This window comes from Pleurodeles waltl, chromosome 2_1, assembly GCF_031143425.1.
Source record: "Pleurodeles waltl isolate 20211129_DDA chromosome 2_1, aPleWal1.hap1.20221129, whole genome shotgun sequence".
NCBI classification, from domain to species: domain Eukaryota; kingdom Metazoa; phylum Chordata; class Amphibia; order Caudata; family Salamandridae; genus Pleurodeles; species Pleurodeles waltl.
This window is the reverse complement of record NC_090438.1, coordinates 145,766,882-145,911,060: the sequence shown is the minus strand read 5'-3', so window position 1 is coordinate 145,911,060 and position 144,179 is coordinate 145,766,882.

The following is a 144,179-nucleotide window of genomic DNA, read 5'->3' as shown; positions in this document are numbered from 1 at the left end:
GCCATGTTGCATATTTGCATACTCATATTAATTAAAAGGAAGTCTGACGTGCTCTGTTCTCAACAAGACATGACAAGCCCAATCATCAAAGTCCCTACAGAAGATTTATATATTACCCAATAGCAGTCACCTGTAGGTAGTTATAGTTCGGACATAGTTAGGACCTAGTTTCCATAGGAAAAGCGTGGTTTTTTTTTACGTTTGACGAACCGTTCCAAAATTTTCAACACTAAATATATATATATATATATATATATATATATATATATATATATATATATATATATATATATATATATATTTATATATATATGTATATATATATATATATATATATATGTATATATATATATATATATATATATATATATATATATATATATATATGTAAACTCCTCTCCTGTAATGCCACATTAGATACACCATGCAAAGAGCTGGTGTGAGCAGCAGGTGCAGACCCCTCTAATATAACAACAAAGCAGTGAAATCAAGTGGACTTCACAAACCACTCACACTCCAAAGGCTTGTTCTCCAGAAATTCTAACCACATCTTTCCAATTTCTGTGGACTATTCACAATCCCATAAGAGATGTCAAACCTATGAGGTATATATTTAAGACCTGTTACCCACTATGTGTTTACATACTAATAGTTGAGTGGCCCAGTGGCCTTATTAGTCACGTGTATATTGCATTCTCACCATCAAAAGGAATGCATTTATGAGACAAACGTAAGATATCATCCAACTTAAACATCATGGGCCAGATGTAGCAAGTCGGCAATTTGCAACTTGCAAATTGCGAGTCCCTGCGACTCGCAATTTGCAAGTCGCAAATTGCTATGCAGTACGGTGTCTCAGACAAATTGCGGCCACATTGCGAGTATAGGCACTCGCTAACATGGAGGCCTGCTGTCGTCAGCAGACCTCCATGTTCGCGACCTGCTTTTCAATAAAGCAGTTTTTTTTTTTTTTAAGTGTAGCCCGTTTTCCTAACAGGAAAACGAGCTGCACTTCAAAAAAAACGAAACCTTTAGTTTCGGGTTTTTTTCAGGTCAGGGAGTGGTCCCTTGGACCACTCCCTGCCCTGAAAAAATAATTTGAGGTCCAGTCACAAACTGGAAGGGGTCCCATGGGGACCCCTTCCAATTTGCGAGTGGGTTACCATCCACTTGAAGTGGATGGTAACTGAGACTCCATTTGTGACCGCGTACGTGGTCGCAAATAGAATTGCATCCCACTGCGAGTCGCAATTAGGAAGGGAACACCCCTTCCTATTTGCGAGTCGGAAATGCATTTTGCGAGTCGGAGCCGGCTCGCAAAATGCATTTCTGAATGGCAAAGTGGCTTTTGCGCCTCGCAAATGGCGATTTTCACCGTTTGCGAGGCGCAAACACTTTGCTACATCTGGCCCCTAATCACTAAAAATTAAGATTTAGGCCCATATTTATACTTTTTGACGCAAAACTGCGCCAACGCAGTTTTGCGTAAAAAAAATTAGCGCCGGCTAACGCCATTCTGAAGCGCCATGCGGGCGCCGTATTTATTGAATGACGTTAGCCGGCGTTAGCCGCCGGCACCGTCTGGTGTGCGTTAAAAAAAGCGACGTACACCAGGCAGCGCCGGCATAGGGGGATATGGAGCTTGGGCGTCAAGAAATGGGGCAAGTCAGGTTGAGGCAACTTTTTCGCCTCAACCCGATTTGCGCCATTTTTTTTCACTCCCAACCCCCATAGAAATGACTCCTGTCTTAGCAAAGACAGGAGTCATGCCCCCTTGCCCAATGGGCATGCCCAGGGGACTTCTGTCCCCTGGGCATGGTCATTGGGCATAGTGGCATGTAAGGGGGCACAAATCAGGCCCCCCTATGCCACAAAAAAAAAAAAAATAATACACTTACCTGAACTTACCTTGATGTCCCTGGGATGGGTCCCTCCAGCCTTGGGTGTCCTCCTGGGGTGGGCATGGGTGACAGGGTGTGTCCCTGGGGGCATGGGGGGCACCTCTGGGCTCCTTCAGAGCCCACAGGTCCCTTAACGCCTGCCTTTTGCAGGCGCTAAAAAACGGCGCAAAAGCGGCCGTACGTCATTTTTTTTTACCCGCCCACTCCCGGGCGTGATTTTTGTCCGGGAGTATAAATCCGACGCACATGCCTCGGAGTCGATTTTTTAGACGGAAACGCCTACCTTGCATATAATTAACGCAAAGTAGGTGTCCACGCTAAAAAATGACGCTAACTCCATGGACTTTGGCGCTAGACGCGTCTAACGCCAAAGTATAAATATGGAGTTAGTTTTGCGTCGAAATTGCGTAAAAAAAACAACGCAATTTCGGCGCAAACGGAGTATAAATATGCCCCTTAATTGCCAAGCGGCTATATATATTTACAACATGAAGGACAGCCTTAGAAAAAGAAAACTAGTTTAAATGCAATTGAGTTCTTATAAACAATGAGGTAAGAAAAATTACATGCTCTTTAAAAATATGTTAAAGAAGAATATGACCACCCAAAAACCTACTTAAACCACTTCCCGTGCCAAAGTTATCTTAGGTGAAAAAAAACTCTTTATCCAACTTAAGGTCAACAGGAGATTTGCTATTGAGGCAAATATATACTCTGATTCTGATGTCCTGAGTCTTCTCTCCCCAATGAAAAAGATTCCTATGTCTAGCAACTGGATAATTCTGATCACCATTCTTGATGGGCCTCAAATGTTCTAGAACTTGTTTTTTGACAGGGAAAACTGTGCTACCTACACACTGAAGTCCACCTGGAGAGGCCAGCACATAGACACCGAAGTCACTATTACAGGTAATGTACTTGCCTATTTTCATTGTTTGTCCTGTGGGTAACCTGCAGAACTTATAGTTTTTGCTGTCCCTGTATGCCTTACTTTTTCCACATTTGTTCATGTTGTTAACCTTCTTTCTTCTGTTTACCCATTTAACTGTGCACCAAAATATAATTAATTTATATCGATTTCCCATTTGTTATTGATGGATTTAAGGATACTACCTTCCTGATTGTGGGATCTGCTTTCACTATATGCCTGTGTTTAACCAACATCTTTCATATTTGATTGGATTCACTATTGTAAGTAGTAATCAATCTGACCTGGTTCATGGTGTCTTTGTGCTGCTTGACCAGTAAACTCTCCCGGAAGTTCATAACACATTTTCTGGATAGCCCCTAGTCTGAATCTAGTAACCATTCTCTCTTCTTCATTCCTGCACACGGGGAGGCCACCGGAGTTACAATTGTCCCTGATTAATTCTCCAGTGAGGATGCTCTATTTGAGCTTCGTGGATGGCTTCTGTGAGCATGTAAGATGATTTTTCCAGCAGTGATCTTTCGAAACAAACTAGTCTCAGTCTTACCATTCACTTGATGAACATCAAGAAAATCAATTCGAGTGAGATGTATTTTGTGATTAAATCTCAAGTTTAATTCATTACCATTGGTGATATTCAGGAATTCTTCTAACTTCTATCTCGGTCCATCCCTTATTATGAACAAATCATCTATGTAAAGGATCCAGAATGGTATGTGTTTAGTCCAGATATAATTCTCATTCTCCTCTGTCCACACTTTCTGTTGTTCCCACCAGCCCATGAAGATACCAGCATAGCTTGCTGCAAAACAACTCCCAATCTCTATCTGGATGAGCTGCCTATACCACATATCCTTAAAAAAGAAGAAATTATTTTTGAGGCAAAAGTGTAGCATCTGAAGTAACATATGTGAGTGATCCTATAAGAAAATTGGTTTATCTGTAAAAAAGTGTTTACATGCCTGTACCACTAGATCGTGGGCTGTACAAGTATATAGGGAAACCACATCAATTATCACTAATAGATATCCAGGCTGCCATGGAATCTCAGAGATTTCAGTCAGAAAATCAGTGCTATCCCTGCAATACCCAGGTAAATTCAAAACATAAGTGAATAAGTAACAATCCAAATACATAAACGTATGTTCTAATATACCATCATTAGCAGAGATTATTGGCCTACCCAGGGAGTTTACTCTATCCTTATGCATTTTGGGGAGCATGTAGAAGTAGAAGCATGGGATAGTCAGTTTGGAAACATGTAGGAATTGATACTCTTCATTGTCCAAAAGACATCTGTCCCTTCAGTCCTGTAATAGTGAATGATATTCTATAGTGGCTTCTTTGCATATGTCGTGTGTGATCACCTCATAACTGTCTGTGGGCTACCTGTGTGTACTTATTTAAATCCCATAAAACAATGCTGCCCCTCTTGTCAGATGGCTTGATAACAATAATTGGATATTTCCTCAAAGTGTCTAATGCCTGTGTCTGACCTGTCATATGATTGCTAGCATAACTATTACATGACATCCGTCAAATATGCATAAGATACCGAATAACAAATGTATTGATTTGATCATGTGGTATTCTGGGATTGGATCTTGATTTAGTCTTAAAATCATTCTCATTCAGTCGATCAATCTCCATGCCCAAAGAGCATAAGAGGTCCCTTTTTTCAGAGGCCCCAATCCACAAAGCCATCCTTTAGTTCTTTCAGGGTGGCTCCCGCTTGCTGGAAGCAGAGTGTTTGATTTTGCTTGGTGGAAGCTGTCACAGCTCCCACTAAGCTAAAGCTAAAAGCTATCTCATGAGGGTGGACACCTTAGGAGATAGCAGAAGCCGGCCCTTGGGTGTGGCGATCCCCAGGGCCATATATAGCATATATATTGCATCAGGAGGGGGGCTGTGTGGCCACCCTCATTGGCTCTGCACAGGCTGGCCCTGTGGAGGTGGTTATCGCTAGGGCCATATAAGGCTCAGGAGGGGGTCCTCCTCCTTCTTTCAAATTTAGTGATTGGCCCTGGGGAGGTGGTGATCTCCCAGGCCATGTGTCCACAAAGAACCCCTCTTTACTATTTCTTTTAGGCCTGGGGAGATGGTGATTTCTGAGGCTTAGAAAATTGCATACCCTGATGAACTTTTGGTTTGTAGCCCCAAGGAGGTGGTGGTCCCCGGGGGACTCTGCGCAGGCCCCTGTAGATTTGTTATATGTAGCCTGGGGAAGGTATTGGTCCGCCAGCTTTAAAAAGCTCTTGGAGGGGACCAAAGGCTCCCCTCCTTCATTTTTTTACCATAGCATTCCCCCGGGACTGGCCCACCCAGTGCTAAACTAATAACATATAAGGGGGAGCATGCTTGTTTTTTTAGCATTTTTGGCCAACTCTGCAGATCCACTGTGAATTTTGCCACAAATATTTGCTTTTAAACTTTTTGCCCTAGCAGGGTCCCAGGAGTACCCCAGGACCAAGGAGAGGCTTTAGAGTATAGGTACCCTGACACCTTTTCTTTTTTTTTTGTGTTTTTGGGGAAGCTGAGTCCCAAAACTGCTGCCAAACACTTCCTGGTTGAAATGTTGACAGCCAATCAGATATCACCAGGGGGCTGTTGGATCCACAGAGGATCCACGTCCCTAGATATCTACTTGTTTTTCCTTTAATATTGCTAAAACTACTGAACGGATTCACACATCACAAAAAGTACGATCTGTGAACCAAGGTCTAGCTTAGAGCCAAATTTGGTTTATTTCCGTCTAGCGGTTTGGTCTGTAGGCTTGTCTTAAAACCCTATGGAAATTACCATTCAAACACACTTTTTCTGACCCCCTCTTTTTCTCGGCCCCTGCTTAACGGATCATCACTAAACTTTCCATTTACAGCAAGACTCTAGAGGGCACTATTTTGGAAAATTTCGTGAAGATTCAAAAAGCGGCACCAAAGACATGGCCAAACCAAAAAACACTTTTTTCTATTGAAACTGGGTCCTAACTATAACTACTTACTGGCACCCTACCTCATGACAGTCTACACTAGGCAGTTATAGTTAGGACCTAGGGCCAGATGTCCAAAGCTATTTTGTGGTCATAAACAGCAAAATTCGCCTTTTGCGCCCTCAAAATGGTCTATTTTGCAAGTCAGTAACTTGATACGGACTCGCAAATTAGGGATTGCGACTCGCTAGAAGGAAGGGGTGTGCCAACAACATCCCTGTCTGATAGCGACTCACAGGGGTGTGTGTGATTGATTTACGACCGGGAATGTGGTCACAAAACAATCCCATTTACCCTCGATTTCAAATTGGTGGTAACCCATTCACAAATGGGAAGGGGTCCCCAAGGAAACTTAAAATTTTTGTTTTTTTAAATGCATCCCATTTTCCTTTAAGGAAAACGTGCTGCAATAAAAAAAATTGCTTTATTGAAAAATTTATCACAGACATAGTGGTTTGCTGACCCTAGCCAGACACCATCCATCCCTATAATTGTAGCCATTCGCAATGGGTCACAAATTATGATCTGCCTCATGAATATAGATGAGGCAGATCCCTTGCGACCCATTTGCGAATCGCAAACAGTGTCTCAGACACTATTGTACATTAGGAATTGTGAGTCGCAATTTGTGAATCAGAAAAATTCACAAATTGCAAGTAGTAATCCAAAGTATTTTTTGACTTCCCTATATTTTTGGCGTTGGTTGATGGATCTTCACAAAATTTTCCCCAAAAAATTGACACGCATGTCAGCTGCATTCCTGAAAGTTTTCAGATTATTCATCAAACAGGGGCCAAGAAAAAGGTGAGGTTCCCAAAACTAGTTTTCCCAATGTTAATTCCCATGGGGTTTTTGAACAGGACTACAGCCCTAACCTCAAACGGTTAGAAGAAATTACACCACATTTGACAGAAAGGTAGCTCTTGGTCCAGAAATTGCCCTTTTTGTTACTTGGTGTACATCTGATCAGTAGTTTTTGAGATATTGAAGAAAATTCTAATTTGTATCTATAGGGAGGCAAAGGCTATGCAAACTCTCATGATCTCCTGCTGTCATCTGATTGGCTGCCAACACTTCAACAAGGAAGTGTTGGCATCCATCTTGGGACTCAGCTTCAGGGTAGGGACACCCTGACTCATTAGCTCTGGTGCTGGGGTCCCAAAGGGAAATTGCCAGGGATTATTATTTTTTTTTTAAATCTTTTGCCCAGAAATGTAGTGGAGCACTTGGTCTGGCGAAAATTCGACAGAAAATCAAATTCAGGCCCCTGCACTTGTTTTTAAAACAGTCCCCATGTGGGCCAGGTCTCGGGGGCATTGTTTAAGAAAAAAGAGGCATCACATAGGTCCCCTCTCTTGAGGCTCATTTAGCCCTGGGAACCACCACCTCCCTGGGGCTAAATAGTTGTATTTGGGGTGCTGCCCAGAGTGCCCCAGGGACCAGCACCTCGCTGTGGCTAAATGATAGCAATTAGAGGGGGCTGCCCTCCACCCCCCCAGCCTGGAGACCACCACCTCCCTTGGGCTAAATGTTTGTAGTGAGGGGAGCCGGCCAGACCCCAATGAGCCCCAGGATTACCACCTTCCTGGGTCCAAAATACCAGTAATGAGGGGGATCTCACTGACTCCCCCTCCTGCACCAGGGACCACCACTTTCCCAGTTAAAAGCAATTGGGGCCTTGCAGACACCCCCAGGTCCTGTGTACAACCACCTTCACAGGGCCAAAATAAGTTTTGGATGTGGGACAGGGGCTGAGCCGCCCCCCTCCTGGTCCATTTATGGCCCTAGGGACCACCATGTCCTTGGGGCTTGCCTGTGAAAACAGAAGGAATGGGACCACGCGGCCCCCTCCATGAGCCAAAAATGACCCTGGAGACCCCCCCCCCCCAAGGATGGCTCCTGTTATGTCTCAAGGTGCCCACCCCCTGGACATAGCTGTCTGCTCTGACTTGGTGGGATCATTGACAGCTCCAGCCAAGTTAGAACAAACACAATTAAAAAAATAAAGCTTTATGATAAGGCCGGGTCCAAGGGATGGGGTCCCCAGGGCCTAAACTGGCCAGGGGATGGGGGTACACAGCCCTCCTCCCCCAATGTCAAATATAAAGAAATCTCCACAAAACAAAGACAAAATTACATCATATAACTAAGAGGCAGAGATTTACATCTTTGTAGTTGTGCTGGTCTCTCTATAGGAAGATTCATGTTATCACACTATTTTGCAGAAATACGCTTGAGTCACAGCCACATTGCCAAATGCACACAAGGTCACTGGAGACATTTCCTCGTAGTTCACTACACACCTGTACTGTAGAATACACATTAGACATTCACCCAATGAGTCAGAAAGAACTCCACATGGGCAGATATTGGCAAAACTGTGGACCCTTGTTGGATAAAAGGGCAGGTGAGGTTCCTTTGTAACTGAGTCACTCCCACAGCTACTAACACACTCACACAAACACTCACACACTCACTTACAGAGGCACTCAGACACTCTCTCAGATTCTCATGCATCCACTCACAGACCCCCTTAGACACTCATGCATCCATTCACAGATCTGCTCAGACAATCACACATCCACTCACAGACCGACTCAGACTCTCACACACCCACTCACAGAGTCACACAAAGACTCACACACCCACTCACAGACACTCTCACACCCACTTTCACACCTAGACTCAGCCTCTCATACCTACTCTCAAACCCAGCCAAACACTCTCATACCTACTCTCACATCTACATAGAACCTGTTATACCCAGACAGACATGTCACACCCACTCTCACACCCAGAGACACCCTCTCACACCTACTGTCACATGAACAAAGACAGGCCCTGTGGCTAACCCCCTCGTTCGGCCATGCAGCCAGGCCCGGCAGCCAACCTGAGCGGGGATTGGATTCATGTATAGTAATTAAAATTACTTTATCTTAAAAAATATAGAAATTCACTGAAAAAACAAAGGTTACAGGGGCATTACAGTTAGGAAATAGAATGTTTAAAAACATAGAAATTCTTTTAGGTTACAGGGACGTTATAGTTAAGTTCTGAATTTACTCACACAAAACCATAGAAATTCAGCAGTTACAGTTATAGTTATTTCAAATAAGCTATAACTTGCACCCTAAGGTAACTGTAACTTCTGCCCTTGCCATGCACTGCTTATTACCTAAGATATTACAGCACCCATTACAACTTCTATAACATCATTCAAAATATAAATGAAACATTAGCAGTCAGATTATTGAAGGAAAAAATGTGCATAGCAGGGACACAGCTCCATGATGACACATCACCTCTATCGCCTAAGGACTTGCCGATGATGCATCCCTGACTGTCCGAATTGGAACTGGTGCAGGACCTGCACATCACTTCCTTTGTTCCTCGCATCAGGTCTTCGAAGTCAGCGCATCCTCCATCCAAAGTTACATTTGGAGGGGGACCATTGTCCCTTGTCCTGTGTCCGACCCATGCTCCCTCACAGTCAGCTTGACTTTTCAGATTCCACCCGGTCTAGCATGACCCTGTTGGCCCTTTAAGCTCCTAAGCAATATGTTTGCAGATAATCTTTAAAAATTAATATCTTGACTTCTACTTACTTATTCTTATTACTCATAAAAATATAATCTATTTTTCTAATGTTGTAAAGTCTTTATGTGGTGTTTTCACTGTGTTTCTGTTTCAAGTGTTGCACAAATACTTTACACATTTCCTCTAAAGTTAAGCGTGCCTTCTCTGTGACAATCTAGCAGAGGGTGAGCACAGGTTAGTTTATGGTGTGTAACTGAGTTACCCTAAATAAGATTGTGGTCCCTACTTGAACTCCTTACTTGAAAAGGGTCCATACCTCTGCTAACTAGAGACCCTTTTTCTAACAATGCCTATGATCAGAGGATGAAAATGGGCCTCAAGTATAGGCCAATCCACATTAAATGCAGAATCCTTGCAAGAAATATGCATGGAGTCTTGACAAAGGAAGGGAAGAAGTTTCCAGAACCAAGTGAGGTTGTGGTATAGGGAATGCCCCCACTTCAAAGGTTGGCACAGGTATGAGTAGTGGGCCTCTAGAGCCAATTATCAGTATAAACATGGACCTGTGGGCTTTACAGGAAGGTACTGCCTTTGACCCAAGAGGACTGCCCTGCTGCTTGAGTCTTGTCTTGATCCCCAGAGGCCTCCCTTGCTGCTATCTGAAGGCTGCTGTACTTCTTAAGGTCTGTCTTTCTATCTGAGAAGGAAAGCGGGACCTGCTCCCTTCATATTAGGCTACCTGACTGACTCCAAGGGTCACTTGGCTCACCTCCTGTCTGGCTACAGGAACACAACAAGTTCCCATGGCCTACCTGCAACTGCCCAGCAGATCTACTGCACTGGAACTGCCTGGACCTGCATCTGGAGCTGCCTGAGCTTGCTGGCGTCTGTGGAGTTAGTTTCTGCTCCTCAATAGGTCCTTTCCCAGGTCCTGGACCCTTGGTTGGTATCAGTTAACCTCCTCCTGTGAAAGAAGGTGAAATCCTGAAGTTTTGTACTTTTTACTACATCAATCTGGCCCACTCATGCCTAAACCCCACCATAGGTGCTTACTGCCAATGGAAGCACCAGCAAAGTCAACTCTTCTCTTTACAGACTACCAGTGACAACCAGCAATGCAAAATCTGCACTTTGCCCCAGCAGTAACGGTCAAGTGACACTCAACTACTCTTCATGCTCAAGTGACAACAGCCACTGCCACCAGACCTGCTCAGTGATGAGCATCTGCAACACTCTCTCTGCTGCCTGCAACCCCCTCCACAGCAAACAAAACTCTTCATGCAGGACATTCAAAATGTAGCTTTTAGAGTGGGAATAACCTAGTTCCTGTATCCAGCCTGCACTTCATTGTGGTTGGCCTGAACTTGGGACCTTCCCCCAGTCTACCTCAATCAGATGGCTACAAGTGGCGCTTTGTGCTTGTAGGAGCTATATCTACCAACAACATTGTCACTGCATATATCTGGTTCTACTGATTAGATTTCTGTAATTCTAGTATCAATTTATTTATTAAAATGTTCTCTATTTTTGGAAATTGGTTTGGGATTCTCCTTGTATTTCCACTTAATTAATACTTTACACTTTGTCTGTAAGTTGCTTTGCGTCAATCTACCTACAGAGTTAAATGTAAGTTAATTTAGTGACTTGTGGTTAACCCTGACAAGGATTGTGGGTGTTGCCTAAGTGGGGCTTCCAACCCTCACAACCAATGACCCAATTCCTACAGGCCCCCTATGTAGTCAAATAAGTAAATTCTTCCACAATATTTAAATAAACAAGACATTTGTGTGTAGTGCACCTTCGAAAAACCATTTGTACTGTAGGCTCCATTCACAGTTCTCCTTTAAAAATATAGGGGAATCCTGATACCAAAATTACTAATTCCATTTGGTATCTCCCCATGAGTTAATGGTGATCTAGGTTACCCAGAATGAGGAATAATCTCCCCAACCTAAATTTACTGGTTTCTTTGGTGCAGTATTAATCTCCCAATTCCATACAGATTCATGCTCATATATACCCCTTGCTATGAACAGGTGGTAAATATCTGCAGCCAGGCCTCTTTTGAGAGGATGTTGGTCTGGGGCAGGGAGAGAGCCTTTGTGCGGCTGCTGTGACTTTCATCTGATTTACATCATCTGTTCTCCCTTAATTCAGGAAGGGGCAGACTAGGAGCCACATGTATCAAATGTTTTTTCATTTGCAAATGGTGCTAATCACTCAATTCCACTTTTTGCAAATACAATTTTTTGCGATTTCCTAAAATAGCGACTCCAAAGAGGGAATTGCGATTAGTGATTCCATAAGCACATGTAGCAAGCATTTGTAATGCAATGGGTCTTGCGTTTACTTGGGTTAAAGCTATTAGCTTTGTAAGCTCCTAACCGGACTTTTCTTGCCACATAAATTGAGAAGTAAAACAGTTTCAAATAAGCGAGCCGACGTCATCATGAGCACAAAGCAAACACACAAAAGGTAACAGAACTTCACTCCAAGTGAAATGTATCGGCTAAAGTGCAATCATCCATGTAACAGGGTTGATGTCATGCAAAGTGCCCTACTACTGCCCAGCGAAATCGCCCTACTTACGAAATAAAGAGAAAAAAAGTGCAGAAACCATACTGAAAACACAGAGCTTCGTATGTTTTCAGTAGTTTACCAGTGCAATCGAGGTGGGCTAAACACCAGAAAAGACATGACATAGGCATGCCTTTCACTAATTAAATTAAACAAAATTTAAGAGGCAAGGCCATGAACCAAACAAACTGATGGGCTTCACATGGGCCTGGTTACAAGCCCACAGAGAGGTCACACCAGGGACGGAGTGCTTTGTGCTCAACCCTACAAAGGCATTAAAAATGATTTTTCCTAGATGCCATGTAGCGCACAGATGCCCCTGTGGCATGTGTGGGCTTTACATGTGCACAAATTATGTTTGGGGTACAAGAAAGGGGACCTTAGGCCCTCGGCACCCTTGGTTTTGCATTTCCTAATTTTGTGATTTCCTAATAGGAAATCACAATTTACATAATAGAAAAATATTTGCACCTATGGGCCTTCTGGCCTATATGAACAGATCAAGTCGCAATCCCAAATAGCTATTCCCTAATAGCGATTGCGATTCTGTAGGGATCACTATTAGGGATTTGCTATTTTGTTACATTCCATTTTGCAAATAGCAATTTCTTAAAATTCGATACTTAGGAAATGCAAAATGGTATTTAGATACATCTGGTCCTAAATCTCTGGAGTCAGCTTTGCTCCTACCCCAACCACAGTCTGACATGATGTCAATCTGTATCCAGTAAAACGTGGCCTAGTGTTTCCAGACCCAGTATTTTGGAGTCAGAATGACCGCACTCCACAGGGTTGGCAAACGCATTGCCCCTGGCCAGGATACCACTAAAGACAAATCATAATGGTGGGAAATATGCACTCTGTAGAGACCGAAAAGCTACATGTCAGCTTAATAGAGTACATGGCCAAGAACAAAAAAATATATTTTTTCGTTTTTATCCGAAAGGCCAGCCTGAAATGAACACCTTGGCCCAGATTTAAGAAAAGTGGCGCTTCATGTCATGGAGCAACACTTTTCTTGCGGCCAATTTAGCCCCCCTAATGCCACATTGTGTGTGCCGTATTTAACATACGGCGCACCATGGTGCAGGTTATGGACAACAGCATCGTAATTTTTGAGGCTATTGTTGTACTTTGCAGGATTAGCACCAAAAATGTAGGCGCTAATCCTGCATAATAACGGTGGGCCTCCTTTTAAGGCCTGCTCTGTGCAGGCATTAAAAATCCCTCTAAAACTGACGCAGTGGAATCTCAGAGATTCCACTGCACAATTTTTGCAGACCCCCTAACAGGGGAACGCCCCCTTGCATACATTATGCCTGGCTCGGTCATAATGTGGTGCAATGCGTGCACTGCGCCACTTTGTAAATACGGTGGGGCTTTTTTACCATAATATCGCAACATTAGCGTAAGAAATATGATGCTAATGTTGCGATAGTTGTCGCTAGGCCCTTGATAAATCTGGGCCCAAGTCTATTTTATCAGTGCTGAACATGTATGAATGTTCCTAAAATTACTTTCGATCTAGAAAGCCAAGCCTCGTAGTGATGCCTACCGTCTGCCTACTTCTCACATTCGATTTAACATTATGAATCACATTTTCGTTATCTGAGACATGTTAACGTATGTCCAAAAGCAGCTTGGGACACTATCACTTCTAAAAAGAACATAATTCGGGTTTCCAGTAAATACTCCCACCTGTTTTCATAATCAACGGATTGTCTATTAAAAATACATGCCCCATGCAGTGCTGTAAACTGGCAAGTGGAACCGATGCAGCGCCTGTCCGCAGTGAGAATAAATATAGAATTCATGATGAGAGAATGTTCATTTATTAAACTAAGGAAAATATCAGCAGGAAATCAGAATTACTGCCAGCTGATTTTGGAGAGGACCCGCCATTTGAATTAGTGGTTGTGATAAATTATTTCCCGGTGGTATTAATCATACTCACTGTGAAATTAAAATGTCATAAAATGATAAAGTGTTAAAGAACCAGCGTCTCTTATCTGCACCTGCATATGCTGCACTAAGTCGTTGGACGGGGTTTTCTCAATACCATCCATAACAAAAGAGACTTTAGAAATGTGATTAAACGATGTAGACGATTGTGTCTTACACTTACTGGCCATGTAAATGAACAAAGAAATTACTTTTGTGGATTAAATGAGTACACTCGCCATATGCCACAATCTTTATATGCAATTACAGATGGCATGTTTACTTTTATACAATATTACACCTTGACAAGTCTAATAAGGCCAGTCTCCATTCTACTGAAAACCACATTAGAATAATTCTCTGACATCTAGTACTGACCGTTAAGAAGACAAACAATGGTTTTGCCCTTTGTCTGTCTCAGCTTCTTAAACTGTGCAACAAAATGGTCCCCCGAGTTTATAAATCACACCATATCTTTTGTTATTAATTTGGAAACAATAGGTACTTAGCGTTGGTATTCGATTTTATTTGTATATTACAGTAATAAACTTTTATCTATTGGTTTAATTTATTTATGGATATTTGCTAACGTCTGAGGAACAGAACTTGCTGGCGTGGAGAAGACTTGAATGATCAGTGGTATGGGTGTATTTTAAGAGACTCAAAAGACTCAGGTAGGCAAGAGGTTCTAGAACCTGTCGCTGTCGTCACGATTTCCAGATATTTTCCCACACACTTTAGTTAACAAGGTAGCCATGGTTGAAAGATGAAACGATTGATCACTCGATTGATTTTACTTTTGCACCGCACATCCTATTAAATTCAGCGGCTTCCTGGTGCTAGACACATTTAGAATTTAATTTAGAAGTTCGAAAGGAACAATTCAAATCAAACTGCAGCAACTATTACAAAGTCTACAGGCCCTTTCTAAAAAGAAGGTGATTCGCAAATTGATGATGGTGATGTCACAAGATGTTTCGTGACCTGGCCTAAGAAATCAGAATGAACACCCCAGCCAACCTCCGACATTATCAGTAGAAGTTGGCCCATATTTTTATGTGTGGAGTTCTGCACTCCAACGGCGGAGTCTATGCTGTAGTAAAATGACTATTACCTTGTAGATTGTGAATACCAAAAGTTAGTAAACTTACTGAAAAGTGGCCCAGAGTCTTTCAATGGTAACTTTGATTCGAGCTTTCTGCACACTCCTTTCATCAATGGTTATATTTCCTATGAAATGAGCAGTGGTTATTGTTTCCAATGTGTTATTGAAAATAAAGCGCATACAAATGCTCCTGTCCCCAGATCCCATCACATCAATGAGTGATAAAAAATAAAATCTAACAAACCTGTCTTTGGTTTTTGACACTGCTGACCACAATATCCCCTTAATGCCCTGTAAAGTGTGGCTAGGAACAGTTCAACTATAGAAACGTGTTACTGAAACCATCAGTTTCTATTATATCTTCACATGTTTAAGCATACCCGTTAAATACCTTATTAAAACTAGTGGTGTCTTATCAGGCAGATATTTTAAATTTTTACACAAACAAACCTCCATCTCCTATTATGATAATGTTATAGTAACATCCATCAAGTGTTTTCACGGGTAGCAGCACAACCCATCCGAAACGGAACAGGGAGAACTATATGATGAAGCATGACACCAACGGCTCATCCTAGTGGGTAAGGTTTTCACATCAAAAAAGCAAAGTGCTTTTTCTACCTGTTGGGGATATAATATTTTTGTTCTCATGCAGTAGTGCTTTCTCTTTTTTTTCAGTTCCAAAAGCAGAGATCTGATAGAAAATATTAATGAGAGATAGTTGGATTTGTATGGATTTATATTGGCCCACCTCGGTCGCTAGTGCTCCAATTCCAGCTCCAAAGCTGAAATCGTTGGGCATCAGATTGGAAAATCAGTTGTCCATTGACTCCAAATGAAAGCAGTGGCTACTAATTTATTTTCTATCTGAAAGTTATAAGGATAATTTTGCTTGTCCTGCCACTTAATATCATGCTCAAGTAGTAGACGCCTATATTTATATGTAGATTTAAGCTTTATTTTGGCTTTTGCTTACATACTAAAACAACTTTGTAGAATATAAAATTATTTTGTGGGGGTAGATCACTTTAAATATATATGATTGTGTTTCTAAAGGTCTGAGACTATTGCACTGTCTCCCTATGTAATAGAGAGTGATTTTTAAAATGATGTCTCATGCACAAAGTGTATATCAGCCCAGATAAATCTCCCCATGCTCTGCATTTTAACTATTATAAACCGTCAAACCGTCAAACTGTTGCAATTTAATGTCCATTTATGGTTCAGTATCCCAGGAGGTAAGAGTAGGAGGTGGGTCTCTCTCACATAATGGACCAATGGAATAACCTTCCCATTGGGATAAAATCTAATTATGTATAGTTCAGAAAAGCACACAAAGGTGCATCTGGTTTGCTAATCAGTCTTACGGTTTCTTAAACTCTGTGATTAGCAGTGGCGGATGATGATCTTTGAAAGTGGTGAGGCGTAATACCTGCCAGAAGTTCACCCCATTTCTCAAACAATGTACCTCCCTCATACTCACTCCCTCTCACATTTACTCTATCTTCTCCCTCTCTCACTCTAATTTGCATTCTTTCACATACACATTCTCACTTATTCTCTCTCCTTCTCACTGTTACTTACACACAAATATACTTATTCTCAATGGTTCTCATTTTCTCTAACAAAAAAACGTACACACACTCACCCTTTCACATCTACTGACTCTTGTATCATTGTGCAACTGAATCCACTTCAGCATTGATAGCTGCACCCCTGACTCAATTCCACTCTCTCTCACAGTCTCTAATCACTCATTCATTCTAATGCACTCAGACTCCTATGCTCATTCCCTCCTCGTCAATTTTACTTACCCACACGCACTCATAAACTCAGATTCTCACTCACTTTCACTCTCATTGACACAATGGCAGCAGCAGAGCAAGTATCTGGGGCTGTACCTTGAAACCAGTAACCCATGATTATAAGTGAAGAACCAGACAGAGCAGCAAGGGCAGGTTTGATAAGACTGGAAAAGAGTCTTAAATGAAGGTGGGGCAGTGCTCAAGATGCTGCCCCTGCTGCTCTATGTGGCTTCACATTGTCCTCTGGGATGCACTGGTGTGCACTCTGATGGCCATATTTTAGGAGATGTACTGTGCCATTCATTCACAAGTACAAACATGCAATACTAATAATGCTTCCCCAAACCATTTTTAATGTTCAAACGCGTGATCACTCCCCTGGTCTTAGCAATGAGAACATTAAAAGAGATCAGTGATGTAAAACAGAGAGCAGGCACAATTACAAGACTCCCTTGTTGTAAGGCCTTCTACGAGTATAAGCAAAACAGCATCATTGTGCAGACATCCATAACAATGTACAAAATAGCTCTTCAAACAAATGGCCATAAATATTGCACTGGAATGCCCCCACTGAGTAATATTGTATCTCTAATATATGCAAGAACAACAGTCATACAGTTCTCCAGTGCACAGTCATGCATCAATAGTAGCAAATTGTGGTAATATTGGTGATTACATTTTATGATTCCACTATACACATACAGTTTCTTAAGCAGATTGACAATACAAAAACACTAAACTAAAACTAAAATTGCCTTTTATAGCCATTTGAAACAACTGGTGAAGTGTGCAAAATGCACATATGCAACAAGAGGAAATAATCTGAATTCTGTAAAAACATAAATTGAGGGTTCAAAAACAACAATTATGCAGCAAAATGACTGTTGAGTTATCTATAAAAAGTATCATGGAAAAAAGAAGACAATGCTATTAAAGATATATGCATATATACCAACCCTACTTGGGGCCTCATTATGAGTCGAGGGATCCATGAACCGCTGTACCTGTGGTCGTGGTCTGACTATTCAAACCTTGGGGTTGCAATCACCAAATTAGGATGCTCGTGGTCAGACCACCACAACACCTCCAACACCACCAGGTTCAAAGATCTTGTATTACTGTGGTGGGGAAAGCCATGATCAATCACAGTGGGGCCTATAGCAGCAACACCATGCTGATCATGACTTGCCTTTCAGCCAGTGTTTCATGGCATTGTCACTGCCATGACAGGCAAAGATGAGGCCACAGAGGATCCCCTGCACTGCCCACTGCAGTGCAGGGGCCCCCTGTCAGCACACTCGGAATGCGCACTGTCTGCAATAGCAGAAATGCGCATTCTGACTATGCTGGCTTTGCAGAAAGTGCAGCAACATTGACCTTGTCTCTCTCTGAGAGCCAATGCCACAGCACTGTCTGCGTCGTCTGGCCCGGTGAGAACATCATGATTCAGTGGTCGAGAAGCCCCCAGCTTGGCAGTGGCATCTTAACCGTCATAGTGGCGATCCGACCATCGGACCACCACAATCAGAATCAGCCCTGTATTCTTTTTATACTTTACGGAAAATTAAGTTATAGACCAGAGGAAAATAGGCATAGTACAATGTGAATATTAAATAACATATTAAATCTGAAACTGTAGTCACTAGAGCAGTATTAATATTAGCTTAATGTTTGTATTTTTAGAATGTATTTATATCTTACTTGCAAATAAGCATGATGCTGATTCATGCCTGCTTGGGAAGAGAATGTTGCTCAATGTCGTCAACGCACATTGAGTGACATAGAATGCAAATATTTATTAATGTAGTTTAATAATATTCAAACATTTTTGAAGTGGATCAGCTTTAATTGACTTTGGCTCATATATATTAAAGGTAAGTGAATCACAAACAAGTTGCTAACTGGTTTCAATTTGCTAAAATAACTTTTGATATATACTGGGTCAAAACATTACTGTAATCACATAAATTGCATAGCGTCTCAAAGAAGTAGTTCATTCAATATTTTAACAATACTACTTGTTAGAAATGGGGTCTTTGGTTGGCAGGCAGGTCACCCCCTGTTCAAGCAAGGACCCTCACTCTAGTCAGGGTAAAAGAAAATCACCATCAGCTAACCCCTGCTTGCACCCTTGGTAGCTTGGCATGAGCAGTAGGCTTAACTTCAGAGTGCTAAGTGTAAAGTATTTGTACCAACACACACAGTAACTTAATGAAAACACTACAAAATGACACAACACAGGTTTAGAAAAATAGAAAATATTTATCTAAACAAAACAAGACCACAACTACAAAAATCCACAATACACAAGTCAATTTATCACTAAAAATGCAAAAAGAGTCTTAATGTAGTTTTAAACACACACTAACACTGTTAGCATGAAAATATACCTTGGGTGTGTCAAAAATTACCCCGCACGGGCGAGTATGCGTCGATTTCACTCACAAGCAAGACCTTGCATCATTTCTCCTTTCGTTGGGTCAGGTGTGTCATTTCTTCTCTCTGCAGGACAGCGATGCATCGATCCGGTCAACACTCTCGGGTCCGGGCAGGCCTTGCGTGGTTTTTACACGCCCAGCGGTGTTTGCGTCAGAAATCCAACCGCACGATGATCCGAAAACCACACAGCATGGGTTGCGATCTCCCAGCCTCCGTCAGCGATGCTGCGTGTCGTTTCTCCAGCTCCGTGCGTCCACTCTTCGGTCACGTTACCGGCAAGCATCCATTTTCAGCCGCGAAGCTGGCGGCACATCGATCTCCTAGCCGCAGATCAGAGTTACGTTGATCTTTTCCCCGCATGGCATTCTGTGCGTGGATTTCTTCCTCTTAGGCTGCCAGCTTCTCCTTTCAGGGTCCCAGGAACTGGATGGGCACCACAGGGCAGAGTAGTAGTCTCTCCAGAGACTCCAGGTGCTAGCAGAGAGAAATCTTTGCTGTCCATGAGACTTCAAACAATAGGAGGCAAGCTCTAAATCAAACCCTTGGAGATCTTCACAAGATGGAAGGAACACAAAGTCCAGTCTTTGCCCTCTTACTCTGGCAGAAGCAGCAACTACAGGATAGCTGCACAAAGCACAGTCACAGGCAGGGCAGCTCTACTTCCTCAGCTCTTCAGCTCTTCTCCAGGCTCCTTTTGGTTTCCAGAAGTGTTCTAAAGTCTGTGGTTTTGGGTGCCCTTCTTATACCCAATTTCTCCTTTGAAGTAGGCCTACTTCAAAGCAAAGTCTCTCTTGAATGTGAAATCCTACCTTGCCCAGGCCAGGCCCCAGACACTCACCAGGGGGTTGGAGACTGCATTGTGTGAGGGCAGGCACAGCCCTTTCAGGTGTGAGTGACCACTCCTCCCCTCCCTCCTAGCACAGATGTCTCATCAGGATATGCAGGCTACATCCCAGCTCCCTTTGTGTCACTGTCTAGTGTGAGGTGCAACCAGCCCAACTCTCAAACTGACCCAGACAGGGAATCCACAAACAGGCAGAGTCACAGAAATGGTTTAAGGAAAAAAATGCTCACTTTCTAAAAGTGGCATTTTCAAACACACAATCTTAAAATCAACTTTACTAAAAGATGTATTTTTAAATTGTGAGCTCAGAGACCCCAAACTCCACATGTCCATCTGCTCTCAAAGGGAATCTACACTTTAATCAGATTTAAGGGTAGCCCCCACGTTAACCTATGAGAGGGACAGGCCTTGCAAAAGTGAAAAACCAATTTAGCAATATCTCACTGTCAGGACTTATAAAACACATTACTGTATGTCCTGCCTTTACCATACACCGCACCCTGCCCTTGGGGATACCTAGGGCCTACCTTAGGGGTGTCTGACATGTAAGAAAAGGGAAGGTTTAGGCCTGGCAAGTGGGTACACTTGCCAAGTCGAATTTACAGTTAAAACTGTACACACAGACACTGGAATGGCAGGTCTGAGACATGATTACAGAGCTACTTATGTGGGTGGCACAACCAGTGCTGCAGTCCCACTAGTAGCATTTGATCTATAGGCCCTGGGCACCTCTAGTGCACTGTACTAGGGACTTACTAATAAATCAAATATGCCAATCACAGATAAACCAATTACATACACATTTTGTAAAGGAGCACTTGCACGTTAGCACTAGTCAGCAGTGGTAAAGTGCCCAGAGTAACAAGAACAGCAAATTCAGAGTCCAGCACACATCAACAACCTGGAAAACAGAGGCAAAAAGTTAAGGAAGACCACGCCAGGATGAAAAGTCTAACAATACTTAACTGGGATTTCCTAATAATGATTTGCAACAATTACACAGTTGTTGTGGTGTATGCTGTGGTGAGAAATTTGAAGATTTTTGCTGTCGAGGAAAGAAGGAGAAGAAGATAGGAGAACATTTTGAGCCTTAGGTGAACACTTTTTTAACAGGGGAAGACATCCTTTTAAAGTACATGCTTAGCTGTCAGGTTATTTTATATCCAATACAGAAGCACATTTTATTACAAAGAAGAACAACTCAAAGATGCTAAGATCCAACTACACACGTTTTATGCTCTCTAAACTTCTTTGCTTAAGGTAGTTTTTGATGCTCTGTTGATTATAATTAATAATTATATTTGGTACTATTTACAAGGTAACTTACACTTTTGAAGTAACTTTATTAATTTTGACTTGTCACAAAATCTGAGTGTAAAGTTACTCAGAAGTGTAGACTTACACATCTCCAACTCATGAAAACGGTGTGGAGCTAAATTGACAAGTGTAAGTTACTACTACCAAATGTAACAGTAATAAGTCCAACCACACATGGCCAACACACTGGTATTTCAGCACCATCCCATAGAAACTAATTCAGGTAGTGACTTGAAATAAACCCTGCAGGAAATAATGGTAAATTCAATTATTTAAAATAGTTAAACATGTAAATAAATATGATTTAATATCAAACATATCTAACAATAAATACGATTTATTATTTATTTATAAAAGTAGCATAAAGATGTATTACTACATAATTAACTCACCATTAATTCATTCTATACATCACTTTTATTGATTATTAATGCTTCATTTATTATATTTTTTACTTTCAGTGGGAATTTATTTTAAAAGTTAACTTCTGAAAAATTATAATATAATTTACATTTTTAATTTTTTAATTCGATATTAGGGTAAAAGTGCTGTGATATTTGTATTTGAAATACATTATTTCTTGTAGTAGGCAGTTTTTGACTGGAGGAACAACGTTCAACAGGTAGTCTTAAATGAACATAATCTGCTCGGAATAGTCTGCAGGACACATTACCATCTGCTCTTTTGCTATGAATAACATGGCATTGGGTGCCATTGTTTTGAGCATAAACAACATTTGGCAGATCAATACTTTAATAATCAAGGGGGACAACGTCCAAACATCTAGCAGAATTGGCAAAAGCCTTTTGTGATTTTTTTCTCTATCAAAAAATTCAGTCCAGTTGGAATACATGCCAGGTGTACACTCATTGGCAGCAGATTGGTACTCCAAGGGACAAATGTATGGAAGGTGGTGCTGCAACGAGTGCAGTCCACTTTCCCTGTGCCCTTTAGCACCCCCCTACCACCACCATGTGTGCACTGTATTTAAAATACGTCGCACCATGGGGGAGGACAGGAGGCAATAGCATCATCTTTCATGACGCTATTGATGTACTCTGCAGGAGTAGTGCCAAACTATTGGAATGGAAGGCCCCCTTTAACGACTTCTCTTGAGCAGGCGTTAAAAGTGCCGTAAAAAATGGTGTAATCTCGTAGATTTCCTTACACCATTCTTCTGGCTCCTCTAACAAACACCCCCTTCCCATACATTATGCCTGGCGCAGGCATAATGTAGCGCAAAGTGTTACTGGGTGGTGCAATGCATGCATTGCGCCACCCTGTAAATAAGGCTCTCTGATTTTGGCCTTGTTTGGCCACATTAACGTCAGAATAAATTATGTTAATGTGGTGCAAGGTGACACTAGGGGCCTATAAATATGCCAACTGTGTAGGAGATTATAGTGACTGGAGACTTCACCCTATGTAGTTCCACAATTCAGAACATCACAGGAGTCTGTTATTGGTAGATATATTTGCATGACTATTAAACTCACAGATGCCAAATTTAACAGCTTGTTCCTGAGTCTATGTTCAGCCAGTTATCTTTATGTTTTTCTTCTTTTGGCAGGATCTGCAAGTGGCTAGCTTAAACTCACAGACAAATGGCTGTACTCAAAACCACATGTAGGCCTGTTTTTTGCTTCTGGTAATGTTCATTTCATCCTTGTCTTTTGATAGAAGAATACATTGCCTTCTGCTGTATTGCTGTGTTGCTATGTGCCATTATTTTGAGCATGGAAATCATTTGGCATATAAATATTTAAATCATCAAAAGCCCCACACAACATTGGACCAACATACATTAACAACTTCATCCACTTTCACCATGCAACCAGACATGTATGCTCTACCACACTCTCACTCACAAACACACCCTGCATTCACAAAAACAAAGTAGGAGGTCCTTCCATCTCCTACAGTGTGCTCAAAAAATTAAACAAACCTCCCCCAGGACAATAAGGCCTCCTCCTCTCTTCTGCAAGAACTGAAGACATGGCTCTTCAAATACCCCTGCGAGGATCAAATGCCCACTCATCTGCTCAAGTGCATGGATACCCTCACAAGTGATTAGTGCACTCTACAAGTGCACTTAATAATACACAATTTAATACACGGAAGAAGGCCACAGACTTGTTAAGGTAAAACTGATTTTGATCATTTAAACTTGGCCTTAACCCATGAAAACTCTGGCACAGAGGACCCACACTTTGCTTAGCATGGCTATCTTATTTGGTGGCTTATATCTTGGCAGTGAGGTGGGACAAATGCACAGCAGGGAGACTAAGGGGGCCTGAAATGGAGGAGTAACGCAGAAGGGACAAAACAACACACAGAGATAACTGTACAAATATAGAAAATTGCACAAAGAGAACATCATATCATCATGTACTAAATAAAGGAATTATTTCAGGTTTCCTTTAAGGCTGGTTAATGCCAAATGAATTTGTAAGTGAGCTTGCCTAATATATCACTCAGTGCGTAAACATAGATCATGTTAAGATGCATTCAGATCTGCAGTGCATATTAACACTATCAAATGCATATTAAAGGGATTACACATGACATCCCTATGCCTCAAGCCTATTCAAGTGAATAAGTAACTTTACAAAGAACACAAGGGACCTGACTCACAAAATGTAAAGTTACATTTTGTGTATATTTATGATTGTTTGTGATTCACAAACGGACTTATGAGTACGATCTTGAGAAGTGCAGGGTCTCGCACAAAAAAGACAGGTCTCTGTATGTACTGAGACTCTGCACTGATAAAGATTCTATCCGTAAAAGCCTTTGAGCCTGATTCACAAAGGTAGACTTGGACAAAAAGTCTAAGTTTAGACTAAAAGTCTAAACCTACACCAAATGTCTAACTTTACTCATAGTAAATTTAGACTTTTGGTCTAGTAAAGTTAGACGTTAGGATTAAACTAAGAATTTTGGTCTAAACTTAGACTTTTGGTCTAAGTTTACCTTTGTGAATCAGACCCTTATTTGTGAGCAATGCCCGAAATATGCTACTTGCTCCAAAAAAAGTATTCATCTTTGACTCCTTCAAACAGCTAACAAAACTGCAATGTAAATATCACAAATACAATAGTTTTGAGTGGACATATTCTTAGTGTCCTGATTAGTTCACCCTTCCTTATAAGTGATAGATCATATTTTATTTATTTAATTATGTAATGCTTAGTGCGTCTCAATACTAAGCACTGGTGGACCCAAGATGTATTAGACAGATAAGTGAAAGTTACTAGATAGATAGATAGATAGATAGATAGATAGATAGATAGATAGATAGATAGATAGATAGATAGACAGATAGATAGACACCTATATATATTCATCTTTTACGCACTCATTTTATTTAAAGTACTTTGTTGCACGCATAATAGAGGCATGGAACCTAACAATGAAGGATTACACGATATAGTCAATATAATAGTATTGTTAGTGATACTGAAACATGTTTATTCTGTAGATACGATTGTCAAAAACAAAAGCAGTGCATTTTCTTTATCTGACCATACTCACGTAACAGAACCTACCTCATCACGGTACAATCAATAATGGCTTTATTGAAAACATTGTTAGGCATGCAAAGGAAACAGTTTGTAATTATGTAGTGCCAGGTAAATATGCTGTCACCATATTGCATTTGACAAATAGTCACATGTTCAATGGAAATACCACTTGTTTTCAGAAGAATGTCCACACATAGGGCCTCAATACAACTTTGGTGGTCTTTTTGGAAGACCGCCACGGTGGCAGCTGCAAAAAAACACCATGTTGGCAGTCATCCCGCCGCCACATTACGACTAACAGCGTGAAGACAGACAAAAAACTGCCACAAATCCAACACCGCCTGGAGACATGAGGGTGGGAAAGAGGGGGTTCCACCACACGCACCGCCACACCAACACAATTCCACCCACCAGATTACTAGCCACAAATCACCATAGAGGTTCTCTCACCATGTCCCCTCAAAAGCACCCACGGGTCACAGACGACGAGTTGAGGGTCATGGTGGATGAAATCATCAGGGTAGAGCCACAACTGTTTGGAGCACAGGTCCAGCAAACCTGATTGCGGGGATAATGGAAGAGAATAGTTGGCAAGTTCTATAAGTAGATAGCCATCCACTCAAAAGACAGGACATCCGGAAGAGGTGGAACGACTGTAGGGGGAAGGTGCATTCCATGGCATCACAACACCAGTTAACCATGCACAAGACTGGTGGTGGACGCCTACCTCCTTCCCCACAGTTCACATCTTGAGAGGAGAAGTTCTTGGACAATCTACATCCCGAGGGCCTGACTGAAATACCTGTCAGACTAGACTCTGGTAAGTAATTACAACTTTCATGTCACACAATTGGTGTGTACTGCATGGATCCTCACCACCCAAATATTCCCCAATGTAATGCATGTCTCACTACACATGCCACCTATCTAACCTATCCACCTAATGCTCCTCTCCTGCATGCCAAACCTCCACTCAGCCCAACTGCCCACACAGCCCTTAGCAAAGGCACTGTTAGCATTGGCAAATACTAATACTATGACTCCCACAATGCACAAGCCCATCTACCTGGATAACTGGATTGTGCACATCACATCACATCCCTTGCATGTATGACTATCTGACTAGCTATACCAACTAGATTGTACAACAGAGGACGACTACATGGCAATGACGGCAATGCAATGGCACAACACAATGCCAAAGAAGGCTAAACACAGATACAGCACTGTGACTAATCCAATTGGCCACTAATCAGGTTCCACAACCCAGAAAGTTAGCCACCAAGGTATGGAATGTAAGATGGCAGAATTCATGTACATGCACAGCATGCACAGACAGCATAATTAACCTTCCATATTCCCATACCCTTCACCCACTGGGACACCATGCTGCTATGTCCTGCCATCTTCCACTAACAACTACCAAGCCTGAATTGTCACTAGCTAACAGTGCAGAACAGTCATGTGAACTATCAGTCAGTGCCAGTACCCATCAACTCAGCCAGATGTACTAAACCTGAATGACACCAACCTAAATGGAGTATGGTACACATATCACAGATCACTATCTACCACTGGTGGTATGCTGTGCAGCATCTGTCATTGTCATTGCTGGGAATTATGTCAACCACTGTATGCATATGATAAAGATATGACCAAACACATCTTCAATATGTAACTCCCTCGCTCATCCTATCAACAGGTACCCCTGCCAGTGCCACCATGGAGTGGATACCACAGACTGCCAGCCCACCTCAGGATGAAGGCCCCAGTGAGGACAACACGCCTGGATGTCTAGACATTGATGACATACCTGACCCATCTGGGACACCTGGTCAGTCAATGACTCCCTGATTCAGCTGGCCCACACCAATCCCCCCAACCCTGTGGCTTCAACAACACAGCCAACCCTTTGTCCCCAAAACTGGTCCCAAGGACAGATCAAACTATTGTGTGCCTCACAGTACAGGGACCGGAGTCCACACTCACACTCCAGACAAAGAAGGTCCTGCTAATACTGGGAGTGGGTACATCATGCCAGGAAAACAGGCACATGGGGGCAGGGAGCATGGGAGGGAAGCTGTCGGCCAGAGGATGGGGCCGCCAAGGGACTCTACTGACCAGGAAACCATCTCCCAAGTCCTGTGCTGATACCAGCAATCCCAGGACAGGATGGGCCAGATCATAACCATGTTGGGGGAAAACCGAAGGTTGCTGATGGAATACCACCAGGAGGTCATGCAGCAGTGGCAGATCCACAATGCCACCATGAAAACCATTGCAGGGGTGCTGAGAGATATCAATTCTACCCTGTATGCTTCCTCCACCCACCAGGAGGCCCCTCCCGCTAGCAACATAACATCAGACCCATCCACCTCAGCAGTAGTTAGTGGAATGGAGGCCCTGCCAGGTGAACCACATCACTCCCTCTGTAGCTGAAGAACTCCCCCGCAAATGAGGACTTCCATCCAGACATCCGGCTAGAGCAGATGGCAAGACCACACCCACTGCCAGGAAGCGACCCTCACCTGAATTGTCTTCCTTGTGTGCCACTGAGACACCCTGTTGGCTGTTCAATTGCATAACTCCATCGCCCCATTGTCAACTGGACACTGGATCTGTGCAACCAACAGCTGTACCACCTACTCTGATGATTCCATCTACCATGACCTCACTCATCACCCCTTTGACCATGTATGCACCTAATATTTTAGTCACAATGTCAATGTATGTACAATAAACACAAATGAAACACTTCTATTGTATGTGTCTTCATTGCAAGATCTACAAAAGTCATGATTGCTAAATGTGATATTGCTATGCACCCCTACATCCAACAGGCAGAGTAATGGACAGCAGAGGGAGGCATCCTCAGCAGGAGACACAGTACAAAAGATATGTCCCAGAACACATGTCAGACAGTCCTAAATCCTGCCCCACACAAGAGAATTGTCAGTATTCCAACCTGCAAAAAGACAATGACAGAGAGTACCATTGGGATGGATAGCATGGAGCCACACAAAGCACATAGAGGACCTGCCCAGTATTGAATACCTCCTGACAAGGGACCCCAGACATTACCAATACAACACCAGTCACAGACTATTCATCATAAATCACTGTAGCTGCCATCTGTCATTAACAGCCCTCAATCCTCAAATCATCTAGCAATGGCAAGAGACTATGAATGCCTCAAGCCATAGGCAGCAAAGGCACATATTTCATTAACACAGTCAGTGGGTGGAATGGCATGAAAACAGGTGAATGTAGCAAACATTGCCAAATACTGGACTGTACATTAGAGGTGTGAATCTAGGAAACTGAAGTGCGTGCAATTGTTAGATTTGAGACACTTTTACTGTGCACCTTACATTCAATCAGTCTGCGCTCCAACACACACATAGGGATAGGCCCACATTACATCCTCACTGATTAATCAATTCAGGAGGATTCTTGTCTGCAAATCATGGGGATATACAACACTTGCTAACCCACACTCACCATACCTATATGTCACTGGAAGTACTGATTGATGAGCTCAGCTCTAGAGTCTACTACACCATCCTTCTCTGCCTCCTTATCACTTGCCATGTCAGCATTACCAGCCACTGGTTCAGCTGCCTCACCCTCATCAGGTAGCAATGGTATCTGACTTCTCAGGGCTAGATTGTGGACCATGCAGCAGGCCACTATTATCCGGCATACTTTTTGGGGTCAGTGGAGGAGGGCACCTCCAGATAGGTCTAGGCAACTAATCTGGCCTTCAGGAGACCAAATGACCCTTCGATTACATACCTTGTCCTACCTTGGGCCTTATTGAAGCGGACTTCCCCAATCGTGGCAGGGTACCTCACTGGTGTCAACAGCCAGGGAAGGTTATGATAGCCAGAGTCACCTTTGTGAAAAAATGTAGGACCAGTGACATAACAGGTACTACGACAGGGAAGAATATGATGATAGATACCCTAACAGTGAACCACCTTCAAATGGATATATGCCAAGGAGCCAGGCCCTCTCTGTGTGTAGTCGTGCCATCATGTGTGGGACATTGCTGTTTCTCAAAATGAAGGAGTCATGGACAGATGCAGGAAACTTGGCTGTGACCTGTGAGATGTATTGGTCTGCCAGACACGCCTCCTGAACATTAATGGAGTGGTAATTTTTCCTGTTCCTATACACCTGTTCATTGGCACTGTGAGGGACCAGAGTTATATGGGTGCCATCAATGGCCCCTATCACATGAGGAATGTGTCCAATATCGTAAAAGTCTGCCTTCACATAGGCCAGATCTGCACATTGGGGGAACATGATGTAGCTGTCGAGGTGTTTCAACAATGCACACAGTACATCCTTCAACACAAGACTGGACATAGGCTGTGACATCCCTGCTGCCAAGCCTACTGTATTCTGAAAGGAGCATGTGTCAAGAAAGTATAGCACTGGCATGACGTGTACTGTAGGAGGGATGTCATAGGGATTGGGTACGGCTGGTAAGAGACCAGGCTCCAACCTTGTACATAGATCCATGGTGGTCTCACAATTCAGACGATAGGTCTGGATGATATGACTGTCCTCCATAATTGCAAGGTCAACTAGTGGACGGTACACTGGTGGTTGTCTCAATCTCCTCAAGGCAGGATATCTTGGTACAGAGGAGAGAATGCACATTCAGAAATGTACTTGATACATGTAAGCAAAACATGTCAAAATAGCACACACCTAACACTGTAGGACATGCGTAGCACTGCTGACATGTACTCTGATGGGCATGCAGAAGCGCTTTGGACACTAGCCTTGTAGCACAATTCCAAACCTGTATGTAGTATTGGACACATATCACAAGTGTAATGTACCATACATTGCAGACTGGGCTGTCCAGCACTGATCATTACAAAAGTCGTGAGATACATGAATATCCTGCCACCACCTATGTGCCACCAAGTATCTAAGCAAGGCTATTAACAGATACACTGGCATATCACGTCACGGTGTCATTTTTAAAAAATATTTCTTTATTGCATTTATATTTCAATATAACATATTGCAGAATAATAGTACATGTTTGTAATCAATTTCAATTCACAACAACAAACATATGGGGAGGAAGGTGCTGGCAAAACAGATCCATGTACCTATCTGGCAGAGCTAACAAAATTGTGATACAACTCACATGGGCTCGATAAACTGTCCCAACACATCCAATCTATGCGGTAACCGGCTCAGGAACTCAAAATCTGAAGGGGGTGCCTGTCTGCCCTACTGAGGTATACAGTTATGCAACATGCTGAATTGGATACATAATGTCTCAAATATCCATCGCCTACAACAGGGTAATAAAAGTGGAGCAGGCGCAGGTGTCAGGAGTGTTCGGCGGTCCGTTAACGTTAGCTCCCATTGTGCCACAAGGGGATACTTGCGTATTCCCAATACTTCCTCGCGCCGGAAAGCTGTGCACTGCTTTCTTGCCCAGACAGATAATGAACGCACCCATGCTTCATATGTCGAAGGCTCGGAAAACCGCCATCTACGGGTTATAAGGCATTTGGCCACCAAGAACCCCATGTTTAAAAAGCGGGACGTAGCCTTCAACTTTTTACACCTAGGAAACAATCCCAGAATGCATGTCTCCCCTGTCAATAGTAAGGGCCGGTCTACACAGTGCATTAAGCGCATAAGGATTGAAGACCAGTAGTGACTAAAGGTGGGACATGACCACATCATGTGCAGAAAGTTCCCTACCAAGCACAGGCAGTGCTGACAAGCGGCATCTGCGCAGTTAAAATATCTGTTGATCTTGTCAGGTGTAATGTAGGCTCTTTGAGTAACATAGTACTGAATGAGTCGAAAACGCATATTGCGTGGGACATACATGGGGGTTTCCAGTAGAGTCGCCCACTCCCTGTCTGTGAAAGGTTTCCCCCTGTCTCCTACCCATCGCCCTCGGAGGGCCGCAAGAGGGCAAGATGTGTGGAGACACAGAGAGTCCGCTATTCAGTGTATTGAATGCCTCCCTTCCCTAAATACATGTAGATACTGTAGTGTGTAGTGCACGCAGGGTTCATCTGTGAGGTCACCCCATGCATGTTGTAAAGTATGCCTGAGGGAGCTATATAACAGAAAGGTACCTGGATGCAGCCCAGTGACCTCCATCAGTGTGTCATGTGTATGGAGAGTGCCATCAGTGTAAAGATCCCCTAAGGTATATATTTCCACTGCATGCCAAGCTACTAGTTCTACAGCCAAAGTGCCACATGCCCCACGTGGTGTCCCCAATAGCGGTATGGCTAGTGCATAGGGCGTAGTGTTCCTTGTGAGGTAAAAACATCTACTGAAGCAGTGATATGGTAGGTTATGCAATATGGCCACCAGCACTGTGGCTTTAGCACCGGGGTGAAATAGGTGAAGCAGTTTACAATGTGACCACACTGGAAGGTCAGTGGGCGTGTCTGCCAGCTGCATTGCAGAGAGCCAGTGGGCCACCCATTGTAGCTGGCCAGTCAGATAGTAGTGCTCCAAATTTGGCAGTGACAATCCCCCCTGAGTCAGTGGATGATAAAGTTTAGAGAGGGCCACTCTGCAAGTATTCCAAATTAAACTATGCACATCCCGCTCTATGGACCGGAAGAAAGAACCCGGAATCTATAGGGGAAGATTCACAAAATAATATAATAGTCCAGGTAGCGCTCTCATTTTAATGAAGACCACCCTGCCCATGACCGTCAGCAGCAATGTTTTCCAGAATGCCATCTGATGTCTCAGGCTTGGCAAAGCACACGTCAGGTTCACATCAAATAGATCAGACTCTGTGTGATATATCTGTATGTCTAGGTATCTAAATGTGGTGGATTGCCACGCCATGCCAGTGGGTATAGATGCGAGACCTGGATCAGACACAGTAGGTGATAACGGGAAAATACAGGACTTGGCCCAGTTAACTCGCAAGCCTGAGACACTTGCATGTGCATTGAGTAATGGCATTATATCGCTGGGAACATTTGCCTGGTCTCTAATATACACTAGAAGGTCATCTACATGATTCCCATCTCCCAGCTGCGTCCCGCCCTGCGAAGCACAACCGTCAGTGGCTCCACTGCAAGAAAAAAAATTATGGGAGACAGAGGGCATCTTTGCTGCGTGCCCCTCATAACAAGAATGGGGGATGATATGAGGCGCTCTGTTTTGTTATGAGCTAATGGTCATGTATACAATAATTTCACCAGCTGTATAAAATGAGGGCGGAAGTCATATTTCGGCAAGACTACAAGAAGGTAAGGCCATTCTAGCGAGTCAAATCACTTCTCCAGGTCAATCACTAAGCAGCCCCCTCGTGGCCAGTGACCGGGGACATACAGCAGCATATGAAAAAATCTACGTAGGTTAAGGGACGTTGTGCGGCCCTGTACAAAGCCATTCTGATCCTCATTAACCATTGTGGGCACCAGTGGTGCCAGGCATAGTGCAACCACCTTGGCTAGTAGTTTAGAAGTACCAGCGGTCTGCAGGAGTGCAGATTGGCAGGGTCCTAATGTGTCTTGAGAAGGGAGACTAACATGGCCTTTCGTAACGTAGGCTGTAAGCATGCCAGTGCTAAGGACTCCTCATATAGAGCGAACAACTTAGGTGCTAGTTGAGCTGCTTAGGCCTTATAAAATTCATCCGGAAGTCCTTCCAGGCCAGGTGCTTTGCCGTTTGCAAGAGAATGGATGGCCTCTCGCATCTCGAACAGCAGAGGACGACTGTCCAGTTCCGAACACTGCTCGGCCGTGATCTTGGGCAGAGATACTCCTGTGAGAAACAGCTCAATATCATTTAAAGAAGGAGGAGAAACAGAGCTATATAGGGATTCATAATGAGTGTGAAATGCTGTATGAATTGAATCCTGTGTGTACAACAAGTTGCCGGACAGTGTCAAAATAGATATTACTGAACTAGGTGAAGTCTCCTGACGTAGCAGTCGGGCAAGCAGAACGCTGGCTCTATCTGCCCTTGCTTGCACATTTGCCGAGTGTGCCGAATAATTTGGGCATTGCAATTGTTCAAGGAGCTCTGTATGGGCTTCACGTACGGTTTGCAATTGAGATAAGGCACTGGAGTTCCGTACAACCTATGTTACTATAGCTGCCGCTCCAAGCACATACCAACACTAAGCCCTATACAGTGTCCTTGCAGTGTAGCCTTAAACGCGTCCCACTCCACTGAACAAGACAATGCTGTGTCTGTGTTGAGTTCAAAGTAACAAGCAATCTGCTGGCCGGTCGACTTGCGGAACGTCGGGTCCTCCAATGTTGCAGGCTGCAACCTCCCCGTGGGAACAGGAGTTTCCCACTTGAGTCTGAGGTGTTGGGGATTGTGATCAGAATGAGTACGGCCTATGTAATCAGTCCACACAACTGCTGGAATCATGGTGGCCATGCAGAGCAGCCTGTTGAGTCAGACATGTAAATCATGTGGGGCCGAGTAAAAGGGGTATACTCTGGCATCAACATTATAATGACGCCAAACATCCATCAGTTGCCAATGGTGTAGCCAGGTTACAAGAGAGCGGGCATTGTATATAGTAGTGGTGCGTTCTAACGGTTGGAAGGACCTATCCAGATACGTATCCAATGCACAATTAAAATCCCCTCCAATCAGCCAGGGAACATCACTCCAGCGTGCCAGTAATTGACTGAGTGTGCTTAGAAAAGAAGCCTGATCTACATTGGAAGCATGTATTTTACCAAGGAAAATTTGTCAACCACTCAGCAGGCCTCGGACAAACAGGTATCGGCCATCAGCATCTGCTACCTGTTCTAACAGATGGAACGGGACCTCCAGCCGGACCCATATCAACACTCCCCGTGAATAGGACAAATAATTCGTGGAGTACACCTGGCCGCACCATTTTCTTCTAAGCGTGTCTACCTCTGAACTCAGTAGGTGAGACTCTTGTAACAAAGAAATATGGGCATTGCGGTGCTTCAAGTAGGAGTATACGGCATCTCTGCGTGCAGGATCATGCATGTCACGTATGTTCCATGTCACTACATTAACCCCTTGTCTGCCATGGACGAGGTGATCTAGTCCTCGGCACCAGTTCCCCGGTGCCGAGGACGAGACCACCTCGTCCTGCTATGGGCCAGACACCCCCCTCCCCTGGGCAGGGATGGAAGGGGAATCGCTTCCCCTTCCACCCCCGCTCCTCCGTCACCCCCGTGGCATCTGATGACGTCAGCGCTTTCCCCTCTGCGCAGCTCAGCTTCCAGCGCCCGATCGAAGGAGAAATGCAAAGCATTTCTCCTCCAATCACGTGGAGGGGTCAGAGAAGACTGAAAGGAGAGGAAAGGCCTTTCCTCTCCTTTCAAGCTTCTCTGAGCATTTCTGCTGACCGATCGCAATGCGATCGGGCAGCAGAAATACCACTAGACACCAGGGATTTTTTTTCCGTTATTTCAAATAAGGGGAGTGGCCCTTGGGCAAGGGCCGCTCCTCGTGGGGACAATTTATTTGTTGGCATTTCTGCCCCCCCCCGGGGGGAGGGCAGAAATCCACTAGACACCAGTGAAAATGTTATTTATTGTTTTTTTGTGTTTTTTTTAATGTTGTGGGAGCGACCCCTTGGGCAAGGGTCACTCCGGGAGGGGCAAATTATTATTAGGCCATTTCTGCCCCTCCTGGGGGCAGATCGGCCTTACGATCTGCCCCCAGGGGGGGCAGAAACCACTAGACACCAGGGAATATATTTGGTGGGCTATTTGAAGTAAGGGGAGCAGCCCCTTGGGCAAGGGCTGCTCCTCGGGGGCAAATTATTTCTAGGCCATTTATGCCCCCCCTGGGGGCAGATCGGCATAATGTTACTGGGGACACCAGGGACAATTTATTTTTGTTTACTTTTATTTTTTTATGTTTGGGTCGCTCTGGGAGGGGCAAATCATTATTAGGCCATTTCTGCACTCCCTGGGGGCAGAAACCACTAGACACCAGGGAATATCTTTTTGTGTGGGCTATTTCAAGTAAGGGGAGTGGCCCCTTGGGCAAGGGCCACTCCTCGGGGGCAAATTATTTCTAGGCCTTTTCTGCCCCCCCCCGGGGCAGATTGGACTAATATTATTAGGCCGATCTGCCCCCGGGGGGCAGAAAACAACAAGACACCAGGGATCTTTTATTTTTTTGTTTACTTTTATTTTTTTAGGCTTGGGAAGTGACCCCTTAGGCAAGGGTCGCTCCGGGGGGTCAAATTATTCAAGACACCAGGGATTTTTTATTTGTTTTATACTAATGCATAAGGGGGCGGCCCCCTTTGGCAAGGGCCACTCCCCGGGGAGGGGCAAAATATTTTTAGGCCTTTTCTGCCCCCCCAGAGGCAGATCGGCCTAATATAATTAGGCGGATCTGCCTCCCGGGGGGGGGGGCAGAAACCTCTAGACACCAGGGATACATATTTTTTTTTATTTACTTTATGTTTTTATGTATGGGGAGTAACCCCTTAGACAAGGATCGCTGCCCTGGGGTCAAATTGTATTTAGCCCATTTCTGCCCCCCTTGGAGGCAGATCAGCCTATTTTTGTTGGGCCAATCTGCCCCCAAAGGGGGCAGAAACCTCTAGACACCATGGATTGGTGTGTGTGTATGTGTGTGTTTTGTTTGGAGGGGGCAGCCCCTTGGGCAAGGGTCTCTACCCATGGGGGCACATTACTGTTGGCCATTACTGCCGATTGGCCTTTTGGGGGCCGATTGGCCTATTTTGGAAGGCCCATCTGCCTCCAAGGGGGGCAGAAAGCCCACCAGAGACCAGGGAAGATTTTTTTTTTCAAAATGAGAGGTTGGGGGTATGTAAATACATGGGGCCAAAGTTGTTCTGCCCACCAGTGGCCAGATTGGGCAATTACCCCCGATCCACACCCCAGGGGGACAGAAAGGATACTAGATGCCAGGGAATGAAAAAAATAAAAGAACACAGTGGGGTAGTGGCTACCAACCAGTATGGGCCTGGTTATGCCCCCACCCGAACTGAAGGGGCTAACAGTCTTTCAGCTCTCCCCCACACACTTAAACATCTTATCCCATGCCAAGCAAGAGGACATTTGATTATGCTTGGTTTTTGTTTTACATTTGGGCCATGAGAGCTTGGTAACTCTCAAAATCGTCCCACTTGGAATGGTGAGGGCTGCACTTTTTTTTACTTTGGGACGCTGCCATGTAGAAAAATCCACAAGACCAAGACACATCTGTAAACTAAACATCCAGTTGATTCCAGGGTGGTGTGCTTCACATGCACCCCGCACCATTTCCTTACCCACAATGCCCTGCAAACCTGCAACTTTGCTGGATAGCACACAGTTTTCCCACATTTTTGTGATGGAACCTTCCGGAATCTGCAGTAATCCACAAAGTTCCTACGACCCAGCATTGTCTCATCCATACCGATAAAATTTCTGCTGCACTTGTCAGCGTAAAAAATGTTTTTTTCAAACTGTCCTTTTGGACCTACTTTGGTTACCCCTCAATTTCAACGTGTTTTCGGCTCTTCCCTGTCACAAACACTTGGCCCACCTACACAAGTGAGGTATCATTTTTACCGGGAGACTGAGGGGAACGTTGGGTGGTAGGAAATTTGTCCCGGTGCAGTGATCCCACACAGAAATGTGGGAAGAATTTGATTTTTTAGCTAAATTTGCGGTTTGCTGAGGATTCTGGGTAAGAAAATATTGGGGGATCCACGCAAGTCACACCTCCCTTGACTCCCTCTGGTGTCTAGTTTTCAGAAATGTCTGGGTTTGGTAGGTTTCGGGTCGGGAGACTTGTGGGAATGCTGGTTGGAAGGAAATTTGTGGCTCATCTCAGATTCCAGAACTTTCTGTCACCGAAATGTGATGAAAAAGTGTTTTTTAGCCACATTTTGAGGTTTGCAAAGGATTCTGGGTAACAGAACCTGGTGAGAGCCCGACAAGTCACCCCATCTCTGATTACCCTAGGTCTCTAGTTTTAAAAAATGCACAGGCTAAATAGGTTTCCCTAGGTGGCGGCTGAGCTAGAGGCCAAAATCCACAGGTAGGCACTTTGCCAAAAACACCTCCGTTTTCTTTGAGAAAATGTGATGTGTCCACTTTGTGTTTTGGGGCATTTCCTGTCGCGGGCACTAGGCCTACCCACACAAGTGAGGTATCATTTTTATCGGGAGACTTGGGGGAACGCTGGGTGGAAGGAAATTTGTGGTTCCTCTCAGATTCCAGAACTTTCTGTCACCGAAATGTGAGGAGAGCCCACCAACTCACCCCATCTATTTGAGAAATGCCCTGTAATGCACATGCTAGTATGAGCACCCCAGAATTCAGAGATGTGCAAATAACCAATGCTCCTCAACACCTTATCTTGTGCCCATTTTGGAAATACAAAGGTTTTCTTGATACCTATTTTTCACTCTTTGTATTTTAGAAAATGAATTGCTGTATACCCGGTTTAGAATGAAAACTCATTGCATGGTGCAGCTCATTCATTGACTCTGGGTACCTAGAATTCTTGATGAACCTACAAGCCCTATATATCCCTGCAACCAGAAGAGTCCAGCAGACATAACAGTATATTGCTTTCAAAAATCTGACATTGCAGGAAAAAGTTACAGAGTAAAACATAGAGAAAAATGGCAGTTTTTTTCACCTCAATTTCAATATTTTAATATTTCAGTTGTTATTTTCTGTAGAAAACCCTTGTAGGATCTACACAAATTACCCATTGCTGAATTCAGAATTTTGTGTACTGTTCAGAAATGTTTAAGGTTCTGGGATCCAGCATTGGATTCATACCCATTTCTGTCACTGACTGGAAGGAGGCTGAAAGCACAAAAAAACGTAAAAATGGGGTATGTCTCAGTAAAATGCCAAAATTGTGTTGAAAAATGTAGTTTTCTGATCCAAGTCTGCCTGTTCCTGAAAGCTGGGAAGCTGGTGATTTTAGCACTGCAAACCCTTTGTTGATGCCAATTTCAGGGAAAAAAACACAAGCCTTCTTTTTTCCATAAAAAAAAAAAAAGAAAAATGTTCACTGTATTTTGGCTAATTTCTTGGTCTCCTTCAGGGGAACCCACAAAGTCTGGGTACCTCTAGAATCCCTAGGATGTTGGAAAAATGGGACGCAAATTTGGCATGGGTAGCTTATGTGGACAAAAAGTTATGAGGGCCTAAGCGAGAACTATTCCAAATAGGCAAAAAAGACCGGGCACAGGAGGGGGGAAGGCCTGGCAGCGAAGGGTTTAATGTGCACCATCATGCATAGGATTAACAAACTGAGGTACTACGCATACTTGCCACACAGTTGATAGTGGTAATGATGTGTGTAAGGGAGCAGAGCGGTATATGGTAAGTAACTTCATGTGTTGCTTAGTGGTGAACATGGAAATGGGCAGGTAAAAACAATCAACATAGCAGCACACTAGAACCAGTGGCCACCCAAACCAGGTGTTATCAACTAAGACAAGCGAAAGGTGGCCTTACAGTTGTGATGACTGGATGAGGGCCTACTGAATATAGTAACAGAGGGGTTCCAATGCACGACACCTTATGTGTAGTCCAGTGTTCACAAACACATAAGAAGCATTATACATTAACAACAGCTGTAATTGTACGGGAAGAGAAGGTCATAAATAGAATGACAGTTGAGCTCAAATAATAGTGTCTGATGTGTGCGGGGTTATATCCGGAGGATTATGTGAGCTTTGCAAAGACGGACAAGTGACAACAGAACTCTCTCCATCCAAGAAGGAGAAGCCTGAGATATCCGAGCTAGAGCAACGCCCTGTGCTCGAGAGTGTGGTCACCAACTGTAAAGCACTGCACCACTCCTGTATTCTCTGTTCTAAATCTGGGACCGCGGGAAGACTCCCCCTGTTTGTGTCTTCATCCTGGGTTGCCCCCTGCGATGCCTTTGTGTGTTACCGTCCCTTGTTAGTTCCAACCGCAGTGGACGGGCGGAACAGTTATCGGAGCTCTCGATCCAGCGCCATGTCTCCTCGGGGGTATTAAAGAAGTGTGTGCTGTCAGCAGCCACCACACAGAGCTTAGCTGGGAAGAGAAGAGAGTAAGTGAATTCCATTTCATGAAGGCGTCGCTTCACTACCAGGAAGCTATTGCACTGCTTCTGTACAGCAATCATGTAGTCGGGGAAGAACATCACTTTGGCACCGTCCACCCGCATCTCCACCATCGAGCGGGTCTCTTTTAACACTATGGCGCCCATTTTGAACCTGGTGGTAATGACTGTACTGCCAGAGGTGGCTGTAACTACAGGCCGGCGGTGCAGACCGCCAAATAATGAAGGATAGGAGAAACAGTCAGCGGCCCATCCACCCACCGCCATCTTGGAAGCACCGCCGACGACGGCAGATAACTTCCCGAGGCCGGTGGAAAGGCCCAACCTGACCAGCATATTATCAACACCACACCACCATCAGTTCTGGGGCGGGAACCACCTCCACTCAAAGCCTGGCGGAAACGACCCATATGAAGGGAAACACTCACCGGAGGCACACAGAACATGCCGATGTGACATGGAGCGAGAGTTGGAAATAATGCCAGTGCTTCTCCTTGCAATATTCCTCCAGGACCGTGACCACCGACGAAGACAATGACAGTAAGTCCCCCAGCCTAACACACAATGGAGGAAAGGGCACAATTACACAACTACCCACCCCACCCACACCACAATGCATACCCAACCGCTCCCAAGACCCCAAGCCATACACACCCTAGCAAAATGTACTTACTGGACACAAGCCAACAAAAATCTGCACCAATGCACACACTTGTGCACACCACACCCCACAGTGAAGTGCTGGACAATGGCTCAATTTAGCACCAACAGGTCTGCTGGGCAGCAAATTTGAATTCCAAAAAATTATTAAAAGAAGGCTATTGACCAGTACAAAGTCCCAGTAGGGCAGAGATAGCCATCACTTGACTCCCACAATTTAAAGGAACACTCCACTGAGAAGGGGCATCAGTGGGGCAGCCAGGCACCTCAGGTTTCAGGAGCAGGGAGTGGCAGGGGTGGGGACTCAGGTTTGGAAGGGGGGTCTTGGGTGTCAGTTCTGGAGGTGGAGCGGGTTTGGGCTTGCCCTTGGGAGGAGGAGGAGTGGGCCTGGACCGAGGGGTGGCAGAGGACCAGGGGAAAAATTGCCCTTCTTCTTCTCTGGGGAAGGGGCACAGGCATGGGTGGGGCAGACTGTGGAGGACTTGGATGAAGAAGGAGTGGGTTTCTGGAGGCCAATGGAATGTTTAGGGACAAGATGGGGTGGGCCAGTGGGCTCAAACAGGTCAACATGGGAGAGGGAAAGCATACGAGGTGCAGCTGCAGGGGTTTTGGAGACAGGTTTGGGAGTGGAGGATGGTGGAGTGGAGGTATGAGTTGTAGGTCTGCTGTGTTTGGATGCAGATGTCTGTATAATATGCCCATGTTTGGTGGATGTGTGTGGAATGGATGTATGGGAGCATTTCTGTGTCCTGGGAGGTGGATGTTTCTGTGTCTGCCTTTGAATGTTGGGTGTGTGCCTGCATGTGGTGGGACGTGTTGTGCTTGTGTTTGTCTGCATGCTACTTGGAGGTTGATTTGGGTGCATGGCTGTCTGTATGTGTGCTTGGGATGGGAGAATCGAGTGGGGTGCTAGAAGGGGTAGAGGTTGTGGGACGGAAAGACCAGGGGCACTGGCTGCCATCAAAGAGGAGGCCAAAGCCTGAAAAGATCTCTGGAGGCCTGATATGGCACCGTGAATGCCTTCCAGGAATGCATTGCATTGCTGCAACTAGGATACCAGCCCCTGGATGGCATTCACAATGGTTGCCTGACCAACAGAGAAGCTTCTCGGGAGGTCAATAGCCTACTCAGTGTGGGCAGCAGGGCTAACAGGGACATAAGATGAGGTGCCTGGGGCGAAGGAGACGCCCACCCTCCTGGGTTAGCGGGCACAGGCTACACACAGGGGAGCTGCTGGGAGGGCGGGGAAGGAATGGGGGTGGAGGAAGATGACAAGGAATGGCTAGGCCCAGTAGGCTCCACCACCACCAGGGAGTTGCCATCAGAGGAGGTGTCTGAGTCACTACCTCCAGTGGTAGTTGCCTCCCCCCGGTACTGCCCTCGTAATCCAACCCACTGGTCCCTTTGGTGTCGGTGGACTCTGCCTCCTGGGAACTGTGGGCTGCAGCATCCCCTCTCCCCAGTGCCTCAGCTCCCTCACCAGATGATGCTAAAGCACACAAGGACACCATAGCACAGCGGGGGCAAAACAAGAAAGACGTGGGTCAGATGTAGATCAAACATGCCTGTTGGCACAAATACACCCCTACCAATCTCATGCACTAACTGCCAACAGACAGAATAATTCACCTGAATGTGCACCCTGACTGCTAGGCAACATCCCACAGTACACTGCATGACCATTTTGGCCTTCTACTCCGATACACTTTGCAATGGGACACAATGAGAGACGTTGGCAAAACAACTATTCTGCTAATCCATGAGGCTACATCTAAACCAGTAGCCCAAACAGGGGACCCCTCCAAGGCCCACATTCCCAGCCATAGCTACCTAAGGACAATATCCTATGGACGTAGAGGGAGCAGGACTGCAGGGACACACCTGTCTATGGTCCTGCCACTACACTGCATGCACCCCATGGCACCTAACTGCACTGCATAGTAGCATCACATTAGTGTAGGTACTCACCCCCTTGTGGTTGCTGTGCTGTCTTCAAGCGTCCATCCAAATCGCGATAGGCCACCACCAGTACGCGGTCCATTAGGGGGTCAAGGTCCAACAGGCACCTCTCCCTCGTTTGGAGGCCGTCCCCAGCTGGGCCTTCATAGTCTGTCCGGGGTTGTAATCCATGGCTCCATTCCCTCTCTCTTTCATCGAGTAATGTAGGATCAGTGATCCTCCTCATGGAATCATAGAGGGAAGTGTGCCTACACTATGAAGCAATGTAATATACACAAGACACCAGACGATACCCTGACAGGATTACCAAGTTCTCTGCGTCTGTGTGAGGGGCAATAGTGTTGCATGTACAAGTTGAAATGTGGAATATAGTGATTGAAGTGTTTGTGGCAACTCAATGTGTCTCTATTCCCCCCCACAGGTACAGACCCATGTGGCGAGGGAGGGCCCCATCTGTTCACAGACCCCTACTTGATCTGGCCACTATGAAGGAACATCACATCATCATCACTTACTGCCTGAATCGAGCCACTATCCTGGAACTCTGTGCACAAATGGAGCCTGTTCTGATGCCAGCTAAGAGGAATCCCCATGCCATTCCTACAACTGTACAGGTACTATCTGTGTTACAAATTCTGGCCACAGTCTCATTTCAAGTGACCCTGGCATGGCAGCCGGTGTATCTCAGCCAATGTTCAGCCACATCCTGTCCAAATTTCTGGATTCCTTTGTGCAACTCCTGCAGAGCTATGTCCAGTTTCCCCAAAGGGCTTATCTCACCTCCATCAAATCTGGATTTTATGCTTTTGCAAATATTCCCCATGTGATAGGTGCCATTGATGGTACCCACACAGCACTCATACCCCAAAGAGTAAATGAACAGGTATTCAAAAATCGTAAAAGCTTTCACTCCATGAATGTCCAATTGGTGTGTACCGCTGATCAGTCCATTACTCATGTCGATGCAAGGTTCCCAGGATCAGTCCATGACTCCTTGGTCCTGAGAAAAAGCAGTGTGCCACAAATGATGGGACAACTACAGGGGGACAGAGCTTGGTTCATAGGTGAGTGTGTTTGACACTGGATCAGTTACATAGCTGACAGGCACGCTGTATGCAAGTAGATTTTGTATGTTTCAACCCTCTTTCACACACTTTTGCAGGGGATTTTGGCTACTCAAACATGCAATGGCTCCTAACACTTGTGAGGAATCCCAGGACAGATGCAGAAATCCATTACAATCAGGCATATGGTTGCACTAGGATGGTTGATGAGAGGATCATAAGACTCCTGAAGGCAAGATTTTGCTGCCTCCATCTCTCTGGAGGGTCCCTGTGCCATGTCCCTGACAAGGTGTGTCAGATAGTGGTGGCCTGCTGCATGCTGCACAACTTGGCTCTGAGGAAAGCTATTCCACTACTGGATGAGGTGGATGCTGTCCAACCACCCCTGCCATCTCAGAGGATGGATGAGAGTGATGGGGAAGAGGAGGGGGAAGACATAAATTCCAGGACCCAGCTAATCCGGCTATACTTCCAGTGACTCTCAAGTAGTGTTCTATGTTACCACTGGGTTTACTGCATTGTTTCAGGGTGAATTATGTGCAAACTGCTGAGGTGTCCCTTACCCGTGATGTGTAGACTCAATGTGTAAAGAAGGAGATGTGTGTTACAGCATAGGAATGTACAGTGCGACATACTTCGAACAGTACAGTCTGTTAGACCCCCTCATACAATAAAATAGCATTATGATGGAAGCTGGCTACTATATTCACATTTACATTTGTTTGCTCATATTAATGAAGGACAGATATTTTGAGTGCACAGGTGTATTTGTTTAAACAAGAAATATCCATGAGTGATGGGACCGTGTAAGGGAGTGGGCACATAGTGAACAATATACTTAGGTACATGTCCACAGCTGTTGGTTGCACAGGGGCATAGTCCACGGGGCCATTAGAAAATAGTGAAATGGCAGTGGCATGTCAACAAGTAGCTCAGTGGCACACAAGGGAGACAGTTCAGGGCAGTCACTTCCTGGTGGTGGGCTTGGTCTTGGCTGGTGTTTCACAGGGAAGTCTAGTTCTGAAGGCACATTTGCGAGGGGGTAGCTGGGCTGCAGGGGAAGGGGTGCTGGTGTCCTGTGAGTCCTCTAGCAGTGCCAGTCCACTAGCAGTTGCAGATGTGGATGACAGGGCATTGTCCTGGCTAGTGGAAGGGGCCTGCAGGTGGGTGGAGGACTCAGGCTGGCGGTTGTACTGGTGCTGCAGCCCCCTTGCAATGGTGGCCATCGTAGCATTGAACTGTTTCTATTGCTCCATGGCCCGGTGTTGGTGTGCTACCTGCAGGCTCCTATTCTTTGCCAGCGTGGCCAGGATCTGGCCCATTCTGTCCTGTGAATGGTGGTATGCTCCCAGGACCTTAGCAATGGCCTCCTTGGTAGGGTGTCCCCTGCACAGGTCTGGCAGTCCCACTTGCACTGGGCCCTTCATCATCCTGCCTGGTGGTAGTCGGAGACTCGGGCCTCTGTACTTGTGGGCAGCCAGTCATTGGCCTGGAGACACTGGTGTGGGGGCGTTGGGCCAGAGCTGATGGTGGTGGCTGAGTGGTAGGGGTGTCAGTGGTGTCCTGGGAGGGGCTACTGGAGGGTGAGTGTCCAGGGCTGTGGGATGGGCCAGGGATCTCCTTTGGGTCCAGACATCCCTCTTCACTCTCCTTAGTGGGGCCTTCATCTTCAGGTGGAGTGCTGGCATTCCTTGATGTCTACATCTGGCTGGCATGGGTGGTGGTGACTGTGTGTGTGAGAGCAGAGATGTGGGTGTCCTGCACTTTCTTGTCCCTTGCAGCACTGCTTAGGAGTTATTGGTGGTTCCATTCCCATGTGGTAGCATGCAGGGTCCCTTGGTGTTTTTTTGGATGCATTTGGTGAGGGGGGAGTGGTGCATTCTGGGTGTCGTAATGCTCCTGCCATTTCATGCATGGGTTGGTGACTGTGCATAGGGGGCTGGATAGTGATTTGCATGGTGGGTTATGGGCAGGCAGGGGACATGGGTAGGAGTGTGTGGGTGTTGTGGGCTGGGTAGGTGATGGGGGCATGGTGGTAGTGAGAGGGATGGGGTGATACATGCATTGCAGGTGTAGTTGACTTACCCGAGTCCAGTCCTCCAGAGAGTCTTGTGAGGCCCTCCAGGTGCAGGGTAGCCATGACTCTCTCCTCCCAGTTGGTATATTTGAGGGGAGGAGGGGGGGCCACCGCCAGTCTTCTGTACGGTGATGTTGTGTCATTATGCCATGGAACGCAGCTTCCGCTGCAGGTCATTTCATCTCTTTCTAATGTCTTCCCTTGTGCGTGGATGGATTCCTACTGCGTTGACGTTATTGACAATCCTCTGCCACAGCTCCATCTTCTTGACCAAGAGCATCTGCTGCACCTGTGCCCCAAATAGCTGCGGCTCGACCCTGAGTATTTCATCCACCATGGACCTCAGCTCCCTGTCAGTGAAGCGAGGTGCTTAGGGGGTGCCACGATGTCTGTTGTGGGTGGTGTGTTGTATGTGTGTGACTTGTGTTGTGGTTGTTTGTTTGGGTGTTGTGGTGTGGTTTTCTGTGGTGCTGTTGGCTTTGCAAAGGATTGTGGGTTGTGTATGTGCATCTTTTTTGGTGGTGTGGATGTGGGTCAGTTGTGTGGTTTCCAAATGTGCCAATGTGTGCTTCTGTTGTTGGCGGTTCCCATTTCTGAGTGCGGCGGTCACTACCGCCAATGGCCGTTAGACATCCACTGTCCGCTGTGCTGATTTGTGCATCATTATTTGGTGAGCAGGGGGTTTGTAGGGATGGCGGTGGTGGGGTGCTGTGTCCTGCCTTTCCCCCGTCGTTGGCCCTGGCGGTGAGTGGAGGTTGTAAATTTTGGGGCGGACTGTGTTTTAGACATCATTATTCAGCAATGTGCAGTCCACGGCCACTGGCAGTCGTTTGTTCACCGTCAGCACTACGGTTGACGGTGATTACTGCAAAGTTCATAATGAGGGCCTATGTCTCTGTCATGGTAGTGAAGGAATAGTATCACTATCGGTCGCGAGCTAGCACCCGCTGGGGGTCATCAGGTCAGCACTCTATGCGCTCGCTCAATGGAGAAAAAATGGGAAAGCGGGCCCGGGGGAGAGCAGCGCAAGCCAGTCTTCGATATACTGCACGGGGACCTTGTTCCTCGGCGCCCTCCAGTAAGCCCACCAATCGAACATTGTTTCTACGGGATCTGCCCTCTGCATTCTCTGCACATTGTTCTAGTATTCGTACTCTGTCTGTTAATTCCTTCAGGAAAGTTTCTTGGTTGTTTGTTCTAAGCGGCAATGTCGTAACATCTTGCTCTACCAGAGTCACCCTGTCAGCTTTCTATGGTCCACATGCTGTAGACTCAGATCTGAGGAAACCGTGTGTATTTTGGACTCTAGGGAGGTCTGCGTGTTGTCATTAGCCTGCAGCACAACGTCTAATTTGTCCTCTAATGTGCTGGGGCGCTCCACATTATCCATGGCGACTGTTTATTGCAATGGGGATCCCCGGTGTTGAGGCACAGGTGGCTGCCTCCCAGTTCGCTGGCAACACATGGCTCATAGCTCTGTGTGCTTCTGGGAGGCAATGAAGCAGATCAGTGTGTCCCATGTCTGTCTGCTGCAGCATATGGCTCTTATGGGGATCCAGCAACAGGAGGGTCGGGCCAGAGCTTGAGTTATAAGGGTACAATACCTCCAAAGCTGAACAGCTAAGGCGTCCCCTAAAGTCTAGTGTCCCAAGTCCAGCACATCCGCTGCGTTAGTAGGTTCTGTGGTATGTGATTGGTGGGGGCCAAGGGGGGCCCAATTTGCGCAGCTGCTACAAATGGTACCTGTTAACAAGGGCATGTCCAACGGCTGCACTATGGCATCTTGTTCCATGTCTCCATGCTCAGCTAACAGCACGCAGTTTTGCGAACAGGCCTAGGCAGCACCAGCAATACCCAAACGCGCTGACATAGGCTCCGGGTATTTGTCACCCGGCTGCAGCTCTGCCTCCTGGGAGCCGCTGCATTAGGTTCGGCAGCTGGTCACATCCACAACTGTCCTTCAGTCAGGGAGCCCAATCTAGCGGGCCCAGGCACTCCAGAGAGCCCCTCTACTCCGGTTGCCACAGCAGGGAACCCCCCGCAGCTCCAGTGTGCTCTGATGTTCCATGCGACTGTCCCCCCATATGCGTCACTCACTCCACGAGGCAATCTGCGCAGTTCATGCGTTGCCAGATCCCTGCATCCGGGGCGCCACGACTCCTCACCACTGCCGATGCCTCCCGCACTGCCCCAGCCAGGCGCCCAGCTGCAAGGCAGTCTCGAGCATGCCACCGAACTGTTCAGCTCTCAGCGCGCCATTTTGTTTCTCAGGCTGCGCTGCTGCCGCAGGACATCTCGGTTGACCGCAGTCACCGGGGAAGAAATGGGAGCCGAAACCCAATGCTGCAGGTCTTCAGCTTTCCTGCTGTGCTTGGTGTTGAAGTGGCTAAAATGCTGCAATGATTTATTTGACTACACCTGCCACACAAGTGTAGTGGACAAAGTCTTATAATTCCCTTGTGGCATGGTGATAAACTGATGAACTCTTACTTGATGTGTGCATCTAAACTGTCTTGCCTATGAGATACCTATGTTATCAGACCTGACCCTCTAGAAATATCAAACAGCCATGAAATGGAGTGCAGTCAGTGCTTTGACATAGGTAGAGATAAATTGGGTTTGGAATACAGGTAAGTCATGATCTTGCTCTCAGTCTTTAACCATATAAAGGATCTGTTCAGGTGAGAAGTGGTTTCTTAAAATAATTGCTGCCATGGATGTCCTAAAGGTATGGGTACTTTTCCTGAAAACCCTTCCTCTCCTCCTCAAATAATTGTTAATCAAGTGAGGCGCAAATAAATAAACATATTCACTATCATTTGGTGTATGACTTCATTTGTTATGTAGTCAGCCTGGATGTGAATGGTTGGCAGTGAAATGTGTTTCATATGCTGATGGGGGGTAAAGTTTAGATAAATCAATCTGTGTATTACCAGTGTTGCAAGTCTTGTAAAGCCTTGTTATAAAACTCAACTGGATAAGCTTTAAAGAACAAATATTAGATGTTAAAAAAGATGAAAAAAAATTACAACAATATTATGCTGTATTTCCCTAAAAAATAAAAAACATATTGAATCTAAAAAGCAAACAAATGTCCCTTTATTTTCCAATATCTTTCTCTAGATATTTGATGGCTGTGTTATTGTCTATGGGAGTGTGTTGCAGCACTAGAGATTCAACAAGTATGTAATTGGACTTGCAACTAGCAGCTGTGCATGGTAAAGAACAAATAATTAGATTTTTATGTCAGAACTAGTTGCTAATTACCAAAGTGATTACTCTTTAATTTTCACTAAACTCAACAATGGTAATTAAGTGTAACAGAGCTTCCCCAGAGAGTGCTTTGATGAGGGATGATGCAACATCATACTTAAGTGCCTGTGATGGAGTTGAGTATGTCAGTGAGATTTAAGGGAGATATGGATTTGAAGGCTGATCACCTAAGAATTTCACTGTAAAGTTTGTGTTAGAATTAATGCAGACTTGGTGTCATTGATGTGTGGTCTGCTTTTCTGTATTTCGTCACAGAAGAAGAGGATGATGGCATTGTACTTTTTGGTGGAGTGAGGTATTGGTGGGTCTGGTAGAAGGTTGATGCAGTGTTTGATTGCCTTGGACCTTATTTCACTTCTGTTAGTGGCTTCACTGATGGTGTTGTTATAGTACTTTGAATTTTATGATGTGATGAGATAAAATTCAGCATTCATGTATTTCTGTTTTTCTTGCATTTTCATGGTGTATGCTGTGGCATCACTGCAATAGTGACAGAACCCTTACCTTGGAAAGAGAGGACTTTAGTTTTTTGTTCTGTTATTTGTTCATGCTCAGACCCTCTTTTGGCCACTCAGCACAAATATTCATCTACATTCTGTACTGAAAACGGAAAAAAGTAGACAGTCCATATTTGTAGCATGGATACAGTAAAGTTGCCGATATGCAGTGTAAGGGGGATATTATTTCTTGTTGCAGCCACTTAATTTTTGCCGGCTGATGCTTCGTTCAGGCTATGAGCTAAAGGACTTTGTGCACCACCTTCTTCATCACCATCATCCTCCCCTTTAATAAGTTCAGATTCTTTGAGCAGTAGAATCCCACTTTCCTTCTGTGATCCACATGTTTGTTGCTCTTATAGGTCACTGATGTGCCAGTGCCAAGATTTATGCTCACACTCCTGTTACACACTATTGCATGGTTAATTTGCAGCCAGCCATGTGTTTCCTATTCTTACTGTGAAAAGTCACAAACAAGGAATGAGGTATTTTCACAGTGCCAAATGCCAAACCCAGAACCTATTATAAAACTGAAAATCTGAACTGGTGGCCCAGGACAAAGGTCAAGGTTTTTGTTGCTATTTGTTTTGGTTTCAAGAAGAGGTATGTGCTGGTACAGCAGCAATCTGAAAAGTGATCACCACTTATTCTTAAGTAGCACTCTCAAACACTAACAATAACACATGCATCCTTCTCACTTTGATGACTGTAAACAATAGTTCTCTTTTTTATAGAAGATACCATTTCCGTGTTTCGTACTGTGGTACTTGGTGGTACCCTCCTTTAACCCCTTCTGTGCCGCAGACGTAGTGGTTACGTCCTGCGGCACAGTGCTGCTGTGCCGAGGACGTAACCACTACGTCCTCGGCACACAGCCCAGAGGGAGCGCTCTCGCTCCCTCTGTGTGCTTCCCCCCACCCCCCCAAAGTCAGGGATGGAAGGGGAAGCCCTTCCCCTTCCACCCCGACCCCCCCACCCCCCCATAATGACGTCAGCGCGCGATCGCGCGCTGACTTCATTATGGGGATTTCGCCGCACAGGAAGCCATTTGCTTCCTGTGCGGCGAACGGAGAAGAGGTAAGAATCTCTTCCCGGTGGGTGGGGGGGTTTGGGCTAAAGAGGCACCGGGGGAAAGGAAAGGCTTTTCCTTTCCCCCGGTGTCTCTTTGAGCATTCCTGCTGCCCGATCGCATTGCGATCGGGCAGCAGGAATGCCCACTAGACACCAGGGATTTTATTTTTTTGTTGTTCTTTACGGTTTCTTGTTTGCGGGGAGCGGCCCCTTGGGCAAGGGTCGCTCCCCTTGTGGGGGCAATTTGTTACGGCCATTTCTGCCCCCCTTGGGGGCAGATTGGCCTACTTTTTAGGCGGATCTGCCCCCAAGGGGGGCAGAAACCACTGGATCACCAGGGATTTTTATTTTCTGTGCATTTATGTTGGGGGGGGTGCCCCCTTGGGCAAGGGGCGCCCCCCCCAAGGGGGCAGAGAACTGTTGGCCTTTTCTGCCCCCCTTGGGGGCAGATCGGCCTATTTTTTTTAGGTCCATCTGCCCCCAAGGGGGGCAGAAGCCACTTAGGCACCAGGGATTGTGTGTGTAGTGAATGGGGGGGCGCCCCCTTGGGCAAGGGTCGCTCCCCTGTGGGGGGCATGTCCTTTAGGGCCATTTCTGCCCCCCTTGAGGGCAGATTGGCTACTTTTTAGCCAGATCTGCCCCCAAGGGGGGCAGAAAACACTAGATCACCAGGGTTTTTTATTTTTATGTGTATTTATGTGGGGGGGGGTGCCCCCTTGGGCAAGGGGCGCCCCCCCCAAGGGGGCAGAGAACTGTTGGCCTTTTCTACCCCCCTTGGGGGCAAATCGGCCTATTTTTTTTAGGTCCATCTGCCCCCAAGGGGGGCAGAAGCCACTTAGGCACCAGGGATTGTGTGTGTAGTGGATGGGGGGGCGCCCCCTTGGGCAAGGGTCGCTCCCCTTTGGGGGGCATGTCTTTTAGGGCCATTTCTGCCCCCCTTGAGGGCAGATCAGCCTATTATTTTTAGGCTGATCTGCCCCCAAGGGGGGCAGAAACCACTAGAACGCCAGGGATGTTTTTTTATGTGTTTATTTTTGTGGGGGGGCGTCCCCTTGGGCACGGGGTGCCCCCCCAAGGGGGGCATTGACCTGTTGGCCATTTCTGCCCCCCCTGGGGGCAGATGGGCCTATTTTTCTAGACCCACCTGCCCCCAAGGGGGGCAGAAGCCACGTAGACACCAGGGATAGTGTGTGTGTGTGTGTGTGCTAGTGGATGGAGGGGGGGCTTGGGCAAGGGTCGCCCCCCACTTTGGGGGCACATGTACCCAGGCCATTTCTGCACCCCTTGGAGACAGATCAGCCTATTATTTTTAGGCTGATCTGCCCCCAAGGGGGGCAGAAACCACTAGAACGCCAGGGATTTTTTTTAATGTGTTTATTTTTGTGTGGGGGCGTCCCCTTGGGCACGGGCGCCCCCCCAAGGGGGGCATTGACCTGTTGGCCATTTCTGCCCCCCCTGGGGGCAGATGGGCCTATTTTGCTAGAACCACCTGCCCCCAAGGGGGGCAGAAGCCATGTAGACACCAGGGATAGTGTGTGTGTGTGTGTGTGTGTGTTAGTGGATGGGGGGGGGCTTGGGCAAGGGTCGCCCCCCACTTTGGGGGCACATGTACCCAGGCCATTTCTGCACCCCTTGGAGACAGATCAGCCTATTATTTTTAGGCTGATCTGCCCCCAAGGGGGGCAGAAACCACTAGAACGCCAGGGAATTGTTTTTTATTTGTTTATTTTTGTGGGGGGGGCGTCCCCTTGGTCACGGGGCGCCCCCCCAAGGGGGGCATTGACCTGTTGGCCATTTCTACACCCCCTGGGGGCAGATGGGCCTATTTTCTTAGGCCCACCTGCCCCCAAGGGGGCAGAAGCCACTTAGGCACCAGGGATAGTGTTGTGTGTGTTTTTTTTGTTTGAGGGCTGTCCCCTTTGGCAAGGGTCGCTCTCCATGGGGACACAGTACTAAAGGTATTTTTTGGCTTCCTTGGGGCAGACAGGCCTATTTTTTTAGTAGGCCCATCTGCCCCTATGGCAGAATCCACTTAGGCACCAATTTCTAAAATGTTTGATGGTGGGGTGTTTGTCAACTGAAGAAGTCTTTGCATTTGTGATAAAAAATGTTTTCCTCCTTTTTGTTCTAGTTCAAAGCTTTTGCTTTATTTGCTGTGGCTCCTTGCGGTTTTGACGGTGGTTGACCTGCAGTTTGCACAGTTGCATGTTTTAGGTAAGTAAAAACAATTTACTCCAAAGGAGTATTGTTGCCATGCATGAATGACATGTTTGTAGGGGGTGTACTAAATGCAGGATTGTGTGTGAAATTGTCCTTAGGTTTGTGCACAATGATATTTGTTTTGTCTTATTTCTAATTTGCCTTTCTTTCTTTCTTTTTAGTGGGATATCATTGGTGATTGCTGTGTAGTTGCTGGTGAATCAAGCTTTTTCAGGCAAGTGAGCGGTATAGTTTTTGAGTTTGTAACTCTTACTAACAAAGCTACACTTTGTTACTTGTCTTACACAGTGCTGGTTGTTGGTGGTGAATTTGTCCAGTTAATTTTAGCAGGAGAGATCACGGCTAGCCGCAGGATGACCGCTCAGCAGGTGGTTGGTATGCTTTTTGAGTCACAGTCTGATCATGACTATGAGACGGACTCTGCATCTGAGGCAGAGGAGGAAGTCAGAGATTCTGGCAGTGATGTTTCTGTTGGAGGGGAATCTTCTGATGATGAAGCCACACTCAGTGCAGATGAAGGTTCTGTTTTAGAGGAGGACATTGATGTGCCAATAGTGCAGCAACCTGGGGCTGAAAGGTTTCCCGTTAGAAGACCTGATGTCTGGGTTGCCCCAAACATGGAGCAGCCAGAGTTGCCTGCCTTTACTGGTCTCCCGGGGTGTAACGCCAATACAGAGAACTTTATGCCTATCAATTTCTTTGAGTTATTCATGGATGATGTGTTTTTGGAAGAGATTGTTGAGCAGACTAATTTGTATGCGGAGCAGCATTTGAGGGACAACGCTGCTAGACTTAGGCCACACTCTAGAGCTGCCCAGTGGATTCCCACAAATTTGGAGGAGCTAAAAAAGTTTTTGGGTTTGACTTTTTTGATGGGGTTGATAAGGAAGCCGTCACTGGCTTCTTATTGGTCTACTAGTCCCTTGATGGCAACAGCTATATTTCCAGCTACCATGAGTCGTAATCGGTATTTGCTTCTTCTTAGGATGCTGCATTTTGTTGACAATGCATTAGCCTTGCCACGAGATCACCCAGATTCTGACCGTCTTTTTAAGATTAGGCCTGTCCTTGATCATTTTGTAGATCGGTTTTCGGAGGTCTATGTTCCAGGCAAAGAGATAAGTGTGGACGAGTCTTTGGTCCTCTTCAAGGGTCGTTTGGTTTTTAGGCAGTACATTCCTAGCAAAAGGGCACGATATGGAATTAAATTGTATATGCTGTCTGAAAGTAGGACAGGATATGTGTATAGTTTCCGTGTGTACACTGGTAGGGATTCCAATATTGACCCCCCTGGTTGTCCTCCCACTTTTGGAGTTACTGAGAAAATAGTGTGGGATCTTGGTAGACGACTGTTCAACAAAGGTCACCATTTGTATGTAGATAACTTCTACACTGGTGTGCAGTTGTTCAAGGAATTGTTTAGAGTGGACACAGTTGCTTGTGGCACAATCCGTTCTAACCGGAAAGGCTATCCAAGGGAGCTTGTCTGTAAAAAACTTGAGAGGGGACAGTGCTGTGCCTTGCGGAACGAGGAGCTGCTAGCTTTGAAATTTTCAGACAAGAGGGATGTCTACATGCTAAGTACCATCCATGATGAGAGTACTTCCCCTGTGACTGTTTGGGGCCAGGTTGCTGAAGTGCGCAAACCTGTGTGCATTTTAGATTATAATAAGCACATGGGAGGTGTAGATAGAGTTGACCAGAGGTTGGAACCTTATACTGCTATTCGTAAGTCTTATGTTTGGTATAAGAAGTTAGCACTTCACCTCTTCCACTTAGCAACCTTCAATGCTTTTATTGTGTTTAGGGATAGGTCTCCAGACTCAAAGATGACATTTGTGAAATTTCAGGAGTCAGTGATAGAGAGCCTTATTGTGGTGGAACAGGCCAGAGTTCCTAGAGAAGCAGTGGTGGAGGATGTGGCTAGATTGAAAGATCGCCACTTTGCTGAGCACATTCCTCCCACACCCAAAAAAGACTTTCCAGCTAAGAAATGTAGAGTGTGTTTTCGAAGAGGTATCCGGAGGGAGTCTCGAATGTACTGCCCAGATTGTCCTTCAAAGCCTGGGCTGTGTGTCGGTGCTTGTTTTAAGAATTACCACACCCAGAAGAATTTCTGGGAACAACCATGAGTGTAAACTCATGTCTGTTTTGTATTTTCATGTGTTTAGTTTCATGGTTAGCATTTCTGTCATGTTGTTAGTTAGAGCTTTTGTGTTTGTTGTTTTGTAATTCTTTCTACTTAGTTAGGGGTTCCTCTGTTTAAAAAAAAAAAAAATATATGATGCCATTGTGTGTGGAGTGGGGCTTGGCTGAGACTGTACATATTGACTTGATGTTGGCTACTGCAACACACTGCCAGCCAAACACCAGTCCACACACTCCCATCAGCTGGTGTGATTGTTGTATCAGGCATGTGGGCGTATGTAAGTGATGGGCCCTTGAGTGGCGCTGTCTGTCGATGTGAGTGTTGTAATGTGCTGGGCCCGTGGCTGGCGGTGTGAATGGCCTTGTGTGTGTCATGTATGAAAGTTGTGTGAATGGACTGTAAAGCGGTTGGTGCCTTGTCGCGGCTTTACAGCTCACGAGCTGTGAGTCATTGGTTCAGTTTTTTGCCTTTCAGTTACTAACAGTGCTTTTCATTTTTGTGAAAGCTCTTGTTAGTAAAATTTGATCCACTGAACCATCACTCACCCTCGTGCCAAATCCAACCAGTATGTGTGGTAAAAATGACCAAACCTGCTCCGCTGTAATCAGGCGTCGCAGCACACCTATGACACGCTAGGTGCCTCAGGTGGGACCCCGATGATGAAGCATGCCACCAACTTGGTTGGTGGGTGAGGGGTCTTTTTCACATAACCTAAGTGTGTTTCTTTTCAAAATTTTAGTGTTTGGCACATCACGGACGTATGTGGGCACATCAAAACGATATATTACAAAACTACCTGTGTTTGGGGGGGGAGAGGGCACCTATGTTTTTGGTCCTGTGTGCGGCCTTCATCTAGGGAAACCTACCAAACCCAGACATTTTTTAAAACTAGACACCCCAAGGAGTCTAGGGAGGAGTGGCTTGCGTGGATCCCCCAACATTTTCTTACCCAGACTCCTCTGTAAACCTCAAAATGTGCTTAAAAAAAGCATATTTTCCTGACTTTTCTTCGTACGATCACCACTCCAGCACAAAATTCCTACTCCCCAGTGTTCCCCTCAGTCTCCCAAATAAAATGACACCTCACGTATGTGGGTCCCCAAAGCAGAGTCAGTCTAAAGATGTATAAAAGAATATGTCCTTATAAACTCGCAGTACTATCCCCTGTATCTCTACAAGTTTTGGGCCTTATTCTGTTGGAGGCACCTGGCCCACCCACACAACTGAGGTATCATTTTTATCGGGAGACTTGGGGGAACGCTGGGTGGAAGGAAATTTGTGGCTCCACTCAGATTCCAGAACTTTCTGTCACCGAAATGTGTGAAGAATGCGTTTTTTTAGCCAAAATTTGAGGTTTGGAAAGGATTCTGGGTAACAGAACCTGGTCAGAGCCCCTCAAGTCACCCCATCTTGGATTCCCCTAGGTCTCTAGTTTTCAGAAATGCACAGGTTTGGTAGGTTTCCCTAGGTGCTGGCTGAGCTACAGGCCCAAAACTACAGGTAGGCACTGTTTTCAATGAAAAAATGTGATGTGTCCACGCTGCGCTTTGGGGCGTTTCCTGTCGCGGGCGCTAGACCTACCCACACAAGTGAGGTATCATTTTTATCGGGAGACGTGGGGGAACGCTGGGTGGAAGGAAATTTGTGGCTCCTCTCAGATTCCAGAACTTTCTGCCACAGAAATGTGAGGAACATGTGTTTTTTTAGCCAATTTTTGAGCTTTGAAAAGGATTCTGGGTAACAGAACCTGGTCCGAGCCCCGCCAGTCACCCCTCCTTGGATTCCCCTAGGTCTCTAGTTTTCAGAAATGCACAGGTTTGGTAGGTTTCCCTAGGTGGCGGCTGAGCTAGAGGCCAAAATCTACAGGTAGGCACTTTGCTAAAAACAGGTCTGTTTTCTGTGATGTGTCCACGTTGCGCTTTGGGGCGTTTCCTGTCGCGGGCGCTAGGCCTACCCACACAAGTGAGGTATCATTTTTATCGGGAGACGTGGGGGAACGCTGGGTGGAAGGAAATTTGGGGCTCCTCTCGGATTCCAGAACTTTCTGCCACAGAAATGTGAGGAACATGTGTTTTTTTAGCCAATTTTTGAGCTTTGCAAAGGATTCTGGGTAACAGAACCTGGTCCGAGCCCCGCCAGTCACCCCTCCTTGGATTCCCCTAGGTCTCTAGTTTTCAGAAATGTACAGGTTTGGTAGGTTTCCCTAGGTGCCGGCTGAGCTAGAGGCCAAAATCTACAGGTAGTCACTTCGCAAAAAACACCTCTGTTTTCTTCCAAAATTTTGGTGGTGTCCACGTTGCGCTTTGGGGCGTTTCCTGTCGCGGGCGCTAGGCCTACCCACGCAAGTGAGGTATCATTTTTATCGGGAGACTTGGGGGAACGCTGGGTGGAAGGAAATTTGTGGCTCCTCCCAGATTCCAGAACTTTCTGCCACAGAAATGTGAGGAACATGTGTTTTTTTAGCCAATTTTTGAGCTTTGCAAAGGATTCTGGGTAACAGAACCTGGTCCGAGCCCCGCCAGTCACCCCTCCTTGGATTCCCCTAGGTCTCTAGTTTTCAGAAATGCACAGGTTTGGTAGGTTTCCCTAGGTGGCGGCTGAGCTAGAGGCCAAAATCTACAGGTAGGCACTTTGCTAAAAACAGGTCTGTTTTCTGTGATGTGTCCACGTTGCGCTTTGGGGCGTTTCCTGTCGCGGGCGCTAGGCCTACCCACACAAGTGAGGTATCATTTTTATCGGGAGACGTGGGGGAACGCTGGGTGGAAGGAAATTTGGGGCTCCACTCAGATTCCAGAACTTTCTGTCACCGAAATGTGTGAAGAATGCGTTTTTTTAGCCAAAATTTGAGGTTTGGAAAGGATTCTGGGTAACAGAACCTGGTCAGAGCCCCTCAAGTCACCCCATCTTGGATTCCCCTAGGTCTCTAGTTTTCAGAAATGCACAGGTTTGGTAGGTTTCCCTAGGTGCTGGCTGAGCTACAGGCCCAAAACTACAGGTAGGCACTGTTTTCAATGAAAAAATGTGATGTGTCCACGCTGCGCTTTGGGGCGTTTCCTGTCGCGGGCGCTAGGCCTACCCACACAAGTGAGGTATCATTTTTATCGGGAGACGTGGGGGAACGCTGGGTGGAAGGAAATTTGTGGCCCCTCTCAGATTCCAGAACTTTCTGCCACAGAAATGTGAGGAACATGTGTTTTTTTAGCCAAATTTTGAGCTTTGCAAAGGATTCTGGGTAACAGAACCTGGTCCGAGCCACACAAATCACCCCATCTTGGATTCCCCTAGGTCTCTAGTTTTCAGAAATGCACAGGTTTGGTAGGTTTCCCTAGGTGGCGGCTGAGCTACAGGCCAAAATCTACAGGTAGGCACTTTGCTAAAAACAGGTCTGTTTTCTGTGATGTGTCCACGTTGCGCTTTGGGGCGTTTCCTGTCGCGGGCGCTAGGCCTACCCACACAAGTGAGGTATCATTTTTATCGGGAGACGTGGGGGAACGCTGGGTGGAAGGAAATTTGTGGCTCCTCTCAGATTCCAGAACTTTCTGCCACAGAAATGTGAGGAACATGTGTTTTTTTAGCCAATTTTTGAGCTTTGCAAAGGATTCTGGGTAACAGAACCTGGTCCGAGCCCCGCCAGTCACCCCTCCTTGGATTCCCCTAGGTCTCTAGTTTTCAGAAATGCACAGGTTTGGTAGGTTTCCCTAGGTGGCGGCTGAGCTAGAGGCCAAAATCTACAGGTAGGCACTTTGCTAAAAACAGGTCTGTTTTCTGTGATGTGTCCACGTTGCGCTTTGGGGCGTTTCCTGTCGCGGGCGCTAGGCCTACCCACACAAGTGAGGTATCATTTTTATCGGGAGACGTGGGGGAACGCTGGGTGGAAGGAAATTTGGGGCTCCTCTCGGATTCCAGAACTTTCTGCCACAGAAATGTGAGGAACATGTGTTTTTTTAGCCAATTTTTGAGCTTTGCAAAGGATTCTGGGTAACAGAACCTGGTCCGAGCCCCGCCAGTCACCCCTCCTTGGATTCCCCTAGGTCTCTAGTTTTCAGAAATGTACAGGTTTGGTAGGTTTCCCTAGGTGCCGGCTGAGCTAGAGGCCAAAATCTACAGGTAGTCACTTCGCAAAAAACACCTCTGTTTTCTTCCAAAATTTTGGTGGTGTCCACGTTGCGCTTTGTGGCGTTTCCTGTCGCGGGCGCTAGGCCTACCCACGCAAGTGAGGTATCATTTTTATCGGGAGACTTGGGGGAACGCTGGGTGGAAGGAAATTTGTGGCTCCTCCCAGATTCCAGAACTTTCTGCCACAGAAATGTGAGGAACATGTGTTTTTTTAGCCTATTTTTGAGCTTTGCAAAGGATTCTGGGTAACAGAACCTGGTCCGAGCCCCGCCAGTCACCCCTCCTTGGATTCCCCTAGGTCTCTAGTTTTCAGAAATGCACAGGTTTGGTAGGTTTCCCTAGGTGGCGGCTGAGCTAGAGGCCAAAATCTACAGGTAGGCACTTTGCTAAAAACAGGTCTGTTTTCTGTGATGTGTCCACGTTGCGCTTTGGGGCGTTTCCTGTCGCGGGCGCTAGGCCTACCCACACAAGTGAGGTATCATTTTTATCGGGAGACGTGGGGGAACGCTGGGTGGAAGGAAATTTGGGGCTCCTCTCGGATTCCAGAACTTTCTGCCACAGAAATGTGAGGAACATGTGTTTTTTTAGCCAATTTTTGAGCTTTGCAAAGGATTCTGGGTAACAGAACCTGGTCCGAGCCCCGCCAGTCACCCCTCCTTGGATTCCCCTAGGTCTCTAGTTTTCAGAAATGTACAGGTTTGGTAGGTTTCCCTAGGTGCCGGCTGAGCTAGAGGCCACAATCTACAGGTAGTCACTTCGCAAAAAACACCTCTGTTTTCTTCCAAAATTTTGGTGGTGTCCACGTTGCGCTTTGGGGCGTTTCCTGTTGCGGGCGCTAGGCCTACCCACGCAAGTGAGGTATCATTTTTATCGGGAGACTTGGGGGAACGCTGGGTGGAAGGAAATTTGTGGCTCCTCCCAGATTCCAGAACTTTCTGCCACAGAAATGTGAGGAACATGTGTTTTTTTAGCTAATTTTTGAGCTTTGCAAAGGATTCTGGGTAACAGAACCTGGTCCGAGCCCCGCCAGTCACCCCTCCTTGGATTCCCCTAGGTCTCTAGTTTTCAGAAATGCACAGGTTTGGTAGGTTTCCCTAGGTGGCGGCTGAGCTAGAGGCCAAAATCTACAGGTAGGCACTTTGCTAAAAACAGGTCTGTTTTCTGTGATGTGTCCACGTTGCGCTTTGGGGCGTTTCCTGTCGCGGGCGCTAGGCCTACCCACACAAGTGAGGTATCATTTTTATCGGGAGACGTGGGGGAACGCTGGGTGGAAGGAAATTTGTGGCTCCTCTCGGATTCCAGAACTTTCTGCCACAGAAATGTGAGGAACATGTGTTTTTTTAGCCAATTTTTGAGATTTGCAAAGGATTCTGGGTAACAGAACCTGGTCCGAGCCCCGCCAGTCACCCCTCCTTGGATTCCCCTAGGTCTCTAGTTTTCAGAAATGTACAGGTTTGGTAGGTTTCCCTAGGTGCCGGCTGAGCTAGAGGCCAAAATCTACAGGTAGTCACTTCGCAAAAAACACCTCTGTTTTCTTCCAAAATTTTGGTGGTGTCCACGTTGCGCTTTGGGGCGTTTCCTGTCACGGGCGCTAGGCCTACCCATGCAAGTGAGGTATCATTTTTATCGGGAGACTTGGGGGAACGCTGGGTGGAAGGAAATTTGTGGCTCCTCCCAGATTCCAGAACTTTCTGCCACAGAAATGTGAGGAACATGTGTTTTTTTAGCCAATTTTTGAGCTTTGCAAAGGATTCTGGGTAACAGAACCTGGTCCGAGCCCCGCCAGTCACCCCTCCTTGGATTCCCCTAGGTCTCTAGTTTTCAGAAATGCACAGGTTTGGTAGGTTTCCCTAGGTGGCGGCTGAGCTAGAGGCCAAAATCTACAGGTAGGCACTTTGCTAAAAACAGGTCTGTTTTCTGTGATGTGTCCACGTTGCGCTTTGGGGCGTTTCCTGTCGCGGGCGCTAGGCCTACCCACACAAGTGAGGTATCATTTTTATCGGGAGACGTGGAGGAACGCTGGGTGGAAGGAAATTTGTGGCTCCTCTCGGATTCCAGAACTTTCTGCCACAGAAATGTGAGGAACATGTGTTTTTTTAGCCAATTTTTGAGCTTTGCAAAGGATTCTGGGTAACAGAACCTGGTCCGAGCCCCGCCAGTCACCCCTCCTTGGATTCCCCTAGGTCTCTAGTTTTCAGAAATGTACAGGTTTGGTAGGTTTCCCTAGGTGCCGGCTGAGCTAGAGGCCACAATCTACAGGTAGTCACTTCGCAAAAAACACCTCTGTTTTCTTCCAAAATTTTGGTGGTGTCCACGTTGCGCTTTGGGGCGTTTCCTGTCGCGTGCGCTAGGCCTACCCACGCAAGTGAGGTATCATTTTTATCGGGAGACTTGGGGGAACGCTGGGTGGAAGGAAATTTGTGGCTCCTCCCAGATTCCAGAACTTTCTGCCACAGAAATGTGAGGAACATGTGTTTTTTTAGCCAATTTTTGAGCTTTGCAAAGGATTCTGGGTAACAGAACCTGGTCCGAGCCCCGCCAGTCACCCCTCTTTGGATTCCCCTAGGTCTCTAGTTTTCAGAAATGCACAGGTTTGGTAGGTTTCCCTAGGTGGCGGCTGAGCTAGAGGCCAAAATCTACAGGTAGGCACTTTGCTAAAAACAGGTCTGTTTTCTGTGATGTGTCCACGTTGCGCTTTGGGGCGTTTCCTGTCGCGGGCGCTAGGTCTACCCACACAAGTGAGGTATCATTTTTATCGGGAGACGTGGGGGAACGCTGGGTGGAAGGAAATTTGTGGCTCCTCTCGGATTCCAGAACTTTCTGCCACAGAAATGTGAGGAACATGTGTTTTTTTAGCCTATTTTTGAGCTTTGCAAAGGATTCTGGGTAACAGAACCTGGTCCGAGCCCCGCCAGTCACCCCTCCTTGGATTCCCCTAGGTCTCTAGTTTTCAGAAATGTACAGGTTTGGTAGGTTTCCCTAGGTGCCGGCTGAGCTAGAGGCCACAATCTACAGGTAGTCACTTCGCAAAAAACACCTCTGTTTTCTTCCAAAATTTTGGTGGAGTCCACGTTGCGCTTTGGGGCGTTTCCTGTCGCGGGCGCTAGGCCTACCCACGCAAGTGATGTATCATTTTTATCGGGAGACTTGGGGGAACGCTGGGTGGAAGGAAATTTGTGGCTCCTCCCAGATTCCAGAACTTTCTGCCACAGAAATGTGAGGAACATGTGTTTTTTTAGCCAATTTTTGAGCTTTGCAAAGGATTCTGGGTAACAGAACCTGGTCCGAGCCCCGCCAGTCACCCCTCCTTGGATTCCCCTAGGTCTCTAGTTTTCAGAAATGCACAGGTTTGGTAGGTTTCCCTAGGTGGCGGCTGAGCTAGAGGCCAAAATCTACAGGTAGGCACTTTGCTAAAAACAGGTCTGTTTTCTGTGATGTGTCCACGTTGCGCTTTGGGGCGTTTCCTGTCGCGGGCGCTAGGCCTACCCACACAAGTGAGGTATCATTTTTATCGGGAGACGTGGGGGAACGCTGGGTGGAAGGACATTTGTGGCTCCTCTCAGATTCCAGCACTTTCTGCCACAGAAATGTGAGGAACATGTGTTTTTTTAGCCAATTTTTGAGCTTTGCAAAGGATTCTGGGTAACAGAACCTGGTCCGAGCCCCGCCAGTCACCCCTCCTTGGATTCCCCTAGGTCTCTAGTTTTCAGAAATGTACAGGTTTGGTAGGTTTCCCTAGGTGCCGGCTGAGCTAGAGGCCAAAATCTACAGGTAGTCACTTTGCAAAAAACACCTCTGTTTTCTTCCAAAATTTTGGTGGTGTCCACGTTGCGCTTTGGGGCGTTTCCTGTCGCGGGCGCTAGGCCTACCCACGCAAGTGAGGTATCATTTTTATCGGGAGACTTGGGGGAACGCTGGGTGGAAGGAAATTTGTGGCTCCTCTCAGATTCCAGAACTTTCTGCCACAGAAATGTGAGGAACATGTGTTTTTTTAGCCAATTTTTGAGCTTTGCAAAGGATTCTGGGTAACAGAACCTGGTCCGAGCCCCGCCAGTCACCCCTCCTTGGATTCCCCTAGGTCTCTAGTTTTCAGAAATGTACAGGTTTGGTAGGTTTCCCTAGGTGCCGGCTGAGCTAGAGGCCAAAATCTACAGGTAGTCACTTCGCAAAAAACACCTCTGTTTTCTTCCAAAATTTTGGTGGTGTCCACGTTGCGCTTTGGGGCGTTTCCTGTCGCGGGCGCTAGGCCTACCCACGCAAGTGAGGTATCATTTTTATCGGGAGACTTGGGGGAACGCTGGGTGGAAGGAAATTTGTGGCTCCTCCCAGATTCCAGAACTTTCTGCCACAGAAATGTGAGGAACATGTGTTTTTTTAGCCAATTTTTGAGCTTTGCAAAGGATTCTGGGTAACAGAACCTGGTCCGAGCCCCGCCAGTCACCCCTCCTTGGATTCCCCTAGGTCTCTAGTTTTCAGAAATGCACAGGTTTGGTAGGTTTCCCTAGGTGGCGGCTGAGCTAGAGGCCAAAATCTACAGGTAGGCACTTTGCTAAAAACAGGTCTGTTTTCTGTGATGTGTCCACGTTGCGCTTTGGGGCGTTTCCTGTCGCGGGCGCTAGGCCTACCCACACAAGTGAGGTATCATTTTTATCGGGAGACGTGGGGGAACGCTGGGTGGAAGGAAATTTGGGGCTCCTCTCGGATTCCAGAACTTTCTGCCACAGAAATGTGAGGAACATGTGTTTTTTTAGCCAATTTTTGAGCTTTGCAAAGGATTCTGGGTAACAGAACCTGGTCCGAGCCCCGCCAGTCACCCCTCCTTGGATTCCCCTAGGTCTCTAGTTTTCAGAAATGTACAGGTTTGGTAGGTTTCCCTAGGTGCCGGCTGAGCTAGAGGCCACAATCTACAGGTAGTCACTTCGCAAAAAACACCTCTGTTTTCTTCCAAAATTTTGGTGGTGTCCACGTTGCGCTTTGGGGCGTTTCCTGTCGCGGGCGCTAGGCCTACCCACGCAAGTGAGGTATCATTTTTATCGGGAGACTTGGGGGAACGCTGGGTGGAAGGAAATTTGTGGCTCCTCCCAGATTCCAGAACTTTCTGCCACAGAAATGTGAGGAACATGTGTTTTTTTAGCTAATTTTTGAGCTTTGCAAAGGATTCTGGGTAACAGAACCTGGTCCGAGCCCCGCCAGTCACCCCTCCTTGCATTCCCCTAGGTCTCTAGTTTTCAGAAATGCACAGGTTTGGTAGGTTTCCCTAGGTGGCGGCTGAGCTAGAGGCCAAAATCTACAGGTAGGCACTTTGCTAAAAACAGGTCTGTTTTCTGTGATGTGTCCACGTTGCGCTTTGGGGCGTTTCCTGTCGCGGGCGCTAGGCCTACCCACACAAGTGAGGTATCATTTTTATCGGGAGACGTGGGGGAACGCTGGGTGGAAGGAAATTTGTGGCTCCTCTCGGATTCTAGAACTTTCTGCCACAGAAATGTGAGGAACATGTGTTTTTTTAGCCAATTTTTGAGATTTGCAAAGGATTCTGGGTAACAGAACCTGGTCCGAGCCCCGCCAGTCACCCCTCCTTGGATTCCCCTAGGTCTCTAGTTTTCAGAAATGTACAGGTTTGGTAGGTTTCCCTAGGTGCCGGCTGAGCTAGAGGCCAAAATCTACAGGTAGTCACTTCGCAAAAAACACCTCTGTTTTCTTCCAAAATTTTGGTGGTGTCCACGTTGCGCTTTGGGGCGTTTCCTGTCACGGGCGCTAGGCCTACCCATGCAAGTGAGGTATCATTTTTATCGGGAGACTTGGGGGAACACTGGGTGGAAGGAAATTTGTGGCTCCTCCCAGATTCCAGAACTTTCTGCCACAGAAATGTGAGGAACATGTGTTTTTTTAGCCAATTTTTGAGCTTTGCAAAGGATTCTGGGTAACAGAACCTGGTCCGAGCCCCGCCAGTCACCCCTCCTTGGATTCCCCTAGGTCTCTAGTTTTCAGAAATGCACAGGTTTGGTAGGTTTCCCTAGGTGGCGGCTGAGCTAGAGGCCAAAATCTACAGGTAGGCACTTTGCTAAAAACAGGTCTGTTTTCTGTGATGTGTCCACGTTGCGCTTTGGGGCGTTTCCTGTCGCGGGCGCTAGGCCTACCCACACAAGTGAGGTATCATTTTTATCGGGAGACGTGGAGGAACGCTGGGTGGAAGGAAATTTGTGGCTCCTCTCGGATTCCAGAACTTTCTGCCACAGAAATGTGAGGAACATGTGTTTTTTTAGCCAATTTTTGAGCTTTGCAAAGGATTCTGGGTAACAGAACCTGGTCCGAGCCCCGCCAGTCACCCCTCCTTGGATTCCCCTAGGTCTCTAGTTTTCAGAAATGTACAGGTTTGGTAGGTTTCCCTAGGTGCCGGCTGAGCTAGAGGCCAAAATCTACAGGTAGTCACTTCGCAAAAAACACCTCTGTTTTCTTCCAAAATTTTGGTGGTGTCCACGTTGCGCTTTGGGGCGTTTCCTGTCGCGTGCGCTAGGCCTACCCACGCAAGTGAGGTATCATTTTTATCGGGAGACTTGGGGGAACGCTGGGTGGAAGGAAATTTGTGGCTCCTCCCAGATTCCAGAACTTTCTGCCACAGAAATGTGAGGAACATGTGTTTTTTTAGCCAATTTTTGAGCTTTGCAAAGGATTCTGGGTAACAGAACCTGGTCCGAGCCCCGCCAGTCACCCCTCTTTGGATTCCCCTAGGTCTCTAGTTTTCAGAAATGCACAGGTTTGGTAGGTTTCCCTAGGTGGCGGCTGAGCTAGAGGCCAAAATCTACAGGTAGGCACTTTGCTAAAAACAGGTCTGTTTTCTGTGATGTGTCCACGTTGCGCTTTGGGGCGTTTCCTGTCGCGGGCGCTAGGTCTACCCACACAAGTGAGGTATCATTTTTATCGGGAGACGTGGGGGAACGCTGGGTGGAAGGAAATTTGTGGCTCCTCTCGGATTCCAGAACTTTCTGCCACAGAAATGTGAGGAACATGTGTTTTTTTAGCCAATTTTTGAGCTTTGCAAAGGATTCTGGGTAACAGAACCTGGTCCGAGCCCCGCCAGTCACCCCTCCTTGGATTCCCCTAGGTATCTAGTTTTCAGAAATGTACAGGTTTGGTAGGTTTCCCTAGGTGCCGGCTGAGCTAGAGGCCACAATCTACAGGTAGTCACTTCGCAAAAAACACCTCTGTTTTCTTCCAAAATTTTGGTGGTGTCCACGTTGCGCTTTGGGGCGTTTCTTGTCGCGGGCGCTAGGCCTACCCACGCAAGTGATGTATCATTTTTATCGGGAGACTTGGGGGAACGCTGGGTGGAAGGAAATTTGTGGCTCCTCCCAGATTCCAGAACTTTCTGCCACAGAAATGTGAGGAACATGTGTTTTTTTAGCCAATTTTTGAGCTTTGCAAAGGATTCTGGGTAACAGAACCTGGTCCGAGCCCCGCCAGTCACCCCTCCTTGGATTCCCCTAGGTCTCTAGTTTTCAGAAATGCACAGGTTTGGTAGGTTTCCCTAGGTGGCGGCTGAGCTAGAGGCCAAAATCTACAGGTAGGCACTTTGCTAAAAACAGGTCTGTTTTCTGTGATGTGTCCACGTTGCGCTTTGGGGCGTTTCCTGTCGCGGGCGCTAGGCCTACCCACACAAGTGAGGTATCATTTTTATCGGGAGACGTGGGGGAACGCTGGGTGGAAGGACATTTGTGGCTCCTCTCAGATTCCAGCACTTTCTGCCACAGAAATGTGAGGAACATGTGTTTTTTTAGCCAATTTTTGAGCTTTGCAAAGGATTCTGGGTAACAGAACCTGGTCCGAGCCCCGCCAGTCACCCCTCCTTGGATTCCCCTAGGTCTCTAGTTTTCAGAAATGTACAGGTTTGGTAGGTTTCCCTAGGTGCCGGCTGAGCTAGAGGCCAAAATCTACAGGTAGTCACTTTGCAAAAAACACCTCTGTTTTCTTCCAAAATTTTGGTGGTGTCCACGTTGCGCTTTGGGGCGTTTCCTGTCGCGGGCGCTAGGCCTACCCACGCAAGTGAGGTATCATTTTTATCGGGAGACTTGGGGGAACGCTGGGTGGAAGGAAATTTGTGGCTCCTCCCAGATTCCAGAACTTTCTGCCACAGAAATGTGAGGAACAAGTGTTTTTTTAGCCAATTTTTGAGCTTTGCAAAGGATTCTGGGTAACAGAACCTGGTCCGAGCCCCGCCAGTCACCCCTCCTTGGATTCCCCTAGGTCTCTAGTTTTCAGAAATGCACAGGTTTGGTAGGTTTCCCTAGGTGGAGGCTGAGCTAGAGGCCAAAATCTACAGGTAGGCACTTTGCTAAAAACAGGTCTGTTTTCTGTGATGTGTCCACGTTGCGCTTTGGGGCGTTTCCTGTCGCGGGCGCTAGGCCTACCCACACAAGTGAGGTATCATTTTTATCGGGAGACGTGGGGGAACGCTGGGTGGAAGGACATTTGTGGCTCCTCTCAGCTTCCAGCACTTTCTGCCACAGAAATGTGAGGAACATGTGTTTTTTTAGCCAATTTTTAAGCTTTGCAAAGGATTCTGGGTAACAGAACCTGGTCCGAGCCACACAAATCACCCCATCTTGGATTCCCCTAGGTCTCTAGTTTTCAGAAATGCACAGGTTTGGTAGGTTTCCCTAGGTGGCGGCTGAGCTAGAGGCCAAAATCTACAGGTAGGCACTTTGCTAAAAACAGGTCTGTTTTCTGTGATGTGTCCACATTGCGCTTTGGGGTGTTTCCTGTCGCGGGCGCTAGGCCTACCCACACAAGTGAGGTATCATTTTTATCGGGAGACGTGGGGGAACGCTGGGTGGAAGGAAATTTGTGGCTCCTCTCAGATTCCAGAACTTTCTGCCACAGAAATGTGAGGAACATGTGTTTTTTTAGCCAAATTTTGAGGTTTGCAAAGGATTCTGGGTAACAGAACCTGGTCCGAGCCACACAAATCACCCCATCTTGGATTCCCCTAGGTCTCTAGTTTTCAGAAATGCACAGGTTTGGTAGGTTTCCCTAGGTGGCGGCTGAGCTAGAGGCCAAAATCTACAGGTAGGCATTTTGCTAAAAACAGGTCTGTTTTCTGTGATGTGTCCACGTTGCACTTTGGGGCGTTTCCTGTCGCGGGCGCTAGGCCTACCCACACAAGTGAGGTATCATTTTTATCGGGAGACTTGGGGGAACATAGAATAGCAAAACAAGTGTTATTGCCCCTTGTCTTTCTCTACATTTTTCCCTTCCAAATGTAAGACAGTGTTTAAAAAAGACGTCTATTTGAGAAATGCCCTGTAATTCACATGCTAGTATGGGCACCCCGGAATTCAGAGATGTGCAAATAACCACTGCTTCTCAACACCTTATCTTGTGCCCATTTTGGAAAAACAAAGGTTTTCTTGATAGCTATTTTTTACTCTTTATATTTCAGCAAATGAATTGCTGTATACCCGGCATAGAATGAAAACCCACTGCAGGGTGCAGGTCATTTATTGGCTCTGGGTACCTAGAGTTCTTGATGAACCTACAAGCCCTATATATCCCCGCAACCAGAAGAGTCCAGCAGACGTAACGGTATATTGCTTTCGAAAATCTGACATTGCAGGAAAAAGTTACAGAGTAAAACTTAGAGAAAAATTGATGTTTTTTTCACCTCAATTTCAATATTTTTCTTTTTCAGTTGCTATTTTCTGTAGGAAACCCTTGTAGGATCTACACAAATTACCCCTTGCTGAATTCAGAATTTTGTCTACTTTTCAGAAATGTTGCGGTTTATGGGATCCAGCGTTGGTTTCATGCCCATTTCTGTCACTGACTGGAAGGAGGCTGAAAGCACAAAAAATCATAAAAATGGGGTATGTCCCAGTAAAATGCCAAAATTGGGTTGAAAAATTGGGTTTTCTGATTCAAGTCTGCCTGTTCCTGAAAGCTGGGAAGCTGGTGATTTTATCACCGCACACCCTTTGTTGATGCCCTTTTCAGGGAAAAAACCACAAGCCTTCTTCTGCAGCCCATTTTTCCAAATTTTTAAAAAAAAATGAAATTTTCACTGTTTTTTGGCTAATTTCTTGGCCTCCTTCTGGGGAACCCACAAAGTCTGGGTACCTCTAGAATCCCTAGGATGTTGGAAAAAAAGGACGCAAATTTGGCATGGGTAGCTTATGTGAACAAAAAGTTATGAGGGCCTAAGCGCGAACTGCTCCAAATAGCCAAAAAAAGGCTCGGCACAGGAGGGGGAAAAGGCCTGGCAGCGAAGGGGTTAAGGTATCATCTTCTTCTAAAAGGGGCTTTAAAAAACTCAACGACTTGCTCTTCTCTATGGGTGGGCTTAACTCATTTAGTTCTGTGTAGCGTAATTATGCAGAATCACCTAAGAATTATACAAGATTCTATTTGAATTATGTGAGAAGAGCACTTAAAGTTATGATTCCTTGTAAATCTGAACCTGCATCAAAAGCAACGGATGTTGTGGTGAAATTCTCACAGCAATACTCATTGCACGCCCCTCTGCTGCAGAAGACTGTGTCGGAGGGGCCCATATTTACAAGACAGCGTTAAGCCACAAAAAGTGACTTAGCGCTGCTTGTTAATATAGAGCAGTGCACAGCACCACCATAGCATCACTAAAAGTGACTCTCCAGTGGCACTAAGGCCTGTAAATATGCCCCTAAATTCTGTCTTGGAGTTAGATTTTTCCCAAACTTTCTTCTGACCTTTAGTGCTGTATTCTTAGTACAAAATGTACCTTCCCGTCCACAGTGGAAGCAAGGATGCATTTAGCACTAAGAAATAGTGCTAAATGCAACTGAACAAAAGTAACTCATGCAGGCAGCTGTTTTTTCTTGCTAGACGTGTGCTTGGGGTAGTCTATTTCCTCAGCTTACTACCAAAATGTTGTGCTTTTTTCTTGCAGGAAAATGCAGCAGATTTTGAAAAGCAAGTTCAAGACACCACTCAGGCTCGCTAAATGTACTCTTTTGGTAGGAATTTTCCCTGAAAACTACTCATAAATACACCAGGAGGAGTAATCCCATATTTATCAGTAATTCTGTTCAAAGAGTGATGCAGAATTACTGAAATTACTCTGACTTTTCCAGTGTAGTTAAAATTCCACCCAGGTCTACTCTTCTTTTCCATGTAAGAGGCGATGCTGAAAAAGAAGATGAAGCAGATGAAGAGGCAAAAAATACATGCTAATCTGCTTTTATCTCAGAAGTGCCAGATTGTTACTTGCTTTTTGTTTGCGTCCACAGTTTGGTCACACTTTCAGAAATGACTGCTGTTATTTCAGCACTGGGACAATGAACTATGCCTGGGTGGAGGTCGTGGAGTTCTGCTATGCGGAACTCCGCTAGGTGCCAATGGCAGAGTGCGGTAACTACCGCTGCTCGGGCTGATTTTTAACACTGTGAAATCAGCGTGAGCTGCACAATGCACAGCGCAATAGGGTGCTGCTTCTTTTTGCCACTCAAGTATATGCTATTCTCGAATGATAGCTACTTGGACGTGAGTGGCAGGTTTCTCAATGCAAGTGGTAACAACCTGTCGTGACCGCTCGCGTTGAGAACTCTCACTGGGAGGTGGTCTATTATTTGATTTCTCTCACTCGCGTTCACAAACGTACAGCTGGCGAGCGAGAGGAAAACCTCTGCTCCATGCCACTCCATGGAGCTTTTGGGAAATCCGCATAGAGTGGGCAAAACAGAGAGGAATTAATCTCCCTCCCATATAAGGAACTATTGATTTTGGTGGGGCGCATATAGGGGTATAGAGAAGTGTTTCCAATGTCTTGCTGCTCAGAAGAGGGTGCACCAGGTCCACTGTGATTTGCAGCTATGGTGAAAAAAAGGAATAGACATTGATGTCAGACTGTGAAACGCTGATGCTCTTTCTGATGTTTTGAAATTTTTACTGCCCACTTTGTATGCATGAAATATCTTGTTGGGTGTCATCTTGAATTCTTGCTGCAACTGAGAGGTAATGAATTTGATACAGAGGCCAATGACAAACAGAGTTGGATAAAATAAACTGGTAATAATTTAATAGAAAAATATTAAAGTATGTAGTCCTGAATTAAAGCTTGTGCACTCTGAGACAATGGAAGTACTTCCTAGAGCACATAAATGCTGAGGAAAAAACAGCACATTGATCCATTATTGAATTGAATATTCTCAAAAACTTTGGAAAAATAGTCAATAGTATCAGGGGGCGCTTTACACTACCATCAACTCCAAATACAACAGCAGAATATTGATAAAATTAGCATTAATGTTTGGGGAGTTGTCATCACCCTTGGGAGAACACTAGGTCCCATACACTATAGAAGTAAACAAAAATGGTACAATCAGAAAACATATCTGTGAAGTTCATAAGGACGTTAACTCCACTTATGCTGCCAGCATAATGATTCTAAATATTGACATTCATCAATCATCAAGTGCACACATATGAGAGCCTGCACATACACACACACACACACTCACACACACACATATATTCAGGTTTGACTAAAAAACAGGTGACAGGTCAGGAAAGAATAAGGCATGGAGGGATAAAAAGGAAAATGGCTACATGCCTTATAACCTCACCACCCAAGCAGCTACATGCCCAGGATTGCATAAAACACCTACATATGGTATGACGTTTCGAACCAGCCAGCAACCTCTAGCAACAGTGACACTGAAAATGTATTAATGCTGAGGATAAAATCCGTTGGCTCCCAGAAGGGCCAACAATTCTGCATCATTGAGACTACAAAATAATGATTAACATTTAAATAGCATCCTGCATATAGAGGCTATCACAATGCCTCAAACATGACAGGTGAAATGTGTGTGGAAAAAGCACAGTAAAATCTGCAAAAAGGGTCAAAAACCACTAAGATAAAAAGAAGAAGGGCTTTTTCAGTTGATACAAAGCAAAAATTAACTATAATCAACAATCACACACCAACACTACCACATACAGATTGAATAGAATGGCAAGGAAGTTGAAGGCCTGGGGAACAATGTTATATAGCTGTCCCTATATAACCAACAAGCACATAGAACATTTCAGGACAAGTGTTTGCACCCTATTTTTGCATAGTTACATCCACAGGCTCCTACCACCCTGGACAGACATGGTTAGAATGTAAAACATCAATTTAATTGGAAGTAATACAGTGTCTGAGGACCAAACAAACATCTGATAAAATCCTTCAGACAGCAACATGAAGACAGGCAAATTTGATAAAAATTAAAAATGTCAAATATACACACACACACACATATACCAAGACACACACGCACAAACACACACACACACACAGGTTTGATGGAATAGCATTCAAGCATACAAACATGTGGGAAGGAAGTGGAAGACTGAGAAACAAACAAGAAAAGCTGCCTCACTATAGCCTGCCCTCAATCAACAATAAAACACATATAAGGGAGCGAATGCCAAAACACACCCCATATTTGGTATGGAATCTACTACATAGCCCTAAAACCAACAGCTGAGCATTGGGGATAATGTAGAGAACTGATTAACTTTGGCTACAGTAGACAATGACGCCAGGGCTTAAATAGTAAAATTCTGAAAATCAGGGCAAAACCATGAAAAAATAGGGAACTTTTCTTTAGCTCCTGTACTTTCATCTCCATTTTATCCATAGAAACAACCAAAAAATTTCAAATATCAACAAAAATAAATCACAGTCTCAATTATAAGTACACCAAACAGAAATATATTACAAGGAGCAGAGTTCAATTTCTTTACCTCAGTAATGCATGATATGACGCAGAGTTTGCAGAAATGCTTTCCATCAGTATCTGAATTCAAAATGACCAAAAGAGTCAATGAATAGCAGGGAGGAATCTAGGGTACAATAAGAGAATATTACAAAAGTACTTACTGCTTTCTCTACTGCACGTCTATTGTAAAAATGTTCCTGCTTAACCACACCTACTGTTATGTGATGTGCATATTAGTAGAAATGAAAACCCTTGGGGCTTCTTTTCGAGTTTGGTGGATGGGACACTCTGTCACAAATGTGGAACATATCCTTTCCTTCATAATACAAGTGCAATGTAGCCTATGGCATTTGTAAGATGATGGATAGACTAGCTATCATGATATGATCAGATTTATCAAACTCTAAATGTTGAAAAGTGGATTATTGGTGAGGGCAGGTAAGTACCTACACTAAGCAATAGGCCACTAAACCGCAATAGGTCCAATCAGGTCTCAATAAATTAATCCCAGATCAACCCTTGGTAGCTTGGCAATGAGCAGTTAGGCTTAATTTAGGAGACAGATGTGTAATGCATTTAAAAATCACAAAAAAGTTGATAAGTAACACACAAAACACAATAAAATCCAACACCAATTAAAAAAAATATATTATATTTTTATCTTGGAAATGACACTAAAACGACAAAAATACAATAGAGGAATTTTTAGAGAATAAGAGCCTGATTACAATCTTGGAGGATGGGATACTCTGTCACAAACATGACAGAAATCCTGTCCCCGGTATTGCAAGTTTAATTATATCCTATGGAACTTGTAAAACTGCGGGCTGGATATCAGTCACATTTGTGATGGAGTATCCCACCTGCCAAGACCATATTTAAGCCCTAGGGCCCATATTTATACTTTTTGACGCAAAACTGCGCCAACGCAGTTTTGCGTCAAAAAAATTAGCGCCGGCTAACGCCATTCTGAAGCACCATGCGGGCGCCGTATTTATTAAATGACGTTAGCCGGCGTTAGCCGCCCGCGCCGTCTGGTGTGCGTTAAAAAAAACGACGTACACCAGGCAGCGCCGGCGTAGGGGGATATGGAGCTTGGGCGTCAAGAAATGGGGCAAGTCAGGTTGAGGCAATTTTTTCGCCTCAACCCGATTTGCGCCATTTTTTTTCACTCCCAACCCCCATAGAAATGACTCCTGTCTTAGCAAAGACAGGAGTCATGCCCCCTTGCCCAATGGCCATGCCCAGGGGACTTCTGTCCCCTGGGCATGGTCATTGGGCATAGTGGCATGTAGGGGGGCACAAATCAGGCCCCCCATGCCACAAAAAAATTTAAAAAAAACACTTACCTGAACTTACCTTAATGTCCCTGGGATGGGTCCCTCCAGCCTTGGGTGTCCTCCTGGGGTGGGCATGGGTGACAGGGGGTGTCCCTGGGGGCATGGGAGGGCACCTCTGGGCTCCTTCAGAGCCCACAGGTCCCTTAACGCCTGCCTTTTGCAGGCGCTAAAAAACGGCGCAAAAGCGGACGTACGTCATTTTTTTTGACCCGCCCACTCCCGGGCGTGATTTTTGCCCGGGAGTATAAATCCCACGCACATGCCTTGGAGTCGATTTTTTAGACGGGAACGCCTACCTTGCATATAATTAACGCAAAGTAGGTGTCCACGCAAAAAAATGACGCTAACTCCATGGACTTTGGCGCTAGACGCGTCTAACGCCAAAGTATAAATATGGAGTTAGTTTTGCGTCAAAATTGCGTAAAAAAAAATGACGCAATTTCAGCGCAAACGGAGTATAAATATGCCCCTAAATGTTTTTAGCGCATAGAAACTGCAAGCGCCAATCTGGACATCTGGTCGAAATCGACCAGTGCGAAGTCAAAATCTCAGGCTGACTAGGATGAAGCCCTGCTTGGCTACAGTGAGTGGGAGGCTTTGGTCAAAGTTTTACCTTCAGACTTAGGCCCTCATTACAACCGTGGAGGTCGGTGTTGAAGTGGCGGTAATACTGCCAACAGGCCGGCGTTAAAAAAATGGGATCACAGCCATGGCGGAAACCACCAACACAGACAGCCAGTTTAACACTCTGACCACCACGGCGGTAGCAACAAACACCGCGGCGGTCACCGCCAACAGACAGACGGAAGACAATGTACCGCCCACCCCATCAAAACCCACCAATCTGCCAGCTTTTCCGGGGCGGTACCAACGCCATCAAAAGCACGGTGGACACAGAACACAGAAAGGAAAACACTCACCTCTCCACACTCAACGAAGAACCAGGACACCATGAAGCCCGAGTTACAGGTCCTGCCCATGCTGGTCTACCTCCTCATCTACCAGGAATAGCAAAGGCGGCGACGACCATGGTGAGTACTGCACCTAGTACACGGGGAAAGAGAGTGACACACACACGCAACACATAACACCCCCACCCCCTCCCTCACCCACAACACCATACACACAAACACATGCAACAACATTACATTTACACCCTGTAACCCCCTGGAAGAATGCAAGGACAAAAAGAACGAGTCAAATCAGTGATATAATAGAAATAGGTAGATATACGTAACAAAGAGAAAAACTGTATTTACAAAAATATACAATATGTACATAAGGCCATACATTGTCCTTTCCAAATGTCCGTGGGCCACTGGGCCAAAAATCATGGGCCAAGACCACACTTGACTCCTACCTCAATACGGAGAGAACACTGCAGGGGCATCAGGTCGAAAACACACAGGCACCTCAGGGGGATGGGGAAGGGGTGGGCACCTCAGCCAGAAGATGCGACAACGCTAATGCTCCTGGAGGAGGCTCCATGCCCACAGCGATGTCCTGGGGAGTGCAAGGCGACAGTCTCTCAAGTGGGTGGTTTGCCCACTGCTTGGTCCTGAGGAGTGAGAAGCCACAGTCTCTCAAGTGGGTGCTTTGCCCACTGCTTGGTCCTGGGGAGTGCAATGCCACAGTCTCTCTAGTGGATGGCTTCTCCACTGGTTCTGGAGGGGGTCTTGTGCCCAGTGTGCTTCATCTTGGCAAGGAGGTGGTGAGTGGATGCCTTCTTTCACTGGTTCTGGAGGGGGCCTTGTGCCCAGTGTGCCTCATCTTAGTAAGGAGGGGGTGAGTGGATGCCTTCTTCCACTGGTTCTGGAGGAGGCCTTGTGCCCAGTGTGCTTCATTCTGCCAAGGAGAGGGTGAGTGGATGCATATCTCCACTGGTTCTGGAGGGGACCTTGTGCCCAGTGTGCTTCATCCTGGCAAGGAGAGGGTGAGTAGATGCCTTCTTCCAGTGGTTCTAGAGGGGGCCTTGCGCCCAGTGTGCTTCATCCTGCCAAGGAGGGGTGAGTGGATGCATATCTCCAATGGTTCTGGAGGGGGCCTTGTACCCAGTGATGCAGCACTTGGGATGTGGCAGTTCACATTCCCTCACTTGGGTGTCTGAGGCATAAGATTTGCAGGGATCAGGTTGCATGATAGTCCATGGAGGCAGGGCTAGACTCCATCCTGTGGCAGCTAAGGCTGCAAACTGGTGGTAGTGCCGGGGCTGGTGGGGGTGCTGCCAGTGGTGGTGGGCGGCTCCAGCCCATCCCCTGCAACCTTGGATGGCTGGCCACTGGGGCTGCTGCTGCTGGTCGTGGACCTACTGTCAGCGGTGCAGGTGGCGGTGCTTGTGGCGGGCAGCTGGCAGTGCTGGCCGTGGTGCAGGTGCCGGTGCTGCCACTGATGGAGGGAGGCTCCGGCCCTTCTCCTGCAGCCTCGGACGGCTGCCCACTGGGGTTGCTGCTGCTGACAGTACTGGTGCTAGCGGCGGTGCATGTTGGGTCCTTGCGGCAGTGCTTGCGGCAGTGCTTGCGGCGGGGCTGCTGGCTGTGATGCCCGCAGTGCAGGTGGCAGGGCTGGCGGTTGTTCTGGTGGGCACCAGGCCTTCACCTGCAGCCTCCGATGGCTGAAGTGCCTTGCCTTGGGTTTTCTGCCCCTTCCTCATCTTGGCAGATGCTGTTGTGACCTTGGCTCTGGCAGCTGGAGTTTTGGAGGAGGCCTTGCTGGGTGGGTCTTGGTCCTTACCCTTGCTGCATGCTGTCCCCTTCTTCACCTTGGCAGGTGGTGGAATGGTTTTGTTCTTTGCAGGGGTTGGTGGCTGGGCTGATGGGTGCCCCCTTTGAGTCTCTGTGAGATGCAGGTACCACAGCGGACGCCAACTTGGTGGCTGAGGTACTGGCCTGGGTTCTGGACACGCTGGCCCGAGGGGAAGGAGTGGGGGCAGGGGGAGGGAAGAGGTCAATGTTTGCCAGGAAAAGCTTTTTAGACACACGGGGTGTGAAATGGGAGAAGGTTTGGGGGTGGGGGTGGAGGAAGAGGGAGTGGTTGTAGGAGGTGTCTGTCTGCTGAGTTTGGGTGAAGGTGCATGGGCTGGATGCTGTTATGAGGTGGATGGCTTTTGGGTGGTTGGGTGCTTGGTTTGTGTACTTTGGGAGGAGGGGTCACAGACAGACTGGGAGAGGACACAAGGGACGTGTGCATGGATGTGGGGGTGGTGACTGCCAGTGAGGGGTGAGTAGTGATTGGCGTGCTGGTGATGGAGGTAGTGGATGAGGATGCAGTGCATGCAGGTGTGAGGGATACTGGGAGGGAGGTAGACGACGAGGAGGGGGACACAGTGGAGGTTGGTGTGTCTGCATGGAGATGGTGCTTGTGTGAGTGCCTGCGGGATGATGTGTGGTGCTTGTGTTTGCCTGAACCACTTCTGTATGTTGAGTTGGGTGAATGCTGCTCTGAAGGTGTGCTTGGGATAGGTTGGGGTTGAGGCCTGGGGTTGAGGGTATTGGGACTGGGCAGGGGAAGTTGGAGGGGGGAGGCTAGAGACAGGGACAATGGCTTCCATCAGTGTGGAGTCCAGAGTCTGAAATGCTCTCTGTTGGGCCACCAAGCCAAGGTGAATGCTCTCCAGGTATGCATTTGTTTGTTGCAAATGCCTCTCGACACCCTAGATGGCATTCAGAATGGTTGACTGCCCAACAGTGAGGGATCTCAGGAGGTCAAAAGCCTTCTCACTGAAGGCAGCAGGTCTGACTGGGGAGGGCCTGAGGTGCCTGGGGCAAAAGAGATGCCAACTCTCCTGGGTGAGCGGACACAGGAAACATGCTGAGGGGCTGCTGGGAGGGCAGTGCTGGTGGGGGGGTGGCGGCTGTACCTGTTGTTGGGGTGAGCACAGAGGTGTCCGCCACCCCCAGGGAGCTTCCATCCGAGGAGGAGTCGCTGTCTGTGGTCTCCTGTCCTGTCCCCATCGTGGTGCTCCCCTCAACCTCCATCCCACTGGTGTCCTTACCCTTGGTGGATTTGGCCTCCAGGCCCATGTGGGATGCAGCTCCCTCCAATGCCTGGGCCTCTGCTCCTGCACCATATGATGCTAATGCACAGAAGGTTAGGGTGACAAAACAAAAAGGGGGGGAGAGACAGAGGATATACTTGGTCAATGCCAGCAACACCACTACCGTTGGCGTGCACAACTCACAGGGAGCAACCCTATGCACTAGGCCATGCCCAACCATTTACTAAGAAAAACCAGCCCATGGGGTACTATGCCTAGCGCCATTAGCACACCTCAAACCCACAGGACCCTGCCCAGTAGTAGATGCCCACTAACACTATTAGGGTAGGAGTGCTCCAGAGCCTGCCCAACAAGGGACCTACCCTCCCATCTTCGCCCTGGCCCAGGGGCACCCATAGCACACATCACCCACCCAGGTACCTCTTAACGAGCGCAAAGTCAGGATTCAGAATCTGTATTCACCCCCTTGTGGCTTCAAGCGCCCATTCAAATCTCGATAGGCCACCACCAGGATGCGGAACATCAGGGGGGTCATGATGCGACGGGCACCCCTTCCTCGTTGGAAGGCCATCCCCAGCTGGTCCTCCGCCGTCTTCTTTGCCCAGCGGTGCAGGTCCTCCCACCTCTTGCGGCAGTGGGTGATCTGCCTGTCAAAGACCCCCAGAGTCTGCACCTCCTTGGCGATGGCACACCAAATACTCTTTTTCTGGTGGGTGCTGACCTGCATGGAAAAGACTGCAGAAAAGGGAATTATTCAACCGTCCGGACCATCACAGTAATGGCCCACCATATCCGTCTCATCCCCTGACGCACATACATTGAACACCTTACATGCAGCACTCTGGCCAGGACGCCTCTCCCCCCCCCACATGTGGCTTACATACACAACACTCCATACATTCATGACACACGCATAATGCTCACAGTTTACTCACCTGTTTGTCTAGAGGACCGTGAGTAATATGTACTGTGGTAGGACCCCATCCACCAGTTTCTCCAACTCCTCCGCAGTGAAGGCAGGGGCCCTTTCCCCAGACACATGAGCCATTGTCACTTCCAGACACAGGTCACAGCAGAACTTGCAGTGTAGGTCCTCTTCTGTTAAAGGTCAGGTAGCAAGTGAGTGAACAAATGGAAAATGGCGGTGACGTCCATGGCGGTGCATACCATCACCGCTGGCGTACAGCGCCATTGGCTCTAGAACCCATAGGGCCCAATGATAACCAATGCAAAGTTGTGCGCACAATGCCAGTGCAATTACCTAATTTCCACTGTGCCTCCTCACAGGTCAGGCGGCTGCCATTTTAGGGGGGCACAGGGCATGGCACCTAACTGCGTCACAGCAGACATTGGCAATGCAACTGATTGTCGGATTCACATCTTGTTTCTGTAAAGTAAACAAATCATCATTAGTGCAATGGATGTGTGGATATGACTCTCTGCTCACCGTTTTCTTCCATAGGTTTCAACCGCTGAGGCTAAATATGAGATGGCGGCATCCTCCCATGTACAGACCCCTGGTGGACCTTGTGACAATGGAGGACAGAAACATTATCATAACCTACAGACTTGATTGTGCCACAATCCAAGAACTGTGTGCCCAATTGGAGCCAGACTTGATGTCAGCTATCCGCCAGCCCACAGGTATCCCCTCTCTAGTGCAGGACCTGTCAGTGCTCCATTTCCTGGCAAGTGGTTCCTTCCAAACAACAGTGGCCATGGCATCTGGATGTCCCATCCAATTTTCTCCAACGTGTTGACCAGAGTGTTGTCAGCCCTGCTGAAACACATGCGCAGCTACATCATGTTCCCTCAGGTGGAGGATTTGGCCACAGTGAAAGCTGACTTTTATGTCCTGGGACATATCCCCAACATCATTGGTGCCATTGATGGTACACATCTGGCATTTGTCCCACCCCGGAGAAATTAACAAGTTTTCCGGAATAGAAAAAGCTATCACTCTATGAATCTGCAGATGGTGTGTTTGGCGGACCAGTACATCTCCCATGTGAATGCCAAATTTCCTGGCTCTGTGCATGACGCCTTTATCTTGAGGAATAGCAGCATCTCATATGTGATGGGCCAACTCCAGAGTCACCGGGTGTGGCTAATAGGTGAGCCCAAGCTCCTCACACACTATAAGTAGGTGTCTGGGTATGGGGTGTTCCTAAGGGTTGGTGTGTGTCTAACAGTCGTCCCTCGATATTTGCAGGTGACTCTGGTTACCCTAACCTCTCATGGCTACTGACCCCAGTGAGGAATGCCAGGACAAGGGCAGAAGAACGTTACAATGAGGCACATGGGCGTACAGGGATGATTATTGAAAGGACCTTCGGCCTCCTGAAGGCCAGGTTCCGGTGCCTCAATCTGACAGGTGGATCCCTGTACTACTCACCCAAGAAGGTGTGGCAGATCATCGTTGCATGTTGCATGTTGCACAACCTGGCCTTGAGGCGGCAGGTGCCTTTTCTGCAGGAGGATGTGCCTGGAGATGGTCTTGTGGCAGCGGTGGAGCCTGTGGACATTGAGGAAGAGGAGGCAGAGGAAGAAGATGTTGACAACAGAAGCAACATAATCCAGCAGTACTTCCAGTGACACACAGGTAAGACACTGTAACTTCCCTTTACATTTCAGTTTTCTGTTGGACATTGTACAAGGCAGCCTGTTTGCCTATGACTATGGCCACTGGCTGTACCCTTTGGCATCTCTATTTTCAGATCTCTGTGCCCCACTCTGCCTCCTGCAATGTGTACTGCTGCCCACCAAAGGCCATTCCAAAGTATATTTCAATGTACATTTGAGTTGCAATGCTTTGATAATGTTGTACTAATACATATGTGAATCATTTGACAGAATCCAGATTAGTATTTGTCCAAAGGGTGTTTATTTAAGTGTTCATAAGTAGAGGGGGATGTGCAATGGACTGGGCTGATGGTGGAGGAGAGTCCAGGGTAGAGTCCAGTCTCTTGGTATCACAGGTGTATTGTCCAACGGGGCATAGGAAGGGGAGTAATGGCAGTTCAAGGTGGACAGGGTCACAGAGTGGGACAAAAAGGTGACAATCAGGAGAGTCTTATTTCCTGGTGGGGGGTTTGGCAATGTTCTCTGGCTTCTGCCTGGATCGCAGGGACCGTTTGTGTGGTGGTTCTCTTTCTGCAGGGGGTGGGGTTCTGGTGGCCTGTTGTTCCTGTGGCAGGGCCTCCTGTCCACTAGCATCGGCGGAGGTGGAAGGCTGTTCATCGGTGTGGCTAGTGTCAGGGGCCCATTGGTGTGCCACTGCCTCCCTCATGGGGTTGACCATGTCAGCCAGCACCCCTGCAATGGTGGCCAGGGTGGTGTTTATGTCCTTCAAGTCCTCCCTGATCCCCATGTACTGTCCCTCCTGCAGCCGCTAGGTCTCCTGCAACTTATCCAGTATCTGGCTTATCGTCTCCTTGGACTGGTGGTATGCTCCCATGATCCCTGCAAGTGCCTCGTGGAGAGTCGGTTCCCTGGGCCTGTCCTCCCACTGTCGCACAGCAGTCCTCTGGACTTCCCTGTTGTCCTGTGCCTCTGTCCCCTGAACAGTGTGCCCACTGCCACTGACCACCCCAGGTCCCTGATTGTCCAGTGTTTTTGGGATATCCTGGGGTCCCTTTAGTGGTGGACACCCTGCTGATTGATGTGACCTGGGGACAATGGCCCGCTGGGTGGGTGCTGTGCTGGTGTTTCCTGAGGGGGGAGGCTCTGTGGTGGGTTGGGACTGTGGCATGGTAACCGACTGTCCAGAGGTCCCGGATGGGCTAGGTTGGTCATCTTGATCCAGGAGTGCAGAGCTGCTGTCGTCACTATGGGTCTCTTCTGTGGGGGGACTGGATGTTGCTGGCACTTCCTCTCCGGTGACTTTGTGTGGGGGACCTGTGGGGATGTAAATGCAGTGTTATAGTTTCTGCGTGTGTCATTTTGTTCATGGGTATGTTGCCCTCTATAGTTGATATTGCCATGGCAGATTAGCCTTAGTGTGATTTGTTGTTTGGTGGGCTAGGTGATTGTCTGTAGTGTGCATGCAGTGGTGATGGTTGTCCATGCAGGTTTGCAGGGCTGGCGTACTTGTGTGTGTGTCTGCCCCTAGGCCAGGACGGACACTGCATGGTAAGTTCCATGTTGGGCAGGGTCTGTAGCACTCCACCCTCCACCCCCAAACATGCTAGTGGGCATCCACTACTGGGCAGGGATCAATGGGTCTCTGGTATGCTGCTATTGGCGTTCGCATTATTCTCAATGGCCTGGTGACTAGCATTGTGACTGGTAGTGCATTGCCTAGTGCATAGGGCTGTTGCCTGTGTGTTGTGTACACCAATGGAGGTGTTGTTCCTGGCATTGACCAAGTGTATCATCTGTCTCTTCCCCCCTTTTTTGTTTTGTCACCCTGTTCTTATGTGCATTAGCATCATCTGGCGGAGGAGCAGAGGCACCGGCGACGGAGGGAGCTGCATCGCACATGGCACATGAGGCCGAATCCACCGATGGTGAGGGCACCAGTGGGACGGAGAACGAGGGAAGCACCACAGTGGAGACTGGAGGGGACATTTCTGACAGTGATACCTCCTCCAATGGAAGCTGCCTGGTGGTGGCGGACACCTCTGTGACCACCCCAACTACAGGTACACCCGCCACCCCCGTACCAGCACCACTATCCCAGCAGCCCCTCAGCATGTTTCCCATGCCCTCTCAACCAGGAGGGTGGGCATCTCCTTCGCCCCAGGCACCTCAGGCCCTGCCCCAGTCAGCCCTGCTGCCCTGAGTGAGGAGCCTATTGACTTCCTGCAATCCATCTCTATTGGGCAGTCAGCCATAGAGAATGCCATCCAGGGGCTGGCAGGGCATTCGCAACAAACAAATGAATTCCTGGAGGGCATTCACTCTGGCGTAGTGGCCCAAAAGAGATCATTCCAGGCACTGGCCTCCTCCCTGATGGCAGCCATTGTTCATGTCTCTGGCCTCCCCCCTCCAACTTCCTCTACCCAGTCCCATTCCCCTCAACCCCAACCAATCCCAGGCACACCATCAGACCAGCATGCACCCAAGACAACACACAGGAGTGGTTCAGGCAAACACAATCACTACATATCATCAAACAGGCATTCACACAAACACCATCCAGATGCAGACACGCCAACATCCACTGCCTCCACTGTGTCCACCTCCTCCTCCTCTTCCACCTCCTTCCGAGTAGCGTCTCCACGCTCACCTGCATGCACTACACCCTCATCCACTACCTCCATCATCAGCACGCCTATCACTACACACCCCTCACTGGCAGTCACCACCCCCACATCCATTCACACATCCTCTGTGTCCTCTCCCACTGTGTCTGTGCCTCCTCCTCCCGAATGTACCCAAACGCAAGCACTCAGACACCTAACAGCCATCCACCTCACAACAGCATCCAGCCCATGCACCTCTACCCTAACACAGCAGACAGACACCTCCAACTACCACTTCCTCATCCTCCACTCCCAAGCCTTCACCTTCTTCCCAACCCAGTGTCCCTAAGAAGCTTTTCCTCTCCACCCTTGACCTATTCCCTGCCCCTCCCCCCATCCTTCACTTCAGGCCAGGGTGGGCAGAACCCAGCCAAGCACATCAGCTGCTGATGTTGTGAGATGCTCCAAGTAGACACCCGTCAGCTGCCAAGGGCAAGAAGGGACCACCAGCTGCCGAGGGCAAGAAGGGACCACCAGCCACCAAGGGCAAGGAGGGACCACCAGCTGCCAAGGGCAAGGAGGGACCACCAGCTGCCAAGGGCAAGAAGGGACCACCAGCTGCCAAAGGCAAATAGGGACCATCAGCTGCCAAGGGCAAGGAGAGACCACCAGCTGCCAAGGGCAAGGAGGGACCACCAGCTGCTAAGGCCAAGGACAAAGGGCTGGCTACTGCAGACAGGAAGGATAGTAGGCCTGGTGCTGGAGCTGAATCTGAGCCCACAACACCAACCATGGAATTTCAGCCATCCGAGGCTGCAGGGGAAGGGCTGGAGCCTCCCCCCACCACTGACAGCACTGCCACCAGCACCGCCACCAGTATCACTGGCAGCAGCCCCAGTGAGCAGCTGTCCGAGGCAGCAGGGGAAGGGCTGTAGCTTCCCCCCAACACTGACAGTACTGCCACCAGCATCAGCACTGCAACCACTGTGCAGCTGTCACCGCCGGTGGATGGACTGTAGTCCAGCCTCCATGCAGTGTCATGGTTCCTGCCCAATGCAAATCTCATGGGTCTGACGCCCAGGTGAGAGACTGTGACCTTGCAATCCCCAAGATCTGCATCATTGGGCACAAGGCCCCCTCCAGAACCAGTGGAAGAAGGCATCTACTCACCTACCTCCTTGCCTGGATGGAGCACACTGGGCGCAAGGCCCCCTCCATAACCAGTGGAAGAAGGCATCCACTCACCCCTCCTTGCCAGGATAAAGCACACTGGTCACAAGGCCCCCTCCAGAACCAGTGGAAGAAGCCACCCACTTTAGAGACTGTGGCCTTGCACTCCCCAGGACCAAGCAGTGGGCAAACCACCCACTTGAGAGACTGTAGCCTTGCACCTCCCAGGACCAAGCAGTGGGCAAACCACCCACTTGAAAGACTGTGGCCTTGCACTCCCCAGGACCAAGCACAGGGCATGTACCCCCCTCCAGGACCAGTGGTGTTGTACCATCTTCCTGCTGAGGTGCCCCCCATTCCCCATACCCTGAGGTGCCTGTGTATTTTTGATGTGATGCCCCAGCAGTATTCTCTCCGTGATATGGCCCTGTGGCCCATGGACATTATGGACTGGGCAGTGTCCCTCCATTTGTAAATCTGTCAATACTGTATATAATTTGAGGACGTTTTTCACGATTTTGATCTTATTACATTCACTTCAATCACTTCCTTTTGTCCTTGCATTACCCCTGAGGGGTACAGGGTGAACATGTAATGTTACTGCATCTGTTTGTGTGTATGGTGTTGGGGGTTAGGGTAGGGGCGTTGCGTGTTGCATGTGTGTGTCACTCTCTTTTTCCTACCCCCACCCCTGTGTGCTAGAGGCGGTACTCACCGTGGTCATCTTCATCGGCGTTGGTATTCCTGGTGTAGGAGGAGGTAGATCAGCATAGGTAACACCTGTAGTTCAGGCTCCATGGCGTCGTGGATCTTCCTTGAGTCTCCAGAGGAGAGTCGTTTCCCTTCTGTGTACTGTTTCCGCTGTCCTTTTGATGGCATTGGTACTGCCCCGGACAAGGTGGCGGATTGGTGTTTCGTAATACTGTGGGCTGTACTTTGTCTTCCGCCTGGCTATTGGTGGTTAAGGCCGCGGTGCTAGTTGCTACCGCCGTGGCGGTTGGAGTGTTAAAGTGGCTGTCTGTGTTGGCGGTTTCCGCCGTGGTCATAGTTCTATTTTGTTTACTGCCAGCCTGGTGGCGGTATTACCGCCACTTTATCATCGACTGCCAGGGTTGCAATGAGGGCCAAAGACTCTTATACACATTTTAAAATTCATAGATAAATATTTTCTATTTTTCTTTGTGTCATTTTGTAGTGGGTTCACTGGGTTACTGTGTGTGTTTGTACAAATACTTTACACATTGCTTCTGAAGTTAAACCTGCCTGCTCGTGCCAAGCTACCAAGGGGGAGAGCGGGGTTATCTGAGGGTGATTCTCCTTTATACTGACTAGAGTGAGCGTCCTTGCTTGGACAGGGGGTAACCTGACTGCCAACCAAAGACCCCATTTCTAACACCCGGTCAGCTAATTTCAACCTGTAGTAAACAGGGCATCCCTTTCTTAAAGCAGTAGAAGACAGGAAAAGTCCTCTTAGTGGTGAAGCCCAAATCTGCAGCTGGTGCAGTCCTCAGAGTGCAGTTTCCACGTGCAGGTCAGGGTCCAGCAAGGCAGTCCTTCTTCTTCTTGTATTTCTCCTTGTAGGGATCTGAAGTGGGGTGCAGCTCTACAGGTTTTATCCTTGCCCCTGGAGGTGGAAAGCAGGGTGGCCTCTGTCTAATCACTTGTAGGCCACCACCCTCCTGAGTGACCACTTCCTGGGAAGTCTGGCAAAAATGAATCCCAGGGAGCAACATTCACCAAAAATCCAAGATGGCAAAAGTTCAATCTCAGAGGTTAGGTATAGCTAAAACACACCCACTGTGGTTAAGTTTCCTTTGGCACACCCCTTTCAGCACTCTTTTAATCTAATCAAGGGTCACCTGGCTGTCTGACATTGCAGGAAATGTGGGAGGTACAGTTGCTGTCCCACATGTCCTTCCCCCTCCTTTGAAGACCAATTTGGCTCCTCTCCCGCATCCTGTTTCACCTTCTGATGAGGCAGATGCTTCCTTTGTGTCAGCCCAGGCCATTTCACACTTCATCTAGGCAGCCTGGCCAGGCTGCCAGGGGCTGGCCAACCAGAGAAGGGCACTACAGAGCTGAAACTGGTAACTTTTGGAAACAGTTCTAAAACTCTTTCTAGGTTCAAGTTATATTAAATTCAACAGTGGTAGGTTTGTGGATTTATTGTAATTTTTATGTGATACTAGACATGCCATATTTAGCTCCTTTCTATGAAAAATAAGACTTTATTATTTTAAAATAAAGTCTCCCCATGTTAGCCTATGGAGCTAACACAATGGGGATCAGGAATTTCACTTTATTCCCTCACCAGGGCTTATAAAACATATTTTATAAAGTCCTTGCTTTTAGTTACACTGCACTCAACCCTGAGGGAACTTAGGGCACACCTTAGGGGTGACTTATTTGTGAAAATAAGGTAGTACTTTTACTTTCAAAGACAAATTTGGCGTTAACTTTAACTTAAAAGCAGCCAGAAAGGCAGCCCTGGCTTTAAAATGACACTGGGCACCACAGCAATACACCTACGGGTGCCTTACCTTTGCTGGTGTCCCTAAACCTACATGCGCTACCATATGCTAGGGATTTATAGGTAGGTTGATACAGCCTAATATAATTAGCCTAATTTGCATAATCCATTTTATACAGCGCAGTGGCCCTGGGACTAGTTAGCAGTACCCAGTGCACAGTCAAGAGCCAGTAGCCACCAGTCTCGGTCCCAAATAAATCAGGGTTGCCAGGGCAAAAAGGACTTTCCTACACTAAATAGAGCTCTGAATAATGTCTGATAGGCATACCAGTAAATTTTACTTGAGATGACCTTTCATGGCTTTTCAAGGACTTGTAAAAATGGACCGCTTTCACGCATTATACTGTATGAAAGGGATGTTTAATGGGTGTTGCTTGAGGTGTTTCCATACAACACCCATGGAACCCAAAGGAATCCATTTACAAGTCTTGGAATGCGTCAGATTCCTACATCACCTCAGGGGTGGTGTAAGAATGACACAACAGGGAGGAATATCTGTATGTCTCCCTGTTTTTTTCTCTTCTATCTCTTCTATGTGTGCTGCATTGTGTAGCACACATAGAAAGAGGAAAACACCTCTTGTGAATTTTTTTGTGGAGGAAGGTTGCCTTTCCTGCACAAAAACAGTCTTCACAATAACATAGGCACCCTTGCACCATGGACAGAAATGTGTTGTATCCTGTAGATACGGCCTTTCCCAGTGGCGCACGGAGGCCCTTCAAGGCACTTTCTGCACTGCCCTGCGCCAGGGTCCTCGTAAATGAGGCCCATAGTCTTTAACTTTAACATCATTTATTTAATATAGTAAATTAGTTAAAAATACAATGTAAAATGCATAGTTTTATTAAGTTATTTACTTGCATAAATATATATTTGTTTTTCAGAAATCCTTTTACTGAGGTAAGATGAAGTAACACTTTTCAGCAACACTGCCTTTATTAAACTAGACACAAAGTCACTTCCTTTAAAATATTTAACAGTGAAATAAAATGCAGACAGTCAATTGGCTTTCAAGTTGGTTTTATGAGAAAAGAGAAATAATTTTGTTTTCCCAAAGTTTTTTTTGGGTTGCTCAAGGATGGTGAATCCACTGTGGTGCTCAGCAAGGCCCAACTTGTGAATGCACGGTGGATCTGTGGATCCAGACCCCAATTAATAAAAAAATATACCCACTAAAAGACCCACTCACACACCCACAAAACCTCTACCACTATCATACCCACTCACACACCCACTCACATGCCCCTTACATACCTCTTCACCCATTCACGCACCCACAGACCCACAAAAACACTACCCCACCCACTCACAGACCCACACAGCCACTTATAGACCATAATACATACCCATTCACACACTCAGGCACCCATTCACAGGCCCACAAAATCACTACTATACCCACTCATAGACCCATAGACCCACACAACCACAAGCATGCCCTCTTACATACCCTTTCATCCATTCACACACCCACAGACTCACAAAACAACTACCACACCCACTCCTAGACCCACACAGCCAATCACACACCCACTTACTTACCCATTCACACACTCAGACTCCCAGCCACAGGCCCCAAAACCACTAGCACAACCACAGACCCATGCAGCCACTCACAAGTCTGCTTGCATACCCATTCATCCACTCACACACCCACTCAAGGACCAAAACAACCACCACCACACCCACTCACAGACCCACACAGCCACTCACACACCTACACACACATCCATTCACATGCTTACACACCAACTCACAGACCCACAAAACCACCGCCACACACACACACCCACACACCCACTTACACACTGATTCACACACTTACTTACAGACCCACAAAACCACTACCATGCCATTTCTCAGACCCACAGCCCTTACACACCTATTCATATGCCTATTCACACACTCACATAACCATTCACATATTCATTAACACACTCACACACACTCACAGGCCCTCTAAACCACTGCCATAGACACTCACAGATCCACACAGCCACTCACACACTCTCCCACATACCTGTTCGTACACTCACACACCCACTCACACATTTATTAACACACTCACACATCCACTCATAGGTCCTATGAACCACTACCACACCCAATCTCAGATCCACTCAGCCACCCACACCCACTCAAACACCAATCCACACATACCCACTCACACACCCATTCACACATCCTCATGCACCCATTCAGAGACCCATACATGTACTTACACACTCACTCAAAGACCGGCACAGGCACTTACACACCCAGTCACACACCCATTCCACTACATAGGATCTGTTGATCCATTGTAACTCCTCCCACAATATAAAAGGCAGACCCCTTATTTGGCAGGGTATCCTTAGTGAATCCATAGATATGAGGGAAAAATTAAAGGAACAGATTTTTAAACAACAAGAATCAGTGTTTGTAAAAGGTGTGACTCTGAAAACAACCTTCGTGTTTATGATGTGTGGATGATAATTAGACATAGAAAAGGATGCAGTTTGTTAAGCTGTTGAGGGATACCCTGTTGCCTCTGTCTATGAAATGGGCTCTGTCTTTTTGATATATTCTGTCCATATTGAAATGTAAATTGTTATGGTATGTAGAGTCTGTGCTGTGGTCTCAGTGGAAGAGTTTTATTGATGTTTCCAGGATTTATCTCTTTGCAGATAAAGTTCGGTTGGCCACTGCTAATCTCTGTCTTTTTTGGAGAACACCAAAACAGCATATAGTAAAAGTTTCATTAATTTAAACAAGGTATCTTTCATTAGGACTTCCATTCCTAACCCAGTAATAGTGCCTAGGCCATTGCCACCACAGTGCTCAATCATGAGGTCTTAATCTTCTCACTCCTCAATGCTTTCAAACAAAGGCAGTAACTGATAGCACTTTACCCCTCCCTGGCCAACCCAAGTAATGACTACATTAGGTAAACCTAGGTCCCTATCACTCTTGCTAGCACTCTCTCTGTCCCAAACAAGAAACTCTGACCCACAATCCAGACTCTGACCATTTTGGAGACAAGTAGTAGTGACACACAGGCAAAGCATTCAGCAAAATGAGGCAGTTTTGAAGATGAAAGGCAGTAAAAATTGAGAAAAGCAAGCAGAATATAAAAGAGAATATCTGATGGTAGGGATGTGCAGAGAACTTAGGTAGGAACTTTATTAAAAAAGTACATAACTCTGTGATTGACTTTGGAAAATTAAAAAAGAAGTTATATTGTTTGAACTATTCTTGAAATTGCAAAGTCAACCTTACCTACTACAATTAATGTTAAGCTAGTATGCTCCTGAGAGAAATTCTTATGAACTTTTTGACCTACTGGTAGGTAGAGACTAATGAAAACATGATTATTATGGAAACAAAGATAAAAATGTTGGGGAAGGGAACAAAAGAGACTGTAGTGTGAAACTGAAAACTGCTGTAAAACAATTGCTCAGTAGGGAGTGTATGTCTTCTATTTGACAATATTTTACAAAATAAATTACAAATGAAAAACATTGACAGTTGTTGTTCAATTCTTTTACGGGCTGCGGTGTGGACCCACAGTGGATCTGCAGAACCACAAAATAATTGACCAAATTGGGCTTCTTTAATGGAAACATGAAAAGGGTTAACAAATAGTGACAATTTGTAGAAGGCTGGCTCCCTACATAGGGGGTCATTACAACATTGGTGGTAAAAGCCACTTACCGCCATGCAGAAGACCGCCAACACACCGCCACGGCCGCGGAATTCCGCCACGGTCATTATGACCCAAAGCCTGGAATCCGCCAAAATCTAGACACCCACACAAGTCCGCCACACCAAAGGTCAGTGATAAACTGGTGATAACAAAACATCCACTGTCACGCCAACAGGAATACGCCCACACTATCACGACCCACGAATCCACGCAGAGGTCTTTCAACTGCGGTATTCCATTGGCGGTACACACCGCTGTGCTCAAAATACACACGTATTCACAAAACACAACCACATTGGACAAATCGAAATACACACACCTGATACACATACACACACCACTCCCACACACTCAATACAATATAAAACACACACCCACATCACCCACAAACCCCTACGACCAAAATTGCGACTGAAGGCCAGAGAGAGACACCACCATCTACAAACTAGCATCCACAGGCACTCAACACCATCACTCACATAACATCCACACACCTCACACAGCACACCTCTAAATATCACACCACACATAACAACACACACCACCCCACACATCACCCACACCACCCCATGGCACCGCAAAGACACCCCAAGTTCTCTGATGAGGAGCTCAGGTTCATGGTGGAGGAAATCATCCGGGTAGAGCCACAGCTATTCGGGTCACAGGTGCAGCACACCTCCATAGCTAGGAAGATGGAGCTATGGCGAAGAATCGTGGACAGGGTCAACGCAGTGGGACAGCACCCAAGAACTAGGGATGACATCAGGAAGAGGTGGAACGACCTACGGGGGAAGGTGTGTTCCGTGTTCTCAAGACACCACATCGCGGTTCAGAGGACTGGCGGCGGACCCCCACCTCCTCCCCCACAACTAACAACATGGGAGGAGCAAGTCTTGGCTATACTGCATCCTGATGACCTGGCAGTAGTAAGAGGAGGACTGGACCCTGGTATGTCAAATCTCTATGACTATCACCCCCCCACATGCATGCCATCACATACCCCCACCCTCGCCCTCACCCCCATCACTCCAACCCCTCACACATACCTCACCATCACAACCCACTCATCCCAATACCAAGCCCTGCATGCAACACCAATGCATGGACACCCCTCACAGACCTGCATGGACACCCATCACTGCACATTAGAGATAATCACCTAGCCCACAACATCACTACTCACACAAGGCAAAGCTGCCAGGGCAACACACCCATGCACAAGATGACACCCACAAAAATAATAACACAGCATTTACATCCCCACAGGTCCTCCACCCAATGTCACCAGAGAGGAGGTGCCTGCAACTTCTAGTCCACCCCCATAAGAGGCCCACAGTGATGACAGCAGCCCTGGACACCTGGATCTGGATGACCCAACCTGGCCCATCAGGGATCCCCAGACAGTCGGTAACCCAGGCACAGTCCCATACCACCACAGAGCCTCCCCCCTCAGGAAACACCAGCACAGTACCCACCCAGCGGGCCCATACCTCTGTCCCCAGGACACATCAATCAGCAGTGTTTCCACCACTACAGGGACCCCAGGACACCCCACAAACACAGGACGATGAGGGACATGGGGTCAGTGGCAGTGGGCACACGGTTTAGGGGACAAAGGCATAGGACAACACAGAAGCTGGGAGGACTGCTGTGCAACAGGGGGAGGACAGTCCCAGGGAACTGACTCTCCAGGAGGCACTCACCAACATCCTGGGAGCATACCAGCATTCCCAGGAGATGATGGGCCAGATACTGGACAAGTTGCAGGAGACCCAGCGACTGCAGGAGGGACAGTACCTGGAGATCAGGGAGGACTTGAAGGACATCAACACCACCCTGGTCTCCATTGCAGGGGTGCTGGCAGACATGGCCAACACCATGAGGGAGGCAGTGGCACACCAGCGGGCCCCTGACATTAGCCTAACCGAAAAATAGCCTTCCACCTCCGCTGCCGCTAGTGGACAGGAGACCCACCACAGGAACAACAGGCCACCAGCACCCCACCCCCTGCAGAAGGAGAACCACCATGCAAACGGTCCCTGCAATCCAGGCAGAAGCCAAAGAACATTGCCAAGACTCCCACCAGAAAATACGACTCTCCTGAATGTCACCCTTGTGTCCCACTCTGTCACCCTGTCCACCTTGAACTGCCACTGCTCCCCTTCCTATGCCCCCTTGGACAATGCACCTGTGATAAAAATAGACTGGACTCTATCCCGGACTTTCCTCCATCATCACCTCAGCCCATTGCACATCCCCCTCTAATCATTAGAACTTAAATAAACACCATTTGAATAAATACAAGTAGGGAGTCTGTCATATAATTTAACCATGTATTTGTTTAACAAGCTTTAAACACTGCAATATAACTGCACAGTCATGTATACAAAGGAATGACCTGAAGTTGGCTGTAGTCAACACACCATCAGAACAAATATCTGAAATAGAGATACCAAAGGATACAGTAAGTGGCCATAGAAGTGGGAATATCAGCCTGCCAGTGACAATGTCAAACACAAAACTGTCAATGTAAAGTGTAACTACAGTGTTTTACCTGTGTGTCATTGGAAGTTCTGTCGTGTTATTGCACTTCTGTTGTCCTCATCCTCTGCCTCCTCATCTTCACTGTCCACAGGATCCATTGCTGCCACACGCCCATCTCCAGCCTCATCCTCCCACAGAAAAGGCACCTGGCGACGTAAGGTAAGGTTGTGCAACATACACAATGCCACAATGATCTGGTACTCCTTCTTGAGTGAGTAGTACAGGGATCCACCTGTTAGATGGAGGCAATGAAACCGGGCCTTCAGGAGGCCTGTACACTGGGGGATGTCTCCATCTCTTATTCATCCGCAGTGGTTGCAATCTAGGGGGCAAACAGTGAGTAGCTGGTCAGTATTCCATATTTCCAAACACTACGCTGCATTGCATGTTGTGACTGTAACACAATATTGTTGTATAGGCCTAAGTGGTGCACTGTGACGCAGTTAGGTGCCATGGCCTGCCCCTGAAATGGCGTGTGCCTGTCCTGTATGGAGGGACAGGTGGAAATTAGGTAATTCCGCTGGCGTTGTGCGCCATTGCGGGAGGCGGTCGAAAACCGCCAAGCAAATCCTCATTGGATCCCATTGGGCCCAATGGGTTACAGTGGCCAATGGTGATGTACGCCGGTGGTGAAGGTACGCACTGCCGCAGATGTGACCACCATTTTCTATCTGTTCTCCCACTTGCTACCTGACCTTCAGAGTACCTACACTGCAATTATAGCTGGGACCTGTGTCTGGATCGACTATAGTTCGTGTCACTGGGGAAAGGGCCCCTGCCTTCACCGCTGTGGAGTTGGAGAGACTGGTGGATGGTGTCCTACAACAGTGCTGAATGCTGTATGGGCCTCCAGACCAACAGGTGAGTACACTGTGAGCACGATGCAAGGGGCATGGATGCATGGAGTGCTGTGTGTGAGGGCCTCATTTTAGGGGGGTTGGGGTAAGGGCCTTGGCAGCGTGCTGCATGTATGCTGGGCAATGTCTGTGCGTAAGGGGATGTGAGGGCTATGGTGGGCCATGAGTGTAACAGGCAGGACGGTCTGACTGATACCTTTTCCTGTGTGTATTTCTCTGCAGGTCAGCGCCCATCAAAACAAGGGTATATGGTGTGCCATCGCCAAGGACGTGCAGACCCTCGGGGTCTACGGCAGGCGGAGCACCCACTGTCTCAAACGGTGGGGGGAGCTGAGGCGCTGGACATGGAAGATGACGGAAGCCCAGCTGGGGATGACCTCCCAATGAGGTGTGTAGTGGCCTAGGCTGAACACAAAGGAAGGGGGAGGAGATCTGCCTCTGCAGATGGTAAAACAGGATGGTGGGAAAGCTGCCAAACTGATCTTCAAACGAGGGAAAGACATTTAGAGCAGCTCAAGACCTCCCCGCATTTCCTGCAAACCCAGACAACCAGGTGGCCTCTTGATTTGATTAGAAAAGGGGTGTGTTAAGGATTTTTAGCCACACCAGTGGGTAGGCTCAGCCAGATCTAACCTTCAAAATACAGTTTCAGCCATTTTGGACTTGTAGGGAATGTTGCTTCCTGCGACTGGTTTTTGCCACGCTTCCCAGGAGGTGGTCATCCAAAGGGGGTAGGAGCCTGCCTGTGATTGGACAGTTGCGCCCCCGCTTTTCACTCAAGGACCAAGGGTACATTTGGCAGAGCTGCACACACACCTCATATCCCTGATGGAAGAAGATACTGGAGAAGAAGGACTTCCCTGTTGGAGACCTGGCCTACACCTGAACACTGCACTCACAAGGACTGCACCAGCTGCATACTCTGGGTTTCAACAAGAAAAGGATTTTGCCTTGCTTCTCCAACTCCAGGAGTAGTCTCTCTGTAAGTTACAGGTACAAAGGAGCTGCTCAGAGCTGAAGGAGCAACTTGGAGCTTCTGGAACATTGGATCAAGTTGTGGACACTTCAAGGACCCAAAAAGGGCCACTGGAAGAAGATTCAGAAGTTTTTGAGACACTTGGAGCAACTGTTGTAAATAGCTCCATAAGTTGAAGAGGTGCATTGTGGGAGCTGTTGTCCCAGACCCCAGGAGGCAAACCAGAGCCTGTGAACTCTTGGATGGTGCTGTGGACCTCTTTCTTGTATCAAGAAACACTTCTGAAAGTAAGGAATGTTTGTCATTTTAGTGTCATTCAAAAGATAAAAATATGATCTATTCTTACAAATTGGAGTTGGATTTTTACTGTCTTTTGTGTTTTGCTTATTTACTGGTTTATGATTTTTAAATGCTTTACACTTTTGTCTCCCATGTTATGACTTGTCGCTCATTGCCAAGCTACCAAGGGTTGAGCAGGGATTAATTTATTGAGACATGACTGGACCTAAGTGGGGGATACTTTCCTGTCCTTACCAAAACTCCACTTTCCAACACCAACCCATGCTATGCATGGCTGTAGGCTATGTGCAGCATAGGGTTGGGTGGTTATATTGGTTGGCTACAGGGCCTGGCCACAGGCCAGGCATTGCGGCCATCCCCAAAGGCGCTTGGCTGAAGGTGGTAAGCAGCATGGGGTTGGGTGGTTATAGGGGTTCCCTGCAGGGCCAGGCCACAGGCTAGGTGTAACCCTCGCTGCAGATGGGTGATGGTCGTACACGTGGTGTTTGGATTAACGTATAGTAATGAAAATTACTTTATGTAAGAAATTCACGGAAAAAACAAGAGTACAAGGGACATTATAGTTAGGAAATGGAATTAAAAGAAACATAGAAATCACTGAAAAAAACAAAGGTAAGAGTGAGGCTATAGTTAGGTTCACATTTCACATGTATAAAACCAGTGAAATTCAGCCATTACAGTCACCTCAGCTAACTATAACTTGTGCCACCATAATGCAGTACTTATGACCTAACATATTACATCACTCTTCACTGATGACATCTCAAATGACATCACTGATGACATCACTGATGACTATACATATCTATTTATTTATATAATTTTCACTGCTTTGTCCATGCTTTTCTCTTTGAGTGCCATCTCCTTGCTTTTCCCACATTGCGTGGGGTTGACTGCAAGTGGGGGAGTTGGCTGCAGGTCTTGGCAGCAGGTTAGGCCCAGTTGCTAACCCTCTGATTTGCACAGCCAAATGCGGTTGCATGCGGTGGAGCACAATTCGGATACAGGGACTAACCTTGTCCCGATGAAAAAGTACATTGTTGCAGTGTCAACAGTGTTAATGAGGCCTGATGAGTGAAGCAGAAGAGAAGATGTCCCTGTGTAGATCACACTGAATGTAGGCGATGCATCGGTTCTGAAACATACAAATGGAGATGCACCTTCAACCACTTCCTTTGATGTAGGTGATGCATCATCCTCGAGCCCCACTCCAAAAGATGTGACGTCCTTTAAGCAGGCCATGTTTTGGCACCAAAGGAGATGCCTCAATTCTGATGGTGGTGATGTGCATGTTCTGGCAGTTGCAGCACATTATACCCACTTTGTACCCACTTACAAGCACCCAGGAATAAAATTGGCACCAATTGGCAGGGCAAGACTTGCAGCAAGCAAAGTCCAGCTTCTGTTGCAGGATGAAGTGAAGCTGTCCTTGAGACCTCAGCACAGGAGGCAAACCAGCAAACCCTTGAAGTCAGTTTGGTTCTGGGGATGTAGAGATGCAGGTCCTCTCCTTCTCACTTCAAGGCAAGGAGGGCAGCAGGAAGCTGGGCAGACAGAGCAGAGCAGGATTCCAGAAAGGAATGGCAGTCCCTTCAACAGCACAGCAGTATTCTTTCCTCACAGAAATGCCTCAGGTCAAGACGTGTACTGATTTGTGTGGGTCAGAACTCCAGTTCTTCTACCCAGGTGTGCCTTTGAAGTAAAGGACGTACTGTTTCCGCTGTCCTTTTGATGGCATTGGTACTGCCCCGGACAAGGTGGCGGATTGGTGTTTCGTAATACTGTGGGCTGTACTTTGTCTTCCGCCTGGCTATTGGTGGTTAAGGCCGCGGTGCTAGTTGCTACCGCCGTGGCGGTTGGAGTGTTAAAGTGGCTGTCTGTGTTGGCGGTTTCCGCCGTGGTCATAGTTCTATTTTGTTTACTGCCAGCCTGGTGGCGGTATTACCGCCACTTTATCATCGACTGCCAGGGTTGCAATGAGGGCCAAAGACTCTTATACACATTTTAAAATTCATAGATAAATATTTTCTATTTTTCTTTGTGTCATTTTGTAGTGGGTTCACTGGGTTACTGTGTGTGTTTGTACAAATACTTTACACATTGCTTCTGAAGTTAAACCTGCCTGCTCGTGCCAAGCTACCAAGGGGGAGAGCGGGGTTATCTGAGGGTGATTCTCCTTTATACTGACTAGAGTGAGCGTCCTTGCTTGGACAGGGGGTAACCTGACTGCCAACCAAAGACCCCATTTCTAACACCCGGTCAGCTAATTTCAACCTGTAGTAAACAGGGCATCCCTTTCTTAAAGCAGTAGAAGACAGGAAAAGTCCTCTTAGTGGTGAAGCCCAAATCTGCAGCTGGTGCAGTCCTCAGAGTGCAGTTTCCACGTGCAGGTCAGGGTCCAGCAAGGCAGTCCTTCTTCTTCTTGTATTTCTCCTTGTAGGGATCTGAAGTGGGGTGCAGCTCTACAGGTTTTATCCTTGCCCCTGGAGGTGGAAAGCAGGGTGGCCTCTGTCTAATCACTTGTAGGCCACCACCCTCCTGAGTGACCACTTCCTGGGAAGTCTGGCAAAAATGAATCCCAGGGAGCAACATTCACCAAAAATCCAAGATGGCAAAAGTTCAATCTCAGAGGTTAGGTATAGCTAAAACACACCCACTGTGGTTAAGTTTCCTTTGGCACACCCCTTTCAGCACTCTTTTAATCTAATCAAGGGTCACCTGGCTGTCTGACATTGCAGGAAATGTGGGAGGTACAGTTGCTGTCCCACATGTCCTTCCCCCTCCTTTGAAGACCAATTTGGCTCCTCTCCCGCATCCTGTTTCACCTTCTGATGAGGCAGATGCTTCCTTTGTGTCAGCCCAGGCCATTTCACACTTCATCTAGGCAGCCTGGCCAGGCTGCCAGGGGCTGGCCAACCAGAGAAGGGCACTACAGAGCTGAAACTGGTAACTTTTGGAAACAGTTCTAAAACTCTTTCTAGGTTCAAGTTATATTAAATTCAACAGTGGTAGGTTTGTGGATTTATTGTAATTTTTATGTGATACTAGACATGCCATATTTAGCTCCTTTCTATGAAAAATAAGACTTTATTATTTTAAAATAAAGTCTCCCCATGTTAGCCTATGGAGCTAACACAATGGGGATCAGGAATTTCACTTTATTCCCTCACCAGGGCTTATAAAACATATTTTATAAAGTCCTTGCTTTTAGTTACACTGCACTCAACCCTGAGGGAACTTAGGGCACACCTTAGGGGTGACTTATTTGTGAAAATAAGGTAGTACTTTTACTTTCAAAGACAAATTTGGCGTTAACTTTAACTTAAAAGCAGCCAGAAAGGCAGCCCTGGCTTTAAAATGACACTGGGCACCACAGCAATACACCTACGGGTGCCTTACCTTTGCTGGTGTCCCTAAACCTACATGCGCTACCATATGCTAGGGATTTATAGGTAGGTTGATACAGCCTAATATAATTAGCCTAATTTGCATAATCCATTTTATACAGCGCAGTGGCCCTGGGACTAGTTAGCAGTACCCAGTGCACAGTCAAGAGCCAGTAGCCACCAGTCTCGGTCCCAAATAAATCAGGGTTGCCAGGGCAAAAAGGACTTTCCTACACTAAATAGAGCTCTGAATAATGTCTGATAGGCATACCAGTAAATTTTACTTGAGATGACCTTTCATGGCTTTTCAAGGACTTGTAAAAATGGACCGCTTTCACGCATTATACTGTATGAAAGGGATGTTTAATGGGTGTTGCTTGAGGTGTTTCCATACAACACCCATGGAACCCAAAGGAATCCATTTACAAGTCTTGGAATGCGTCAGATTCCTACATCACCTCAGGGGTGGTGTAAGAATGACACAACAGGGAGGAATATCTGTATGTCTCCCTGTTTTTTTCTCTTCTATCTCTTCTATGTGTGCTGCATTGTGTAGCACACATAGAAAGAGGAAAACACCTCTTGTGAATTTTTTTGTGGAGGAAGGTTGCCTTTCCTGCACAAAAACAGTCTTCACAATAACATAGGCACCCTTGCACCATGGACAGAAATGTGTTGTATCCTGTAGATACGGCCTTTCCCAGTGGCGCACGGAGGCCCTTCAAGGCACTTTCTGCACTGCCCTGCGCCAGGGTCCTCGTAAATGAGGCCCATAGTCTTTAACTTTAACATCATTTATTTAATATAGTAAATTAGTTAAAAATACAATGTAAAATGCATAGTTTTATTAAGTTATTTACTTGCATAAATATATATTTGTTTTTCAGAAATCCTTTTACTGAGGTAAGATGAAGTAACACTTTTCAGCAACACTGCCTTTATTAAACTAGACACAAAGTCACTTCCTTTAAAATATTTAACAGTGAAATAAAATGCAGACAGTCAATTGGCTTTCAAGTTGGTTTTATGAGAAAAGAGAAAGAATTTTGTTTTCCCAAAGTTTTTTTTGGGTTGCTCAAGGATGGTGAATCCACTGTGGTGCTCAGCAAGGCCCAACTTGTGAATGCACGGTGGATCTGTGGATCCAGACCCCAATTAATAAAAAAATATACCCACTAAAAGACCCACTCACACACCCACAAAACCTCTACCACTATCATACCCACTCACACACCCACTCACATGCCCCTTACATACCTCTTCACCCATTCACGCACCCACAGACCCACAAAAACACTACCCCACCCACTCACAGACCCACACAGCCACTTATAGACCATAATACATACCCATTCACACACTCAGGCACCCATTCACAGGCCCACAAAATCACTACTATACCCACTCATAGACCCATAGACCCACACAACCACAAGCATGCCCTCTTACATACCCTTTCATCCATTCACACACCCACAGACTCACAAAACAACTACCACACCCACTCCTAGACCCACACAGCCAATCACACACCCACTTACTTACCCATTCACACACTCAGACTCCCAGCCACAGGCCCCAAAACCACTAGCACAACCACAGACCCATGCAGCCACTCACAAGTCTGCTTGCATACCCATTCATCCACTCACACACCCACTCAAGGACCAAAACAACCACCACCACACCCACTCACAGACCCACACAGCCACTCACACACCTACACACACATCCATTCACATGCTTACACACCAACTCACAGACCCACAAAACCACCGCCACACACACACACCCACACACCCACTTACACACTGATTCACACACTTACTTACAGACCCACAAAACCACTACCATGCCATTTCTCAGACCCACAGCCCTTACACACCTATTCATATGCCTATTCACACACTCACATAACCATTCACATATTCATTAACACACTCACACACACTCACAGGCCCTCTAAACCACTGCCATAGACACTCACAGATCCACACAGCCACTCACACACTCTCCCACATACCTGTTCGTACACTCACACACCCACTCACACATTTATTAACACACTCACACATCCACTCATAGGTCCTATGAACCACTACCACACCCAATCTCAGATCCACTCAGCCACCCACACCCACTCAAACACCAATCCACACATACCCACTCACACACCCATTCACACATCCTCATGCACCCATTCAGAGACCCATACATGTACTTACACACTCACTCAAAGACCGGCACAGGCACTTACACACCCAGTCACACACCCATTCCACTACATAGGATCTGTTGATCCATTGTAACTCCTCCCACAATATAAAAGGCAGACCCCTTATTTGGCAGGGTATCCTTAGTGAATCCATAGATATGAGGGAAAAATTAAAGGAACAGATTTTTAAACAACAAGAATCAGTGTTTGTAAAAGGTGTGACTCTGAAAACAACCTTCGTGTTTATGATGTGTGGATGATAATTAGACATAGAAAAGGATGCAGTTTGTTAAGCTGTTGAGGGATACCCTGTTGCCTCTGTCTATGAAATGGGCTCTGTCTTTTTGATATATTCTGTCCATATTGAAATGTAAATTGTTATGGTATGTAGAGTCTGTGCTGTGGTCTCAGTGGAAGAGTTTTATTGATGTTTCCAGGATTTATCTCTTTGCAGATAAAGTTCGGTTGGCCACTGCTAATCTCTGTCTTTTTTGGAGAACACCAAAACAGCATATAGTAAAAGTTTCATTAATTTAAACAAGGTATCTTTCATTAGGACTTCCATTCCTAACCCAGTAATAGTGCCTAGGCCATTGCCACCACAGTGCTCAATCATGAGGTCTTAATCTTCTCACTCCTCAATGCTTTCAAACAAAGGCAGTAACTGATAGCACTTTACCCCTCCCTGGCCAACCCAAGTAATGACTACATTAGGTAAACCTAGGTCCCTATCACTCTTGCTAGCACTCTCTCTGTCCCAAACAAGAAACTCTGACCCACAATCCAGACTCTGACCATTTTGGAGACAAGTAGTAGTGACACACAGGCAAAGCATTCAGCAAAATGAGGCAGTTTTGAAGATGAAAGGCAGTAAAAATTGAGAAAAGCAAGCAGAATATAAAAGAGAATATCTGATGGTAGGGATGTGCAGAGAACTTAGGTAGGAACTTTATTAAAAAAGTACATAACTCTGTGATTGACTTTGGAAAATTAAAAAAGAAGTTATATTGTTTGAACTATTCTTGAAATTGCAAAGTCAACCTTACCTACTACAATTAATGTTAAGCTAGTATGCTCCTGAGAGAAATTCTTATGAACTTTTTGACCTACTGGTAGGTAGAGACTAATGAAAACATGATTATTATGGAAACAAAGATAAAAATGTTGGGGAAGGGAACAAAAGAGACTGTAGTGTGAAACTGAAAACTGCTGTAAAACAATTGCTCAGTAGGGAGTGTATGTCTTCTATTTGACAATATTTTACAAAATAAATTACAAATGAAAAACATTGACAGTTGTTGTTCAATTCTTTTACGGGCTGCGGTGTGGACCCACAGTGGATCTGCAGAACCACAAAATAATTGACCAAATTGGGCTTCTTTAATGGAAACATGAAAAGGGTTAACAAATAGTGACAATTTGTAGAAGGCTGGCTCCCTACATAGGGGGTCATTACAACATTGGTGGTAAAAGCCACTTACCGCCATGCAGAAGACCGCCAACACACCGCCACGGCCGCGGAATTCCGCCACGGTCATTATGACCCAAAGCCTGGAATCCGCCAAAATCTAGACACCCACACAAGTCCGCCACACCAAAGGTCAGTGATAAACTGGTGATAACAAAACATCCACTGTCACGCCAACAGGAATACGCCCACACTATCACGACCCACGAATCCACGCAGAGGTCTTTCAACTGCGGTATTCCATTGGCGGTACACACCGCTGTGCTCAAAATACACACGTATTCACAAAACACAACCACATTGGACAAATCGAAATACACACACCTGATACACATACACACACCACTCCCACACACTCAATACAATATAAAACACACACCCACATCACCCACAAACCCCTACGACCAAAATTGCGACTGAAGGCCAGAGAGAGACACCACCATCTACAAACTAGCATCCACAGGCACTCAACACCATCACTCACATAACATCCACACACCTCACACAGCACACCTCTAAATATCACACCACACATAACAACACACACCACCCCACACATCACCCACACCACCCCATGGCACCGCAAAGACACCCCAAGTTCTCTGATGAGGAGCTCAGGTTCATGGTGGAGGAAATCATCCGGGTAGAGCCACAGCTATTCGGGTCACAGGTGCAGCACACCTCCATAGCTAGGAAGATGGAGCTATGGCGAAGAATCGTGGACAGGGTCAACGCAGTGGGACAGCACCCAAGAACTAGGGATGACATCAGGAAGAGGTGGAACGACCTACGGGGGAAGGTGTGTTCCGTGTTCTCAAGACACCACATCGCGGTTCAGAGGACTGGCGGCGGACCCCCACCTCCTCCCCCACAACTAACAACATGGGAGGAGCAAGTCTTGGCTATACTGCATCCTGATGACCTGGCAGTAGTAAGAGGAGGACTGGACCCTGGTATGTCAAATCTCTATGACTATCACCCCCCCACATGCATGCCATCACATACCCCCACCCTCGCCCTCACCCCCATCACTCCAACCCCTCACACATACCTCACCATCACAACCCACTCATCCCAATACCAAGCCCTGCATGCAACACCAATGCATGGACACCCCTCACAGACCTGCATGGACACCCATCACTGCACATTAGAGATAATCACCTAGCCCACAACATCACTACTCACACAAGGCAAAGCTGCCAGGGCAACACACCCATGCACAAGATGACACCCACAAAAATAATAACACAGCATTTACATCCCCACAGGTCCTCCACCCAATGTCACCAGAGAGGAGGTGCCTGCAACTTCTAGTCCACCCCCATAAGAGGCCCACAGTGATGACAGCAGCCCTGGACACCTGGATCTGGATGACCCAACCTGGCCCATCAGGGATCCCCAGACAGTCGGTAACCCAGGCACAGTCCCATACCACCACAGAGCCTCCCCCCTCAGGAAACACCAGCACAGTACCCACCCAGCGGGCCCATACCTCTGTCCCCAGGACACATCAATCAGCAGTGTTTCCACCACTACAGGGACCCCAGGACACCCCACAAACACAGGACGATGAGGGACATGGGGTCAGTGGCAGTGGGCACACGGTTTAGGGGACAAAGGCATAGGACAACACAGAAGCTGGGAGGACTGCTGTGCAACAGGGGGAGGACAGTCCCAGGGAACTGACTCTCCAGGAGGCACTCACCAACATCCTGGGAGCATACCAGCATTCCCAGGAGATGATGGGCCAGATACTGGACAAGTTGCAGGAGACCCAGCGACTGCAGGAGGGACAGTACCTGGAGATCAGGGAGGACTTGAAGGACATCAACTTGTGTTGATGTCCTTCAAGTCACCCTGGTCTCCATTGCAGGGGTGCTGGCAGACATGGCCAACACCATGAGGGAGGCAGTGGCACACCAGCGGGCCCCTGACATTAGCCTAACCGAAAAATAGCCTTCCACCTCCGCTGCCGCTAGTGGACAGGAGACCCACCACAGGAACAACAGGCCACCAGCACCCCACCCCCTGCAGAAGGAGAACCACCATGCAAACGGTCCCTGCAATCCAGGCAGAAGCCAAAGAACATTGCCAAGACTCCCACCAGAAAATACGACTCTCCTGAATGTCACCCTTGTGTCCCACTCTGTCACCCTGTCCACCTTGAACTGCCACTGCTCCCCTTCCTATGCCCCCTTGGACAATGCACCTGTGATAAAAATAGACTGGACTCTATCCCGGACTTTCCTCCATCATCACCTCAGCCCATTGCACATCCCCCTCTAATCATTAGAACTTAAATAAACACCATTTGAATAAATACAAGTAGGGAGTCTGTCATATAATTTAACCATGTATTTGTTTAACAAGCTTTAAACACTGCAATATAACTGCACAGTCATGTATACAAAGGAATGACCTGAAGTTGGCTGTAGTCAACACACCATCAGAACAAATATCTGAAATAGAGATACCAAAGGATACAGTAAGTGGCCATAGAAGTGGGAATATCAGCCTGCCAGTGACAATGTCAAACACAAAACTGTCAATGTAAAGTGTAACTACAGTGTTTTACCTGTGTGTCATTGGAAGTTCTGTCGTGTTATTGCACTTCTGTTGTCCTCATCCTCTGCCTCCTCATCTTCACTGTCCACAGGATCCATTGCTGCCACACGCCCATCTCCAGCCTCATCCTCCCACAGAAAAGGCACCTGGCGACGTAAGGTAAGGTTGTGCAACATACACAATGCCACAATGATCTGGTACTCCTTCTTGAGTGAGTAGTACAGGGATCCACCTGTTAGATGGAGGCAATGAAACCGGGCCTTCAGGAGGCCTGTACACTGGGGGATGTCTCCATCTCTTATTCATCCGCAGTGGTTGCAATCTAGGGGGCAAACAGTGAGTAGCTGGTCAGTATTCCATATTTCCAAACACTACGCTGCATTGCATGTTGTGACTGTAACACAATATTGTTGTATAGGCCTAAGTGGTGCACTGTGACGCAGTTAGGTGCCATGGCCTGCCCCTGAAATGGCGTGTGCCTGTCCTGTATGGAGGGACAGGTGGAAATTAGGTAATTCCGCTGGCGTTGTGCGCCATTGTGGGAGGCGGTCGAAAACCGCCAAGCAAATCCTCATTGGATCCCATTGGGCCCAATGGGTTACAGTGGCCAATGGTGATGTACGCCGGTGGTGAAGGTACGCACTGCCGCAGATGTGACCACCATTTTCTATCTGTTCTCCCACTTGCTACCTGACCTTCAGAGTACCTACACTGCAATTATAGCTGGGACCTGTGTCTGGATCGACTATAGTTCGTGTCACTGGGGAAAGGGCCCCTGCCTTCACCGCTGTGGAGTTGGAGAGACTGGTGGATGGTGTCCTACAACAGTGCTGAATGCTGTATGGGCCTCCAGACCAACAGGTGAGTACACTGTGAGCACGATGCAAGGGGCATGGATGCATGGAGTGCTGTGTGTGAGGGCCTCATTTTAGGGGGGTTGGGGTAAGGGCCTTGGCAGCGTGCTGCATGTATGCTGGGCAATGTCTGTGCGTAAGGGGATGTGAGGGCTATGGTGGGCCATGAGTGTAACAGGCAGGACGGTCTGACTGATACCTTTTCCTGTGTGTATTTCTCTGCAGGTCAGCGCCCATCAAAACAAGGGTATATGGTGTGCCATCGCCAAGGACGTGCAGACCCTCGGGGTCTACGGCAGGCGGAGCACCCACTGTCTCAAACGGTGGGGGGAGCTGAGGCGCTGGACATGGAAGATGACGGAAGCCCAGCTGGGGATGACCTCCCAATGAGGTGTGTAGTGGCCTAGGCTGAACACAAAGGAAGGGGGAGGAGATCTGCCTCTGCAGATGGTAAAACAGGATGGTGGGAAAGCTGCCAAACTGATCTTCAAACGAGGGAAAGACATTTAGAGCAGCTCAAGACCTCCCCGCATTTCCTGCAAACCCAGACAACCAGGTGGCCTCTTGATTTGATTAGAAAAGGGGTGTGTTAAGGATTTTTAGCCACACCAGTGGGTAGGCTCAGCCAGATCTAACCTTCAAAATACAGTTTCAGCCATTTTGGACTTGTAGGGAATGTTGCTTCCTGCGACTGGTTTTTGCCACGCTTCCCAGGAGGTGGTCATCCAAAGGGGGTAGGAGCCTGCCTGTGATTGGACAGTTGCGCCCCCGCTTTTCACTCAAGGACCAAGGGTACATTTGGCAGAGCTGCACACACACCTCATATCCCTGATGGAAGAAGATACTGGAGAAGAAGGACTTCCCTGTTGGAGACCTGGCCTACACCTGAACACTGCACTCACAAGGACTGCACCAGCTGCATACTCTGGGTTTCAACAAGAAAAGGATTTTGCCTTGCTTCTCCAACTCCAGGAGTAGTCTCTCTGTAAGTTACAGGTACAAAGGAGCTGCTCAGAGCTGAAGGAGCAACTTGGAGCTTCTGGAACATTGGATCAAGTTGTGGACACTTCAAGGACCCAAAAAGGGCCACTGGAAGAAGATTCAGAAGTTTTTGAGACACTTGGAGCAACTGTTGTAAATAGCTCCATAAGTTGAAGAGGTGCATTGTGGGAGCTGTTGTCCCAGACCCCAGGAGGCAAACCAGAGCCTGTGAACTCTTGGATGGTGCTGTGGACCTCTTTCTTGTATCAAGAAACACTTCTGAAAGTAAGGAATGTTTGTCATTTTAGTGTCATTCAAAAGATAAAAATATGATCTATTCTTACAAATTGGAGTTGGATTTTTACTGTCTTTTGTGTTTTGCTTATTTACTGGTTTATGATTTTTAAATGCTTTACACTTTTGTCTCCCATGTTATGACTTGTCGCTCATTGCCAAGCTACCAAGGGTTGAGCAGGGATTAATTTATTGAGACATGACTGGACCTAAGTGGGGGATACTTTCCTGTCCTTACCAAAACTCCACTTTCCAACACCAACCCATGCTATGCATGGCTGTAGGCTATGTGCAGCATAGGGTTGGGTGGTTATATTGGTTGGCTACAGGGCCTGGCCACAGGCCAGGCATTGCGGCCATCCCCAAAGGCGCTTGGCTGAAGGTGGTAAGCAGCATGGGGTTGGGTGGTTATAGGGGTTCCCTGCAGGGCCAGGCCACAGGCTAGGTGTAACCCTCGCTGCAGATGGGTGATGGTCGTACACGTGGTGTTTGGATTAACGTATAGTAATGAAAATTACTTTATGTAAGAAATTCACGGAAAAAACAAGAGTACAAGGGACATTATAGTTAGGAAATGGAATTAAAAGAAACATAGAAATCACTGAAAAAAACAAAGGTAAGAGTGAGGCTATAGTTAGGTTCACATTTCACATGTATAAAACCAGTGAAATTCAGCCATTACAGTCACCTCAGCTAACTATAACTTGTGCCACCATAATGCAGTACTTATGACCTAACATATTACATCACTCTTCACTGATGACATCTCAAATGACATCACTGATGACATCACTGATGACTATACATATCTATTTATTTATATAATTTTCACTGCTTTGTCCATGCTTTTCTCTTTGAGTGCCATCTCCTTGCTTTTCCCACATTGCGTGGGGTTGACTGCAAGTGGGGGAGTTGGCTGCAGGTCTTGGCAGCAGGTTAGGCCCAGTTGCTAACCCTCTGATTTGCACAGCCAAATGCGGTTGCATGCGGTGGAGCACAATTCGGATACAGGGACTAACCTTGTCCCGATGAAAAAGTACATTGTTGCAGTGTCAACAGTGTTAATGAGGCCTGATGAGTGAAGCAGAAGAGAAGATGTCCCTGTGTAGATCACACTGAATGTAGGCGATGCATCGGTTCTGAAACATACAAATGGAGATGCACCTTCAACCACTTCCTTTGATGTAGGTGATGCATCATCCTCGAGCCCCACTCCAAAAGATGTGACGTCCTTTAAGCAGGCCATGTTTTGGCACCAAAGGAGATGCCTCAATTCTGATGGTGGTGATGTGCATGTTCTGGCAGTTGCAGCACATTATACCCACTTTGTACCCACTTACAAGCACCCAGGAATAAAATTGGCACCAATTGGCAGGGCAAGACTTGCAGCAAGCAAAGTCCAGCTTCTGTTGCAGGATGAAGTGAAGCTGTCCTTGAGACCTCAGCACAGGAGGCAAACCAGCAAACCCTTGAAGTCAGTTTGGTTCTGGGGATGTAGAGATGCAGGTCCTCTCCTTCTCACTTCAAGGCAAGGAGGGCAGCAGGAAGCTGGGCAGACAGAGCAGAGCAGGATTCCAGAAAGGAATGGCAGTCCCTTCAACAGCACAGCAGTATTCTTTCCTCACAGAAATGCCTCAGGTCAAGACGTGTACTGATTTGTGTGGGTCAGAACTCCAGTTCTTCTACCCAGGTGTGCCTTTGAAGTAAAGGACGTTTCAAAGAGAGACCTTTGAAATGGAAAGAGTACCTGCATGTCCTGTCCTGGCTCCAGACTCATTACAGGGGATTATGCAGCTAATTGAATGGGATAAGTACACAGCCCATTTAGGTCCCAGTGTTAGTTCCTCCCTCCCATTTTGCCAAGGAAGGGCCATCAGGATGTTGATGGTTCATCAGTCACACCTAAGCTCCCTTTGTGTTTGATTGTCTGGAGGGAATGCACAAGAGCAAAGCTGTCATCCACCCAGATGTGTATTCAGAGACAGGCAGAAGGCACTCAATGATTTAAGGTAAGAAAATACCAACTTTCTTAAAAGTGGCATTTTCAGAATCACAATTTAAAATCCAACTTTACTATCAGTTGAGATTTTAAATTGTGATTCTAGAGACACCAAAACGGGGACTGACATTTCTTCACAATTGGGAATGACACTTATAAAATGTATTGAGTTAATCCAAGTATTAACCTATGGAAGAGATAGGCCTTGCAGTAGTGAAATAGGAATTTTAATCTTGAAAGGACCTGTCCAACGTTTTAAATACACCATACTCTGCCCTTGGGGTAGTCCAAGGCCTTCCTTAGGGTAATGCATATGTATTAAAAAGTAAGGTTTGGGCCTGGTAAGAGGGTTAACTTGTCAGGTCAATATGGTAGTTTAAAACTGAATACTGAGGATCTGCAACAGCAGGCCAGAGTCATGTTTAAGGGCTACTAAAGTGGTTGGCACTTCACCCTAGAGTAGAATTTAATTTACAGGCCCTGTGTACAGGTAGTGCACTTTACTAGGGAATTAAATTTGCCAATTGTGGATTAGCCAATGTTGCAATGTTTTAAGCAGATAGCACATGACCGATAGCACTGGTTAACAGCGACAAAGTGCCCAGAATCCTAAAGCCAGCAAAAACGAGGTCAGCCAAACAGGACGTTATGAGGCAAAAAAGTTAGGGTAAACCACACCAAGCATGTCCGGTCTATCAAATCCCTATTTTTTCACACTGGCCAAATGCACTTGACCCAGTCCTGAAATTCCCCATCACAACTGGTGATACTGAGCTAGCCGTACCTGCCCTTAAGATCACTGTAGGGGGATGGCCAACTCAAACACACCTATTCTACAAGCCAACTGATTGAAATAACCTTCTCCCTTCTGGAATCTTCCACCCCCACTGCTTGAGAGAGAACCTACCCGTAGTGCAATTTCTATAGCTGAGATGGAATCATTGAAAAACTCAAGGCAATAGGACTCATGCAAATAAACTAGAAAAAAATGACCCATCACATTTGATTAAAAAAACAAATAAAGGGCCATTGAACAACAGTAGAAACCAATTATTACCTACCTTTAAAAAAAGCTGCACAGGATAAACCCAATTGTGTCATCACCTTCACTCTCCTATCAAATAGACTATGGAAAATCATTAATAATAACTTGGGTATCTTACAAGAAGGAGGCCTCAACATCAATAGAGCAACATATTTAATCAAAAAGGGTAGCAATTTAAAAGATATCCTAGCACACAACCACCTGAAACAACCAGAGAAAAAGCACACTTAATCTACTCTTTGGAACTACCATCTCTGATAGGTCGCTCTCCTTGTGGAAGTTGTAGTTTATGTCCTTTCACAAAAAGAGTAATTGAGAGCAATCTCGGTCTCTAAACCCCTTGGAAACTCAAGGGTTTGACAAACGGCAATTCCAGAAAGGTGATCTATGTCATCATGTGCCCTCCAAACTTCTGTATGAGGGGATCAAAACCAAACGAGTGTGAACAAGAATAATGAAACACTGTAGCACCATTAGGTACAGAAATGACTTCACTGGATTAACTAGAGAAACATGGCGTGGTATGTCATTGAAAAATTGAGACCCTCTTGAAAGGATATCATAAAACCTCTGTTAACCTTTGAACAGCAATGAAAGTATAGACTCAATACTGATGTCCAAGGACAGAATGACAAGGTCACCTGGGGCTTTCTAAACTCTCAAGTATACCACAGAAAGTTTTTTTCCTTTCCTCCCTCACTTTTTTCACTCTGCAAGTGGCACCACCGATATTCCTGAAGAACTAATGGCCATATTAGCAATTACAGGGAGGGACAGCTTATACACAGCCAATCTGAGTTGGGAGACCTCTTAGTCCCCTTTTATAAATAGTATGGCCTCGCACTCGCCGCCGTCCCTCGCATCCGACGCTCCACGGCGGGTGGGAGATCTTTCTCCTTCCTGGCGGCCAAGACCTGGAACTCCCTCCCCACCAGCCTCAGGACCACCCAGGACCACTCCGCTTTCCGGAGACTCTTAAAGACCTGGCTGTTCGAGCAGCGATAACCACCCCCTTTGTACCTAGCGCCTTGAGACCCGCACGGGTGAGTAGCGCGCTTTATAAATGCTAATGATTTGATTTATGAGGCGTACTTGGGAAACATGCAACATTAATATATTTCTACCATATATTTTTTTCAGAGGACTGACAGAAATGCATATTAGCTTGTCAATGTAAGTACGTGCACTCCATGATCAATGTGCACATGGGTACCCAATAATAGTCTTCCTCCTTTTGAACCTTTTTAACCACCAAAATTGTTATTAAATTTGCAATGTTGTTCCATATTTTTCTCTAGTGGTACAGAAGAGTAAATGGTATTGAGCATGTTTTGACAACATTACTCGCAGGATAACTGAAATTAAGTGGGACACTTTTATCCCTACAAAAACAAGATAAATATAGGAACTGTTCCTTGACTTTGCCGCTGACTCTCTAAGTAAAATATATGGGCAACTACAATTCAGATGAGTTTTTCAGCAATGCCTTTGACATACAGATGTAATTCATACCAATGGCTCATTGAGCATACTGATGACACATCCCAGGCCAATGTTAGGTGCTACGGCAATAACTCTGCCTCCCCTACCAGCAGCTAGGTTAGAAGTATAGAAAGGTTTCTTACAATGTGGCCTCTTGATAAAGTAAGTGTGGTCTTGGTTTTAGCTGTATGCTATCTCGTGAAGAGAGAACAACAGTTATTTAGGACACCTTGTTAAGGCTCCCACTTCCACCAATGATTGGGCTACCGAGGAAGCCCTCAGTATCCCTCGATGCCACCAATGATTACTAGGCATGAGGCCAAAACCGATTAAATATATTGGGTGACACACAAAAGAATGATGGATGGAGTACTGAAACTTTTCAAACACCCACCCCGTTACAGATCTGGGTTTAATCCTTAGTTCTTTTGATAACCATGCCACCCCACTTTGAACCCAGCCATATGCAAATCAGTAGTGACCCTGGTCCCCATGTGAACAGTCCAGCCTGATCTGCCAGGCCAGGTCCTCCATGGACCAGAAACAAGCATCCTGGGACTGGTTTTGGGTTATCACCCCTCATCAGTCAGTCTATCTTAAATCCAGTGGCACAGTGAGCATGGGACCCACATTTGGGTGACTTTAGCAAGACAAAAGGATGACGGACGGAGTGCTGAAACCAAGATCTGAATCTGGGGGTGAGTGTTTGAAAAGTTTCAGCACTCAGTCTATCTTCTTGTGTTGATAAATATGTTGGGAATTGCCTGACCAACTTTACCCTGATGGCAACCCTTATGTCATCATAGTATCCAAGCAGGAACCTACTTTAATTGGAGCTTATTAAACTCACAAATCACAAGTTTAGAAAGGAAAGACCAGGTCACACAGTGAATATTTTTATGCCTAACATTTGCATAGCTTTCCATTGCCTGAGACAGAAATCCTTTGATCTATCAGGAATACCATATAAACGGAATATCTGTATACTGCCACCATATCCTTGAGAGTATATCTGAGTAGCACTACGGATCCAACTGATATAAGCCCCCACTACCATAGCCTTAACAGAACCTCTGTATATTTCAGTCTGGTATGATACCAGTAGACGCATATGGTTCCTTTTAGTTTCTGTAATGTTTGTCATAATCAAAAGAACCTTCCCTTTTACTAGTGTGTGACTCCAGAGGACATAATTTTCTCATAGACAGGGAAGATGGTATCACTTAAATTCTACATGTATGTATTTCACGCAACATGTGTATCTGTTTTTTTCTTTGCAGTGACATATGTTTCCACTTCGAGATGTTATGTCTGCATGTGAAAAATGATGAGCAATGCCAATCATTATATTTTAATATTTGTTCTATATTAATAATTACAATAATGAATTACATACAAGGTAGGACTCACCTTGATATTATTGATTTCACACCTTATTCACTGACGGTAAATAGGCTAGTCATTGGTGATCACTTGGCTTTGATGAATGCCCATGACATGCTTTGGCAATGAACAAGGGCAGGGACATGTTGGCGCAGCAGTGATTGTTCAGGCCATTTAGCCTATATTCCCTTCCGATATAGCTTTTATTTGTACCCAAGTCTGATTAATAAAGGTAATTGCCTGGGCAACCTCTAGGTATTTTTAGTTGTCTGGATACCTCACTGTCCAGCAGAACTTTATCTAAGAACTTCCTCCCTCACTTTTTTCAGAGGTTGAGTCTACCCTAATGGTATCATCCAGCCAGTGTGAGGAGAGGTTGCTTATGATGAAGCATGTCACATAAAGTGGGTGAGGGTCCTCTTCCAATAAACTTGGTACCTTACTTGGGAATTTCCTAATGTCCAACTAGGGTCGCTGTCAAGGCAAAAACCACATTGGCTAAGCCTGTTTTCAGCCACAACACTTGTATATGTTGATCTAGCTTCGGATGAATTCATTGATGTATGATTGTATCCTACTTAGCAGAGTTTGAAGCTTATGAAGTATAGGTGAGCACAAGCATTTCCCAGGTGCTTGGTGATAGGTTACCTGTGAAAACCTCATGAGCCCTGATGGACACAACATTTTTTTGTCTAACTCAATGATGAGTGAGGACATTGCTTGCAGGAGGTCTGCTTGCACCTGCACTTTATACAAATGTTTTGTCAAAGCGCCAATGGGTTAGGTCAAGTCATTTAAAAGCATCATACCAGTCTAGGGAGTGGTCTTATTTCTCCAGTGTGAATGCTGTATCAGGATTACTTAAAGGCAAGACAGATATTTCTGATAGCTTTCAGCTTTCGTCCACTTGGGAGATCAAATAAACAGCATCAGCTAATGGTTGAAAATGCTCTGACTGAAACTGTGGTAGAGATCTTTGAGGGAAAAAAAAAATCAGTTCTGTAAAAGTGTCTTTTCTTTTAAGATATTTTAAATCAGAATCCCAAAAATCATTGTAGGAGAGTGATACTGATAGTTGTCTCCTGATCTTTTTTTTTTATTTTGGTTGCCACAGTTGTACCTTGAGACTTTGTCACCGGTCATCACATCCTGTAAATTGACGACAAGTTTTATTCTTATTGTACTTTGTATGTGTCTTTTTTGTTGGTGCTTCCTCCTTTTGCCACCAACCTTAGCACAACCCGGTTTGGGGTCGCATTCCTGTTTGGCTCCACAGCTCCAGTTCAGCTTTCTAACCTTTTTCCCCTTTTGTTTTCACCATTAGCCATGTCAGTATTTATGCACAGGTTTTAAAGGGCAGGGGTGAAAAGAGCATTTTTCCAGGTGCGCCTATGATTCCAATATTTGAAGCAAGCCAATGGTGACCAAGGCCCATATTTATACTCTGTTTGAGACGGATTTGCATAATTTGTTTTATGCAAATCCAGCTCAAACTTAACTCCATATTTATATTTTGGTGCTAATCATGTCTAGCTTTATAATATTGGAGTTAACACCATTTTTTGCCTGCGGAAAACTACCTTGGGTCAATGAGGTGCAAGGTAGGCGTTCCTGGCCCAAAAAAGACTCAAATCACCTAGCACCTTATTTTTCCTCCTGTGCAAAAATCACGAACAGGAGGCCCTTAAATAGTGGTGCTAAGACTGCTTTGCGCCATTATTTAACGCCTGGGTCAGGGCATGTGTAAGGGGACCTGGAGGCAGATTTCCATGGTAGGAGACCATGGCAATTGCCCACAGGTGCCCTTCCCTGTCCCCAGGGACACACCCACCCACCTCTACCCACACCAGGAAGTCACCCATGGATGGGGAACTCATCCGAAGGTAAGTCCGGGTAGGTATTTTTGTTTTCTGTCCAACGCCACTAAGGGGCCCTGACTTTGGGCCCACTGCACATCGCTGGCTCCGATGGCCATGCCCAGGGGACATTTGGCCATTAGGGTGGTGGGCATTTTATTTTACTAAGACAGGAGCCATGTCCATGGGGCTTGTGCGCCAGAAAATGGCCCTACACTGCTTAGAGGCAATTTTTTTGCCTCTAAACAGTGTAATGCCATAAGTTGATGCACAAGCCCTGGTTCCCCCTACGCCTTCCAGGCCCTGTTAGTATCCTTTCAAACGATGCTAACAGGGTCTTAGCGCTGGCTAGCATCATTCTTTAAGTATGGCGCCCGGCCAGTGTTTAGAAATGGTGCTAGCCGGCAATATACTTTTTACTGCAAACCTGCGCTAACGCAGGTTTGCGGCAAAAAAGTATGAATCTGCCCCCAAGTGCTAAAGAAATACTCATTATTATTCGAGGGCTTGAGAAGGCTCTGTCTATTCGACCCATACCTCTTTGTTCTCTCCTGCTGTCTTGAGAGTAGCGTCACCTGCCTGGCTCTCGTTTCATGATATGTACAGTACTGGCTCATTCTTTTTCAGATACACGATGAGAGATATTGGCGTGAGACTTTCCAACACTTGAGATGGGTGATGAGTGATAGTACACCTGAAGCCCTCCAAAAGGTAGCAGGTGAGCTCACAGCACATAGAAACTTTGCTGCTCTATGTTCGGAGATCCGCAGCAGGGCGCACAGTGCCGACTTAACTCACTGTCTGGCAGTTTGCATAGTACGAAATGACCTCCACTGGTATTTTGAAGCTACAACCGTCAATGACGTCAAGTCAGTCCTACCAGAGTAGAGCTAAACTGAGTGGCAGTTTTAGTGCACCTCCAGGTACAGCTGTGGTCTTAAACATTAGAGACCCATAAGTAAACATATAGGGAAAACATCAGGGACGATTACATCTCCTAAAACGTTTTCACGGAAACCTTGGTGCATCTGCAGAACTGCAAGTAAAATTCTGTTACAAAATTCTACCTATTCTTCAATATGGCAAATTCGTTCACTGAATTCAGTTTCTTTTGGCACACTTTTTTTCGAAAAAGAGTGACCAGTGCAATTGTTATGAAATTTGTGTTGTGGAAATGAAGATATGATTAAGACCGTTTCACATATTAAGTCACTATCCATGAAAAGATGGTTAGGTCACATACTATGGTTCTCTAAAACTGAGCACATCTTCTGAAGGCAGTACAGTTTTCAGCACATTGTCAAAACTAACGTTAAGTGCTCAGAAACATGGAACATGCTTATCCAAATGCACCTTTATTAAGATTAAAGGAAACATGTTGGCTGCACCTATGGCCTATAAGCTTGTTTGGAACTCCTCACTTACGATACAGCATGTGTACACTTCATTTTGTTGTTTCATTAATAATGCAAGTGCCATTCATTCTTAGGGCAATTGCCACAGAAACCTTATTCTGGTGTTATTGATGTAAAATACGAAAGCATATGCATCCCATTGTTGCCTAACGTTAATTAAATGCAGTTGAAAAAATTTACATAACCATAAAAAGAGGTTTGTGTGCGTTGCATGTAAACAGTCTCATTATAGTATCTATGTTTGTGTACAGTATAATACCTTCCTAGCAATTTTCTAAATATTTAAATTAGTATGAATTTACTGAGGATAAAAATACAAACTGTAAATATAATTATATTCCTGCAGAGGAAATGATATATTCCTAATAATTAAACAATTATATAAAATTCATACACAGAAAATGAATAAAAAATTTTGAACAGCGTGTTCTGTTTTGCAAAGTCGCACAGTGCAAAGCTTAGATAGTGCGTAGAATGTAAGTTTTTGTACAGAACAGCTACACAAATACGAAATGTGTTCCAAATCTTTAATGGAGACACATTTTAGAAGGTAAGCAATGTTCTGGAAGACAAATTGTTAAATGCAGCCAGGTTCCATTTCTTTGATGAGCTGTATGCAATTGCACACTAAACAACACAGAGGTATTATGATTTTATGTGTGATTTTATTTCTATACCAGTGTATAGAGTTTGGACATGGGAATTAAAACAAAAATAATGAGGGCCTCATTTACAAGAATATGACACATCGGCACTGATGCGTCAGTTTTCTTGTGCTGCCTTATGACCCCCTAACAACGCCATGGGTGAGCTGTATTTACAATACAGAGCTCCATGGCGCACCTTTTCACAGATGCATCAGAAACTCTGACGCATCTGTGGCTCTAAACTGAAACATTGCCAGACTAGAGTAAAAAAATGATGCTACTCCAGCAATGCGAGTAAGGCTCCTATAGAGAATAGCCCTGCATCAGTTTAACACCTGCTATGAGCAAGCGTTAAAATTCTGAAGCAGTGAAGTTGCAGTAAATTTCACTGCGTTAGTTCTGCGTGTCTTTTCCCAAGGGTACACCTAACTTACATATATAATACATGGTGCAGGTATAATGTGATGCAAGGCTTTACAAACTGGCCCATTGGGCCCAATGAGCCAGTTTGCAAATGTGGAGCAGTGTAAAGCACTGCTTGAGCCACTTTGGTATTAAGAAAATGATGCAAAGGTGGCCCAAAGGCCTTGTAAATGAGGCCCTTAGTTTCTTTGATACTGCTTTCTGTTTGTCACTATGGCCCTCATTACAACATTGGCGGTAAAAGCAGCTTACCGCTGTGCAGAAGACCGCCAACACACCGCCGCGGCTGCGGAAAACCGCCACAGCTATTATGACCCACATTTCGGAATCTGCCAAAATTCAGACACCCACACAAGTCCGCAACACCAAAGGTCAGTGATAAACTGGCGAAAACAAAACCTCCACTGTAACGGCAACAGAAATACGCCCACACTATCACGACACACAAATCCACGTGGCGTTCTTTCAACCATGGTATTCCATTGGTGGTACACACCGCCGCGCTCAAAATACACACACATCTAAAAAACACAGCCACATTGGACAATTCGAAATACACACACTTGATACACATACACACACCACTCCCACACACCCATTACAATATAAAACAGACACCCACATCACAAACCCCCACGACAAAAAATTCCGAAAGAAGGCGAGAGAGAGACACCACCAGCAAGAACAACAGCATCCACAAGCACACAACACCATCACCCACACAACTTCCACGCACCTCACACAACACACCACTACATATCAGCACACTTATCACCACACAATCCACCCCACACATCACCTACACCACCCCATGGCACGGCAAAGACACCCCAGGTTCATGGAGGAGGAGCTCAGGGTCATGGTGGAGGCAACCGTCCGGGTAGAGCCACGGCTATTCGGATCGCAGGTGCAGCACACCTCCATTGCAAGGAAGATGGAGCTATGGCGAAGAATAGTGGACAGGGTCAACGCAGTGGGACAGCACCCAAGAAATCGGGAGGACATCAGGAAGAGGTGGAATGACGTACGGGGGAAGGTGCATTCCGTGGTCTTAAGACACCACCAGGCAGTTCAGCGGACCCCCACCTCCTCCCCCACAACTAACAACATGGGAGGAGCAGGTCTTGGCGATTCTGCATCCTGAGGGCCTCGCAGGAGTAGCTGGAGGAATGGACTCTGGTAAGTCAAATCTTAACTATTACATCCCCCACCCTACCTGCATGCTATCACATACCCCCACCCTCACCCCCAGCACCCCAACTCCTCACATATGTCCCAACATCACAAACCACTCATCCCAACACCAAGCCCTGCATGCAACAACAAAGCATGAACACACATCACTAAAGCATGCCCACTGCACATACCCATACAACCCCCTAAACCACTATCACACAAGCTCCCACACAGGAATGCAAGCACTGGGGTACACGGTCACCCACCCATTGCACACCATGGCATATACAGATGTAATAACCATCCTTTTATACCCCTGCAGGACCCCTACCCAACGTCACCGGACAGGAGGGCCCACACATGTCCACACCACCAACAGAAGAGGCCCACAGTGATGACAGCAGCTCTGACCAACTGGATCTAGATGACCAGCCCGGCCCATCGGGGACCTCGGGACAGTCGGTTCCCCTCACACTGGCACAGGCCATCACAGACCTTCCCCCCTCTGGAAACACCAGCACAGCACCCACCCAGCGGGCCCATACCTCCGTCGCCAGGACACGTCAATCAGCAGTGTGTCCACCACTACAGGGAACCCAGGCTAACCCACCACACCAACAACAACAGGGACCTGGGGGCAGTGGTAGTGGGCACACCGTCCAGGGGACGGAGGCCCAGTAACACAGGGGAACTGGGAGGGCTGCTGTGCGACAGGGGGCAGACAGGCCAAGGGAACCCACTCTCCATGTGGCCCTCTCCTCCATCATGGGAGCCTACCACCACTCCCAGGAGACTATTGCAACGGTACTGGCCAAGTTTCAGGAGACCCAGCGCCTGCAGGAGGAACAGTATATGGGCTTCAGGGAGGAACTCAGAACCATCAGCTCCACCCTGGGCACCATCGTAGGGGTGCTGAAGGAAGTACTCAACACCAGGAGGGACACTGTGGCACAACAAGGGGCCCCTGACACTAGCATGGATGATGAACTACCCACCACCTCCGCCGGCGCTAGTGGACAGGACGCCCCGCCACAGGACCACCACACCAGCACCCCACCCCCTGCAGAGGGAGAACCACCCCGCAAACGGTCCCTGAGATCCAGGACAAAGACACAGCACGATGCCAAGACCCCCGCCAAGAAATGAGACCACCCTGATTGTCATCCTACTGTCCCACTTTGTCACCCTGTCCATCCTTAAACTGCCCCAGCTCCACTTCCTATGCCCATTTGGGCAATGCACCTGTGAGACTCATAGACTGGACTCTAGCATGGACATTCCTCCGCCATCACCCCTCACCATTTCACTACCCCCTCCAATATTGAGCACTTAAATAAACACACTTAAAATACAAAACAATCTGGAGTCTGTCTGTGATTTCGAAATAGTGTATTAGCAATTACAGTGACAAAATGCTCTTTCAAATGTAATGTCAACATACCTATGTCACACAGCTCAAGTCCATGAGGAATCTAAGCAGATGTCACACAGTGGGACCCACATCTGTGAAATCGTAAGGGAAAGTGACAACTCAGTGACCATACACTGGGTGAAAACGACAGACAGTAGAGAGGTAGTAGTGTTTAAGTAGATGTAGTAGGCAGGTCTGTACTCTTACCTGTGTCTCACTGTAAATATTGCTGGATCACTGAGTCCCTGTTGTTCATGTCTTCTTCCTCTGCTTCCTCGTCTTCACTATCTACAGGCTCCACAGCTGCAACAACACCGCCATCTGGACCATCCTCCTGCAGAAAAGGCACCTGTCGTCGCAATGCCAAGTTATGAAGCATGCAGCAGGCCACGATGATTTGGCACACCTTCTTTGGTGTGTAGAATAGGGATCCACCTGTCATATGGAGGCACCGGAACCTGGCCTTCAGGAGTCCGAAGGTCCGCTCGATCACCCTCCTAGTTCACCCATGGGCCTCATTGTAGCGTGCCTCTGCCCTTGTCCTGGGATTCCTCACTGGGGTCAGTAGCCATGACAGGTTGGGGTAACCAGAGTCACCTGCAAATGGCGAAGGACAACTGTTAGACACACACTAACCTGTAGGATAACCCCAGACCCAGAAAACCATTCCCACTGACTTGCCTCAAGGTGCTCACCTAATAGCCACACACAGTGCCTCTGGAGTTGCCCCATCACATGGGAGATGTACTGGTCGGCCAAACATACCATCTGTACATTCATAGAATGATAACTCTTCCGGTTTCTGTACACCTGTTCACTCCTGTGGGGGGGGGGGACCAAAGCCACATGGGTCCCATCAATGGCACCTATGATGTTGGGATATGTCCCAGGGCATAGAAATCACCTTTCACTGTAGGCAAATCCTCCACCTGAGGGAAAACGATGTAGCTCCGCAAGTGTTTCAGAAGGGCAGACAACACTCTGGAAATACGTTGGAAAACATAGGTTGGGACATCCCTGATGCTATGGCCACTGTTGTTTGAAATGACCCACTTGCAAGGAAATGGAGAACTGACAGCACCTGCACTTGAAGGGGGATTCCCGTGGGATGACGGATTGCTGACATCAGGTCTGGCTCCAACTGGGTACACAGTTCCTGGGTTGTGGCAAGGTCAAGCCTGTATGTGATTATGACATGTTGCTCCTCCATTGTCGACAGGTCCACCAACGGTTGGTACACCGGAGGATGCCGCCATCTCCTCACATGTCCCAGCGGACGGTGCCTATGAAGGACAACAGCGAGCACAGAGTCAAACAACTCAGAGGTACGTACCCACAGTTTACCCAGAACACCATTCATACACAAAAGGTGGCCTGTATGTGTGTTGAGTCTAGGCCTAGGTATGTGTGACGCAGTTGGAAATGAAGCCATGTGGGCCCCTGAAATGGCGGCTGCCTGACCCCTAATGTGGGACAATGGGATGTGAGGTAACTGCGCTGGCGTTGTACACCGTCGCGGTAGGCGGTCGAAGACCACAGCGCAATGCTGCATTGGTTAACATTGGACCCTATGGGTCCCAGGAGCCAATGACGATGTACGCCGGTGGTGACGGTACACACCGCCGCGGATGTGACCACCAAATTTCGATCTGTTCAATCACTCGATACCTGATCTTCGACAGGAAAGGACCTACACTGCAAGTTGTGCTGTGACCTCGGTCTGAAAGAGACAATGGCTCGAGTGCCTGGGGAAAGGGCCCCTGCCTTCACATCAGAGGAGTTGGAGAAGCTTGTGGATGGGGTCCTCCCTCAGTACACGATACTCTACGGTCCTCCAGACAAACAGGTATGTACACAGGGAGCATGTTGTATGGGCTATGCCTGTGTGGAGAGGGCTCGATGTGAGAAGGAAGGGGGAGAGTTCTGCGTGCATGAAAGACGGTGAATGCATGTGCCACATGGCAAGGGTAGGGATGGGGGCCAATCACTTTGATGGTGCAGTTGGTAATAACTTCTCTTTTTCCCCTGTACATTTCATGTAGGTCAGCGCCCACCAGAAAAAAGATATTTGGCGTGCCATCGCCAAGGACGTCCGGACCCTGGGGGTCTACACAGACAGAGCACCCACTGCCGTAAAAGATGAGAGGCCATTCGCCGCTGGAGCAAGAAGACGGCGGAGGCTCAGTTGGGGATGGCCTCCCAACGTGGGAGGGGTGCCCATCGCACCATGACCCCCCTGATGTTCCGGATCCTGGCGGTGGCCTACCCAGAGTTGGAAGGGCGCTTGAGGGCATCACAGCAGACACAAGGGGGTGAGTACACTCTCATTCTGCTGACTTTGCGCGCAGTGGAGGTGTCTGGGTGGGGGAGGTGGGCTGTGGGTTTCCCTAGGCCAGGGCGAGTTCCGTAGGCAAGGCCCCTCCGTAAGGCAGGCCATGTGGCACCCCAGCCCACCTCTGTAGAGTGCCAAGTACACCTTGTCATGGCCCTGTGTCATCTATGTGTGCAGATGTCTACCATAGCCTTGTAGGCCATTTCCCAGGAATGGAACAGTGGAGCCCAAGAGCGCGGCGTAGTGCAGGGGGCTTCTGTGTCTGTCGTGTCTGCCAACAGTAGCGGTAATGCATGCACTCAACATGTCTCTCTTCTGTCTTGCCCCCCCTTTGTGTGGTCTCCCTGTTCTTGTGTGCATTAGCATCATCAGGCGGAGGAGCTGTGGCACCGGAGCACGAGGGAGCTGCATCCCACATGGCCCTGGAGGGAGACACTACGGAGTCTGAATTCACCAGTGGGACGGAGGGCGAGGGGAGTTCCACGGCGGGGACTGGAGCTGAGACCAGCGACATGGACTCGTCCTCTGATGGGAGCTCCCTTGTGGTGGTGGCAACATCTGTGCCCCCCGCATCTACAGGTACAGCCGCCACCCCTCCTACCAGCACCGCCCTCCCAGCAGCCCCTCAGCCTTTGTCCTGTGCCCGCTCACCCAGGAGGGTGGGCATCACCTTCGACCCAGGCACCTCAGGCCCTGCCACAGTCACCCCTGCTGCCCTCAGTGAGGAGGCCATTGACCTCCTCAGGTCCCTCACTGTTGGGCAGTCTACCATTTTGAATGCCATCCAGGGTGGAGAGAGGCAGTTGCAACAAACAAATGCATTCCTGGAGGGCATTCATTCTGGTCAGGTTTCCCTTCACCGAGCTTTTCAGACTCTGGCCTCAGCACTGATGGCAGCCATTGTCCTCGTCTCTAACCTCCCCCCTCCAACTTCCTCCACCCCGACCCAATCCCCTGTACCTCAGCCTATCCCAAGCACACCATCAGACCAACATGCACACACGTCAGCACCCAAGGGTAGCTCAGGCAAACATAAGCACCACAGATCCCACAGGCATTCACGCAAGCATCACACACATGCAGACACAGCAACATCCATTGCCTCCACTGTGTCCCCCTCCTCCTCGTCTCCCTCCTCCCTCCCAGTCTCATCTACACTCACACCTGCATGCACTACATCTACAGCCACAACATCCCTCTCCAGCACACCCACCACCACACCCCGCTCACGTACAGTCACCACTCCCACTACCATTCACACGTCCCCTGTGTCCTCTCCCAGTGTGTCTGTGACGCCCCCTCCCAAGATACACAAACGCAGGTACACACCCACCCAACAGTCATCCACCTCACGACAGCCTCCAGCGCATGCATCTTCACCCAAAGTCGCCAAACGTACACCTCCTACAACCACCACCTCTTCCTCCACTCCCAAACCCCCTCCAGCTACCCGTCCCAGTGTGTCCGAAAAACTTTTCCTGTCCACCCTTGACCTCTTTCCCACAAATCCCCTACCCCGTCCATCTCCTAGGTCCCGAACTAGCACCTCAGCCACAACATCTCCGGGACCAGTGGTTCCTGCAGTCACCGGAATCTGGAGTGCACCAGCCACCAGGGCAGCCAGTGTGGCACGGAGCCACAGCACAGACAGTCCCCCACCTGTGAAGCATCAGAAGTTGGCCAGTGCCCGGCGGAAGAGGGGGATGACTCCAGCCACCAAAGCCGCTCCCACGGGTACAGGTTGGAGTGTGGAGTCAGCTGTGACACCTTCCAAGGTGGGGAAGGGCCACAAGAAACCCGGCAAGTCTGGGAAGAGCAGCACGGCGGAGAAGACCGCCATCATCCCCGCTGCCCAGGAGGCCACCGCCAGCACCAGCCCAGCTGCCCAGGAGGCCACCGCCAGCACCAACCCAGCTTCCCAGGAGACCACCGTCACCACCAGCCCAGCTGCCCAGGATGCCACCGCCAGCATCAGCCCAGCTGCCCAGGAGGCCACCGCAACAAGCCAAGCTGCCCAGCTGCCCAGGAGGCCACCGCCAGCAAAAGCCCCACTGGGCCATGAAGGACCGCCAGCAAAAGCCCTGTTTGGCCATGAAGGACCTTCAGCAAAAGCCCCGTTGGGCCATGAAGGACCGCCAGCAAAAGCCCCGTTGGGCCATGAAGGACCCCCAGCAAAAGCCCTGTTGGGCCATGAAGGACCGCCAGCAGCTGAGACCCTGCAATGGAGACCGCCATCTCAAGCACCGCTGCACAGGGCACCACCATCTCAAGCACCGCTGGCCCATGAGCGGCAAGGGCACTGACGCAACTGAATCCGTCACGGGGTGAATGATGCACTCTGGGCACCATGCCCCCTCCAGAACCAGTGGAGAGATACATCCACTACCTCTGTCCTTGGCAGGATGAAGCACTCTGGGCACCATGCCCCCTCCAGAACCAGTGGAGAAAGGCATCCACTCCCTCTGTCCTTGGCAGGATGAAGCACTCTGGGCACCATGCCCCCTCCAGAACCAGTGGAGAGATACATCCACTACCTCTATCCTTGACAGGATGAAGCACTCTGGGCACCATGCCCCCTCCAGAACCAGTGGAGAAAGGCATCCACTCCCTCTGTCCTTGGCAGGATGAAGCACTCTGTGCACCATGCCCCCTCCAGAACCAGTGGAGACATACATCCGCTAGCTCTGTCCTTAGCAGGATGAAGCACTCTGGGCACCATGCCCCCCCCAGAACCAGTGGAGAAAGGCATCCACTCCCTCTGTCCTTGGCAGGATGAAGCACTCTGGGCACAAAGCCCCCTCCAGAACCAGTGGAGAAAGGCATCCACAGACTGTGGCTTTGCACTCACCAGGATTAAAGAATGGGCAACCCACCCACTGTAGAGACTTGTGAGACTGTGGCTTTACACTCCCCAGGATTGAACAGTGGCCAGACCACCCACTGTAGAGACTTGTGAGACTGTGGCTTTGCACTCCCCAGGATGGAAACAGTGGGCATGTGGCCCCCTCGTGGATTTGGCGTCGTGCACTCAAGCGGCTGAGGTGCCCCCCCTTTCCCTCCCCCTGAGGTGCCTGTTTAGTTGCTCTCTGATGCCCCTGCAGTGTTCTCTACTACATGGTCAAGGATCTTGTGTGGGCCTCGCCCATACGGTGTGGTCCCAGTGTTCCATGGACTTTCTTAGAATAGTACCTGGACTACTATGCTTGGTATATATTATGTACATGGTGTATATATATTTCTGCCTACTTGCTTTTAATATATTCCAATGGTTACACTCATTTTCTATTGTCTTTGCATTCTTCCGGGGGGTTTGGGGGGTGTAACTGTGATGTATTGATATGCATTAGTGTGTGTGTTGTAGTGGGTAAAGGTGGGGTATTGCGTGTGTGTGTCCCTGTTTTTTCCCTTCCCCCTCCCCTATGTCGTAGGTGCAGTAGTGGTCTCACTGTTGTCTTCGCTGCCGGCGTTCGTGCTCCTGGTAGAGGAGCAGGAAGACTATTGCAGGTAGAATTTGGAGTTCCAGGTCCATGGCGTCCTCGTTCCTCGTGGAGTGTGTAGAGGTGAGCATTTTCCCTTCGGGATTCCTGTTTCCGCCGTGTTTTTATCTGCGGTGAATCCACCCTGGAAAAGGTGGCGGATTGGCCTGTCATAATAGTGTGGGCGGTACATTGTCCTCCGCCTGTCTGTTGGTGGTGACCGCCGCGCTGTTTGTTTGTACCTCCGTGGCGGTCGGAGTGTTAAAGTGGCTGTCTTTGTTGGCGGTTTCCTCCACGGTCGTGATTCCACATTTTTTACCGCCGGCCTGTTGGTGGTCTTACCGCCACTTTGACACCGACCGCCATGATTGTAATGACCACCTATGTATTTTTATTTATGTACATAACTCAAAAACCTCCTGAAAAGGTATTGGTAAGTTATGTGTGCCTACATCCTAGTGTCATGCTACTTTACCATTTGGGGTAACAGAGGTTGTACAGGTGTACATGCCTCTGCTGAAGTGAGATCCTCAAGAGGTGCCCCTCAGGTCCTGGACCCTTGTTGTGGCATTGGTTGGACTCCACCTTGAAAGAAAGTAGAAACCCTGAAGATTTGGTCAGTTTGTGACTGCAAATAGGCCAGTTCATGCCAAGATCTTCCTGTCTGTGGCTTCACAAACACAAGCTCTGGTGAACACCAAAGACACTCTAAGAACAGTAACATGGGTCTTTTTTAAATGCTCACTACTATTTTCTGGTATATTCGTAAAATACCCAAGAATTAGCAGTGGTGGACTGTGAAAGCACACACTATTCATAGGCTCAAGAGCTGTAGGATGTAAATACCATGGAAGTCAGAAAGTCTTGGGAAACACTGTTAAGGCAAATTATTAGTTCTTTTTTTAACTTGAATAGTTCACCCGGATCAGAATTGAGGCTAAAAAACACACCTTTCCAGCTAAAATATGTGAAAAGGTCCAGCTGGCTGAAATGGCTAGAAAATGTCTTGGGCTCTTCTGTTTATCTGAATGTGATTTGCATGAAAAAGGCAAAATTGGGCATGACACTCATACCTTGAGAACAGCCAGTCCACAGTCATTCTGCTACATTAGTGGATGATTCACAAAGTGATTTGGACACCAAATTGACGCTCAGCTACTCAATATTAGTACAAATCCTCTTCAGTGATTTACAAAACATTGATTTTCAGTGTTAAATGGCTTGGTAAAATTCTACATTTGGACAGTGTAGTAGAATTGGTTTTGGGCATATGTTCCATAGAGAGGTGGTGTGTTTGTGTTTTGGGTGTTTATTGCCAGCTAAAGTAGTTTGAATTCTACAAACTCATAATATTTTTGTGTGAAAGTGAAAGTGTTGTAATGCCTGATACTGCTTAACAAAAATTGTTTTAGTTGGCATAACCAGGCTTCACTTGACATGACGAGGCCTGGTCAGTCTGCATTGACATTCAATTTACAGAGAGAAATAGGGTTTCATATCACATGAACGAGTTTCCAAATTAATTTCCATGGTGTTGTTTACTTAGGGTGACCAGATTTTGAGGAGCAAAAACGGGGACAGGTTAGCCATAAAAGAAGGACTAAAATGTTACTTTCACTTTTAGATCTTGCTGTTCCTTTTTTTTGCGTAGCTTTGTGAATGTGTGCCTTTACATGAGTGTTTCTATATATTTATATATATATATATATATATATATATATATATATATATATATATATATATAAAGAGGAGAAATGTCCTGACAAGCGTGTTGTGGCGCACTTATTTCACTGGTGGTGCTGATTGAAGGCAGGACGTCCGTATTTCAAAAGAAGGGGATTTCTCTTTCACTTTGTCAAGAGAAAAGAACCGCACTCCGTCGTTGTGAACAAGGTCCGGTGTGACCGATACGCGTCAGGGGATTCCTGTCTTGTTTGTTTGTAATCCCACGAATGGAATAAAAGTTTTATTATTAATTGCACAACGACGGAGTGCGGTTCTTTTCTCTTGACAAAGTGAAAGAGAAATCCCCTTCTTATATATATATATATATATATATATATATATATATATATATATATATATATATATATATATGTATACAATCACATTTATATATACACAAACACATTTACAAGACTACACATATAACATTAGCTATGGCTTGACCTCCCACCCTGCACCCCCAATCCGCCCCCAACTCACCTCTCTCTGCTCCCCACTGGTCTCTCTGCTGGGAGCAGACAGGGAACTGTGTTGCCTGACAGCAACAGATAAATTACTTTAATTTGTTCATACTGTGTAGGAATCTGTTAAAGAAGAGCATACCTTTAACTTATGCTTCCCTAGATGATTTGACCTTTGTCCCAAAAACTGGGACATGTATTTAGTGATCTAACCTTTGTCCTAAAAACTGGGTCATTTATTTAAAATTAAGAGAAGCGTCGGGACACCGGGACAGTCCTCTAAAAACTGGGACTGTTTGGGAAAATCCGGGACGTCTGATCACCCTATGTTTACTCGTCAAGCTGAAATCTATTCATTTGAATTCCATGAAACAAAGCCATCTGCAGAATGTTTCTCTATTTGCAACAACTCAATATTCTTTAAGGGAATCTGCTCTAAGAAAATATTCATCAGTTGTACTGTCTATTGTTTTTATTTGTTGCACAATTGGCATTTTATTTCCTTCAGTAAATATGTATTCCTTACTATAATTATGAAGGAAAGTAGTTGTTCCTAAATGTTTCTTATTCGATGCAATTGGGTTGCTGGTAGAGGGGGGCTACCTTGATGTATTTTTTTGTGAGATACTGGGTTGTTGGTTGAGGGTCCCTGTCACCTGTGTTTAAGCCTTTGGTAGCTTGGCACAATAGCAGTCAGTCTAAACTTAGAGACAATGTGTAAAGTGATTTATCCAGCAATTAAACAGTAATAAAGTGAAAACACAGCACAAGAAAAAACACACACAAATTTGGAGAAAGAAAGTGATATCAATGGAACTAGAGATATGCAATGTTGAAGACTTAAGGTAAGTACTGCTCTCAAAAGCGCACAGCTCCACTTACAGCTATCTGTTCATGCAAGACTATATCAAAGTCATAAATTCAGGTCAACTGCAATGGAGCACATGCTGGATGCAAGGACCAGACTTGTCCCGCTAAAAAAGTTACCTTTTAAAGTTTAGCACAAAGCCTTCTGTTCTTGGTGGAGGAGGCAGTAAGGAGAAGAAAGAGCTCCATGGATGGTTGTTACAGTAGCACGATGAGTAGGCCAGGAGTTGCAGATGGACATCACTGTAGTGCAAAGATCCTTTCAGGCATCACAGATGGTCTTGCTGGAGATATGAATTGCCGGTCACCGCGGGCTGCTGATCTCCAGTTGCTGGTCATCACTAATGATTTCGGTAGCGCAAAGAGTCATGTTCACCAGTACTTTGCATTGGTGGTTGTCATGGGTGGCAAAATCTTGGCATGAATTGGCTCATTCTCAGTCACAAAGAGCCCAATCTTTCAGGGTCTCTCTTTTTTTCAAGGAGGAATTTCAATGATGCCACATCGAGCATCCAGGACCTGAGGGGCACCTCTTAGGGATTCATAACTCACTCCCGCAGAGGCCAGCATGACTCAGGTAGGTCAAGTTGTAGGTCCTGGGAGGTCCAGTTCAGCAGGTCAGTAGGTGGTTGCAGATAGTCTAGAGCTTGTTCTGTCCCTGTAGTATAGAACAGGAGGTCAATCAGGTGACCCTTAGAGTCACTTCAGCCTGGAATGAAGTCTTCCTTCACAGCAAGCAGTGCAGGCTCCAAGCAGCAGGGCAGCAGGGTGCCCTTCTTCTGTAGTATCCACTGGTATCGACTGGTACAAAAGTGCACTAAGGAATGGGTCTGAGGGTCCCTTTTTGTACCTGCAATCCATTTTGAAGTGGGAGAGGCATCTCCCTCCCATGGTCCCAGTCTGTCTGGGGGCACAATAGGATAGTGTGAAGTCATTTGTTTGTGAGCTGAATCAGTGCCTTTGAATTGCAAGTGTGGTAGGTGAAACTTCTCTCCCTCATTAAGTAAGATATGGCCCATCATGCCAACAGCCAGACCCTCCTTTGTGATATTGTTTAGGAGGAATACACAAAGGCCAACTGCCAGCTACTCCAAGTCTTTTGTGTGAAGACTGAGCACAGCCTGTTCAGTTGCAAATGGGGCTGTGCCGAGCTTTGCCCCCCAGCCTGCAGGTTGACCTAATCCCTCTATTTTATGGCTGTCTAGGAGGAATAAATAAAGTCCAACTACACCAAGTCATGTGACCCGGGAGGCTTCAGACACCAAAAACGTAGGGCAGGAAAATGCCAACTTTCTAAGAGTAGTATTTTCAAAATGATAACGTAAAGTCAAAAGCACTTTAGCCTGGGTTAGCAGTGGCAAAACAGGTTCAGAAAATATGGAGTTTAAATAAAAAGATTCAGGGTGACCCTTCAGAGAGGCCCATGTCCAACACATAGTTTCTTTAAAAGCCATTGGTTTATGTGTATGTAACAATATTAGTACAACACTATTATGAGAGTTATCACCATGTCGAGACTATAGTTTTTGTTGTCTGACATATATAAGATGTGGCAAAGTTTTTCCTTACTTCCCCGAAGGCAGACTCCACATCAGTCTGTCTGTCTATACTTAGACTTTGCATTTCTTACAAACTAAGTAGTCCGTATATCTTTGTGCTTGCTATTTTAGACTTAGATTTAATTCTCATTTTCATGTAGCAGACTTTACATTAGCCTTTCATTAACTTTCCTTGGCTCTTAAATTAGCATGTTTTATGCTAGCTCTCTTGCTGAACTGCACTTTAACTCTGACTATTTACTTGCGTAGGAGGTCACCTTATATTGAGCCTCTCTCATTTCCATTATTTGATGCATTATTGACTCTGATCTGAAGTTTGGTAATTACTTTTTGCCTTCTGCGATGATTCTTACATTTAAATAAACTGTTATGTTTTGACTTCGAATTTTGTCCTCTTGAGGTTGCTTTTATTTGTATAAGGGCCATCGGCTCAAGAGACTCACACAGCCCCAGTCCTTATTTTCAACCCTTTTGTTTTATTCATTAGAAACGTTTTCAGTGGTTACTCTTGATGTTTTGGCAGGTCATTCTTACATTAGATAGGAGATATAATCCTATCAAAGGAAGTAGTTTATCCACATTCACGGTAAAGCCATGGAAGATGAAACTCTACAATTGGTGAAAAGTGTAGAATAAGGAGTTCCTCTATTTTAAAACATACCTTCTCATGGTCAAACACATAGAAAAGGTTAACAAATATAAAGACACTGGGGGCATTTCCCTATAATTAATTTTGGAAACATGACTACACTTGGGAATCTGTATCAATCACAGGTTTTAGCAGTCATTTTGCAAATCTACAGTTTATGAAAAGACATTCCTGATGCTCTTCCTTGAACAATTGTGATCAGGTAGAAGATATTTAGTAATCACAGTTAGGCACAGACATCAATGCTTTGGCCATGCTGGCATGTAGTTTCTCAATCATCTATTAATCTGGCACATAGCACCCTGTTCGGTGTGTGACCAGAGCAGGTGCTGTACAGAGCAGAGAAGTAAAAGTTGCACGCACATTTTTAATCACAATTCCATCTCTCACTTACAGCAAACCAGATTTTCAAGTGTGGGCACAGACCCACCCCAGCACAAAGGGACAGCATGTGAATGCTCTCCCTTATTTAGGCATGCCTAGCAGACACTGGGACCAATGTGCCCACTCCCAAAGGAAGACCTTTGTAGTTGCACAACCCAGTGCACTACTTGCTTTGTTCCACACAACCAAGGCACCCTGAAAGCCTGTTTGCATTTACCCCTGGGTAGGTAGTATGACACAGAACATTTTGGACATCTACTCGGTCACTGACTGGGTCAGCTCCCACCAAGACACAAAAAACAGCTATGTCCCAGGGGTGGGCACACAGGGACATAGCAGGAGCCGGCCCTGCTGAGTGGCAGTCTCCAGGGCCAATATTTACTCCATGAGGCAAACATTGCCTCAGGGAGGTGGTGGTCTCTGGGCTTGCGGGTCCGTAAGGAATACTTCACTCTTTTATTGTAGCCCCGGGAGGTGGCAGTCCTTGGAACTGCGGGGAGACACACTGTGTTTGAATAGAATCCTGGGGAGGTGTAGGTCCCACTGGGCTGTGCGGGGGCCAGGTGGCCTCCCCACACTGTTTGTGATTGGTACCCTGGGGAGGTGGCAGTTCTCTGGGCTGCATTGGGGCCAGTCAGCCCTAATGCATGGATAATTTCTATGCCCTCCAGACCTGCCCACCCAGAGGCCTCTTAGAAACAAGTGCTGAAGCCTATGCTTGTATCTTTCAAAAAAATGTCAGTGGTTCCCAGGATGGCTTCCAACACTTCCTTGTTGAAGTGGTGGCAGCCAATCATATCTAGAGCACAAGATCGGGAGGGCTTGGGAAGCGTTTGCATCCCTATATATACAAATTTGGATTTTCTTTAATTTCTCTAAAACTACTGAATGAGTTTACACCAAATAACAAAAAAGGTACTTTCTGAACCAAGAGCTACCTTTCTGCCAAATTTGGTGTAATTCTGTCCAGTGGTTCGGGCACTATTGCTGTCCAAAATTCCTATGGAAAAATGCATGGGGAAAAAACATTTTGGCGTTACCACTTGTTTCTGGCCCCCACTTGACGGATCACCCTCTAGACATTCTATTATCTTGGAAACCTTTGTGAAGATCCATCAAACAGCGCCAAAGTTTTTGTCAAAACAAAAAATACTTTTTCTACAGAAACTAGATCCTAACTGTAACTACATAGTGGCAATTGGCACTATATATATATATATTACATATATATATATATATATATATATATATATATATATATATATACACCCCATCAGCTCAAATACACAGCACCGTTTGTGTAACGTAAAAGCAGCCGCTGAGCAAACATTTGTTCTGGTAATTCATTATTTTCATTTGATGTGCTACTTCCGAATAAACAGAATAACAGCACGTTTCGTCTGACTCCCTCTACTGGACAATCACAAAATTACAAACAGCTACCTCAAATACATTACTGTACATCACTAGAGAGACAGAGAGAGAGAGAGGATAGATAGATAGATAGATAGATAGATAGATAGATAGATAGATAGATAGATAGATAGATAGATAGATAGATAGATAGATAATGTCCTTCCATGCAACTTCTTCGCTTCCTCAAGTCGTAATACAGCAGCACACACAAAGACACAAAAAGATGCATAGCATTTGATGGTCAAATTGATTATATGATTTATTGCAAGCCTCCAACAATCATCTTGCAAAAAACAAACATTATTGCAGCCAATGCTCTTCGGCTGTACGCCTTCAACTGGGCCTAAATTGCCTAAGTACTGGAAGTGTGTATAAAGCAAGAGAAGAAACCTAGGTTTAGGACCTGTTTTCTGGATCCTTCATTACTGGGCCCTAAGTCTCATTTAATGTTACAAATGTAACTAATGTTACTAATGCCACCACTCCACTTTATTTCAATATCTTTGATTCCATGGGATATAATTTCCTGTCATTTGATTGAATGTGAAAGTTGTTATTGATAATAATTATCAATTAGCTTGGGTAGATTAAAGTATGAAGTGAACAATATAGGCACTCAAGCCAAATTCATTAAAGAGTTCAACTCTACATGTGACGGACCAGTTAATTATAATACTAATACTTTTATAGTGCACTTTCTGTGAGTGTGATCATACTATATGAATCTTTTGGGGTTGATGATGAACTAATATTCCATAATATAACATAAAGGTTGGAAAACCTCTAAAAGGTTAGGTTTATAAATGGTTAATCATGGACTTACAAACATGACTGACTTGTTTCAAACTATATATGAAGGAAGAATATGTTCTATAATTACCCTTTGTGTGGTCAGCAATTAATACATATGTATCATGGACTCTAGTAAGGGAAAGATATGAGAACACGTACAGGGGGTCATTACGGCATTGGCGGGCGGCTACCGCCGGCCGCCAAGTGGTAACCGGCGTGCAGCCGCCAATGCGGCCGCACTCCTGCGGCCCCCACCACGACATCCCCGCTGGGCCGGCGGGCGCAAACCAAGTTTGCACCCGCCGGCCCAGCGGGGATGAGGCCGCAACATAGGAGCCGGCTCCTAATGGAGCCGGCGGTGTTCGCTTTTCACTGTCTGTTATGCAGACAGTGAAAAGCTGGCCGGGGCCCTGTTAGGGGGCCCCTGCACTGCCCATGCCAGTGGCATGGGCAGTTCAGGGGCCCCCAGGGGCCCCAGGACACCCCTTACCGCCAGCCTCTTCCTGGCGGTGCAAACCGCCAGAAACAGGCTGGCGGTGGGGATGTCATAATCCCCAGGGCAGCGCTGCTTGCAGCGCTGCCCTGGCGGATTATCACCGCCAGGGCTAAAACGGCGGGAAACCGCCGGCCCCGGCGGTGCGACCGCGGCGCTACAGCCGCGGTCTAATAAGGGCCTCCGTACCGCCAGCCTGTTGGCGGTACGGACGCTACATTACCCCTGGCGGTCTCCGACCGCCAGGGTCGTAATGACCACCATAATGTTCAACATGGTACAAAAAACAAAAACAACCCATTATGTCAATTGTGACCAGGGTGAACAGGTTTACTAAGGACTCAATTACTAATTATTTGATTAGACAGCAAGTCAATTGCTAAAAAAATGAATGCAGGATATCTGGATAGAAACTGGCCTCCATACTGGAAAATCAATTTTAATTATGAAAACAATACACAATGACCATAAATCAACAAAACAGAAAGAAGTGCTCTGTATTCCCAGTAATCACACAAAAAGTACTAATAATCGGTGAGTAGCTGTGTTATATACTAAGAACAAACTACTATAGTCCAGGTAATGGAGCAGGATATAAATACTTCTGAAAATGCACAGCTCAGTCCTTCTATTATATAAATATACATAAACTGTGTGTTATGAGGTTGATGAGATTTCAACCTCATGCATTGACTTATGAGGTCATCATCAGGACAGAAGGCAAAAAAGGATGGTCTTGATTTGAAACAATATCCCCTGAAGATTTGAGAATCAATCAACTGTAAAAGTGAATAGAACTGATCCAATGCAAATTGTGATGGATTTCATATTCAAAAGGGCTCACTGATAAGTGAACAAGTGGCTTCAGTTTACTTCATAAAAAGTCACCATTTAGCGATACTGACCCCTAATCAAGCAGCAAAGCAAGTGCCCCTCCTTGTTAGATATAAATGATTGTACTGCCAGCTCCATCAACTAAATACTGTTTATCCAGTGGTCTTGGTCACTCCTTTTATTGATTTAGCAGTGATTGCTTCATGTTTAATTGGTGCCCATCAAGTATTGCTATGGTGTTACTTTACACACATTGAATTGAAGGAGACCCTCATCAGGGCTTATACTACTTTTATAAGATCCCTGCTTATAGCTACATGGCACCCAGCCCTAGGGGCACTTAGGGCACACCTTAGGGGTGACTTATATGTAAAAATAAGGTAGTTTAGGAGTTTGGAACTACTTTTAATTCCAAAGTCGAATTTGCATATAACTCTAATTTAAAAGCAGCCAGCAAGGCAGGTCTGCCTTTAAAATGACACTGGGCACCTCAGCAGTGCACCTATGAGTGCACTACCTATGCTGTGGTCCCTAAACCTACATGCCCTACCATATACTAGGGACTTATAGGTAGGTTGACTTAGCCAGTTATAATTAGCCTAATTTGCATATTGATTTGACACAGAGCACAGGCCCTGGGACTGGTTAGCAGTACCCAGGGCACCATTAGAGTCAGGAAAACACCAGCAAAAAGTGGAAAATGGGGGCAAAAAGTTAGGGGGCCTCTGCAATCAGCCCTGTTTTCTCACACACCTGTCGCACTTTTCACTGTCTGCTATGCAGACAGTGAAAAGCTGCATGTGGCTGTGGCATTTGCATTTGTCCTTAATCATGGATAGGTTCAGTACATATTGAGCTTGGCATTTAAGATTCTGAAGTGGACCCCACACCACCTTCTCTGGGTGAGGGATTTCAACCTACCACCAGATGTCCTGCTGGACAGGCATCCGCAGGATAGATACCTGCATAGAGTTTCCCCCCGGGATACAGAGCACCTAATGGTGGAAATGGGATGGGGGACCAGTAGAGGGCTAACAACCAAGATGGCCAGGAATACACATTCTTTTCCCATGTCCATAGGTGTTAGTCTAGGATCGATTTAATGTGGGGATCTCAATTATTTATCGATGCAAGTACTACTGTTGTACAGGGTGCTATTGTGCTCTTGGACTACGCATGGGTATTTTGAGGAGGGGAACATACACAGGATATCAATGCAAAGAACCAATAGTGCTATGATAAATTTTCCTTAGGGGCTTGCTATATAGACAGGCACTACAAGACATGATCATGAATTACTTTCAGGAAAATTAAGTAGACATGGTGTCCCCAGCCACAGTGTGGGATGCCTTTAAGGCAGTCCTTAGTAGCACATCTTTTACAGAACAAAATCCATCTTCGAGCAGCAGATTTGACCGGCAAATGTGCAATAGAGGCCAAACTTAAAAAGTGCCATGGATTGTCATAGGCAAATGGGGTCTTTGAAGTCCCAGTGCTGAATTGTGGTGTTACAGGGGAACTCAATTTAGTTACTACTGAAAAAGGAGGAAAGGTGTTACTATACTTGCAACAAAAGTTCTATTAAAACACCAATAAAATGGTCATCTTCCTGGCCTTACAACAAAGGCACCATAAAATGGTGTACACCATCCCAACTTTAATGGGGAGGGAAAGCCAAACTATAAGTGATATCACGGGGAAATGTGCTACTATTTGTGACTACTACAAGACTCTAAATTCAGTGGGCATTTTTTCTGTGAGTGATATGCAGGCCTATCTGAGGGATGCTCATCTCTTTCTGCTTCACTGAGGCCGATGCAGAAAGTTTAAAAAAACTAATTACCACAGATAGAGTCCTGAGGGCAGTAAAAGATAGCCACTCTGATGAGGCTCCAGGCCTGGATGGGCTCACTAATTGCTTCTACAATCACTACACACAGAGCTGGTCCCCACCTCGTGGCGTTATATAACTAATTCCTAAAAACATGGACCGTCACTCCCACAATGACCCAGGCACACATTACTCAAATGTATATCAGATGGCCCTACTGTGCTCTTCAATACTGATATCAAAATGTTCACAAGAGATTTGGCGAACAGACTCTTATCGCAAATCCTATTTGTCATAGACCCAGACCAGTCTGGTTTCATTCTTCAGAGGTAGGCCATGGATATCATACAGCAAGTCCTGTGCCAGGAAAAAGACAACAATAGAAAGATCCCCATGGCGATACTGCCATTTGATGCTTAAAAAGCGTTCAATAGGGTCAGCTGGTAATACTTGTTACAAGTGGTAGAAGGGCTGGAACTGGGCACAAACATGCTCACCTGGAAAACAGTGTTACAGGGGACCTACATGAATGTGCACATAAATAGGATGAGTTTGGCACAGACCCCACTGAGGAGAGGAACACTCCAGGGTTGCCCTTTATCCCCTATCTTCTTTGTCCTGTCTATTTAACCCTTCTCAGCCTTAGCAGCCACAATAACATGCCACCTGGACATAGTGGGCATGCCTTTCGTGGATGACCACCATAAAATCCACCTAATTGCCAATGACATACTGATGACAATAATAGACCTTGAGCTTTCTGTCCCCCAGCCTGCAACTTTATGAACATTAACTGCAGGAAAGATTAAATCAGACCTCTCCAGGTGCCTCCTGCAATAGAACACTGAACTTGGGGCAAAACTCTGCACCCTCCCCTATGACATAGAATCTGTGGGCATGAGGAGAAAACGGGTGGAGGGAAAGGTTGAATGCCTGGAAGAAGTTGAAACCTCATTGAAGGCGAAATTGAACATGTTGAAAGTACATATATTGGTTACCCTTCTACTTTGCAACTATTTGGATAAAGGTCCTTACTAGGAGTCTTGAGAAAGGCCTGGAAGCTTCAGTAATGTCTCTGTTCTCCAGACTTCAGAGATGGGCATCCATCTTTTTTGCCTGGAGATGGCACAAAAGTTGGGCCACATGAAATCAAGTGATACACTAGGGCCGAGAGGACCCAGGCCAAGTTCCATAGTTTTAAGATAAATTAGTGGCATCAATATGTCATCACAATGGAGGCTGCTGGTTGGGAGAACTCACATCCATGTTAACAAAATTCACATAATCCCTGCACTAAATTTAACATCAAAGCTCCTTGAACAACACTAAGCAGTAGGGGGCTGGGGCAAAGCTGCCTGAAGGACTGACTTCCCCATGCTCCTGATTTGTGTGCATTGTGCAAACAGGAAAGCCCAGGCACCTTGTGGAGGTATGTGTCCCCTGGGAGACCTGCTGGAACTGTTTGAGACTGCACCCTGCCAAGGATTGTGTTTTTTGCTTCAGTAGGGTTTCATTGCTCTCAACCAGTAACATGATTGTCTACAATTGCTGATCTTTGTGACTTCTTGAAGCAACCTAGATGTGCTCCTAATACAGAAAAAATTACTTTTGGGAACCAAGTGCCACTTTTTGGCGCAATACGAATTCTTTGAGGCACATCTTGCTGGAATACAATGGAGTAGCCATTCTATTCTGAAATCACTGGCCCTTCCAACTAACCTGGAAATAGCAGAACACCATGGGAAGGTATACAGCTGTCTCTATGGCATTGCATGGGAAACCCGTATCCACAATATGCTGATTAGAGTCTTCTTTGAAATGCTTGGTGCCCTTCTCAGGCACATTCCACAGAGGGCTGTCTACTGGGAGGAGAAGTAAATGTGGTTGCAACTTAACTGGCACTGCTGCTTGAGGACAACAACTGGCACTGACTCCAACTCAAGGAGTGATGGTATACATACTAATCAGGGACATATAGATCCTGCTCTAAGCTAGACTATTTCCTGATGCTAAACTATGCAAAGTATATGTATACTAATGTCAGGTCCCTCAGTTCTCTCTCCAATGGAGAGGGTGTTAGACTTGGGAGAGAGAACATCGAGAGGGATGTGCTGGATGACTGACTCAGAATTAAGTCAGAACAAGGCCTTTCTCACTTGATTGCATCAAAAGTTAGAGTATCAGTAGTATGCACACAATGTGCTGCTTGCCCCTCTCAACCAAAGGGGTTCCCCTCACTGGAATACTCAAGATACTCAGAACAAGTTTGTGGTTCAACCACGGTGTAGCCCTTGATTCACATCAACACATTAGAATTTATTAGATTATGCTTTTTTAGGCTTACACAAAATTCCAACACGAACACAGGAAATCTTATCAGACATTTATTTAGGGGCTAATAAAATGCCAGAAGGAAGAAGGTTACACTAGGCACAGCGACTTATTTACATTTTTCAAGCAAACAAAAATAACACATTGTGGTGAAACCTGCTGTGTGCGTGTTGCAGAAGGCCCCAATTTGCCCCAACCCCCGGATTTCACGCAGAGCAATCATGCTCAATCAGTAGAAGGCCTTGGCAAACAAACATTGATGCCAAGTTTTCTCACAACCCTCCTTCCTGGAGTGGTACTACCAGAGTCTGAATTCTTGGTCTCTACAGCTATTTAGCGGCCATGAACCCTACAAGTCAAGGGATGGGTGAATGAAGATCTGTGCCAATTCGAAGCATACTGAATGTGCCGGAGCATACACAGAAATCAAAAACAGAGGTGCGCTAGCTTAAATGCCCCTCCCGAGTCTCCAGGGTGCCTTCAGATGACATCAGCACACAACCTCCAAATAGTTGCACTTCCTGTGCAAGGCGGGGATCCTACCCTTGGCGCAACTAAGGGCACCCTCGATATTAAGGTGGTGCCTGCTCATGAGACTGATTAGAAACATCAGTCAAGCGCCACAATTCAATTGACCTGTATCAATTATCGAATAAATACATTGCTATAAATTGACTTCATATTTCCAAGTTAAAATACACAATAGTAGATCAAGACAAAGCAATATTAATGTCAGAACATATCTATTTTTTTTCTACGCCCTCATTTCTGTACATAAAAGTACTATTCCAATGTAGTGACCGCCTTTCACCCCATACTAACATATCAAGCAGTTTTAGTTCAATTACATGCAGCAGATTCATAATGCGGAAATTGGTCTTGTATTGTTCACACTGGTACTACATTACCCAGCATCCTTAGTGCCACCACATCATTAATGCGATGAGCTTACATAGCAATGTTGCATGTGCACACTAGTCCCAGCATGAGTAACACACATTTCGACTCCACAAACGGGGAGCTTTCAGCCACCTGAACTTCACTAGGAGCCTGACTCATAAAGGTAAACTTACACTTCTCTGCAGGTTAAGGTATTTTAGCAATTCAGAAAGGAATTTCAAGAGTAGTATCTTTGCAAGTGCGGAATCTTTGCACTCATGGCGAGACTCTGCCAATGCTTTATTTGTAAAATAAAACGTGCTGGTGCCCAAAGCGATGCTCAGTCAGCCGTGGCCGGCGCTAGAAAATGTCAGCTTTAATTCTCTGCCAAGAACTCCTGCCTCGTCATCTATTTCTTACAGGTTTCTGTTTTCTCATTTGGTGACTTCTTTTTTAAAAAGATAGGCAGTCGTAAACATACTACTCCAATTGGACATGGCCCTTAATCAGGAGTTTTGCCACCCAGTCATTGCTAGCTCTCTATGTGAGACCTTAGGACTTTGGGCACTTTTCCACTGTATGGCAGTGGGAAAGTGTTTGCGCCCTTCCTACCTACGTTAGGAAAGGGTTGGTATGGCCATGGTTGAGGTGCTCTACCTAGGAGGACCCTGTAAAAAAGGTACCCAACATACCAATGGTGGGAACGCCCTGGCTAACAGGAGGATGTTGCACTTGCATGACACCCCTAGAAGAGCCCATCATCCATGGTGTAGGACCGATTAAGTGGGCTGAAAGAGGGGGCACTAGTGTGACTGCACTCAGGATAGCAGCCCCCATGCAGTGGCCAACTATAAACCTTCCTTATGCCTCACTGGGGGGACCCCGAACATGGTGCAGCTGGTAGGCATAGGTCAGGTATACAAAGGGTACTCTGGTCTGGTAGGGGAGACCCCCACATGGATGTCCCCTAACTAGGGGGTCGGCTGCACCGATGGGATGGGCAAGCACCTAGGAGGGGCTTTGGGCCCTGGGAACTATCCTCCTGTAGGTGCAGGGTGGAAGTTCATGTGCATGTCCCCTACTGGTTTCCCTGACCAACGTGGATGGGACCAGCTATGGTAGGCCCCAGGATGTGCAAAAGTGCAGAAAGGGCAATTAGAGTCAGTGAGCCTGGCCAAGTAGGCCAGGGTGTGTTCACCTACACAATGGTTGTTTCCCCTATAAATACAGTGTGAAGGTGCAGGTGCCCTCCTTCCATCCACCTAAAAAGGGCACATACTGGCACATGAGTGGTTTTCTACATAGGCGCCTCGAACAACTTCTAAACTTCATTCCGGAATTGCAAAAAACATACTCGAAAGTGCAAGTTTATCCTTGTGAATTAGGCCTTGAGAAGGTAAGTCATTATCACTTTTGATTTAAACGGTGTCTAGCACATTCTATCCAACAGCCCTTTTTCTGTTAAATGTGTGCTCCCTTCTCAGATTCATTTAGGAGCTAAAATAGACTGATTCTACGGGCAGGTGAGACTATTAGTGGGGCACACACATGCATGACCATGTCTCACTCAGAATCATAAACATTTAGGGGCATACTTATGAGCCCTTAGCACCATCGAAGAGTCACTTTTCATGACATTCTGGTGGCGCTATGCCCTTCACCGTATTTACAAGGTGGCCTTAAGCCATTTTTTGGGCTTAATGCCACCTTGTAAATACGGAGCCTTCACACACAGACATTTGTGTGGACGGGCGTCCAATGGGTGTTGCTGTGGGCATGCCACAAGAACACCCATCACATTTTGATGCTGCCTCAGATTTACGAGTTTTTGTAAACCCGAGGCAGCACCAAAATCTAACTCCACCATAGGGGTGGTGTTAGCAAGGCACTACTTTTATTCCTACTAATTTTTTGCTCTTTTTATAAGTGCTGCATTCTGCAGCACTCATAGAAAAAGCAAAATGCCGGAAATGATTGTTTATGTGTGGGAAGGTGTCCCTTCCTGCGCATAAACAATCATTTCAAAATGAATGCAGCACACACAAAAGTGCCAAATCACCATTAGTAATCGTTTTTGTGCAGGAAGGAACACCTTCCCACACATAAACAATCAAACCCTTCAATGAAGACATCCTTGCACAATGGTGCAAGGATGCCTGCGCTGGTGCTAGGCAGCTCAATTTAGTGCCAGCACAAGGGACAACACAGGGGTGCAGCATATTCAATTAAATGTGGTGCATCCCTGCTTTGTGAAAAGGAAAATTTGGTGCAGAGTCACTCTCCGTCCTTTTCCTTTAAATATGGGCCTTAGGGCCAGATGTATCAAAGGGTTTTACCCATTCTGTCTCTATGGGAAAATGTGTTCGTAAATATGGCCCTAAGTTTTCTCTACCCTCCATTCCTTTCCTTTTTTTCAGTCAGATTGCTGAAAAACTGTGAATCACCTTTTCATGTGGTTGATGGAATATGAAGGTGAGTATCTTTATGCACTTGACCCCTAGTAGCAACATAATTATTACATCCCTATACTTAAAAACAGTTTTATATCATCCAACAGGATGGAAAAAACAGCCTTGTCCTGAGGAGACCTTAAAAAGGTTAAGGTTGAAATACGTCAACAGTATTTTGGGCCCAGAAACTTTTTCTAAGTTCTTTCATCAATTTATGATGTAATAGAGAACTGACAACTGTTTTTATCCTGTTGCTTTAGCCTGCACTGGTCTTTTTACATTTATAAGCAGTCTCAAAGAACTCTCTGAAAAAAAGTGTTGCCTGCTGTGATACATACTTTTTAACACTGGTGTCTTCCTTGTTATTGCACTATTTGTTTACAAATACACTTATAAAGTGTTGGATTCCTTTCTCATAAATCTTTCATTGATTCACTTTCACTTGGGTGTATGCACATTTTTTTAAAGTATATTGTGGGGCATAGAGAAAATATATGTTCTGACAGTATTGCTTTCCCTTGGTTTCACAATTTATGTATTTTGTATTGTAAATATAAAAGACATGTTGCACTAATGTATGTATTCAGTAATTGATACATCCCATTTGAGTTGTGGAGATTGACTGACTTTTCCAATCAGTCTCATTGATTCTCTAAACTTTGTTGTAATCTAGCAGGCAAGGCCTTGTACTGGTCTATATGTTTAAGTTGCCTAGCCTCCTCCCAATTTACATGGGTCCAACCCAAGGTTAAATCATTGGCAATACAATGGAAGCTTTCAGGGCTGCAAACCGAGGGGTGATCATCACTTTCACCACTGGTAAGCGTCAATCTCGGCAGGCATCAAATCTCTTGGGGCTAGATTCCCAGTATTTAGAAACACCAGACCTAACTATACTTTAGAATATTTACACAGCAAAACTGGGCTGAAACAGTCTCTTCTGGGTGAGACTAAGGAAACATGAATGGCCTCCCACCGTCACATTTACCAATCGGTCAATAAAGCCAACAAAACAGACCACCAGCTTCAATAGGATAGGTGAGGTCACGGAGCACAGAAATCTGATGACTAGGGACTTACAGTGGTGAATAACCATGTTATAGCACAAACATTGTTGCTTTATTAAACAACATTATACAAGCAAAACTCTACCATAAATCAGGAATAACACATTTTATTCACAACCTACTGATCAGGTGTCTGTCCAGTGAGGAGGAGCATCTCCTTCAGGAAGACTTCACAAGGAATGATATTCTGGCAGCCCTGGTCAACTGCAGCTCAACAAGCTCTCTGGCTCAAATGGTTTTCCTGCAGAGTGTTTTGAGCACATTTCAACCAAAATACTGGAGAGAGAAGTGTAAATGCTAGATTGCTTGTTAGGCCTAGAATTGTCACTATAACTTTAAATGGTGCATATTGTAGCAATTCTAAATCTGGTAGACCTCTCTGTTTCTCCTATTGTCTAATTTATCTATTAAATATCAAGGTCAAATGATAGTAAAGGCCTTGACCATTCAGTTAAAAGAGGTAATTTTATCTGGGTCCATTTAGATCAGAGTGGCTTTATGCCCCTGAAGGACACCAGACACATCATTGGTTTCACAATAATATACTTACCCTGCCAAACAGATTGATATGTCCTCTGGAGCTTTTAATGGTCAATTTTGAGCAGGCTCACTGGGGTAGGACTTGGGGCCAGATTAATACTTTTTGCCGCAAAACTGCACTAACGCAGCAGAAATTCTGGTGAGAGAGGTGATGGAGCACCAGCATCAACTCTTCATCACCTCTAAATTGCCATTTGGGAGGAAAGAGGCAATTGGGCAACAGATTGTGGATAAGACTAACAGTGTGGCAGAGGTCAGGAAAACTGTCACTGAGTGCAAGAAACGCTGGCATGACTGCAAGCGCAGGACAAAGGGGAAAATGGCAAGGAACAGGAAGGCAGCACTACAGACCGGAGGTGGGAGTCCAGCACCACAAGAGGACCTGGATGAGATGAAGGAGATGGTTTCAGCCGCCATCCCGTAGGAAATCGTCACTGGTATTGCAGGACAGGATAGCACAGACTACCAGGAAACAACACAAATGCAGGGTAAGTTGCATGGGGGACAAAAATGACTAAATGTCAAGTGCAAGAAGGTGGAGGCCCATACCTACTACACAATGCATGTCAGCCCTGAAAATCAGGCAGTGAAAAGGGCAAATGGGCACGGGACTCCCTGCACTGCCCATGCTAGGTGCATGGGCTGTGCAGGGGCATCCAGGGGCACAGCACAACACAACACAACACCAACAACCTTTGCATGGGGGTACACCACCATGCCAAGCCAGCTGGAAATGCTGAAGCAGACAAGGAGGGTAGGAACGTAAAACTGGTCTGGTGCTACAGAACAGCTGGTATTGTCAGAATGTAAACTAGAGGACAATGCCAAGTCTCAGGCCATTGGCTCAAGCAGCATTTAACATTGACAACAGTTGCCAGTACTACCTGTGCTATGTGTGCTGGTGAAATAGGAAATGACAGTTAGTTCACCATGGCACAAACACACTCAAAATGAGGGTTCAGTATGACTATGTGATCAATCCCCATCAATCCCTATCCAAGTGCAACTCCTGTCAACTGCTCATGTCCATAGACTCAATAACCATCACAAACATAATGATGTACACAGCAGTAATCTCATACACATGCTGCCCATTCCTGGGTTTACCCCTG